This window comes from Esox lucius, chromosome 9, assembly GCF_011004845.1.
Source record: "Esox lucius isolate fEsoLuc1 chromosome 9, fEsoLuc1.pri, whole genome shotgun sequence".
NCBI lineage: Eukaryota > Metazoa > Chordata > Actinopteri > Esociformes > Esocidae > Esox > Esox lucius.
This window is the reverse complement of record NC_047577.1, coordinates 5,147,438-5,290,536: the sequence shown is the minus strand read 5'-3', so window position 1 is coordinate 5,290,536 and position 143,099 is coordinate 5,147,438. Positions and strand designations below refer to the sequence as shown.

At 40.3% G+C, this 143,099-nt stretch overlaps 10 protein-coding genes, 3 long non-coding RNA genes and 1 pseudogene across 22 annotated transcripts in view; 12 read left to right on the top strand and 2 right to left on the bottom strand.

Moving 5' to 3' along the window:
* The window catches only part of LOC105029350 (CMRF35-like molecule 8), a 3,758-nt gene extending 138 nt beyond the window's left edge, over window positions 1-3,620 (top strand). The window contains exons 1-6 of the mRNA XM_034294484.1: window positions 1-19; window positions 547-861; window positions 979-1,095; window positions 1,475-1,510; window positions 1,743-2,203; window positions 2,992-3,620. The exon at window positions 1-19 is cut by the window's left edge and continues 138 nt beyond it. Coding sequence (XP_034150375.1) covers window positions 1-19; window positions 547-861; window positions 979-1,095; window positions 1,475-1,510; window positions 1,743-2,203; window positions 2,992-3,030 — 987 coding nt within the window. The 3' untranslated portion in view covers window positions 3,031-3,620. The remainder of the gene's footprint in view (window positions 20-546; window positions 862-978; window positions 1,096-1,474; window positions 1,511-1,742; window positions 2,204-2,991) is intronic.
* A 16,072-nt stretch (window positions 3,621-19,692) lies between these two features.
* Window positions 19,693-22,019, bottom strand: LOC109616123. The gene is made up of 4 exons (XM_034294503.1): window positions 21,991-22,019; window positions 21,566-21,751; window positions 20,666-20,820; window positions 19,693-20,557 (listed from the first exon to the last, which is right to left on the bottom strand). Exons 1-4 carry the CDS (start codon window positions 22,010-22,012, stop codon window positions 20,084-20,086), a joined length of 837 nt encoding a protein of 278 aa, XP_034150394.1. The 5' UTR covers window positions 22,013-22,019; the 3' UTR covers window positions 19,693-20,083.
* A 5,506-nt stretch (window positions 22,020-27,525) lies between these two features.
* LOC105029369 (CMRF35-like molecule 1) lies at window positions 27,526-31,097 on the top strand. 2 transcript variants are annotated; one of them, XM_020049681.3, is made up of 5 exons: window positions 27,526-27,617; window positions 27,922-28,239; window positions 28,453-28,614; window positions 29,514-29,656; window positions 29,898-31,097. In XM_020049681.3, the coding sequence occupies exons 1-5, from the start codon at window positions 27,578-27,580 to the stop codon at window positions 30,372-30,374; spliced, it is 1,140 nt and encodes a 379-aa protein (XP_019905240.2). In that variant the 5' UTR covers window positions 27,526-27,577; the 3' UTR covers window positions 30,375-31,097. The 2 variants fall into 2 exon arrangements, with proteins under 2 accessions (XP_019905240.2, XP_019905241.2); XM_020049682.3 differs by lacking the exon at window positions 28,453-28,614.
* A 6,231-nt stretch (window positions 31,098-37,328) lies between these two features.
* On the top strand, window positions 37,329-41,246 carry LOC117594915 (extensin-like). The gene is made up of 3 exons (XM_034294463.1): window positions 37,329-37,371; window positions 40,503-40,955; window positions 41,002-41,246. The coding sequence occupies exons 1-3, from the start codon at window positions 37,329-37,331 to the stop codon at window positions 41,244-41,246; spliced, it is 741 nt and encodes a 246-aa protein (XP_034150354.1).
* A 1,667-nt stretch (window positions 41,247-42,913) lies between these two features.
* LOC106023897 (CMRF35-like molecule 1) lies at window positions 42,914-46,468 on the top strand. Of its 3 annotated transcripts, none has more exons than XM_029121890.2 (5): window positions 42,914-43,065; window positions 43,202-43,528; window positions 45,136-45,219; window positions 45,553-45,711; window positions 45,803-46,468. In XM_029121890.2, exons 1-5 carry the CDS (start codon window positions 43,008-43,010, stop codon window positions 46,300-46,302), a joined length of 1,128 nt encoding a protein of 375 aa, XP_028977723.2. In that variant the 5' UTR covers window positions 42,914-43,007; the 3' UTR covers window positions 46,303-46,468. The 3 variants fall into 3 exon arrangements, with proteins under 3 accessions (XP_028977723.2, XP_012987633.3, XP_028977722.2); XM_013132179.4 differs by having other exon boundaries at window positions 45,130-45,219; window positions 45,604-45,711; XM_029121889.2 differs by having other exon boundaries at window positions 45,130-45,219.
* Window positions 46,469-55,288: 8,820 nt separating this feature from the next.
* LOC105029370 (CMRF35-like molecule 8) lies at window positions 55,289-59,483 on the top strand. The gene is made up of 5 exons (XM_010902692.4): window positions 55,289-55,456; window positions 55,591-55,914; window positions 57,590-57,673; window positions 58,117-58,221; window positions 58,654-59,483. The coding sequence occupies exons 1-5, from the start codon at window positions 55,369-55,371 to the stop codon at window positions 59,001-59,003; spliced, it is 951 nt and encodes a 316-aa protein (XP_010900994.2). The 5' UTR covers window positions 55,289-55,368; the 3' UTR covers window positions 59,004-59,483.
* A 2,244-nt stretch (window positions 59,484-61,727) lies between these two features.
* LOC117594914 lies at window positions 61,728-67,097 on the top strand (annotated as a pseudogene).
* Window positions 67,098-67,772: 675 nt separating this feature from the next.
* LOC105029357 (CMRF35-like molecule 7) lies at window positions 67,773-78,951 on the top strand. Of its 3 annotated transcripts, none has more exons than XR_003782203.2 (5): window positions 67,773-68,843; window positions 69,927-70,244; window positions 72,514-72,549; window positions 77,484-77,635; window positions 78,614-78,951. XR_003782203.2 is itself a non-coding variant. In XM_020049923.2 (5 exons), exons 1-5 carry the CDS (start codon window positions 69,701-69,703, stop codon window positions 78,923-78,925), a joined length of 858 nt encoding a protein of 285 aa, XP_019905482.2. In that variant the 5' UTR covers window positions 69,390-69,700; the 3' UTR covers window positions 78,926-78,951. The 3 variants fall into 3 exon arrangements, 2 of the variants coding, with proteins under 2 accessions (XP_019905482.2, XP_019905481.2); XM_020049923.2 differs by lacking the exon at window positions 67,773-68,843 and adding an exon at window positions 69,390-69,740; XM_020049922.2 differs by lacking the exon at window positions 67,773-68,843 and adding an exon at window positions 69,390-69,740 and having other exon boundaries at window positions 77,484-77,707.
* Window positions 72,341-74,016, bottom strand: LOC109616156. The gene is made up of 3 exons (XR_002197239.3): window positions 73,525-74,016; window positions 73,058-73,201; window positions 72,341-72,890 (listed from the first exon to the last, which is right to left on the bottom strand). It is a non-coding gene; the product is annotated as an uncharacterized LOC109616156 (long non-coding RNA).
* A 3,073-nt stretch (window positions 78,952-82,024) lies between the features above and the next one.
* On the top strand, window positions 82,025-86,855 carry LOC105029354. 4 transcript variants are annotated; one of them, XR_004576125.1, is made up of 8 exons: window positions 82,025-82,636; window positions 82,765-83,091; window positions 83,947-84,027; window positions 84,213-84,272; window positions 84,831-84,878; window positions 85,099-85,158; window positions 85,478-85,579; window positions 85,780-86,855. It is a non-coding gene; the product is annotated as a CMRF35-like molecule 1 (long non-coding RNA). The 4 variants fall into 4 exon arrangements; XR_003782200.2 differs by having other exon boundaries at window positions 82,032-82,636; window positions 83,947-83,994; XR_004576126.1 differs by lacking the exons at window positions 84,831-84,878; window positions 85,099-85,158 and having other exon boundaries at window positions 82,028-82,636.
* Window positions 86,856-99,997: 13,142 nt separating this feature from the next.
* On the top strand, window positions 99,998-102,100 carry LOC117594867. Its single transcript, XR_004576127.1, has 3 exons — window positions 99,998-100,078; window positions 100,233-100,331; window positions 102,061-102,100. It is a non-coding gene; the product is annotated as an uncharacterized LOC117594867 (long non-coding RNA).
* A 624-nt stretch (window positions 102,101-102,724) lies between these two features.
* LOC117592746 (CMRF35-like molecule 5) lies at window positions 102,725-107,468 on the top strand. 2 transcript variants are annotated; one of them, XM_034294125.1, is made up of 7 exons: window positions 102,725-103,331; window positions 104,734-105,063; window positions 105,211-105,339; window positions 106,363-106,431; window positions 106,922-106,953; window positions 107,060-107,157; window positions 107,377-107,468. In XM_034294125.1, the coding sequence occupies exons 1-6, from the start codon at window positions 103,292-103,294 to the stop codon at window positions 107,150-107,152; spliced, it is 693 nt and encodes a 230-aa protein (XP_034150016.1). In that variant the 5' UTR covers window positions 102,725-103,291; the 3' UTR covers window positions 107,153-107,157; window positions 107,377-107,468. The 2 variants fall into 2 exon arrangements, with proteins under 2 accessions (XP_034150016.1, XP_028977697.1); XM_029121864.2 differs by having other exon boundaries at window positions 107,041-107,157.
* Window positions 107,469-110,661: 3,193 nt separating this feature from the next.
* On the top strand, window positions 110,662-116,672 carry LOC117594866. Its single transcript, XM_034294124.1, has 9 exons — window positions 110,662-110,760; window positions 111,101-111,132; window positions 111,239-111,311; window positions 112,524-112,686; window positions 113,027-113,350; window positions 114,828-114,911; window positions 115,101-115,166; window positions 115,240-115,344; window positions 115,423-116,672. The coding sequence occupies exons 4-9, from the start codon at window positions 112,569-112,571 to the stop codon at window positions 115,938-115,940; spliced, it is 1,215 nt and encodes a 404-aa protein (XP_034150015.1). The 5' UTR covers window positions 110,662-110,760; window positions 111,101-111,132; window positions 111,239-111,311; window positions 112,524-112,568; the 3' UTR covers window positions 115,941-116,672.
* Window positions 116,673-122,247: 5,575 nt separating this feature from the next.
* On the top strand, window positions 122,248-127,915 carry LOC117594913 (CMRF35-like molecule 3). Its single transcript, XM_034294462.1, has 3 exons — window positions 122,248-123,944; window positions 127,322-127,651; window positions 127,794-127,915. The coding sequence occupies exons 1-3, from the start codon at window positions 123,905-123,907 to the stop codon at window positions 127,913-127,915; spliced, it is 492 nt and encodes a 163-aa protein (XP_034150353.1). The 5' UTR covers window positions 122,248-123,904.
* The last annotated feature ends 15,184 nt before the right edge of the window (window positions 127,916-143,099 follow it).

The following is a 143,099-nucleotide window of genomic DNA, read 5'->3' as shown; positions in this document are numbered from 1 at the left end:
TCCTGCTGTCTCCTCTCAGGTGAGTCCGCTTGTCTTTACACTTTATTTTGTCTATTTTAGTTTTACATGTACCTAAAATGTTTTGGGCAGGGGTGTGGATTTATGTACATTAGACAACCTAATTAAAGGAAGCTGAGGAGCTATTATAGGAACAGAATAGAGAGTGTGAAAGTAGAGTAACTTTAGTTGTAGATAGAACTGCTGTTGTGGACCTGATCTAGCATATTCGTTATGAGGTAGAATAGAAATGTCAGGGTAACAGTAGAATATTCTATAGTGACAGTATCGTGACTGTGAATAACTGTTCAGAATGAAGGTCCTTAATGTTGTTTCCTGCTGTCTCCTCTCAGGTGAGTCTGTCTGTGTTTAGAAATTATTCTGTCTATATTATGTTTTCTATGTACATTTTTTAAATCCAAATAAAAATGATTGATGTGTTACTATCTGAATGGAAGTGAGTAGGGATCAAGTAAAATATGTAGGTTTATACGTTATCTCAGGGTAATGTATCTGTTGTGATTATACACTGTCTGTCTTGTTTCATAGTTCTGTCTGCTGTGGCTTCACCTCCCAGTCAGGTGGTTGTAGGAGGACACGTCACTTTCTCCTGTTCATTCTCATGGGCTTCAACCAACAACAAGTACTTCTGTAAGGAGACGTGTTCTGGTGAAGATATTCTGGTTGAAACTAAAGGGAGCAGGAATGTAAATCAAGGTAGATACAATATAACAGACTATGGAAGTGGAGACATCACTGTGACCATCAAGGACCTGAAGAAGTCAGACTCTGGGACATACTGGTGTGGAGTGGAGAGATCTATAAAGGACTCATACCAAGAGGTGCATCTGACAGTTACTGATGGTAAGTGGACACTTCATCATATTTAACTTCAACATTTCAAACAACTCTTCATGACTTGTTTTCAGGATGATAATATTGTGACAGTCTGTATGTCTCCCATACCTTCTATTCACACAGCTCCTCCCACTACTAAACCATCAACTGTCCCCCCAACATCCCATGTCTTCACAACCCTCCCAAACATCCCTGGAACCTCCCCAAACGGTTCCAAAATGTTTCTGACATCTGCAGCAGGTATTATATATCTCTCTTATTAGACCAAACTGATGCTGTGATATTAAATGCTTTTGATTCTGGAGAAAATCAATCATGTCAATTTGGACATTGGACAAATGTCACTACTCCTCTCTATTGCTGTCTCTCAATGTCTCTGTGTCAAGTACATTGACAAGGGTTTTATTGGCACAGCTTATTTTTATGCTTACATGGTCAAGGCAAGTTAAACAGTTAATACTTCTTGAACAGTTTACAGTAAACTCGTTTTTAATCGCTTGAATATTAAAATGATCAAGAATGTTCTAAAAACACAGAAACACAACCAGTACAGACTGTCTATACACACCTTGGCCAAGTTAAACTCTCCTTCTTTCTCTCTATCTTCTTCCCCCTCTAGATGTTCTTCCCTCAGACTCTCCTGGAGCAGGACAGAGTGAGTGTAAAACTTCATTGATTTCAGTGTAGGAAAAATGTATTCTGGGATATATTGTTATGGCCTCCATGATGTACAGTTATTTGTGAGAGCCACAGAGGTCAACAGGAAGTGATGCTTCTTCATGATGTTCTGTATTGATTAGCTGGTGACACAATGGTACATTATGTTACTATGGTTACTACTAGTGTCTTACTCATAGTTCCTTAATTAATCACACATTGTCTTGCAGACTCTACCAACAGACTGTCTACTGGTCTGATGGTGTGGACCAGTGTTGGTCTGGTAGTCATGGTGATTGGACTGGTCCTGCTCCTGTTCTACAAAAAGAGGAGAGACATCGAGACATCCCCACCACTAATCCACTCTAACACCAACACTGCCCCTAGTGGACAGGAGATGAAAAGCCTGAAACCAACACCAACTCCACAACCAGTTTACGATAACGTTAATACTGCCCATAATGGAGACAAGAGAAGAAGGACGAGACCAACTCCACCTCCATTAGCCTCCTCAAACATCAACACTCCCCCTAGTGGAGAGGAGAGAGGAAGGAGCAGACAAACCCCACCTCCACAACCAGTCTATAATAACATCAACACTCCCCCTAGTGGAGAGGAGAGAGGAAGGAGCAGACAAACCCCACCTCCACAACCAGTCTTTAATAACATCAACTCTGCCCCTAGTGGAGAGGTAAGATGTGTGTGTGTGTGTGTGTGTGTGTTTGTTCGCATGCATTTTAGTTTTTATATATTGAATTAGCGCTAGGAGTCCTCTTAAATATGGTATGTTACTTTTCACAATGCAAATTGTTATTAATAATAATTAATAACATTTTGACATCCACCATAATTTTATTTTTAGTACACAGAGAGTAAATACTTTTTGAAAACAGTTTGAAAACAGTCAGATTTCTAGAAATAGACCATTGAGCATTCCTTTCAGTGTGAAAAGTGCAATTCTGAAAACCATTTTGTTGATATCAGTTTCCATGGCCTAAATAACAGGACTGCCCAACTTTGTTCCAAGCCTGGGTCCTATCTAGGTTTCTTCCTAAATTTCGGCCTTCTTAGGGAGTTTTTCCTAGACACTGAAATTCAACACTACTGTTTTTTGCTCCTTGGGGATTAAGGCTGGGTGTTTCTGGAAAAGCACTTTGTGACAACTGCTTTTGTAAAAAGGGCTTTATAAATAAATTTGATTGATTGATTGTTCTTAGACATCTACTGTCCTGTGGGTTTTCTCTTCAAACCCATTCATGACTAACCCCTGTAAAGCTTTTCATCCAGCAAATTATTAGAATCAGTTGTGCTAAATAAGAGTTGGAGAGAAAACCTACAGGACAGTAGATCTCCAGGAACAGGTTTGGGAAGGCATGGGGCTCAAAACCAACCAGGGTAATGTAAATTCTGGAAATAAAACAGTTCTCTAAATTGTGAAAGTTGTCCAATCTCTCTTAAAACCATTGGTTCTCTGTGCAGGTTAACCAGTTGTATGAGAATACCAGAAAGCTGAAATAAAAGACACACGTAGTCTTGCCTCTAAAATCTACACTGTTGGTCCTGTCTTTACAACCTACATTGTTGGTCCTGCCTCTATAACCAACTCTGTGGGTCTTGCCTCTACAACCTACCCTGTCGGTCCTGCATCTACATCCTACCCTGTTGGTCCTGCCTCTACAACCAACTCCATTGGTCCTGCCTCTACAACCTACTCCATTGGTCCTGCCTCTACAACCTACCCTGTTGGTCCTGCCTCTACAACCTACCCTGTTGGTCTTGCCTCTACAACCTACCCTGTTGGTCTTGCCTCTACAACCTACCCTGTTGGTCCTGCCTCTACAACCTCTGAGTTGTAGAGGCAGTTGATCAGTTGTTCATTGTCTGAAAATGGATTATAGACAGACTGAATCTCAAATTGCACACTTTATGCTACGCACTACAAGTAGCCTATGTACTTAGCAGATAATGGTGAAGAACATACTGTTTAGTATATTGTATGCTGGTGTGCCGTATTGGGGCCGATTGGGACCTTCTACTTCTTAAAATTGTGTCTCAAAATTTGGTCATGCATTAACATCACGCCTGGTTTGAATATTTAGCTAGACACCATTTAGCATTGTGTTAAACTGAATAACATTTCTTATAAAGTTTACTTCCACCACATATATTATCTATTATGTGTATGGCTTTTGCCACTTGCCATTTTAACAGCTTAATAGCCAGTAATACTAGTATCTTACTACTTGGAATATTCATCAGAATTGAGCAATTGCTAATGAGAATGAAAACAAACTTTACACAGCCAAAGCTATTTTATTTAATGTTACAACAATGTTAGTTATTCTTTCATACGTGAATGACATTGATGCAATAACTATCAACTTTTTAGTCAAGTGAAAAGACAAGCAATTAATGGAAAACCCTCCTATTTTAGCTCTGATAATTTTTCTGTCATCAACTGCTGTTGTTTTCCTTGGCCAACCTAGTCATTACTGATTGGTAAAGACACCAGGGATTTATCTCTATTGACAGGACATTCCAAACTATCTGGGTAGGGCTGACATGCTATAGTTCTAATTGAGTTTCTATTTTCTGGATATTCCAAACTATCTGGCTAGGGCTGACATACTATAGTTCTAATTGAGTTTCTCTTTTCTTTTAGCATCAAAACTGCTAGCTTTTCCATAATGGACAGCTCACTGGCCTTCATGCTGGATAATGCCTACAGACACCAAACTCAAAAGATAGAACTGAATCTCCCGTTGGCCAAATTCCCCCAATACTTATGCCCACATAATGATGCCGGAGCTGTTATTCTTATTTTGTAACAAGTAAGTGTTGAAATCAGCTCTAAAACAGTGTTGTTGTATTTTCATACTTACCTGATGTGCATTCTAGAATTAATTTAACAGTGTTGCTGTATTTTCATATGTACCTGATGTGCATTCTAGAATGAATTTAACAGTGTTGCTGTATTTTCATACTTACCTGATGTGCATTCTACAATGAACAAAAACAGTGCTGTTGTATTTTCATACGTACCTGATGTGCATTCTAGAATGAACTAAAACAGTGTTGTTGTATTTTCATATATACCAGATGTGCGTTCTAGAATGAACTAAAACAGTGTTGTTGCATTTTCATACGTACCTGATGTGCATTCTAGAATGAACTAAAACAGTGTTGTTGCATTTTCATACGTACCTGATTTGATTTATTTAAACTATTTTAAAATGAAGGAGCTAAACATATTTGCATTGTATTCATGAGCTGTCAGGTTCCTCATGTACGAAGGTGATCATAAATTCACCAAACTACTCTACATGCAGACGATCACCTGGACCTTTGGATGAACCATTGGGAACATACAGATCATGATGCTCTAAAGATTGAATAAACCATATTTCTTCAGGGACCCTAAGATGGGGGGACTGCATGAAAATATGAAGCATTTTCCCAGTGGTTCATCCAAAGTGAATGAGAATCATTTCAAATTGAAGCTCACTAGCTACACTTCAATCCCATCATTTAGTTTTAGTGTATTTTAAAATTGCTGGAATACAAAACTGGAGATAAAAGGGAGGAGAAAAAGGCAAACAGGGAAAATAAATATCTGGATTTCACAGTAGACAAGGAGCGATAAAGAAACATAAGAGCATTCCAATATATGAACATGAATAGTTATATCTATAAAGATGCATCACACCTGCTATTAGTGAAGTGTTGATTTCAGTGATGATTTCAAATGTTGGAAAAATTGTAAAGAGCTTTGGAAATGTTCCAGAGAGTTGTGGGGGAGTTGAGGATACATGGGGTCTTGGTGTAAAAGTTGACAGTTTAGTAGTGGAAAGAGCTGTGTGTAAAAATAGGTTATGGGAAAATATAATACTGCCATCAATTTAACTTTTCTCATGAAGCATTTCCACAATTAAAATAGAGTTTATCTGGTTTGTGCTACAACAGGAACTGTAATTTGTGCTGTTCATCCTTCCCTCAATCATGACCAGTTTCCCTGCCGCTGAGAATCATCCCCATAACATGATGCTCCCACCACCATGCTTCACCATCGGGATGGTAATAGACAGCCAATGAGTGGAACTTTGTGTTCTGCAAATGTTTGGCATTCAGGCACTACTCTCAAAGTACTTCAGGCAGCATGCCATATATCTTTTACTGTTGTCATTCGCCTTTTACTCAGGAGTGGCTTTTGTCTAGCCACTCCTGCATGCAGGAGATAGAGCCTGATAGAATGCTGCATTCATCCTGGCAGGCTTTCCCATAAATGCTTACAATCCAGCTTTGTTGGAGTGGCCATAGGATTCTCGGTCACCTCACTGAACACGACCCAACTTGCCCAGTTATTTTATTTTAATTTTGGCTGGATGACCAGCTCTGCAGTCTTGATGGTTTTATTTCACATTGATGGAGGCCACTGTGCTCCTGGGAGCTTTCAATGATTTACCATTTTTGAGGGAGGTTGCCCACAGGGGATGCCACCGGGCCTGAACATACCTGCCTTCTGTCACCAGGCCCCTTTGGCCCTCGCTGTGTAGAATATTCCCATTTTATTTTTCAGTATTTTGGCAAACATTTCTAAAATTCTGTTTTTGCATTGTGGATATTAGGTATTTGTTAGGGACATTTCTGTAACCTGATAAAATATATTCTGAGTAAAGGACTGAGTCCCAATGTTTAAATGCATAGAGGAGTGTGGGAGAGGGGATCTGGGTTTTGTCTTAGGGGGCATTCTTGTTTGGCCACGAGTAGTTTTAGGGTTAATCATCTTCCCATCAGTAGGTTGCTCAGATGCTTTAATTCCCCCTTAAGGGTTAAGAAAGTTAACCACATGAGGGAAGACACCATGTCCCTTGTGTCAAGCCCAGGACATGTGACAGAACAAAGGGTGTGTTTGGTTGACATGGGACAGAGGGGCAGCATCTTACCACACCCCCTTTTTCCCTCCTTATATATTGATGCATTTCCTATACTGATTTAGAGATTATTCATTGTTACTTTGTAACCTGTGTATTCTCTCCTTGCAAGAATAAAACTGTTTATTGTGCATTTGAGTTTTCCTCTGTCTTACCTATCATTTTCATAAATAGATTGGACTTTAGAAATTGCCATCACAGTATTGTGCATAGATTGATGGCAAAAATATATTATTTTTTAGAAATTCTCGATCACTCCTGTAACAAAAGATAATGTGAAGGAGTCTTAATACATTTCAAAGGTTTTGTATTAAGAACATGGACATATTTTATAATGTCTATGTCAACTACAGTAGCAACAGGTGCACTTGACTAAACCAAAATAAACAGACCCTGTGTGGTTGCACCTCCTCTTTCCCTGCCTACCTTGACATGTGCTAACCATGTTTAACGAATCATACATGGATTCTTTACCTAACCCTTAAATTCCAGGGGGAGTGGTTTATCTTCCAGGGGGAGTGGTTTATCTTCCAGGGGGAGTGGTTTATCCTCAAAAGCTTGACATGTCACTGAGCTCTTTGCCTGACAACGTCTCACCACTCATGTTACTGGACGACTTCACCTACAGCTGTTCTTTGCCCAGTAAAATCTCCCATCTTCTAAATGTTTATTCCATTAGTCTTTTGTTTCAGCCTCTTCCAACATTTCTCTCCACCCTCCTCACATTCTCTGATGATGACCAGTTATGCTTCTAGGTGTTTCTTTCCAATGGGACATCTTTACTCAGTGCCAGAGAGTCCAGACTGAATCTCTCTCCTCTGCTTTCATCCTCCTAGAGCTATCCATTCCTTTCGACAAAGTGAACCATCAGAGCCTCATCTTCAAACTCTTAGGTCTGTTGTGTTTGCGGTTGGGAACGTATCATCTCTGCTGGCTGTCAGTATTGGTGTTCCCCAGGGCTTTGGTTCTGAGCCCTCTCTTCTCTCCATAAATAATTTCACTTGTCTTTGTCATATACTCTTGATCACTGTTATAATCACCATGTTGTTACCTTCCCAAAGTGCAAAGCAACATCCAGGCAAACATGTCACTCCTGCCAGTGTTGCATTACACTGGAAGCAGTACAGGAACTAGTCTAGTCTAATGCAGGAACTAATCCAGTGCAGGGTTAGGGTTATCTAATGTCTGGACTAATACCACCCCCTGCTGGTGGGGCTCCCTGATGTGACTTCACAAAATGCATCCTAGAAGATTGCAGTTTGCCTTGTTGTCCCAAACCAATACGCTTCTCCACAAACTCCACTGGCTTCTTTGATGCTTGCATCCACTATAAGAGCGTGGTGCTTGCTCAAGAAGGGGACCTGCCTCTCCTTACCTTCAGGCTAAAGGCCTACACCCCTACCTGACCTCTGGTCTTCGGGCTGTCTCACCCCTATGGGAGAGCAGGTCCCAATCAATCCACCTGAAGCCACACAGCTAGGAAACCGAGAGTCTCGAAAAAAAAAAACTCTTACGGCCATATGCCATGACTAAGTTATGTTTCTGGGAGTTTCATATATATGACCTCATCTTTGACTTTACTCTGTGATTCCTGTTCAGCAGCTTTGCATGTTGTGGAGTGAGCTGTTACTATTATGATGGGAGTTGTAGGAGGACTAGTTCAAATATAATGTTCACACCTTAGGGCAGAGACCAAAAAGAAGTACTTCTACAAATGGCGCCAAAAACTAATTGAATCTGATAACCGACAGAAATATACTGAGAAAGGAAGACACTGTATATTTTTCTTCAAAAATGTAGTCTTTGCTGATGATCAAGGACCTGAAGAAGTCAGACTCTGGGACATACTGGTGTGTAGTGAACAGATTTGACTCAGACACATTCCAGTAGGTGTATCTGAAAGTTATGGACAGTGAGTAAAAACTTTTTCACAGAGACAATTCAGGATGCTATGCTAATATAATTCCATGAGTAAAACAGTAGAATTATGGCAATTCACATACCTGATTTTCAACCACAGATTGTTCTACTATAAAACTGTCACTGCCAGAGATCATGTTTCTATGGCCCTCTCAACCCTCACAACCCCCTCTTCCCCATCCTCAAACCTCTGGTCTCTGTCAATTAGGGCTGAAGAGACACAGTGTCACTCTTCATCAACTTCAGTTATGATGGATCTTCTTCCTTTTACATGGCTAACATGCTGTAACATGAAATGGTAGTGAAGCTGCAGAACATCATTGGTATCTGATTTTCATCAGTGGTTTCAGTTAATACAACAGACTCTATTCTCTCTGTTCATCAGTGGTCTCTCTAAATACAATAGACTCTATTCTCTCTGTTCATCAGTGGTTTCTCTAAATACAACAGACTCTATTCTCTCTGTTCATCAGTGGTCTCTCTAAATACAACAGACTCTATTATCTCTGTTCATCAGTGGTCTCTCTAAATATAACAGACTCTATTCTCTCTGTTCATCAGTGGTCTCTCTAAATACAACAGACTCTATTCTCTCTGTTCATCAGTGGTCTCTCTAAATACAACAGACTCTATTCTCTCTGTTCATCAGTGGTCTCTCTCAATACAACACACGCTAGTCACTCTGTTCATCCCTCTATGTCAAACACTATCGTTGTTCTCCAGTGGTGGGCGGTCAGTGTGAACATGCAAATTTCAATGGTGACAAAAACACTTTACTACTTGGTAGCGACAGACAGTGTATGTTGCAGAAGGGGAAATGCCTTGGCCTTGGTGGTGTAGATGTACCTATCAGAGATCAACAGGAAGTGATGTAATTGTGGTTCTGTGGTGAGCAGCTGCTGCGCCACACTGAAGACCAAGCAATCGGTCGACCATGGCAAGTATCCATCACTGTGATATTTATAGTCTGAAAGGCACAGTGTTGCAAATTCACATTCATTTCTAGAAAACTGGACATTATGGGAAACTTCCTGAAAGGTTTTATCCCTCATGACACAGAGCTTTCCCTGTCTGTGTTCAGGTCTGATATTTTGGACCAATATTGGTCTGGTAGTCATGGTGACAGTGATGGGACTGGTCCTGGCTCTGATCCACAACCAGTCTACTCTAACATCAACACTGCCCCTAGTGGAGAGGAGAGAGGAAACAGGAGACCAACACCTCCACAGCTAGTCTACTGCAAAATCAACACTGCCCCTAGTGGAGAGGAGAAAGGAAATAGGACACCAACACCTCCACAACCAGTGAACTATAACATCAACACTGCCCCTAGTGGAGAGGACAGAGGTAACATGAGACCAACACCTACACAGCTAGCTTACTTTAATGCACAACATGCCCTCAGTGGAGAGGAGAGAGAGCGGTGAGTGTGTGTGTGTGTGTATTTGCTTTTGTCCACAACAACTTCTACAGGATAGTTGGTTGAGATGTGACAGGTTACCATCCTGGTCTGAGTGTGTGAGTGTATAGCACCCTCTAGTGGTTCTGTAATTTGTTAGCATTACTAACTGAATTTTAATCATTTTGTAGGCAGACATAAATATGACTGGCATCCCCAATTGAGACACTGTCCCAACAGTGAAGTCACTCAGTTGAAGTTCCCATTTGAAATATTTAGGGCAATTTGGTAGCACTCAAAATAATGTTTGAACATTCGTGTCTGCAGAAGTTGAGAAAGTTTTTTTCAAACAAAAATGCATTTAAATGTAGAAGCTGTCGCTAACATCTATATACTATATTCATGATCCAAAACTGGATAAAGAGATGTTCCAGACTTTTTCTAATAACCAAAGATAGACAGGTTATCTTTCTCTAAAATAATCAAATTTTCATTTTCTTAACTAAATCTGTAAAAAAGAGTTGATCACACATGCACACATGATGTCTGACGGTTTGGACCAGTGTTGGTCTGGTAGTCATGGTGACAGTGTTAGGACTGTCTCTGCTCCTGTTCTACAGACAGACAGGAATCAGGAAATCAACACATCCAGTCTCCTCCAAAACCAACACTGCCTCTTGTGGAGGTGAGACAAAATGGTGTGTGTGTGTGTTTGTGTGTGGCAACAATGTATATGTGAATGAGCCTTCATCGCCCTCTACTTGTGTTTCCCCTACAGGAAATGTCACATTTTCATTATCTTTCTTATTTGGTTTCCATCACTTTAAGACTGGTGATTGGACTTAACAGCTGTGTGTTCTGCTGTAACAAAGTGGGTTTCCGGGATTTTGGACAGCGGAGCAACACAGTATTCTTACCGTAGTTACATGGGTTATATGTCAGAATTACTTTTCTTTGTTTAAGAAGATTTCTATAATGTACTGTGTTAACTGTGAGGCAAACTGAATAAACACAATAAATGTTATTATTCATAACTATGTGGAATCCTGTGGAAGTCTTTTCTTGACCAGGTGGATGGACAGGGATGATCAGGTGGACAGGGATGAATAGGTGGACAGGGATGACCAGGTGGACAGGGATGACCAGGTGGACAGGGATGAATAGGTGGACAGGGATGACCAAGTGGACAGGGATGACTAGGTGGACAGGGATGACCAGGTGGACAGGGATGACCAGGTGGACAGGGATGACCAGGTGGACAGGGACGATCAGGTGGACAGGGACGATCAGGTGGACAGGGACGATCAGGTGGACAGGGATGACTAGGTGGACAGGGATGACCAGGTGGACAGGGACGATCAGGTGGACAGGGATGACTAGGTGGACAGGGATGACTAGGTGGACAGGGATGACCAGGTGGACAGGGATGACTAGGTGGACAGGGATGACTAGGTGGACAGGGATGACCAGGTGGACAGGGATGACTAGGTGGACAGGGATGACTAGGTGGACAGGGATGACCAGGTGGACAGGGATGACCAGGTGGACAGGGATGACCAGGTGGACAGGGATGACTAGGTGGACAGGGATGACCAGGTGGACAGGGATGACTAGGTGGACAGGGATGACCAGGTGGACAGGGATGACTAGGTGGACAGGGATGACCAGGTGGACAGGGATGACCAGGTGGACAGGGATGACTAGGTGGACAGGGATGACCAGGTGGACAGGGATGACTAGGTGGACAGGGATGACTAGGTGGACAGGGATGACCAGGTGGACAGGGATGACTAGGTGGACAGGGATGACTAGGTGGACAGGGATGACCAGGTGGACAGGGATGACCAGGTGGACAGGGATGACTAGGTGGACAGGGATGACCAGGTGGACAGGGACGACTAGGTGGACAGGGATGACTAGGTGGACAGGGATGACCAGGTGGACAGGGATGACCAGGTGGACAGGGATGACTAGGTGGACAGGGATGACTAGGTGGACAGGGATGACCAGGTGGACAGGGATGACTAGGTGGACAGGGATGACTAGGTGGACAGGGATGACCAGGTGGACAGGGATGACTAGGTGGACAGGGATGACCAGGTGGACAGGGATGACCAGGTGGACAGGGATGACCAGGTGGACAGGGATGACTAGGTGGACAGGGATGACCAGGTGGGGTGGCAGCCAGAATATTCAGTCAGCAACTCAATACGCAACCAGGAGGACTTTGGAAAGGGACAGCCATGGGTCACCTGGGCCTGGTAGTCCTGTGATGTGATCCAAGGACTCATGACCACCTAAGTTTAAACAGAACAGGACATAAGGAAAGTTACAGTAAGCATTCCTTGGATCCACAAAGGAGACCTAACCTACTCCCCCGACCCAATAATGTAGCAGTCTAAAACCTTGAGGCTGAGACCAGGTAGCTTAAACATCTAAAAGTCAACATCACCCCCTAGTGGACATGTCTGTCAATCAGTTATAATTCAACATCCTGTTAATAACATAATGGTCTACTGAAAACAACAGCTTATTTCGAGCCACCTGTTCTTTCTCATGTTGACCATTTGGTTATGAACTGTGTACTTAGAGAGTTGGAACATTTTCCTGTGTGCATAATGAATCAAAATCTGTTGGAAACTAATTAATATAATATGGATATTAATTGACCAGCTTAGTTGAAAATAGTTATAAAAACATTTATAGGAGTTTTGAGAAAATCTTTCAAATACATTCTAATGCCACAAGTTTGATTGTATATTGTGACTCTTTTGTAATGTTATATAGAAAGACTGAACTTTCTTTTTGTTGAATTTAGTTGTTCTCGTTGTAAAGTCAAAAACAGCTTTGTCAAAATTACATCACTTAAAGCAGCTCCGACCAGCAGACCATCATGTCATCTTTATACCAGCAGCTCTGACCATCAGACCATCATGTCATCATTATACCAGCAGCTCTGACCAGCAGACCATCATGTCCACTTTATACCAGCAGATCTGACCAGCAGATTATCATGTCATTTTTATACCAGCAGCTCTGACCATCAGATCATCATGTCCTCTATACACCAGCAGCTCTGACCATCAGACCATCATGTCATCATTATACCAGCAGCTCTAACCAGCAGACCATCATGTCCTCTTTATACCAGCAGCTCTGACCATCAGACCATCATGTCATCATTATACCAGCAGCTCTGACCAGCAGACCATCATGTCCTTTTTATACCAGCAGCTCTGACCAGCAGATTATCATGTCATTTTTATACCAGCAGCTCTGACCAACAGATCATCATGTCCTCTTTATACCAGCAGCTCCGACCATCAGACCATCATGTCATCATTATACAAGCAGCTCTGACCATCAGACCATCATGTCATCATTATACCAGCAGCTCTAACCAGCAGACCATCATGTCCTTTTTATACCAGCAGCTCTGACCAGCAGATTATCATGTCATTTTTATACCAGCAGCTCTGACCATCAGATCATCATGTCCTCTTTATACCAGCAGCTCCGACCATCAGACCATCATGTCATCATTATACAAGCAGCTCTGACCATCAGACCATCATGTCATCATTATACCAGCAGCTCTGACCAGCAGACCATCATGTCATCTTTATACCAGCAGCTCTGACCATCAGACCATCATGTCCACATTTCACCAGCAGCCTGTCTGTTCAATCTGATATACAATGTGAGAATACGATATTGGACCCAAGGGCGTAGGAATAGGGGGGATGGGGGGGTCATGACCCCCCAAATGTACAATACAAACCTACGCCGTTGATGGGACCCAATCATATCTAAATAACTTTTTTTACCAATTGATGTTCCAAATGAATTCTGGGCAAAAGTAATCATATCTGAGTTCTCTATGTCCTGGTCTAATGTAGTGATATCTGAATTCTCTATATGTCCTGGTTTAATGTAGTGATAACTGAGTTCTCATTATGTCCTGGTTTAAAGTAGTGATCACAGATCAGACATGTAGCTGAGCTCACTTGTGGTTTAGAACTGTGAACCAGTGTCACTGTGCAGCACATACAGTGTAGACCTGCAAACACTGAGAGTCAATTCAAGGAAATACCTTTGAAGGAAGCCCGTCCCTCTTTACAATAATACTGAAAGACAGAATGAGAGAAAGGGGAGGGTGGAGTTTCAACAACCAAGAAAAGGCATTTCAGAAATGCTGTCAAAAAAAGTTGTAAAGCTGTAATTGTTATAACAGCTGGTTTTTAACGTGTTTGAGATTACAAGTGACAGAATCTTGGCTGTATATAACTGTTGGTTAGAATGAAGGTTCTTTATGTTGTTTCCTGCTGTCTCCTCTCATGTAAGTATGCCTGTCTTTACACTTTATTTAGTTTATTTGAGTTTTTATGTGTACTTAAAATGTATTTGTCAGGGACGTTGATTTGTGCGAGGTTAATACAAAACGTTTTATGTACATTAACCAACTTAAAGGAAGCTTAGGTGGTACTATTATAATAGTATAGTGGTATAATAACTGGTGGTAATATAGTACTAGAAAAGTGGTATAATAACTGGGTGTAGTATCGTAACAGTATAGGGAGTGTGACAGTATAATAACTGGTGGTAGTATAGTGGTAGTATAGTGGCTGTGACAGTATAATAACTGGTGTTATTATAGTAATAGTATGGGGACTGTGACAGTATAATAACAGGCGGTAGTATAGTAATAATATAATGGCTGTGACTGGATAATAACTAGTGGTAGTATAGTAATAGTATAGTTGTATAAGAACATGTGGTAGAACAATGATAGTATAGTGGTATAATAAATAGTAAGAGTATAGTGGTATAATAACTAGCGTTAGTATAGTGATAGTATAGTGATAGTATAGTGGTATAATAAATAGTGATATTATAGTAATAGTATAGTGGTATAATAAATAGTAAGAGTATAGTGGTATAATAACTAGCGTTAATATAGTGATAGTATAGTGATAGTATAGTGGTATAATAAATAGTGATAGTATAGTAATAGTATAGTGGTATAATAAATAATTATAGTATTGTAATAATATAGTTGTATAATAACTAGTGGTGGTATAGTAATGGTATAGTAATAGTACAGTGGTAGTATAGTGGTATAATAAATAGTGATAGTATAGTGGTAAAATAAAGTATGGTTGTATAGTAATAGTATAGTGGTATAAGAACATGTGGTAGTATAGTAATAGTATAGTGGTATAATAACTATTGGTAGTATAATAATAGTATAGTGTAGTGGTATAATAAATAATGTTAGTATAGTAATATTATAGTGGTATAATAACTAGTGGTAGTATAGTGATAGTATAGTGGTATAATAACTAGCGGTAGTATAGTGATAGTATAGTGGTATAATAACTAGTGGTAGTATAGTAATAGTACAGTAATATCATAGGTCGTGTGAAAAGAGAGTAACTGGTGTAGAATGGAGATCCTCAATGTTGTCTACTGCTGTCTCTTCTCAGGTGAGTCTGTCTGTCTTTGTTTAGATATTATTTTGTTTATATGATTTGTTTGATTAACATTATATCAATTAAAATAAAAATAATGTATGTGTTGCTATTTTGAATGGATGTGAGCAGGAATAATGTAAAACATCGAATAATGTACATTATCTCAGGGTAATGTCTCTGTTGTGATTTTACACTCTTGTTTCCTAGTTCTGTCTGCTGTGGCTTCACCTTCCAGTCAGAGGGTGGTTGGAGGACATGTCACTTTCTCCTGTTTATTCATGTTGGCAGAGAACAACAACAAGTACTTCTGTAAGGAGACGTGTTCTGGTGAAGATATTCTGGTTGAAACTAAAGGGAACAGGAATGTAAATCAAGGTAGATACAGTATAGAAGACTATGGAAATGGACATGTCACTGTGACCATCAAGGACCTGAAGAAGTCAGACTCTGGGACATACTGGTGTGGAGTGGAGAGAGTTGGTGTGGACACATACCAAGATGTGCGTCTGACAGTTACTGAAGGTAAGTGAGTCACCTTTAACTTCATCATTTCAGAATACAGTGCTTGTAACAATTCTTCATGACTTGTATTCAGGTTGATAATATTGTGACAGTCTGTACGTCTCCCATACCTTCTATTCACACAGCTCCTCCCACTACTAAACCATCAACTGTCCCCCCAACATCCCGTGTCTTCACAACCCTCCCAAACATCCCTGGAACCTCCCCAAACGTTTCCAAAATGTTTCTGACATCTGCAGCAGGTATTATATATCTCTCTTATTACCAAACTGTTGCCGTGATATTACAGGCTTTTCATTCTAGAGGAAATCAATCATGTCAATTTGGACACATTTCACTACTTGTCTCTTTTTCTGTCTCTCAATGTCTCCGATTCAAGTACATTGACAAGGCTTTTATTGGCACATCATGCATATGCTTACATTGTCAAGGCAAGTGAAACAATCAATATATAATGAACAGTTCACCGTAATCTCATAAAATACAACAGTTTCATGCTAGAAAGATGCTTGAAAATTATCAAGAATGCGCTAAAACACAGAAACACAACCAGTACAGACTGTCTATACACACCTTGGCCAAGTTAAACTCTCCTTCTTTCTCTCTATCTTCTTCCCCCTCTAGATGTTCTTCTCTCAGACTCTCCTGGAGCAGGACAGAGTGAGTGTAAAATTCACTGATTTCAGTGTAGGGAAAATGTATTCTGGGATATATTGTTATGGCCTCCATGATATACAGTTATTTGTGAGAGCCACAGAGGTCAACAGGAAGTGATGCTTCTTCATGAGGTTCTGTATTGATTAGCTGGTGACACAATGGTACATTCTGTTACTATGGTTACTCTGACTTTCGTACTCATAGTTCCTTTATTAATCACACATTGTCTGCAGACTCTACCAACAGACTGTATACTGGTCTGATGGTGTGGACCAGTGTTGGTCTGGTAGTCATGGTGATAGGACTGGTCCTGCTCCTGTTCTACAAAAAGAGGAGAGACATCAAGACGTCACCACCACTAATCCACTCTAACACCAACACTGCCCCTAGTGGACAGGAGATGGAAAGCAGGAGACCAACACCACGTCCACAACCAGTTTACTTTAACGTTAACATTGCGCCTAGAGGAGACCAGAGAGGAAGGACAAGACCAACTCCACCACCATTAGCCTCCTCTAAACACAACACTACCCCTAGTGGAGAGGAGAGAAGAAGGAGGAGACCAACACCACCTCCACAACCAGTCTACAATAATATTACTACTGCCCCTAGTGGAAAGGAGAGATAGATGCATGTGAGCGCATTCAGGAGCCCAATTAGGACTATTCCTTGTAAGTACATTATGTTTCAGAGTGAAAATAGATTAACATAATAAAAATTGGCCAACCTTTTTAAAAATGTTTTGGACACCTTAGTTAAATACTTTAAAAGTTTGAAAAAGACACATTTCTAGGACTGGACCAGTGAGCAATAATTTCAGAATGAAAATAGCAAATCCTTTTCTATGTCCTTAAGGAAACCTGTGTCACAATGATTTCTTTTTTTTTTAAATGTGTCCAATCTTGTATTTAGACAATAATATGAATATTATTGTCTATATACATATTGCCTATACATATATATTGTCAATATTGTCTGTATTTAGCCAAAACATTTTTTTTCTTAATATGCAGTTTTGTAATAAATGAATATCTAATGTCTTTTGACAGGATTTATCAAAGGTTAATGTGCAGCAGTTCGTATGACTGCATCAGAAAACGTATAATGGCGGACAGAGGCTTCCTTCCTCAATGTTAACAGGCCTAAACCTTTGTTACAACAGACTATTCTCTCTGTTCATCAGTGGTCTCTCTAAATACAACAGACTCTATTCTCTCTGTTCATCAGTGGTCTCTCTAAATACAACAGACTCTATTCTCTCTGTTCATCAGTGGTCTCTCTAAATACAACAGACTCTATTCTCTATATTCATCAGTGGTCTCTCTAAATACAACAGACTCTATTCTCTCTGTTCATCAGTGGTCTCTCTAAATACAACAGACTCTATTCTCTATATTCATCAGTGGTCTCTCTAAATACAACAGACTCTATTCTCTCTGTTCATCAGTGGTCTCTCTAAATACAACAGACTCTATTCTCTCTGTTCATCAGTGGTCTCTCTAAATACAACAGACTCTATTCTCTACATTCATCAGTGGTCTCTCTAAATACAACAGACTCTATTCTCTCTGTTCATCAGTGGTCTCTCTAAATACAACAGACTGTATTCTCTCTGTTCATCAGTGGTCTCTCTCAATACAACACACGCTAGTCACTCTGTTCATCCCTCTATGTCAAACACCATCGTTGTTCTCCAGTGCTTGGCGGTCAGTGTGAACATACAGATTTCAATGGTGACAAAAACACTTTACTAGTTGGTAGCGACAGACAGTGTATGTTGCAGAAGGGGAAATGCCTTGGCCTTGGTGGTATAGATGTACCTATCAGAGATCAACAGGAAGTGATGTAATTGTGGTTCTGTGGTGAGCAGCTGCTGTGCCACACTGAAGACCAAGCAATCGGTCGACCATGGCAAGTATCCATCACTGTGATATTTATAGTCTGAAAGGCACAGTGTTGCAAATTCTAGAAAACTGGACATTTTGGGAAACTTCCTGAAAGGTTTTATCCCTCATGACACAGAGCTTTCCCTGTCTGTGTTCAGGTCTGATATTGTGGACTAATATTGGTCTGGTAGTCATGGTGACAGTGATGGGACTGGTCCTGGCTCTGATCCACAACCAGTCTACTCTAACATCAACACTGCCCCTAGTGGAGAGGAGAGAGGAAACAGGAGACCAACACCTCCACAGCTAGTCTACTGCAAAATCAACACTGCCCCTAGTGGAGAGGAGAAAGGAAATAGGACACCAACACCTCCACAACCAGTGAACTATAACATCAACACTGCCCCTAGTGGAGAGGACAGAGGTAACATGAAACCAACACTAGCTTACTTTAATGCACAACATGCCCTCAGTGGAGAGGTTAGAGAGCGGTGTGTGTGTGTGTGTGTGTGTGTGTGTGTGTGTGTGTGTATTTGCGTGTGTCCACAACAACTTTTACTGGATAGTTGGTTGAGATGTGACAGGTAACCACCTAGGTCTGAGTGTGTGAGTGTACAGCACCCTCTAGTGGTTCTGTAATTTGTTAGCATTACTAACTGAATTTTAATCATTTTGTAGGCAGAAATAATAATATTAATATGTACAGTCAAGGAGCTGTTGCCAACATGTTAGCACTAAAGCAGAAGGCACCGTCAGCTCTTATAAGTGGGGTTCACTACTTGATAGAAAACGGACACCCTCTGGTACAAGTAATATCATTATTTGAAATAAGTATTTCTTAAATATACATTAACCTCTTCAATTAAATTCACATGACCATCTATGTGTGATATAGAATGTTTGCATTCTAATTGAAAAGGATTTAATCATTTTAATTTTTTTCTAAATAAAAATGTTAACAAATAGCCAACGGACAGGACTGCCTTCTACTGTGCACCAATGACATGGAAGAGTCAACAACCCAGTCAGAGAAAACTATTCTATTCTTCCCACTACAACCTGAGAAAGCATTCAGTTTATTAGGCCACAGATTAAATAGGTTATTATCAACATCACATGGTGTTACACATTAACAGTAATGATTGCAGGTTTTAATTCTGCGATAATACAGTGTTTTTGTAAAGTATTCAGAACCCTTCCCTTTTTTTTACATTTTATGACATTAGAGCCTTTTTCTGAAATTGATTAATGTGATTTCCAAATCACTGTACACATAGTTTTCCAATAATGACCAAGTAAATACAACAAATACAGTGCTCGTGACAAGACCAGAAAGAGCACATTCAACCTAAGAATAAAATAAAATGTTCTAAATCTTTAGACGGAAAGAACATTTTCACTAAATATTCACAAAAAAAGTTCACTAAATATTCATACTGTGCTTTTTTTATCTACAAATGTTTGATGTCTGATATCTTAAATATCTTGGGATAAGTTTGCTATTTTTAACCTGGGGCCTATTTACAGATAATCTAGCAAAATCCTAGTTCATAGAGACATGTTTTTCATAAATGATTTCAGCTTATCTTCAAGGAAAACTAAGGACATTTATCAAAAAAGTAGATTTCAAATGACTCGTACTGCTCAGTACTTGTACCTTTCAATGATAATACAGTTGGTTCTAATATATTACTCTGATTAAAATGTTTTTCCAGTGTGATGGAAACCAAGTTGCATTTGCAGATGTATTTACATAGCAGTCAGAAGGTAGATTCTATAGTCCTACAACATTTTACGTTGCTGGACTGTGGAATAGATTGCCTCTTTCATAATGTCTTTGGAGATGTGAACGTCAGGGCTTCTCTTATGTTTTACATTGTCTTTGGGAAACTGGACAGTAGAGTAGACGGAAACATCCTGGGTTCCACCAGCTGTTGGAGGGATTGAGGAGACTCCAGAATCTTTAGGTATATCAATGTAGTTGAGACAATCTAGAAAATGAGTGGAACATCCCGGATGTTCGGGAAAGCTACCGTCACCAGGGTAGGTTGTAGATGGACGACCAGCAGGGTAGGTTGTAGAGGGACGACCAGCAGGGTAGGTTGTAGATGGACGACCAGCAGGGTAGGTTGTAGATGGACGACCATCAGGGTAGGTTGTAGTCGTGGTTTGTTTGTTGACTGTGGAATAGACTGGAGAGATGAACAAAGGGTTTGGGTCTGTCTGTATTTCTGCCTCATTGATCTCCCCGTAATCCTGCAATGACAGTCAGGTTTAGAAACACGTGCACATTTTACAAAAACCCTTGAAAAAACACAACAGATTAAAATATTCGAAGACAAAGTGTTTGCAAGAAAGACACACAGCCTCATCCATATTTGGGGGAGAATTCATGTGTTGTGTAGTTTGTGGTGGATTTGTTTGTCTCCTGACTCCTCTCTTTCTGTAGAACAGGAGCGGAACCAGTCCTACCACTGTCACCATGACTACCAGACCAACACTGGTCCACACCGTCAGACCTGAACACGGACAGAAAGAGAACAGGCAGGTAAACCGGTCACCTGGGTAGTAGATTGGTAGAAAGTTAATTGACAGAGTGCGTAGACTGATGAACCAGATAGCCAAGCGAGACAGAAAATTAACAAATGTGCTCTTAATGATGAGACCATAGGATGATGATCAGATTGACCATAGCAACAAAGGTCACAGTGTATCAACACTTACTAACTAACTAACTAACCATAGCAATGGAGGTCACGGTGTATCAATGCTAACTAACTAAATAACCATAGCAATGGAGGTCACGGTGTATCAACACTAACTAACTAAATAACCATAGCAATGGAGGTCACAGTGTATCAACACTAACTAACTAAATAACCATAGCAATGTAGGTCACGGTGTATCAACGCTAACTAACTAAATAACCATAGCAACGGAGGTCACGGTTTATCAACGCTAACTATCTAACTATCTAACCATAGCAACGGAGGTCACGATTTATCAGCGCTCTCTGCAGCTACTAACCACACAACCTCCAATGATGCTCCACTTCCTGTTGGCCTACATCATCAAGACCACGACAGAATCTGATACCAAAAACACTGACAGTTTTTACCACACAGAGCACTACTTTATCCACCACGGAAATGAGAAATGTTTTAAACAAACATTATCCTATAACAGTGAAAAAATGTACATAAGGTACAACTGCTAAAATACTCCATCACGTTACTAATGCTGAAGAAGTGATTTTCATCATACCTGGTGTTAATGAAGAGGGAGCACTGATGTCTTCAGATCTAATTAATTCAGTGGAGAATTTTGAAAATGCTGCTGAGAGTTTTGATATTGTTCTCGGGATGTTTGAAGATGTTGCTGAGATGTTTGGGAGGGTTCTGGTGACAATAGAACTGGAGTTGACAATTGAAGGTGTAGGAATGTGTGGTGCTGTGTGAGAATGAAGTAGGTGTCAACAAAAGTACTGTAACATTCATGTTTTCATATCATAGTAAATAAGTCAGTTGCAGTCTCCCCATAGATTTTACATAATGCTACATATAATAACATACAAATACAATAAAACTACTACATATAATAACATAAGAAATACAATAAATACTACTGCATATAATAACATAAAAATACAATAAATACGACATATCAATTTATATTAACAATAATCTTACCATCACCAACGTTCAGATGCATACTTAGGTATGTGTCCAAACCAACTCTCTCCACTCCACACCAGTATGTCCCAGAGTCTGACTTCTTCAGGTCCTTAATGGTCACAGTGATGTGTCCATTTCCATAGTCTTCTATACTGTATCTACCTTGAGTTTCATTCTTACTCCCATCAGTTTCAACCAGAATATCTTCACCAGAACACGTCTTTTTGCAGAAATACTTGTTGTTGGATGAAGCCCATTTGAATGAACAGTGGAATCTGACTTGCCCTCCTTCAAGCTTCTTAGTGGAATGTAATGCCACAGCAGACAGAGCTATGAAACAACAGAGACATTATCCTGAGACAATGTATACAACTAATAATAACAGAGATATTACCCCAAAATAATATATTAACATCACCACAACTTAGACTTTACCCTGATATATTGTAGAAATCTGCACATTTTACTTGACCCTGCTCTTGTCCATTCAAAACCCCAACATGCTTTAAGAAACAATTTAAGTTCAGTGCATTTTTACAATGTACATAAAAATAAAAACATATTTACTAAATAAGTTCATCTATATCTGAAAGACACAAATAGACATGAATAGACAGACAGACAGGAAGACAGAACTCACTATAGAGGAGACAACAGTAGACAACATGGAAGATCTTCATTCTGGACCAGTTACTATACCACTATACTGTTACTATACTACCACTTTTAGTATAGTATACTCTTACTATACTACCAACTTTAGTATAGTATAGAATTACTATAATATTACTATATTAACACTTTTAGAATCAGGTCCGATATATCTTGCCTGTCAAAAACTAAACTGTATTGACATTGTTTTTGAAATGTCTTTACTTCCTTTTTGAAGCTCCTCCCTCTCCTTTGTCTTTCTCTCTTTCTCTTTGTGTCACTCTGTCTCTCTCTCTCTCTCTCTCTCTGTGTCTCCCTTTCACACTCTGTCACTCACAATAACTGTGCGGAGGGTCTGAGTTAACCTACAAATCCTGATGATATTGTTGTGCTATCCTTACAGTCAGTGTGCTATTACTTAAACCTAATACTAAACCACCTGAATTTATTTCGACCCTGATGATCAAACATAATGCTTCTATTGCTATTAAAATATCCACTTTGTTTACATAAAACACTTTTAATATGTATCAATCAAATGTATTTTATAAAGCCCTTTTAATACCAGCAGTTTTCCAAAGCGCTTTTAAAGACACCCAGCCTGAAACCCCAAAACGCAAGCAACTACGGAGTTGATAGACAGTGGCTAGGAAAAACATGGTTGGGTCAAAATCTTAGGAAGAAATTTAGAGAGGAACCAGACTCCAAGGTGTGGCCTGTCCATTTCTGCTTTTGCTAGGTGAAGACTAAGTCTACAAGATTATTATAATTAACAAATGCATGGGGGCATTATCCAGAGTCTATAAACAGATTTCAAGTCATTTGCATGACCAGGTGGACAGGGACGATCAGGTGGGGTGGCAGCCAGAATATTCAGTCAGCAACTCAATACACAACCAGGACGACTTTGGAAAGGGACAGCCATGGGTCATCCGGGCCTGGTAGTCCTGTGATGTGATCCAAGGACTCATGACCCCCTAAGCTCAAACAGAACAGGACATAAGGAAAGTTACAGTGAGCATTCCTTGGATTCACAAAGGGGACCTAACCTACTCCCCCGACCCAATAATGTAGCGGTCTAAAACCTTGAGGCTGAGACCAGGTAGCTTAAACATCTAAAAGTCAACATCACCCCCTAGTGGACATGTCTGTCAATCAGTTATCATTCAACATCCTGTTAATTACATAATTGTCTACTGAAAACAACAACTGTAGTATCAGACAGCTTATTTCGAGCCACCTGTTCATTCTCATGTTGACCATTTGGTTATGAACTGTGTACTTAGAGAGTTGGAACATTGGCCTGTGTGCATTATGAATCAAATTCTGCGCAAACTCAGTTTGAAATTAATTAATATAATCTGGATATTAATTGACCAGCTTAGTTGAAAATAGTTATAAAAACATTTATAGGATATATTTTTAATGCGTACATAGTTAAGGCAAGTGAAATAATCAATATATAATGAACAGTTCACTGTATTCTCATAAAATACAACAGTTTCATGTTAGAAAGATGCTTGAAAATTATCAAGAATGCGCTAAAACACAGAAACACAACCAGTACAGACTGTCTATACACACCTTGGCCAAGTTAAACTCTCCTTCTTTCTCTCTATCTTCTTCCCCCTCTAGATGTTCTTCTCTGACTCTCCTGGAGCAGGACAGAGTGAATGTAAAATTCACTGATTTCAGTGTAGGGAAAATGTATTCTGGGATATATTGTTATGGCCTCCATGATATACAATTAGTTGTGAGAGCCACAGAGGTCAACACGAAGTGATGCTTCTTCATGAGGTTTTGTATTGATTAGCTGGTGACACAGTGGTAACAATTTGTTACTATGGTTACTCTGACTTTCGTACTCATAGTTCCTTTATTAATCACACATTGTCTGCAGACTCTACCAACAGACTGTCTACTGGTCTGATGGTGTGGACCAGTGTTGGTCTGGTAGTCATGGTGATAGGACTGGTCCTGCTCCTGTTCTACAAAAAGAGGAGAGACATCCGGACGTCACCACCACTAATCCACTCTAACACCAACACTGCCCCCAGTGGACAGGAGATGGAAAGCATGAGACCAACACCACCTCCACAACCAGTCTACAAAAACACCAACACTGCCCCTAGTGGAGAGAAGAGATAGATGCACATCCATGTTTGCTTTTGTTAATTTTTACATTTCCAGTTAGGACTATTCCTCCTATTCCTCCCTAATGAGCAATCATTTCAGATAGAAAATTGCAAATCCTTTTCCATGTCCTTAAGGAAACCTGTGTCACAATGAAAAAAAAGTAAAAAATTGTCCAATCTTGTATTTAGACAATAATATGAATATTATTGTCTATATACGTGCATATTGCCTATACATATATATTGTCAATATTGTCTGTATTTAGCACATTTTTTTATTTAATTTTTTCTAAATATGCAGTTTTGTAATATAAATGAATATCTAATGTCTTTTGACAGGTTTTATATAAGGTTAATGTGCAGCAGTTCGTATGACTGTATCAGAAAACGAATAATGGCGGACAGAGGCTTCCTTCCCCAATGTTACCAGGCCTAAACCTTTGTTTCCAAGGGCAGTGGTCTATCCTCAAGGGGGAGTGGTTTAACCACCAGGGGGAGTGGTTTAACCACTGGGGGAGTGCTTTAACCACCAGGGGGAGTGGTTTAACCACCAGAGGGAGTGCTTTAACCACCAGGGGGAGTGGTTTAACCTCTGCTAGGCAGTGATGTGTTTACTTTGGAATTACACTGTAATCTGACAGTGGAAGATGTGAGTGGCACAGATCTCAGACGGGTGGGTATTAATGCCCAAACCACAGGCAGTCACTGGACCAAAGACAATTCAAGAGTAAGGAAACAGAGGGAGGAAAGAGAGCGAGGAAAGTGGGGGAGGAAAGTAGGGGAGGGCACCAACCTGTCAACAGAATCTCTGACCTAAGTATGTTATTATTATTGATTCTAATTTCCATTGTTCTTTCTAAACACAACAGACTCTATTCTCTCTGTTCATCAGTGGTCTCTCTAAACACAACAGACTCTATTCTCTCTGTTCCTCAGTGGTCTCTCTAAATACAACAGACTCTATTCTCTCTGTTCATCAGTGGTCTCTCTAAACACAACAGACTCTATTCTCTCTGTTCCTCAGTGGTCTCTCTAAACACAACAGACTCTATTCTCTCTGTTCATCAGTGGTCTCTCTAAACACAACAGACTCTATTCTCTCTGTTCCTCAGTGGTCTCTCTAAATACAACAGACTCTATTCTCTCTGTTCCTCAGTGGTCTCTCTAAATACAACAGACTCTATTCAACAGGAAGTGATTTAATTGTGGTTCTATGGTGAGCAGCTGCTGTGCCACACTGAGGCCTACATTGCTATGGTTACTCTGATCACTCATAGTCAGTAAAACCTAGGATGGTTCCATCTGTTCTACAGCCCAGTTACCCGAAGCCACTGTAGAACATATGAGACAAACTGATGTGCAGATCTATAAAGACACTCCAGAATATCCCATCTATTCCACAGCCCAGCTACCTAAGATAACATAGAACTGTATAATCTATAAAAACGAGTCCCAAATGGCAGTTAGTTCAGTAAGTTAGTTCAGTTGGTTAATTCAGTTGGTTAATTCAGTGAGTTAGTTCAGTTGGTTCAGTTGTTTAGTTCAGCAAGTTAGTACAATAAGTTAGTTCATTAGGTTAGTTCACTTGGTAAGATCATAGTTCAGTTAGTTCAGTTGGTTAATTTAGTTGGTTGGTTCAGTAAGTACGTTCAGTTAGGTCAGTTAGTTAGTTAGTTCAGAAAGTAAGTTCAGTAAGTTAGTTCAGTTGATTAATTCATTTGGTTAGTTCAATTAGTTCAGTAAGTTAGTTCAGTTGGTTAGTTCATTTGGTTAGTTCAGTTGGTTAATTCAGTTAGGGAGATTGCAGTTGGAAATAAAAATAAATCCTATAAACCATGTCTGCAGAAGTTGAGTAGTTCCTCAATTGTTCTTCTTTTTGCAGACAAAAATGTATTGTAGAAGCTGCTGCTAACATGTAGATAATATATTCATGATCCAAAACAGATAAAACATGTCTTAGACTTATTCTATTATCAAAGATAAACATGCTATTTTTCTCTAAAGGAATCCAATCTTCACTCTAAATTTCTTAACTAAATCAGTAAAATAAGTAGCACAAACACACACACATGCACGCACGCATGAACACACACACACACACACACCCACAAACACAATCACTCATGTCCCAGAATGTATATATTTCATAAAACTAAGTATAATACAAATATAATAAGATTGAGTGATGCACACTTTAAGTATCATGTCAACATCTCTGTCATGTTTGCCTACTCAGCTAAAACACACATGGTAACTTTAGAACAGAGAAGTTGACTGTTTTCACACTTTGTCACCAACAGCTTGGTAAGTTCCTAATCTTTACACTACAGCAGTGCATCGTCTGAAAGACAAACCTAGCTGGGTTCCATTGCGGTCAAAATGTCACCCAGTAGATTGAACACGTTTTAGCATGCAGCACTTAGAAACCACACTCTCTGATGGAACTTAAACTGAAATGTTCCCGCCCTCACCACGAACAACACCGTAACTATGACCGAGACCAGAGACTCAGACAGAGGGAAACAGACCGATGGAGAGAGAGAAAGAGAGAGACAGGAAGAGAGGTTTCAGTGGAGGCAGGATCTTTAAAAAAGGAAGAATATTTCAGAAACATCCTGCTGGTGGAAGAACAACAATCTAGCAAGATGTGGTGGTAGTATAGTAATAGTATAGTGGTATAATTACTGATGGTAGTATAGTAATAGTATAGTAGTAGTATAGTGGTATAGTAAATGGTGGTAGTATAGTAATATTATAGTGGTATAATGACTACTAGTAGTATAGTAATAGTATAGTGGCATAATAGCTGGTGTAAAATGAATATCCTCCACGTTGTCTCCTGTTGTCTCCTGTCAGGTGAGATCTGTCTGTCTTTTTATTTCATTTCAAAATCATACTTTTAAGAAAATATGGATGAATCGAAAATGCTTAACTGACTGAGGGCTCTGTAAATTAAACTGTTTAGGGAAAGATTTCTGACCCTACTCGTAACCTGATACTAGTATTTTAAACCTACCTTTAGTCCTAACCTTTCTTTTATAGATATCCACAGTATAGACTTTATAGTTTTTGTTGCCTATAAAGTTTTTACTGTGAGTCAAATGTCGACTTCTTTAAAGTAAATCATCATATAACTGTAGTCCGTATTCTCCTTTGACAGGTCCGTGTCTTGTATCAGCTGTTACTAAGGTGACTGGAGTTGTAGGAGGTAAAGTTATAATCAAATGCTCCCTCACTGGGGCAGAGAACATCAAGTACTTCTGCAAAAGAACTTGTTATGTTAAAGATGTTCTCATTCAGACTAAGGACAGAGGAACCTATATAGATAAAGGACGATACAGTTTACATGACTTTAGAAATGGAGACTTCACTGTGACCATCAAGGACCTGAAGAAGTCAGACTCTGGGACATACTGGTGTGGAGCAGAAAGATATGGCCCAGACTCATACCAAGAGGTGAAACTCAGGGTGACAGACGGTAAGTAAACACTACCTACATTTGACATTTTACATACATATGTACATACTTACATACAAACATACATACATACATATTGCTTGTTAAAATGCATCCTGATTTATTTTTAGCAAGAGACAAATATAATGGTGACAATTTTGATGTTTGTCCTACTTTCTGCTACTACCATTCCTTAACCTACAATAATCCACCCAAAAATGAATGTCCACACAGCCTTCCCAAACTTCCCTACAACATATTCTAACTTCTCCACAACACTCCCAAACCACTCTGGAACTTCTTCAAATATATCCACATCACTCCCAAACCTCTCTGGAACATCTCCAAACCTCTCCTCAGCACCTGGTTACTCTATTGGTGTCTCTTCAACAGAAGGTATGAGAAGTTGATGTGCTTTCAAAGGTTGTAATGTTGTTGGTGGTGTAGATGTTAGTGTTTCAGATGCTGTAAAGGTCTTGGTGGTGTAGATGTTAATGTTTCAGATGCTGTAATGGTCTTGGTGGTGTAGATGTTAATGTTTCAGATGCTGTAATGGTCTTGGTGGTGTAGATGTTAATGTTTCAGAGGCCAACAGGAAGTGATTCATCAGTTCTGTGGTGACTGGCTGCTAACAGAATGTTTCTCCATTGATATGATAACTCTGATCACTGTTACTCACAGACTACATCTTAATTATCGGTCATGTAGTCAGATCTCTATTTTACCTGGTTGATTCTCTGAGTGAGAAAAAAAAAATCTATACATATAAACATATAAAAGTTGCATACAGTAGAATTAAAGCATTGCAAGCATAATTAACATTGTTTAGTAGTTACTTATTTAGAGCAGGTTTTGGGAGCTACAGTGCCAGCAGGAAGACAAACAATGTATGCAATTACAGACCATAGATTAGTCATAATTTTTTTTTTCTCAATGTGATTATATCCTTTAGTTTTATTATACATAGTCAGAATCTGAGCTGACTATTGCAACACTTCTTTGCCTTGGCAGGTTTGGGCTGTAGTCAAAGTCAAAGAAAGACTTCTTGGAGCTTAAGGAAATATTGATCATTAGTCCACTGGTCAATGTATGAATGAACAAAGCTACAATATCTGCATGGTCTCTACAAACCAGCTGACTGGAAAACTGTGGTCACTTTCCAGTAGTATAAGAAAACATAACCTGTAGAACACAGAGTTGCAAGCAGCGGGTAATACAAGGACCTTTTGTAAAGTATCTGACATTTAGTTGTTTTTATAAGGCAGATATCTCTCTCTCTCTCTCGCTGTGTTCAGGTCTGACGATGTGGACCAGTGTTGGTCTGGTAGTCATGATGATGGTGTTAGGGCTGTCTCTACTCCTGTTCCACAGAGAGAGAAGAATCAGAAAATCAACACATCCAGTCTCCTCCAACACCAACACTGCCCCTAGTGGAGAGGTGAGACAGAAGGGTATTTGTGTTTGTGTGTGGCAACAATGCATGTTTAAGTGAATTCGTCTTCAGCGCCCTCTACTGGAGATTCACAATAACCTGTTATAATTTCTAACCTGTCATCATGAGGAACATTCAACACGTGGTCATTGTGTATGTCGGTATTTATAATTGGTATGGGATAATGAAGGTTAGTGATAACTGGTACAGGATGATGTACAGTAGTTATAACTGTTTCTCAATACAGGCTGAATGTGTGTATGATGAGATCAGAGAGGCTGACAGACAGACCGTGGTCAGTTCATCAATCTACACCATTGTCAACTCAGATACAATCTACCCTGCTGTCCGCACCTCTGCAACATACCCTGCTAACAGCGCAACAGGTGATCAATGTGACCTCCATGCTAACGCTAGCTGCTCCAAAGACGACATAGACCCATGCTACTCTACTGTGGACTTCCTTAAAGATCACATAGACCCAATCTACTCCACTGCTGATCCCCCAGATGCTCTTATGTACTCCAGTTTGGATCTTCCAAAAGTTTCTAGAATCTCCTCAGTCTCTTCAACAGCCAGTAGAACCCAAGATGGTTCCATCTATTCTACAGCCCAGTTACCCAAAGACCCTGTAGAACATATGAGATGGCCTGATGTGCAGATCTATGAAGACACTCCAAAAGACGCTGTCTATTCTACCGCCCAGCTACCTGAGAAACCATAGAACTATAAGACCTGTACCAGGTTCTGCATGTGTCCCCAAGGGCTCCTGGTTCTCTATTGGCCCTTCTCTAAAGTATTGCACTATGAAGGGAAAAGGGCATCATGTGGGAATGGTGGGTCTCCAAAGAGACCAGGGATTGTGACCTGAGTGAGGTTTCACAGACAGGCCTGATAGGCAGAGTGCCTGCTTCCTCAGTCAGGCTCATGGGCGGGGGGAATGTGCTCTCCTCCCAGTGTGTGTGTGCTGGTGAATACTTCCTGGTTGAATGAGGTGTTTAATAAGAGACAGAATCACTTGGCAAGATGGGCGATCTACAATTTCTGTAGGGGGACTAGCCTGGGCACTGTAGATCTGACCTCAAGAGTAAACACATGCAGGAGAACACACACAAAAAAATGAAAGATTGTTTTGCCATCACAATCCCTACATCTCCTCAACATTCACAGAGAGCGAGAGAGACAGAGAGAGAGAGATGGAGAGAGAGAGCAAAAGAGAGAAAGAGAGAGATAGTAACACAGTAATAAATAGAGTGATGGGTAGAGAGAGGGAGGACAGAGGGGGGACAGAGGGAGGAGAGAGAAATAGACGTGTCAGACGAGGGAGGAGCTTCAATAAAGGAAGAAAGAGCATTTCAGAAACACCCTGCAGTCTAACAACTGGTGATCAATCAATCAGTCAATCAAATGGATTTATAAAGCCCTTTTTACATCAGCAGATGTCACATGGTTCTTTTACAGAGACACCCGGCCTTAAACCCCAAGGAGCAAACAACAGAAGTGTTGAATTTCAGTGGCTAGGAAAAACTCCCTAAGAATGTCAAAATTTAGGAAGAAACCTACAGAGGACCCGGGCTCAGAGGGGTGATCTGTCCTCTTCTGGCTGTGCCAGGTGAACATATTAAGATTACAATTATAATAATGAATAAATAGGTGTGGGCTGAGTCTAGAGTCTATTTAAAACTAGTCCAGGTCGGAAACATGACCTGAAGGACAAGGAAAGGGACAACACAGGGGAGGGGACGGTGTCAACACAGTGACAGCTGAAATCTGAGATCTGTGCCACTCACATCTTCCCCGATTACAGTATAATTCCAAAATATACAGATCACTGCCTTGCAGAGGTTAAAGCACTCTTCCTGGTGGTTAAACCACTCCCCCTTGAGGTTTAGGCCAGTTAACATTGGGGAAGGGAGCCACTGTCCGCCATTATTGGTTTTCTGATACAGTCATATGAACTGCTGCCCTTTAATCTTGTATAAATCATGTCAAAAGACATGATTTATTTAAATTACAAAAATGCATATTTAGAAAAAAATATATAAAACAAATTGGCTAAATACAGACAATATTTACAATATATATATATGTACAGAGAATATTTATATATAGATAACATATCTAAAAATCAATATGTATGACATGATACAGACAGTGATGTAGAAAGGAAAGAAGACAGACAGACAGAAGTCGTATTAGAAGCAACAGCAGGAACTTTTCATTCTGGACATTACTGGGTATTATGCTGCCACTGCCATCAGTGTTAATCTACTGTGGTTACAATACATTCACTGTTAATTTACTGGGGTTACAATACATTCACTGTTACTATTCTACCATTGTTATTTACTGGGGTTACAATACATTCACTGTTACTATTCTACCATTGTAATTTACTGTGGTTACAATACATTCACTGTTACTATTCTACCATTGTTATTTACTGGGGTTACAATACATTCACTGTTACTATTCTACCATTGTAATTTACTGTGGTTACAATACATTCACTGTTACTATTCTACCATTGTTATTTACTGGGGTTACAATATATTCACTGTTACTATTCTACCATTGTTATTTACTGGGGTTACAATACATTCACTGTTAATATTCAATCACTTTTAATCTACTGTGGTTACACTATTTTCACTGTTACTATTCTACCATTGTTATTTACTGGGGTTACAATACATTCATGGTTAACATTCTATCACTGTTAATCTACTGTGGTTGCAATACATTCACTGTTACTATTCTACCATTGTTATTTACTGGGGTTACAATACATTCACTGTTAATATTCTATCACTGTTAATCTACTGTGGTTACAATACATTCACTGTTACTATTCTACCATTGTTAATTTACAGGGGTTACAATACATTCACTGTTACTATTCTACCATGGTTAATTTACTGGGGTTACAATACATTCACTGATACTATTCTATCACTGTTAATTTACTGGGGTTACAATACATTCACTGATACTATTCTACCATTGTTATTTACTGGGGTTACAATACATTCACTGTTACTATTCTACCATTGTTATTTACTGTGGTTACAATACATTCACTGATACTATTCTACCATTGTAATTTACTGTGGTTACAGTACATTCACTGTTACTATTCTACCATTGTTATTTACTGTGGTTACAATACATTCACTGTTACTATTCTACCATTGTTATTTACTGGGGTTACAATACATTCACTGTTACTATTCTACCATTGTTATTTACGGTGGTTACAATACATTCACTGTTACTACACTGTCAACCTTAATTCTACTACTATTTTTATTATCTCTGTTACACAAACCACTATAATGTCTTCATATTTTCCACCTGAATTATCAGCTAAATTGCTACTCTGAATCCTTTTTAAGTTGAAAATGTAGGATGTTCCTGAATGTCCTTTATTCCTTTATCAAAGCTCCTCGCTCCTCTGACACTCCTTTGTTTCCAGTTTGTTTTATCTTACTGGTGTTGTTTTTCATTGTGTTTTATCTTACTGGTGTTGTTTTTCATTGTGTTTTATTTTACTGGTGTTGGTTTCCAGTGTGTTTTATTTTACTGGTGTTGGTTTCCAGTGTGATTTATTTTACTGGTGTTGGTGAAAGATCAAAGGTGGATCAAGTCAAAATGTTCTTCATCTATTTCTCTTCTTACAGTACCTCTCTCCGCCTTTCTCTCTTTTTCTTTTATTAGATCAATCACTTTGATCTCTCTCTCTTCTGTCTCTTCCTCTGAAGCCTGTCTGCATCAACCAATGTTCTATAGTCTAGAACCGGTTACTAACACCAACGGATGTTCTACACACTGTACAACCAGTTACAAACCTCAATAGATTTTTTTATAAAGTCTAGGACCAGTTACTGACATCAACTAATGTTCTATAGTCTAGAACCGGTTACTAACATCATCTGATGTTCTATATAGTCTAGAACCAGCTACTAACATCATCTGATTTTCTACAGAGATGCAATTACATTCAGTTGCATCATTTAAGATTAGAGGGTATTAAGCAGCTGAAAACTTGAACCAAAGGTTTGACCCCATTTCCTCTGAAACGCACAGGATGGTTTATGCTTTCAACCTCTGACCCAAAACCACGCGCCCACAAGAACACATGTAAAAGAGAGCACTCACAGATGCTTCCGCACCCAAGTACAAACCCACATGAGTGAAGATACATGAGTGTACATACATTCAGTAAAGCATACTCTCTCTCTCTCTGCCTCACTCTCTCTCTCTCTGCCTCTATTGTTCACTCTCTCCATGCCTCTGATATTTTGTTCTTTCAACTCAAACGGCCATCATCCAACAAGAGGGACCAAGGAATTTTTAGGATTCACCTGCCAATTTTAAACACCTGTAAATTATTCGATCAGACAATCTACATATTCTACACACTTTTAAGTATATGATTATATCAGAACACTTACTTATTCTACACACATTTTAGAATATGATTACAGTAAATCAGAACAACTACTTATTCTACACACTTCTAAGCATATGATTATAAGAAAACACCATTTGCAATTCTACACATCAGTAAATAATTACACACCAAACTATTCCCACTAGTGTAAATATGTAGATTAATACTAATTAAACTCTATTGGCATGATGTGCCAGCTAAAATTAACATGTTACCATTAGTTCAGAGAAGCTGTCAATTTCCACACCATTGTCACAACAGCCATCTGTGTTTCACTCAAAGAATTAAGACCACTAGAAAACACACACACAAAAACACACACACACACACACACACGAGACATACATATATAGAAAGAGAGATAGAGGTCAAAGTGAACAGTTTCATTAAAGCATTCTGCAGTCAAGACGACCCGCTGTCAAACGTCTGTTGATTGCTGAAGATACATGTGACCGCAGAATAATTTTGGCCCAGAATGAAGGTACTCCACATTGTCTCCTTCTACCTACTCTTAGGTGAATACTGTCTGTCAAGATGTATTTATACACTTTTAGTTATATGATAATAATAATAATAATATAGGAATAATATGCAGGAGCTGCACCTGATTCATGGAAATACATTTACCAAAGTTCAGGCAAACAATATTACATACATTTACCAAAGTTAAGATTTCATGGGTGAGTAAAACTTCCTTAAAATCTTGTCCAAAACTGGTACAATAGTTTGGAAATAGGCCTATAGTTATTCAGGTTGGTATGATTCTCCTCCCTTTAATCGAGGCAAAACATATGCTGATTTACAAACCCTAGGAATTACATTTCACTCAAGGGTGAAATATAGTTGTTGTTTCTTTACTCCAAGTACCTCTGCGGCAGAAAAAGGGGCAAAAGTAAAACAGTTTTAATTTTTTACCACTTAAGTAACAAATACATGGTTATCAAATTTGGATTCTGTCTTAAAAAAGAAACAGAGCTGGCAGGGGTTGGAGACGGGCGGCGGCGGCCATCCCTCGGGGGGCTTGTGCAGTGGTGGCAAACACTGGGTAGCAGGAGAAGCTGGCGACTGCGGCCACTGGGCAGCAGGGGGTGCTGGCTGCGGTTCCCGGGCAGTAGGGGGCGCAGCCAGCACCCCCTGCTGCCCAATGTTAACCTCTAATCCAATGTTTCTTATCTAGCTTCCAAGGAGCGGGAGACACATCTTTCTACTCTGCCCAGCACTTCTCACCTGAGCATGTATATTTGTGACTAATAAATTAATGTGTGTGTTAATGTGTGTGAATGCTGGGTTCTTGTGTGTTTGTATAAATGTGTGTGTGGGTTTTTTAATGAGTGTGACTCCTGTGTTAATGTGTGTGCGGGGGTTAATGTGTGTATGTGCTAGTTAGTGTTTATGACTAGTTTAACTGTGTTCCCCAGATGTATTGGTATCTATGGGGGCTAGTCTGGTGTTGGTGTGTGTTAGTGTGTGTGTGTTAGTGTGTGTGACTCCTGTATTACTGTGTTCTCCAGATATACTGGTGTGTATAGGGGCTGGTCTGGTGGTGGTGTGTGTATATGTGTGTGTGTGTTAATGTATGTGTTTTAGTGTGTGTGTGTGTGTGTGACTCCTGTATTACTGTGTTCTCCAGATGTATTGGTTTCTATGGGGGCTGGTCTGGTGGTGGTGTGTGTTAATGTGTGTGTGTTAGTGTGTGTGACTCCTGTATTACTGTGTTCTCCAGATGTACTGGTTTCTATGGGGGCTGGTCTGGTGGTGGTTTGTCTGTTGGTTCTCCTTCTCCTCATATTCCTCAGACAAAGGAACAGATCAAAGACACATACAGGTTAGATACACACACACACACACAAGCATGTATACACACATCTGTTTGTTTGTATCCCTGTGAGGAAAAGAGAAATTATTCCCTATTCACCCATTTCCTTAAAACTAACCTTTACCTAACCCACAAGGTGCGTGCACACTGTCCGCTGGCTAGAGCTACAAAGAGGCCGTCTCTCATTTCCATTTCCAACGAGAGCCAGCGAATCACGGCGACAGTGGGCGGAGCTACTCTCTGAGACAAAATCTCCCAGCAACAGTTGAGATGGGTTCAACTTTATGCTAATTTCCAGCTAGCGGGCAGTGACGGAGTTTGGCGACTACCAATGGCAGGGCAGATGTTCTCTTACCCTTCTCTTACTTACCTGCTAGCTAGAAACTCACAAGCTAGCTAAAATAAATTGACGAGATAGAAATGTATAATCGCAGTGTCTGGTTTCTCCATTATTTATGCTTCTCTGGCTTCATGCAGAGATATCATTTGAAAAATACATGCATGGAGGTTTTCAGAGATTGTTAGGATCACGGGTGAGTGACACATGCATAGTTTAAAACAAAGTACATTTCTATTTGAACATTGACAAATCATTGACTTGGCATCGTCGTAATTCATTTTTAGTAGTGGAGTCATCCAAATACTAAATAGTTATTACTATTGGCAGAGACAGGTCCCCTATACTGGTTGACTGGTTGTCCCTAGCATGGTTTAGGAAGATGAGCCCTGCCCGAGCAGGCAGTGTGAACCCTAGTTTCGGTTTAGCAACTGCTCGCAAGAGAGTGAGTTAAGCAAGCGGACTATGTGCACGTAATGTTACTCTTTACCTAACCTTTACCCGTAACCCTTAACCTTACATTACCTCAACCCTTGCTCTTAACCTAACCTTTACTCTTATCCTAGCGCTTTACCTAATCTTATCCTAACCCATAACCTAACCTTAACTCAACCCGAGAGGTGTCTGGAGGCAATATCGATGAATACACAGAGTCAGTGACTGGTTTTATTAGCAAATGTATCAATGACGTTGTAACACGTGCAACTACAAAATAATTTCCTAATCAAAAACCGTGGGTCAACAGTGGTATTCATGGCATGCTTAAGGCACGGACTGCAGCATTCAACACCGGCAGCAAGGAAAATTATAAAAAATCCCGGGAAGGCAATAAAAACAACAAACAGCAAAGTAGAATCTCTCTACCAGGGCTCCAATACCAGGAAGATGTGGAGTGGTCTGAGAACCATCACTGACTATAAAGGCTATGCAGGTAGTGTGGGGGAAGTGCCAGCTTCTCTCCCAGAGGAACTGAACTTTTTCTACACTCACTTTGAGATCATCATCCCTGGCATGGACACTCAAATGGACCAGGGTAGACGTCTGTAAAGGCCTAAAAAGGATTAACCCCCGCATGGCTCCTGGTCTAGACAACATCTCAGACCGTGTTCTACAAGGTCTGTGCTGACCAACTGGCTGATGTATTTACTGATATTTTCAACCTATCGCTACGTCAGTCAGTGGTCCCCACCTGCTTCAAAAAGTCCATAATTGTTCCTGTGCCAAAAAAGCAAAAAATCCTCTGCATGAATGACTACCGCCCTGTAGCACTCACACCAATCATCATGAAGTGCTTTGAGCGGCTAGTTAAAATTCACATCACAGACTCCATGCCTGTAACACTTGACCCGCTACAGTTTGCCTACAGACAAAACACATCCACAGAGGACGCCATCGCTCTGACCCTCCACTCTGCACTCACTCATCTGGACAAAAGGAACACATATGAGAATGCTTATCATTGACGACAGCTCAGCCTTAAACACCATTGTGCCCCACAAGCTGGTGGTTAAGCTCAGGGATCTGGGTCTCGACCCAGGGCAACACCACCTCCTCCTCACAGACTCTCAGTACCGGCTCCCCCCAGGGCTGTGTGTTGAGCCCGCTCCTGTACTCTCTCTTCACCCACCACTGCCTGGCAACCCACTTTAACACTGACCACTGACCACAGCAACCAATGAGTGTCAAGATGACATCTACTTCAACACTGATTCTTCTACAGAGGGTCTGGACAGTGTCTCCAATATGATACCTTCCCCAGAGATCCATCCTGTGTCCAGTATGCTGGTCACTCCTTCAGTAAAGACTCTGATGTCTTTAACCAACCAGAGAGTGTTACATACTTTACTGTTAGAGGACAACATTCCAACCGTGAGACAGTGACTTACTCCACCGTTAAACCAAAAACCTCTTGGTGACATCTAGTATTGGTTTGTGTTTGTGTCTGTATGTGTGGACTTGTTTTACTGACACAGTGAGGACTAAATCTCCAGTAAAAAATGAAATGTTGACTGTGTAGGGATATCCCTGCTACTAACCTTAGGGGTTAGGTTTAGGTTGAAACTTTCAATCAGGGTTCTAGGTTATGTTTAGGTAAACATTTTATGTTATTGGGGTTAGGTTAATGTTGGGTTTAGGGTTAGGTTAAGGTTAGATTTAGGGTTAGGTTAAGGTTAGTTTTAGGTTAAGGTAGGGATTAGGATATGTGGAGTAATTCTGGACTGTGAGTGTTTCCCCTGTTTCTTTTGTGCTTCTGTTTCCTTTTTTTGACATAATCGTTTATTGTACAATCAAAATGAACAAAATGTTAGCTTTTAAATGTTGTCATTAAACACAGAACCATAACAGAAAGGGACAAAAAATACAGTATGTTTAATTTATATTTTTCACAAAATTGAGATGAAACAAAAACAAAAGTAAATTTCATGCTTTTTGTTGGGTGCACAAATCAGTTCATACCATTGGACCTTTACATCACCCACACTAGTAGCCATTTAAACCCGTAGTGGAGCCTGAGGTTTAGACGGCTTGTATTTAATATGACATGTCTTTGTCGTAATTCAATGTATTCAAGAAACGATCAACCTGTGACTGTCTTTCAATAAACTTTACCAGGTATCTTCACAAGTGCTGGTACAGTTGTTCAAACCAGTAGAGTGTGTGTGTTTGTGTGTGTGTGTGTGTGTGTGATGTTCTCTAAAACGCACACACAGACATGCACAAACACACAGCAAAGAATACACAAGGAAGTGTCCAGGCACCGAGAGAGCCACTTGATAGACAAACATCTTAAACGTAGACATGGTTGTGGTTAGGTTTAGGGTTAGGGTTAGGTTTAGGGTTAGGGAGGATGACTGACAGTGTGTGTCTTGGTGACTGGAAGTGACTGATAGACTGTAGAGAGGAAAACCACAGAAGTATAATGATGATGGGGAAGAGTCGCCACGAGACTGAGAACATAAGAAGAAAACTCCCATCTGTCATTCATATCCTTCTATGTGGTGAGTAATATTACAATTTAAAGGATAGATTTAGGTTGTTTTCGTATATAGTTTCCATGTTTACAGTTTATGCTGTGTTCTAGTTAGTTGAAAACCCTATCAAAGCTCACATTCAGATGTTGATTGGACATTTGTTCCCAGTTTTTGTGTTATATACATCAGCAAGTAGTCATAGTGACAACTAAATTGGTACAGTGTGGAACCTGGGTTCATTTCTAAATGGGTCAAGTACATGTAAATCCTTGGTAGTTCCTTGGTAGTCCATGTTGGTAATAGTAAATGCTTGGTAGTTGTAGTCCATGTTGGTTATAGTAAATGCTTGGTTGTTGTAGTCCATGTTGGTTATGGTAAATGCTTAATAATGCATTCTTGCATTCTGTTTTTATTATCATTTTACGCGGCGTCCCAACTCTTTTGGAAACCGGGTTGTAGAAAATAATTCAGATAGAAGAAAGAGATGGAGGTCCACTTGTGTGTGTGTGAGGGCACACATCCTACATACGTAGGTGTGTGTGTGTGTGTGTGGTTTTGGTTTAAATGCTGAAAGCTGTAAACACCCTGTGTGTTTCAGAGGAAATGGTGTTAAAGTTTGTCCTTTAGAACTTAAAGCTGAAAGACGTAACCTTCTAAACAGGAATTATTTCCAAATAATGTTCCTGAAAATCTGGTCTGTCGCTAGGTGTGACTTCAGTTCACTCTTTTATTCAGCTCATCTAACTAAAATTCTTCATCGATCAGGTGAGTTGACATACGATTATTTTAATGATATAATAAAATTAAATAAACAAAATATATCTAATTTAGCACACATAGGAAACATGAGAATAGCCAGCTATTACTTTAAACTTTCCTTGGTAATTTTTCCCGATTACAGTACTACTAGTTGGCCTAGTAAAAAAGCAAACAGCATGTACAGACGGCAGCTCGCCTCTTGGCTTTATCCACAGAAAGTTAGCTAGTGAACCAAATTGGTCAATTGTTTTTGCCGGGTAATTGGTTATAGCCAATTACTAACAACATAATGAGGTTATTCTAGACATGTATGTATGTGATAATGAATGATAATGATGGGTGTATGTTGACGGTATGTATTTTATGTATGTGATAATGAATGATAATGATGGGTGTATGTTGACGGTATGTACTTTATGTATGTGATAATGAATGATAATGAATGAGTGGTGTACGTTGACTGTTTGTACTGTAAGTGTGTGCACATGTTACATGTTACATGTTGTGTTCCCCAGGGCCAGACAACAAACAAGATGCATCAACCCAAGACTCCACCTTCCAAACCCTCAACCCGGCCCCTGAAGACTCCACCTACCAAACCATGAACCCGGCCCCTGAAGACTCCACCTGCCAAACCATGAACCCGGCCCCTGAAGACTCCACCTACCAAACCCTCAACCCGGCCCCTGAAGACTCCACCTACCAAACCATCAACCCGGCCCCTCAAGACTCCACCTACCAAACCATCAACCCGGCCCCTGAAGACTCCACCTACCAAACCATCAGTCCGGCCCCTCAAGATTCCACATACCAAACCATCAACCGGCCCCTCATGACTCCACCTACCAAACCATCAACCCGGCCCCTCAAGACTCCACCTACCAAACCATCAACCCGGCCCCTGAAGACTCCACCTACCAAACCATCAGCCCGGCCCCTCAAGATTCCAACTACCAAACCATCAACAGGCCCCTCAAGACTCCACCTACCAAACCATCAACCCGGCCCCTGAAGACTCCACCTACCAAACCATCAACCGGCCCCTGAAGACTCCACCTACCAAAATCAACCCAGCCCCTCAAGACTCCACCTACCAAACCATCAACCCGGCCCCTGAAGACTCCACCTACCAAACCATCAACCCGGCCCCTCAAGACTCCACCTACCAAACCATCAACCGGCCCCTCAAGACTCCACCTACCAAACCATCAACCCGCCCCCTGAAGACTCCACCTACCAAACCATCAACCGGCCCCTGAAGACTCCACCTACCAAACCATCAACCCGGCCCCTCAAGACTCCACCTACCAAACCATCAACCGGCCCCTCAAGACTCCACCTACCAAACCATCAACCCGCCCCCTGAAGACTCCACCTACCAAACCATCAACCGGCCCCTGAAGACTCCACCTACCAAACTGTCAACATTGCAGCATGTCACCACTTAAACAAGAAAAGGAACCAGGCAAGCCTAGTTCTGCCGGCCCGCAATTTGAAGGGATGAATGTTGTATCCCTGGCTGGATTCAACAGGTATAATAGTGTTGCTATGCTACATTCAACGTGTTTAATTAGAATGAGATTACTTTAAATAGCCAGCTAATAATTTAACAGTAATGAAAACAACAACCCCAAACACTCCATGGCTGGTTCCATTAAGCAATGTGAACTATGAGAGGAGTTTTGGGAAATATACAATCCTTTTTGCCCAGTACAAACTATGTAGGTTTGAGTGAATGAGTCTTCATCGCCCTCTACTGGAGTTTCAACGTAACCTGTTATCATTACAAACCTGTCATCAAGAGGAACTTTTAACACGTGGTTATTGTGTATATCTGCTCCAACTGCTCATGTCTTCTCAGATGTTTGTTTGTACTCATTTTTGACCATGATGTTAATCATTTCCAAATATCGCTGTGCACATGTCTATTGATGCCCAAACAAATGAGCTCTTAATAGTTGAATGACATTTTTAGTCCCAGAACAAAATCCACTCCGAAGGGACAAGTTGGGGAAAATGTTTATTTAGCTTATGCTGCACCCAAGTAGAATAAACTACCAGAAGATCTTAGACGTGCCCCAAACGTATACATTTTTAATGTTTTCCTGTGCCTATGACTGAGCACTTAACCGCACTGTTTAGCCTATCAGCATGTTTTTATCCCGTTTTTACTCAGTTTCTATGTTATTATTACGTTTTATGATTATGATGTTGTTTTGATGTTTTCATTTGAGTATTTGTTTTCATGGTATTGTATTTTCATATTTTATATTTTTCTTTGCAAATCACATTGAATTGCTTCGATTAATGAATTGTGCTATATTAATAAACGTGCTTACTTTTCTTGCTTTATTTAAAAACCATACATATTTATTCCCTAAGATAATTTATTTTTGATTCCGTCTCTCACAGAAGTTAGGCCTGTAGGCTCTCACAACACTGGCATGCAGCCATAGATGTCCAACCAGCCAGGTCCCCCATTCATTTCAGTTCAGTAATAGCATAGCATTAAAACACAGTGAATGATTAACACACACTGCAAATTGTCCAATAACAAAAACATATTTTGGTTTTCACTTACAAAAAAAAACACATCCAGCTGAATATGACCCATTAGTTGTGTCGTAATGTGGTCGCAGATCCAACGTGGCGTGACAGCGACCATAGCAGGCTAATCAGTACTAACAGGTAATCACAAATACAAATACTTGTTCTCCCCACTGTGGGTCGATAGATAGATCAATAGGTCAATAGATAGAGGGAGATGAAGGGGGGAAATTCAGAGATTCAGAGAATAATCAAAATGCAAAGTGAAAAAGTGGGAGGAAGTTAGAGAGAGACAGTGAAGTCTGGTTTTTGTAGTCAAGCTGCTTAAAGAGGACCAACAAGAGTGAAAACAAGGAAGCTGAACATTCACACAGGAAAAGAGAGGTACAGGACATCACTGTAATTGGTGAGATTAAGACAGAGATTACGTGTCGGAATAGAAAATAGTAGAAAAGAGACCTAGCGAGTAAAAGATGGAGGTTAAGATCAAGCTGGAGAAAGTTTGCATCGCTATGGTTACCATTCTGCTAGGTGAGTTCACCAGTCAGAGTTTTATTGTATTTGTGAAATAACATGTCTGTATAACAGCACATGAAGGCGATGTGTTGGGGTGACAGGTTGATGTTGTAATATGAACTGGACTCTTTCTCATGTCTTCATGTGACAGCTCCTTGTAAATCTGAGTTGGACTCTCAGGCAGTGATTGGAGTTGTGGGAGGACGAGTCATAATCAAATGTTCATACACATTAGCAGAGACCAGCATCAAGTATTTCTGCAAGGGGATCTGCTTAACTGAATCAGGTATTCTCATTCAGACTCAGGACAGCGAGAACTGTACCGAGAAAGGACGATACAGTATATTTGACTTTAGAAATGGAGTCTTCGCTGTGACCATCAAGGACCTGAAGAAGTCAGACTCTGGGACATACTGGTGCAGAGTGGATAGAATATTCGAATACACGTTCCAGCAAGTGAAACTCAGCATCATGGACGGTGGGTTTTGTGTTAACCTATTTAAAGATGTATGCAGAGATATACTAGATTTCAATTCTCCTCAGGTGCACATTTTGAATAATAGTGATATATTTTGTTGCAGTGTTTTAAAAAAAATTTGAATGTACTTTGCTTTCCTTGAAGTAACATTTAGTGTTGGTCTTTCGTAAGGTGCACATTCCTTGGTGTAAACATTGCCATATTTGGCTATGAATCACACATCTTCCTCTTCAGCTCTTACAAACACACAAACACAAACCACTTCCTTATAAATTCCCCTTTTCTGAACCCACTCAGTAGCTGTTGCTAAGAGATCATTATAGTTTCCAATTTGTGCTACTAATTTCAAATAGGCCAAGAAAAAAAATGCAGAAAAGAAACAGATGTCTAGAGAACGCAAATGCAATTGAAAATCACTTGAGTGAACACTTTCTCTGGATTGCAAATCAATTAAAAATGTATGAACTTTGTGACGTAAGTTTGTGTATGTCATTTTACAGCAGATTGTTGGACAAGCTGTTGAGAGATCTGCAACATTTTCAAAATGGAAAGAGATAAAATTGCGGTCGTCTTAAAACACGGCAAGCTTATTGCTCCATCCTGATAACATGGGGTGTCTCCATCTTTTTACTGTCTCTGGTGCAGTCACTGATTACACATTATTTTGAGTCCCCATTCCCATTAGATGTTGTATAGATAGTAACACTATAAACAAACTTTCAAAAAAGCTTTAAACAAACTATCGGCTGATGAACAACAGCTTGCTAAGGTTAAGGTTAGAGTTAGGTTTAGAATAAGGTTCAGGGTAAGGGTTAAGGTTAGAGTTAGGTTTAGAATAAGGTTTAGGGTAAGGGTTAAGGTTAGAGTTAGGTTTAGAATAAGGTTTAGGGTAAGGGTTAAGTTAGAGTTAGGTTTAGAATAAGGTTTAGGGTAAGGGTTAAGGTTAGAGTTAGGTTTAGAATAAGGTTTAGGGTAAGGGTTAAGGTTAGAGTTAGGTTTAGAATAAGGTTTAGGGTAAGGGTTAAGTTAGAGTTAGGTTTAGAATAAGGTTTAGGGTAAGGGTTAAGGTTAGAGTTAGGTTTAGAATAAGGTTTAGGGTAAGGGTTAAGGTTAGAGTTAGGTTTAGAATAAGGTTTAGGGTAAGGGTTAAGGTTAGGTATAGAATAAAGGTTTATGGTTAGTATATAGATGAGGGTTAGATTCACTAGATTAGTTAAAATGTTACAGAAAGTCAGTAGACAATCGGCAGAGCATTTACAGGCACACATTGTGGACTCTCAATATAGTGTTACCCAGTCTTTAAAGTTCCTCTTTCAGCTCCACCCACTCCACCTGATATCAGCAGTACACATCTCCATCCCCCCGATACACTGCACTGGAAAACGGTAACCGTAACAACAAGTAGTCAAACCAGTAGTTCTTATTCCTGTTTCTAGTCGGATGAGTGGAGAAGCATTTTGTTCACATCACAAATCAACTCTTTAGAAACTATTTCATTTGTGGAATCAGTTGTGTAGTGCGTTGCCAAACACCCACAGGATGGGAGTATCTCAGTTTCACATCTCTATCCTGGTGCTCTTTAACAACTGGCCTGTTTTCAGGGACAGACTGGAAGGCACTAACCAGAGCCACCCCACCAGAATCAATGACAACCAATTCACCAGAATCAATGAAAACCAATTCACCAAATGGTAAGAGTTCCTGTCCAATAAAGTGCCCAGGCTTACAGGTTCCTGTTTGCATGGGGCATGTTTTGGCAAAACTTGTTATTCACTGTCAAATCTTAAAACACTAGGCATTACCTCCATTGCTTGTGGTAAATGGGAAAGAAGCATTAATAAACAGCACAGCTGACCAGTAACAAACATTGAGCGGTTCCACATGCTCCAGGGGTCATCATGGTGTGTAAGTCTGGTATTTGTAATTCTAGGTGCTCCAGTGGTTATAATGGTGTGTGTGAGTCTGGTATTAGTAGTTCTTGGTACTCCAGTGGCCATCATGGTGTGTGAGTCTGGTATTTGTAGTTCTAGGTACTCCAGTGTTCTTCATGGTGTGTGTGACTCTGGTATTTGTAGTTCTAGGTACTCCAGTGGTCATTATGGTCTGTGTGAGTCTGGGTGTGTTGGTGTTGGGACTCATTGTGTTACTGATCTATAAATGGAGGAGAGAAAGGAAATCATCAAGTAAGCATTTAATCCACTTCTCCCAATTCAAGGAATACATTTTTTTTTTGTGAGAACAGTCTTACATTTTCACACATTTTGTGTTTCACAGGACTGGTCACCAATTTAGACACAGGAAACCATCACCTCATCAACCTAGACATCACATTAGCAGCCCGATACTCCACCTACCAAGACCTCAACACAGGAACTCAAGACTCCACCTTCCAAACTCTAAACACAGGAACTCAAGACTCCACATACCAAACTCTAAACACGGCACCTCAAGACTCCACCTTCCAAACTCTAAACACAGGAACTCAAGACTCCACATACCAAAATCTAAACACGGCACCTCAAGACTCCACCTTCCAAACTCTAAACACAGGATCTCAAGACTCCACATACCAAACTCTAAACACGGCACCTCTAGACTCCACCTTCCAAACTCTAAACACAGGAACTCAAGACTCCACATACCAAACTCTAAACATGGCACCTCAATACTCCAATCACCAAGACCTCGACACAGGAACTCAAGATTCCACCTACCAAACCCTCAACACGACACCTCAAAATGCCATCTACCACACCATCAACACAACACCTTAAGACTCCAAAACTCCACCTACATCAAACCATCAAAATGCCAACCCAAGACTCCTAATGTAAACCCTCAACTTAACACAACAGACAAAACTGAGATGAAACTAGAGGAAGATCCCTATTTGGTTTTGTGTACAATGTCATCAAAAGATGAAAAATGTAATTCATATTTCTATATATATATGTGATATATTGGTCATTGAAAGGTGGTTTTAGGTCAAACAGATTACATTTCCAAATAAAATGCTCTCAACTGTCTGTGTCGTGAGATTTCATCTATCACTTTATGTGTAACCAGTCTATAGAAAACTGTTTTGTGTAGCCAGTCTGATGAGAAAAATCCTGTGTATCCAGTATAAGGAAAACGGTCTATAGTGCAGTAACTTCATTGACAGATGGTGCTGTTTGTGTGGTGAGAGTGGAGTGATGTGATTGGGAGAGGGAAAGGGGTGAGAGTGGGGGAAATGGAGGGGGAGAGAGTGAAGGAGATGGCGGGGGACAAAGTGGGGGTGATGGAAGGGGAGAATAAGAAAGAAAGATGTTAAAGAAACTAGTGAAATGCACAGGAGACAGAGGGAAGGGACGCAGAGATGAAAGACAATGAAATCAAACTGATAAGAAAACAATCATCTCTGTGTGATGCAGTGACTTCAGTGACAGGGGGCGCTGTTTGTGTGGTGATCTGATTGGGAGAGAGGCAATACATTGGGAGTCGGAGATGGAAGGAATGAGAGGCAGAGATGGAGGGAATGAGAGGCAGAGATGGAGGGAATGAGAGGCAGAGATGGAGGAGGGAATGAGAGGCAGAGATGGAGGAGGAAATGAGAGGCAGAGATGGAGGAGGGAATGAGAGGCAGAGATGGAGGAGGGAATGAGAGGCAGAGATGGAGGAGGGAATGAAAGGCAGAGCTGGAGGAGGGAATCAGATGGAGGAGGGAATGAGAGGCAGAGATGGAGGAGGGAATGAAAGGCAGAGATGGAGGAGGGAATCAGAGGCAGAGATGGAGGAGGGAATGAGAGGCAGAGATGGAGGGAATGAGAGGCAGAGATGGAGGGAATGAGAGGCAGAGATGGAGGAGGGAATGAGAGGCAGAGATGGAGGGAATGAGAGGCAGAGATGGAGGGGGGAATGAGAGGCAGAGATGGAGGGAATGAGAGGCAGAGATGGAGGAGGGAATGAGAGGCAGAGATGGAGGGAATGAGAGGCAGAGATGGAGGAGGGAATGAGAGGCAGAGATGGAGGGGGGGTGTGATGAATGTACTAGTAGGAAGAATGGAAAAACAAGGATATTAAATAGTACAACCCTGTTAACTAAAATGTGGGACTCTACGAACAAATTTTATAAAAATAGAATGCAATGATGGGGTAGAAAGAGAGGCATGCTTTATAAAAATGCTAAAGGAGGAAGTACAGGGAGAAAAGAAAACATTTACAACAGATAAATAATAATAATAAAACACTTCAATACTAACTGGTGAAGGAAGAAAGAGAAATACACAAAGCAATTAAGTGTCGAAGTAGAAAAAGGAAAGACAAAAAGAGAAGGAGCATTAGAAAGAGACTAAAGACCAACATGGATCATTTCTTCATCACTATGGTTACTATCCTACTAAGTGAGTTAAAGTGTTTAGTATTCATTATAGAACTTGACTAACTGTACATGAATATGTTGTTTTGGGGAGATCGATTTATGTTTTAATATGAACTGGACTCATGTTTTCACATGACAGCTCTGTGTCAGGAATTCTCATTCAGACTTCTGACAGTAACAAGTATGTTGAGAAAGGTAGATACAGTACAGAAGACAATGGAAAAAGAGACTTCAATGTGACCATCAAGGACCTGAAGAAGTCAGACTCTGGGCCATACTGGTGTGGAGTGGAGAGAGCTGCAATAGATCCATACAAACAGGCGAATCTCAGCGTTGTGGAAGGTACATGTTTCTGTTGTTGTGTTTACAGTATCATGCAGATTAACTCAGGTTCACTATTTAATAAGAATGCCTTAGTATGAAAATATTTGACTGATAGCTGATATTCATAACAGAATCGGTTGATAACGACATGTTTCTTCTGTTTCTATGTGATGCCTTCAGCTTTGTCAGGGTCCCAACAAATGAGCGAAATTAGCCAATACTGATGCAGTGCTACCGTTTTGTTGCTCTTATATTAAATATCTATTATCTTTAGTAGAACTGCATTAGTAATGGTATTAGTAGATATTGTCAGAGTATCTGATTTGCCACTACTTCCAGCCACTCCCTCCTTTACTTCCAGCCACTCCCTCCATTTGTTATGCCCACTCCCTCATTTACTTACAACCACTCCCTCCTTTACTTACAGCCCTCCCTCCTTTACTTACAACCACTCCCTCCTTTATTTACAACCACTCCCTCCTTTACTTCCAGCCACTCCCTCCTTTACTTACAGCCTGTCAAAAATGACAGGTAACCAAGGTTGATGGCAGAAAACGACCAAATATCTATTTTGTACGCGTTATTGTAGCTAGGTAAATGTACTAATTGAGCTACATGAAGTTCGCCAGCTAGTTGATTAGTGCTGTGCTGGACCGGCTATAGATCACTCATTTTTAGACCGGCTATAGATCACTCATCTGGCATCAGTAGAGATTAAATAATCTAAGAGATTGACGACCGATATTAGGAGAGTTATCAGAGGGTCTGTCCAAATGCTTTAATATTAAAACATTCTGTCACGCTGTAATGATGTTCTACATGTTTCACTGTCATGGTAATTCAGCCTACATGACTTGGTGCACCTTGTCTCACCAGGATGTTCAGTTGTGTACAATTTTAGAATTCAGGAGCTTTACAAAAATGTTTCACCCTCACTTAAAAAAACCAAAGTTCAAATTTTACTAACTTAAATGTCAAAGTTGCTTGGCTAGTTTTAATATCATTTTTAACATTATCTTTGCAATAGTGTTTTCCTTTTGTGTACATTTGCTAGGTGAACTCTGAAAGACACTAAGGGACGTTTTTACAACACCTTAAATAATTCAAAAATGCTTGTTTGATATTACAAAATAATTTGTCATTATAATAAACCAGCTGAAAACTATTTGAGTTGTCACAGTATGTAATGCACTGGCATGTGTTAAGGTAGGTATTAGGTTACAAATAGCAGAAAGGAATTAAATGAAGCTGAGGACGTGGGGTGTCTATTTCTGAAATCAGACATTCTGATGTTGTCATGGTGCGGTGAGCAGCAGCGCCACCGTGCCATATTTCCACAAGTTCCCATATTCTCACGAACACATCCCGGACTGTCACATGTTTCCCATCTTCCACACCAGGTCCCAATCTAGCTCGTTTGTATGTGTATATATGTTTCCCCTCTGCTCCCCACATTGTGGATCATTGTTGCTGTTGCTGTCATTGTTGCTGTGTGTGCGCATTTAATCGGTGAGTGTTATTGAATGTACTGTTTGAATGTTAATTGTTAAGATGCATGTTGCGCACTTTTATTTCATTCAGTCATTAGTATTGTTTTTCCGTTCGTGTTTGGTTTGTTTGTTGTTTTAATAAATCCCACGAACGAGAGCACTGCCTGCGCCTGGTTCCTTCCAACACTACACCTTGACAAGTTGTTACAGATGTACTTATGCTTTTATTCAGTTGTACATTTTCTCCTTCCACATCTTTCATTCCTCAAAACATTGATTGATTGGCTGGTTTCTACATTGAGCTGTTTCTTTTTTGCACTTCTTGACCTTATATTGACCTCAGCACATACCAGTCTACTGCAGACTGTGGCAACACACAAACACAGAGACCATATAAAGCTTAATTCATCAAAGAAAATAGTTTTTAGCTGTTTGATAGAATTAAGTGATGTTCTAGTACCACATTAGCAATTTGGCATGATCACTCAAGGATAAGGTTTTGGAGTAATGGTTGTTGGAAATGAGGCCTGTGTAGATTTAACCAATAAGACTTAAATAGTAATGTTTTACATCATTAATGTCCCGACTATACTTTGATCAGTTGAATACCACGTTGGTGAATAAAAGTAAAAGTGTCCTTTCAAAACAGCAACATTTGTAAATTATTTCTAACTTTTGGCCCTCAGTGTAACAATTTTTGTCCTGATAGATTTCAGATCAATTCCATGGCTAAAATAAAGGTTTCCATAAAATGTATTTCAAATTGACATTTTGAAATCCATAAAATGTATTTCAAAATGTATTTCAAATATTTGTTTTATAGATGCCACGCAAACCTGGATTTATGTGTTTTGTGTGTGTCTTTGAATGTGGAGCCTGTCCTTGTGTGTGTGTTCAAGTGGCTCTATAGTTAGAGTGGAATTTGTAATTAAGTTCTGTTTGATTCCCAATTGAGCCAAACGTTGTTGTGACCTAGGGCAAGGCACTCCCCCCTAATTTATTCCAGGAAAATGTACCTGAATTTATTGTAAGTTGCTCTGGATATGCGTGTGCTAAAATACTAAAATGTATACTTGTACATATTTTTTATATTCATGCATTTGATTTGTGTGTAAACACATTGTTGTTTTTATTTACAATCTTCAAAGTGGAGTAAAACGAAAATGGATATTGATTCCTTTATTAGAAATGTGTTAATTAGCAATAAAAATTATTTGACATAACTACTCAATGGTGTGATTGTTATTAATGTACAGAAGTAACGTCTCTAATTTACTACCTACATTACCTAGCTCGGGCTAGTTTTAATTTTAATTTTATTTTTAACAACCTTTCAAATACTAATTTCCATTTTCAATATGTAGCTTAGAAAAATTAAGCTTTTCACTATACAAAGTGTTTGTGAGTGTGGCATTCATCTATCTTTCATTACACTGATGCTGAGAATGCTTTGTTGTAATAATCTAAGCTATTCTGCAAACAAGTCAATTGACAATGTGTGTCATTAGGGTTTCAACAGTATGCCAAAATCCTATTATGTTTGTTCCAGTTCACTATTATTCTTCTGGCAAAAAACAGTCCTTTATGCAAATTCCTGTGAGTTAAAATGGCGTAAAGGTACCCAAATTAATATAGTAAAGCATCAAGAAACACATCTTCCGGTGCTGTGGACGTGCCAATCAGCCTCATGGTGGCACAAGCCTGTGAAGTTGGACTTATTGAAAGGTCACCACACCCATCCCTTGTGACCTGGTCTTGGAAATCAGTCCATAGGTGTATCTCCTCACTATGAAAATTTTTGCAGCTGAGACCCAAAAATCGCCATCATGGATTTTCAGCCATCTTAGTTATTTAGAAAAGCACTTAAAACACTACTCATATGGCAGCAAATAACCAATCTCGATGTAGTTTGACATTTGGTATCTATGTATGGAGATCTTCAAGGGTTGTATAAACCAGACCAGTATGTAAAAAAACTACATGGGGTCACTATTGGACAGGAAAATACATCCAACATTGGGTAAACGTTTGTACACCTGGGCAGTTTGTTTTTTCCCTGCATACCATATTGCATAATTGTCATGCCAACTAAATCCTGAAACCCACTAAATGCTGCTTGCAGCTTAAATTGAAGTTGCAAATGTAAAGACAGTTCAAAGTTTCCTTTTGTCATTACTTGGTCCCTTTAATCGCTGCTTGCAGCTATATTTCTAGTTTTTTAGCATGACTGTATCACTGTTTGTCTAAGAAACCATCAAGTGAGTATTTCACATGTATGACAGATCAATCTGAACCCTAATCCCTAATCCTGCACATAATGCCTAACTCTACTTTTAACCCAAAGTCATTTTCCACAGTCTTTCTCAATACAATCATGGAATATTGTGTAGTACTTCTATAAAACAAATACACACAAACACACTTTTACAGTTTGGTTGTTTTTCAGGGCCAGTCATCAATCCAGATACATGAACTCATGACTCCCTGAAACCATCAGAATTGAAAATTAGTTACCCAAGACTCCACCTACCAAACCCTCACCATGTCAACCCAAGACTACACCTACCAAACCCTCACCATGTCAACCCAAGACTACACCTACCAAACCCTCACCATGTCAACCCAAGACTACACCTACCAAACCCTCACCATGTCAACCCAAGACTACACCTACCAAACCCTCACCATGTCAACCCAAGACTACACCTACCAAACCCTCACCATGTCAACCCAAGACTACACCTACCAAACCCTCACCACAGCAACACCTATAAAACACACCCACAACCAAACTACCAAAAGTGTTATATATGTTATTTCTGAATTGAAGACAGCAGCACCTGCTCAGAAATCCTCTCCTCATTCTTCCTGTCGGTCGTTCTTTGGATTTTGTTCCATGTTCCATTGTTCTGTTTTTGTGGTTTTATATTTTGTTCTAATGTTCTGTTACTGTATGTTTAGTTATGTCATTCAAGTCCTGAGATCTCCATGTGTCGGTGTCCTGCCTGCACCTCATTAAACAAATAACAACAAACTGATGTTTTCAACATTGCTGACTTTAGGTAGGTGCTATTAGAGTCTTTAATGGGAAATCATATTTTATATTATTTAATGGGTACTATAACATTTGCTGATGTCATCCAAAACATTACAACAGACGAAAGAAAAGGTAACTCGATAGACAAGAGGGATGTGAAAATATACCCTCCCTAAAATATATTCCCCTTGTCAATGTGCCCACGCCTCAATCACGGAGCCAATATAATCATGTCAGAGGAAACACGTATTTTGGTAGCCTATGGGGCTTTCGGCCGGATTTCACTAGTGGGACATTTTGGGTCCTAGATTCATTTCTGTAACAGATACAACCTATTATGATGTATCCTTTTAATAGCAACCCCTCTGGCTACAATAAAAACACATAAAAACAGACTTCTGGGTCACTATTTATAAAACTCATCTGTTTGACATGCAAAAAAAATTTTTGCGGAAAACATTTCTGCCATTCAGCATCAAGATTTTTTTTTGAAAGCATTATGAGATTTTGTGTCAATGGTATTTCCTCATACGTTCATGCCTTTACTATCAAATTACACTGTAATTGGGTTGAAAATAATGAAATAATTATATAATAGAAGGTAAAAAATATAGGCACCCCCAAAAAATTTGGTTCTTCTACCTAGAAATAAAACATTATGAAATAAATAACATTGAATGTAAAATCCCATGTAATAGGTGTAATGACTCAAAACGGCCAGCAGATGGCAGCACTAGATCGCTAGTTACGTTTGGACTTATATATTTTATAAACTCAGAAAAATTACCAACTTCTTCCCAAAAACTCAAGAACATCCCCATACTATTTTGACTAAATATTAATTTTTATATCTTATATATAATACAAACGATGTATTATGGTTCAAAACATCATATATAGTGATGTACACGCTTGTAATATTTATACTGATGTACAAATGAGCCTTTCTAAGATGAATAGGCAATGTCGTTGCCTGGTGAAAAGTTCTCATAGCAACCCAAACTATACAACTATACAACCCATATTATACACGGACAACCCCAATTATACACGGAACTCTTCAGGAAAGTGGCTACAAATAATATACCATTGGAATCGGACGATTATGGAGAATCTATTTTTCGAAATATTTATGCAAATTAGCACTGTCCGCGGGATCGCGGACGTCGACCATTAAACATCCAACATTTATTTCTGACCAGCAGATGTCCCTAATGTACACTGTATGTATAAGCTTTGAGTTATTTTATGTATTTTGACAATCACCTCAAAGGCATCAGGAAGCTTCATTTGCCATATTACACTTTGTTAGTAACCAAACATTATCGATTCAACAGGGAACCTCTTACCCAATCCTGTATGGTTTAATAAGTCAGGGAAACTCTAATATAAACCTGAAAGTCTCTTCATTGATTCACTTTGGAAGAGGATGAGATACTTATTCCAGCATGTGACGTTTATGCCATTAAAATCTATTGAATGACTTGAGAAAGTACACGTTGTGTGTGTGTGTGTACATGTACTGTGTGTCCAGCTGACCCTCCTGGGTGAAATCATGGTGACAGTGTCCCCCAGTTCCGCTGGTTGGGTCTTTACACTCTTTCTGCTGCTGGTTGTCAAGCTGGTCGTCAAGCACAAGAACACCTTCAGTTTGGACCACGACATCAGAGGCCTGGTCAAAGACATTGGAATCACCCCAACGTAGATCCGGACTGAATAGACAGGCCTGGTCAAAAACATTGGAATCACCCCAACGTAGATCCGGACTGAATAGACAGTCCTGGTCAAAAACATTGGAATCACCCCAACGTAGATCCAGACTGAATAGACAGGCCTGGTCAAAGACATTGGAATCACCCCAACGTAGATCCGGACTGAATAGACAGGCCTGGTCAAAAACATTGGAATCGCCCCAACGTAGATCCGGACTGAATAGACAGTCCTGGTCAAAAACATTGGAATCACCCCAACGTAAATCCAGACTGAATAGACAGGCCTGGTCAAAGACATTGGAATCACCCCAACGTAGATCCGGACTACATAGACAGTGCCCTAACGCTGCTCTAATGGAATTTGTCCAAAATTGTATATCACTATAGTTGAAATATGCATCATTTAAACAGACAGGCAGGTTTACGAGTAACCCTATAATCTGCTGATACCAGTCAATAATGACGCTAAACACCAGATCTCCCTCTCCTACATTCCTTTTCTTATCTAAACATGGGGACTCAGTACCTTTAACTAGTAACTCATTCATACATGTATAGGAGCAAGTATACATCAGTTCAATAATTTCCATAACAGGAGGAAGAGAGGGAATGAGAAAACGTGTTGTAGAGGGGTCGAGAGATGACGGAAAAGAGAGGGAAAGGTGGAAGAAAGGAGTGAGAGCAGGAGAGAAAGGTGGATGGATGGAGGCAAGGAGTGAGGGGAGAGAGAGGGTGAGTTAAACATTTGGGAACTCACAGAGTGAGAGAGCGACAAGGAAGCACCCATTATGACAGACATGCTCAAGAAGTGGTGAAAAATAGGAAGTGGAAAATGTAGCCGGAGAAACAACAAGAACACAACACTCACTGGTTAAAGAGAAAAGAAGCAGAGAAAGAGTGTAACAGAGGGAGATTAAATGACAGAAGACATTTGGGGAAAGTGTGAGTTGGGGATGAAGAGAAGCATGGAGAAAGTCTTCTTCAGTATGGTTGCCATTCTGTTGGGTGAGTTAACTAGTGAATGTGTTCTGTATTCATGATAACACATGTATTTCTGTAATATTACATACACTTCTGTTGAGGTGAAAGGTTGATGTTTTAATATTAACTGGACTCTTTCTCATGTGTTCATGTGACAGCTCTGTGTCCAGCTGGGTCAGAGGTTCTGACAGTGACTGGAGTTGTAGGAGGACGGGTGGTAATTAAATGTAAACACACATTTGCATCGAACAATGACAAGTATTTCTGTAAGGACTCCTGCACTGGTTCAGATATTCTCATACAGACTACAGACAATAAAAACTATACTGAGAAGGGAAGATACAGCATATTTGACTTTAAAAGTGGAGACGTCACTGTGACCATCAAGGACCTGAAGAGGCCAGATTCTGGGACATACTGGTGTGGAGTGATGAGAGTTGTTCTGGACTCATACCAAGAGGTGTATCTGAAGGTTGAGAAAGGTACGTGTTTCAAAAATTCCCATTTTGTTTCTCTTCTGTTTTAGAGCTCTATTCTCTTTGCAAGCACAGTATTAATTATAAAACTAGCATATTTAGTAACAATCCTTTTCTTGTACTTGAATTAATTATATTATTATTGATCTTTTTTGGGAGCGGTATTAGAATAATGCTGAACAGTAACAATGTCCACATTATTCTGGGTAAAGGGGGAACTTAGCCACATTTCTCTGTCACATGGAGGATATTACCCACACATTCATGCACATTATCATTTCCTCTTCAGATGTCAGTAAACACATCACTTCCTGTCCTTCTGTTACTACACACTCGGGGTGCGTTGTATCAACATACATAGAAGTGTTAGGGGAGGAGGTGAGGGAGTAATCAAAAAACAGATAAAAAACCTCCTTGCTGGGGAGGAGGTGGAATGGGCACGGCTCGCCTCCCTGACCATCACTTCCTGGCTGTGTTTCTCCCTCTTTGGCTACTGTATTCCTGTGGCTCAGCAGCAGTGAGGGCAGCATGGTTTGTGGTTGCTGTCTTTGCTTTTGCTTTCTCCTCTCCAGCCTCCTCAGCTTCTCCCACGGCATTTTCTTCAGCTGTGGCTTCTTTTCTAGCTCCTCCCTTGAGCAGCTCCTTGGGAGCCCATAAATACCTCCCCTGACGAGGTCCTGATTGGGAGGCAGCTGTGCAGGGGCGGAGCCTTCTGGCTGCCTCCCGGAAGGTTCTAGAACAATTTGGGGGTGTTGGCGTGAGCCACATGCAGCAGACGGGGACACTGCACAGTTGGAGATAGCACAGAAAGAAGACACACGATTTCCCTATAGATACACATGGGGAGGAGTGGCATAGCAAGACCACACCCCCCAGTAGGGTACCAACCACGGATACATCATTCCCTCCCATGTAATCAGACCAACTTTCTTGGGCGATCCTAAACAAACTACAGACACTTTTGGTTGTTTCATTACCTTTTTCAAAAACAGCCCTGAGATGTTAACTTGATTATCACAAAATAAATTATTTGCATGATATTTAATCTGTAAAGTATACAAGCAGTTAAAATGAGCCTGTTTACCACTGACCTTTTACCTCTGGTCAGCAGACATTTTCACTAGCAATAAAATGCCCTAACTTATGAAAGCAAAAATGTTTTGGGCAATAGGTTACAGACAGTTTTAGGAGTCATACATGTATACATTGTTAGCAATTGAAGTACTTCTGGAGTTAGCTTGCATTATCTGATTTAACTAGCATTAGCTGATGTTAGCAAGCATTAGCTGACATTAACTTGCGTTAAGTGGATTTAACTAGTGTTTTTCTGGCATTAGCTACCGTTAGCTCCCGTCTAGGTTCAACATTACATTATTTTGCTAGTTACACACAATTTACTGTTGAACCTACAGTAGTGTGTCATCATCACACATTCTCCATCGCTGAAATGTATAGCTTAAATCCACTTTCAATTAGCTCATCTTTGGGGAGTTGATTAAACAAATGTAGTGGTGTTTTCTTCTACTTTTCTCTATTGTTCAAATCTGTCAAACAACCATTTGGTTATTTTGCAGCATGTCTCTTCAGCTAACATTTCAAATACAGAATAAGTTAGTCTTTCTGTCTCTACTGTCTCTGGTACAGTCTTACATAACAGGAAATATTGTGTTTGACCCTTTAGCTCCTTCCACTCCACCTGACATCACCAGGACGAGTCTCCGCCCCCCTGTTACGGTCAGCACGACAACGGTAACCATGACAACAGGTAACCTCTAATCCAACGTTTCTTATCCAGCTTCCAAAGAGTGAGCGATACGTCTTTGTATTCTGCCCAGCTCTTCTCACCTGAGCATGTATAATCTGTGTGACAAAAAAAAAAAACACATGTGTGTCAATGTGTGTGTACTGAGTTGATGTGTTTGCCTATAAATGTGTGTGTGTTTTAACTCCTGCGTTTATGTCTTTGTCTGTGTGTGGGGGGTCAATGTGGGTTACCGTGTTCTCCAGATGTATTGGTGTGTATAGGGGCTGGTCTGGTGGTGGTGTGTGTTAATGTGTGTGTGTGTGTGTGTTAGTGTGTGTGACTCCTGTATTACTGTGTTCTCCAGATGTATTGGTTTCTATGGGGGCTGTTCTGGTGGTGTGTGTTAATGTGTGTGTGTTAGTGTGTGTTAATGTGTGTGACTCCTGTATTACTGTGTTCTCCAGATGTATTGGTTTCTATGGGGGCTGGTCTGGTGGTGGTGGTTTGTCTGTTGGTTCTCCTTCTCCTCATATTCCTCAGACAAAGGAACAGATCAAAGACACATACAGGTTAGATACTCACACACACACACACACACACACACACACACACACACAAGCATGTATATATGAAGACAAGAGAAATGATTGCTTATTTGCCATTTCTCTAAATCTAACCTTAACCTAACCTTTTCTCTTAACCCAAACTTAATGCAACCCTTAATCTTAACCTAACCATTACTCTTATTCTAGTGCTTTACCTAATCTTATCCTAACTCTTAGCCAAACCTTAACCTCAACCTCCTAATATAAGGCCCAAACCTAACCTAAGCCTAACAATAACTCTATTTCTTGAGTAATTCTAAAACAAACCCCAAATCTAGAACATAAACATCCTTTTCCCTGTTTTGAACCCATTAATCAGGTTTTAATTTATTTGCTGGAACATGTATTGTTAGACCCGGATCACACACATATCACTGTCGTCTTTAATTCCCACAGCATCTGACCAAAACAAAAGGATATCTTCCAACCCCATCTACTCCACCTCAACCAATCAGCACTCAGATGCACATGACATCAACTCTAACCATGCCACCGCAAAGAATCAGTGTCAAGATGACATCTACTCCAACATTGATTCTTCTACAGAGGCTCCGGACAGTGTGAGCTACGCTACCGTTAACTTCCCCAGAGATCCATCCTGTCTCCAATATGACAGTGTCTCCATCAGCAAAGACTCTGATGTCCGTAACCAACCAGACAGTGTTACATACTCCTCTGTTAGAAGACAACATTCCAACCATGAGATGGTGACTTACTCTGCCATAAAACTAAAAAGCTCACAATGAAATTCTCAAATTGTTTAGGTTTGTGTCTGTATGGGTGAGCCTGTGTTACCGACCTTATGAGGACTAAAGTTCTCCAGACGTAAAAACATGATTTATTGACCATTGAACTTGATTTTCCAATTAGGGTTAGGCATTAGGGCTAGGTACAGTTTAAGACTTTTTTTTTAATCAAGGTTAGGTCTGTTTCTCTGTGGGAGAGACTATCAATATCAACGTCTTACTGAGGACTATTCAGTACATGCTGTCTGTTTCTCTGTGTGAGAGACTATAAATATTAACATCTTACTGAGGACTATTTAGTACATGCTGTCTGTTTCTCTGTGTAAGAGACTATCAATATCAACATCTTACTGAGGACTATTTAGTACATGCTGTCTGTTTCTCTATGGGAGAGACAATCAATGTATAACTTGTTGTAATCCTGTGTATTCAAGTAATGATCAACCTGTGACGGCCTTTTAATAAACCTTACCAACCATCTTTACATGTACTGGTAGTTGTTCAAACTAACAGTGTGTGTGTGTGTGTGTGTGTGTGTGTGTGTGGTGTTATCTAAAACACACACACACACACACACAAACAAACACAACAAAAAACCTACAAGGAAGTGTCCAAACACAAAGACAGAAAGAAATAGAAAAAAGGAGACACTTGATAGAGGAGAAACATGTACCAGACCTCTTAAACGTTTAGGGAGACTGATTAATCTGCTCAACAGTATGGAGTCTGCTTTGTCGTATTTTTCGTTTCATAATGCGCCAAATGTTTTCAGTGGATGACAGGCCACCCAGGAGGCCCTGAATCATCACGCCCACACAGGAGGACGTGGCATCTATGATTCCCAAAAGATATTTCACATTGTGATTACTCTGACTACAGGAAATGTTTTCCACTTCACCACAGTCCACCTTAAATGAGCTTGGTCCAAGAGAAGGCGACGGCATTTCTGGATCTTGTTTATATATGATTTCGTCTGGGGAGATAACATAAAATGAAATATAGTTTTTCCTCAACCGTGACTTTATTGAGAATGTAATGTAAAAAATATCCAATACATACAATAATCTACTGAATTATCTTGGGACATGCACACATTAATACAATCTGAGTTTACAATCATCTGACTAATATAATAACCAATATATGAAATACAAATGTGTGTACTGTATTTACTAATTGTGTTATTACATTCTTTACAGCACAACATATTTCCAGCTTAGTCGCACTCAATGCAAATTACAAAGCGACACATTTCGGTACTGCAACAATGTGGTCAAAACCAAAGATGCTTATGCTAGCTAGAACTTCAAACTATATTAGCATTTTCCCTAACACAAATATTAAGTAATTTGTAAAATGTTATGAATTCACAAAATGGTTACTAATAATATAAAACCGTTTTTCTAAGTTTCAACAACTTTGCAATAGTTTTCTTGTATATGGAACAGAACATTCCTCTGCGTAGTGTTTCCTCAAGGCTGACTTTATCGAGAATGAGGAAAACCACAAGAGCTCCCCCAACACAGACTTGTAGACAAAAGTAATCTAGTTTGCTAAGACAGTGCAAGTAGATTAACGATCTAACAGAAATTATTTTCAGAAAACCACAGTAAAAGTTAACTTTTTCTTAATCTTCATGTAGTGATTTCAGTAACAGAATGGAGTCTGTTTTGAATGCTGCCTGAGGGTCCAATGACCATGGCCATCTGTTATTGGTTTTTGACCTTGTCACTTGCATACAGAGAATTCTCCGGATTCTTGGAATCTTTTAATTATATTATGTACCGTAGATTGTGAGATCCTAAAATATTATGTGGAGAAACTTAAATTGTTGCACTACTGACCCGTGCAGTCTTTCTTCTTTTAAGAGGGTGGTGAACCCTGCTTGAATTATTTGCCCACCATTCTGTTTTAATGTACATTTCACGCAGTGTCCCAAATATTTTGGAAACCGGGTTGTACATCATTTCAACAAACAGATGTTGTGATGTTGAATTAAAGCGGAAAAGGTGGATTTGTAGTACAGACATTGAGTTGTACACTGAGCGTGGTGTTTATACCAACTGAACACATCCCATCATGCTGAACATGAACCAGGATATGATCAAACAACCAATAATGTATCCGTCTTAGTTAATATAATGATGATGTTTCAAATGTTGGTTCCACGCCTGAGGCATCTTGTTGTCATTTTGTAAGTGTGGTTTTGGTTTAGATGCCGAAACCACCCTGTGTGTTTCAGAGGAAATGATATAACACCTTGAAAACGTATTCTGTCTGTCACGGCAGTTTCACAACGAGCAAGGTCCTCCGGTTCACAGCGCACCAGGCCCCTTACCGCATTTTCCCAGTTGCCACAATTGTTGTCTCCTGTTTATTGAGTGTACCTGTTATGTTTGATTTCCTACACTATTTTAGGTACACCTCTGTCACGGATTCATTGTTGAGTATTGTTTCGGTCAGAACCCAGGTCACTCTCTGTCATAAATTGATTAGATCCGTTACGTTGTATTATTCCAAGGAGTGTTTTGTGTTTCGCTGCAGTGTTTGTTCATTATAACCTTTTCTGTGCGCACTTGCATCCGGAGCCTGCAGCGTTATTCGTTACACTGTTACAGTCAGTGTCATTTTACATGTACAGTAATGGTCCTATAAACACGTTTCCCTTCAGGATCAATGTGCAGAAACATTGGAGCACACAGCTACCATGACTCTGATGCAGGCTTGGCGCCAGGGGAGGGAAGAGACTATCAATATCAACATCCCACTGAGGACTATTCAGTACATGCTGTCTGTTTCTCTGTGTGAGAGACTATAAACATCTTACTGAGGACTATTCAGTACATGCTGTCTGTTTCTCTGTGTGTTTCTGTTGTAGCTGGAGTCTGTGTGACATCAGAGGTAATAACAAGAAGAGGTCAAGAAGGAGGATCAACTAGTATTGAGTGTCCTTATGACCAGGGATGGGAGACATATACAAAGTACTTCTATAAGGGGATCTGGGCACACAGAGTTCCTGTCATCCAAAGTAATCAGCCATCTAATGGTAGATACTCACTGTATGACGACAGAGAGAGAAGAGTCTTCACTGTAATCATCAGTACAGTATCAAACTACAGGACACTGATACATACTGGTGTTTTATATACGGGTGGTATTTTGATCCCCACACTGAAGTAATGTTCACTGTGGACAAAGGTTGGTTTGGATTAATGTCTGGAACGTGTATCTTTCTGTAATACATTATTACATTTTGAGCATTTGACCTGCTAATGAAATAATTTGTAAATATTATCCCAGCAAAATGATATACTCTCTCTTAGTTTTTCTCCCCTTTTTTCTGTCTTTCTATCCTATCTCAGCTCCTCCTCTCTCAGCTCTTTCTCATCCTCCTCCGCCTCTTCCTCCTCCTCTCTCAGCTCCTCCTCCTCCTCCTAAATCTTTCTCCTTCACCTCCAGACCTCTCTTCTCTGTGACACATCCATCAACAATCATCACCATGGTAACTGGTTCTGACTCCACTACAGGTATACTACAATAGCATTAGGATGTCAAAGGTCACATCTCTATGTACTTCCACCTACAACCTACATTTCTCTCAGTGGCCCTCATTTATGAAACCTGCCCAGAAACAATCTCAGATTCAAGCCTGGGAACAGATGTACGATCATATCCAAGATGTACAATAATCTCCAAGTGTGATTCATGAAAAACAAAATAGCGTAGATGTCATTGCAGATTTAAAAAATCTGATAAGACCGAGAACGCGAGAACACGCTGCACCTGTCCTTATTAGCCTATGATTTGACAAACCCATCATTTTTCTGGGTGTGGCAATAATCAACCTACTGGATAACCTAGCTTATCAATATGCCAGCCAAGCAATTATAATATCTTAGCGTGAAATCGCCAAGTATGTCGATACTATAGACTTGAGTGACTCAAGAAAAGCAAGGCAAACCATTTGACTAGCACACTACATACACAAAGGCATTTCAAACATTAAAAACACAGGAACAACAGAAATTTGAGAAAAAAATACAGAATAAAGTTAATGGAATCAATTCTACATTAATAAAGTAGTGGTACATTAATAAATATGTTTCTATGTTTGTTTGTCCTATTTTCCTTGTCTTGTTTTTTATTTTATTTACCCCATATTATTATAATTGTGGTTGTTACTGGCTGATTGATGTTTTGTGTGATAATGATGGTTTTATTGTGAATCAAGCATTATCTTATTACTTGAAGTTGGGTTACACGGTCTCCGACCAGACGTGAGACTAAGATAATATTCATGAATACCAGCTCTGTCGGTGAAATTACCACACAGACATTTTAAGTTCAAATTTGATTGTACGCCTGTGTTTTGGGATGAGGGCCACACTCTATCTCAGTGGCTCATGCCTTTCTTCACCCCTTTATTCTCATCATCACATCTCATCTGTCTTTCATTTCCTGTCTCTCTTTGACTTTCTTCTCAGTGTCCTGGTCTGTCTTTGTCATTATTCTGATCTTGTCCATGTCCTATTTCTCTCTGTTTCTGTCTTCATGTATTCAGTTCACTCTCCCCATCTCTCTGTCTTATTTCCTGTCTCTTTATAACCTCTTTCTCACATCCTTAACTATTTCTGACCCCTCACACAACGCTGAAACCACTTCCTCTGAAACACATGAGGTGGTAACTTCTTCAAGCCTCTGTACAAAACCACCCACACACACACTCACACACATGCACACACAAAATAACAGTTTACTTGCACACTCTCACACATATCAGCTCACCAAAACATGTTCGGGAGCACACAAGAACACACACACTTCCTGTCCCTCTCTGATAGATTGTTGCTTTAACTTACCAGCAGGGCTCACCAATGCAACTGTAGGAGTAACAGCAGCACCTTGACCCACAGACACTATAGACTTGAGTGACTCAAGAAGAGCAAGGCAAACCATTTGAAGAGGTATTCTGTGTTACAAAGGTAACACAGAATAATCTCAGCGCGGCACCTTGTGACACGTATTTAACTACAAGTACCAAGCACCACACTAGAGCGTGGACTACAACTACAGAGGAATCAAACCCTGATAAACTACACCACCTTCTGGTGGAAACAGGACTTGTCATATTTCAGCTGCAGGAGGTGAAGGACATTAACTGTTTTAAAACACATTGACTTTGCCTGATACTTTACAGGTGAACTAATCTGATGGTTCCTATTGACTCCTCACCACCAACAACTCCTCTGTATTTTCTGCTCTCTTCAGTACCTACCACTCCTTTTTCTGTCTCCCTAAAGCACTGGTTATCAAACTGTTTTGGCCCCTGGCCCTATTAATATTATTTTTTATGGTGTTGGTCTGGTTTGTATAAGTGATTAGGTGTATTCTGGTGTTTGTCTGGTTCTCATTGATGATCTGGTGTATGGTAGTGTTGGTCTGGTTCTTATAGGTAATCTGGTGTATTCTGGTGTTGGTCTGGTTCTTATAGGTAATATGGTGTATTCTGGTGTTGGTCTGGTTCTTATAGGTAATCTGGTGTATTCTGGTGTTGGTCTGGTTCTTATAGGTAATCTGGTGTATTCTGGTGTTGGTCTGGTTCTTATAGGTAATCTGGTGTATTCAAGTGTTGGTCTGGTTTTTATAGGTAATCTGGTGTATTCTGGTGTTGGTCTGGTTTTTATAGGTAATCTGGTGTATTCTGGTGTTGGTCTGGTTCTTATAGGTAATCTGGTGTATTCTGGTGTTGGTCTGGTTCTTATAGGTAATCTGGTGTATTCTGGTGTTGGTCTGGTTCTTATAGGTAATCTGGTGTATTCTGGTGTTGGTCTGTTTCTTATAGGTAATCTGGTGTATTCTGGTGTTGGTCTGGTTCTGGTTCTGCTTCTTCTGGGTCTGCTGCTCCTCATACTCTTCAGAAAGAGAAGAGACAGAGAGAAGAGAACCAAAGGTACAGTGTCATCACACAATCAACACATGAAACAGTGCATTCATTATTTAATAAAAAACGGAACATAATTAAATCAATTAAGTTTTTTTTCTTCACTTCAGCTACCAAACACCCTGCCAGATCATTGGTTCCCAGCTCTTCAACAACCAACCAGGACCCAGACACAGTCACCGTCACCAACCCCACAGAAACCAATCAGAACCCAGATACAGCTCTTATCATCAACAGCATCTATGCCACAGCAACCAGTCAGTATCCAGATAACATTGACTCCAAAGTAGTTGTTTCTTCCACAGAGGCTCCAGACAGTTTGAGCTACGCTACTGCTAACATCCCCAGAGATCCATCCTGTCTCCAAAATGATACGGTTAACATCCCCAGAGATCCATCCTGTCTCCAATATGATACGGTTAACATCCCCAGAGATCCATCCTGTCTCCAATATGATACGGTTAACATCCCCAGAGATCCATCCTGTCTCCAATATGATACGGTTAACATCCCCAGAGATCCATCCTGTCTCCAATATGATACGGTTAACATCCCCAGAGATCCATCCTGTCTCCAATATGATACTGTTAACATCCCCAGAGATCCATCCTGTGTCCAATATGATACTGTTAACTTCCCCAGAGATCCATCCTGTGTCGAATATGATACTGTCAACATCCCCAGAGATCCATCCTGTGTCCAATATGATACTGTTTACATCCCCAGAGATCCATCCTGTCTCCAATGTGATGCTGTTAATGACTCAGATGTCCTTCACCAACCAAACAGTGTTACATACTCCTCTGTTAGAGGACAACATTCCAACCATGAGATGGTGACTTACTCTGCCATAAAACCAAAAAGCTCAGGTTGACATCCACTACTAGTGTGTGTGTGTGTGTGTTTCAGGTGAAAGTAATTGCATGCTTTACCACAAAGAGTAGTTTGATTGTTTAACTGTAATGTTAAGTGTTTTCAGGCGTTGTTCTAGTTTTTGGTGTGTTTCCTTTTGAGGCCACCGCCCACAGGAAATGATGCAGTCTTGGGGAGTCAAATAAATAACCTAACATTTCTATCATGGTTGTTACAGCAAGTTGGGCTTTTGCAAGCACAGATGCTTGGGCTTGGCAGCTTGTGAGAAGTAAAATGTGATTGGATCATAGTTAGACTGTATAAAATAAGGGACATTAAGACTGACAGGCATGGCAAATCATGATAACCTGTGACATTCAAATGGACAGTAGGTCGGACAATCAAAAACAAGACCAAATGAAAATACAGGACAAAACATGATTTTGCTGCTGTTTGCTGCTGTGGTTGTCTAGGCTGCTTTCCTCCTGGTGTCTCTGGGCTGAATATGATTTCACCTGGGTCTTAGGAGAGAGAGACTAGAGCAGAAAGGGGGGGGGGGGTGAGTGGAAGAGCAGAGGGAGATGGTGGACTGACAGATCACCAGACAGAGGTCCACGATAGTCATTCTGAAGAAGGGTGGACAGAGAAGAAAAAGAGGAAGCTGAAATGTCATCCGGAAAGATAAGAAAAACAAAAATATTGACTGATGACAAAAGATAGATCTGGTGGTGGAGGAAGAAAGAGAGCAAGAGAGAGGTTAGGTGTACATATGTAGAAGAGGGAGAGAGACAAAGAAGGAGTTGGAGTGGAGAGAGTTTTCATCGCCATGGTTACCATTCTGTTAGGTGAGTTCACCAGTCAGTGTTTTTATTCTTCGTGAAGTAACATATAACATAATGGCACATGAAAGTGATGTTTTGGGGTGAAAGGTTGATGTTTTAATATTAAATGGGCTCTTTCTCATGTGTTCATGTGACAGCTCTGTGTCCAGCTGGGTCAGAGGTTCTGACAGTGACTGGAGTTGTAGGAGGACGGGTGGTAATTAAATGTAAACACACATTTGCATCGATCAATGACAAGTATTTCTGCAAGGACTCCTGCACTGGTTCAGATATTCTCATACAAACTACAGACAATTAAAAAACTATACTGAGAAAGGAAGATACACTATATTGGACTTTAGAAATTGACTCTTTACCGTGACCATCAAGGACCTGAAGAGGTCAGACTCTGGGACATACTGGTGTGGAGTGGACAGAGTTGGCGTGGACACATACCAAGAGGTGTATCTGAGGGTTTAGGAAGGTTTTCATATTGCTGTGTTTACAGGGGAATAACTTGTTCAAAAAATTGTTTATTTTACAAATAACAATTAAGTAATTTAGTAAACAGTCATTTACTGTGAATGAAAACATAACATTTGTGTCCTTTGTCCTCTCTACTGTGTCATTAGCATCTTCAGTAATACAATATCTGTAATGACAGTAGCATACAATATTTCATTACTATTCGGCATTTATATTACAGTGCAATGTTTGGGTTTGTTAATATTAACAATCACACATTGCTACATGTGAAAGCGACAGAATGTTGCAAAATTAATCTGTGTCTAAATGTTGTGATTAAACACCCCAATTTCTATTTGCATTTTTACATTGCTTCCTGTTCTCAGAATGTTTACATCATAGATAATAGAACAGTAGATGGGCTGATGTCACAGAGCCTCTTTAAATCAGAATGGAGCAATTTGACAGCCATCTCACCTGTTCTAAACAATACTACAATACAAACACATGGTAGAAGTTGCATTTCAGATCTTATAACAGTTACATTTCCTTAATAATAAATAAATAGCCACTATCATGCACAGCATAATACATAAAATGACTATACTTTTTCAAAATATTAACAAACAAATTCATTTGAAATAGTTTACAATAATTTATTAATTTAACAGTACAAAATGGCTATCGTCACATACAGCACCCTGGAAGCCCCGCCCACCAGGGTCATGAATCACCAATTGACACAATATAACCTACATGTACTACGCAGGTCCATTTAAAACAAAGATGTCTCCTTAGATGAAATGAGCCAGGTCCATTTAAAACAAAGATGCCTACTTAGATGAAATGAACCGGGTCCATTTAAAACAAAGATGCCTCCTTAGATGAAATGAACCAGGTCCATTTAAAACAAAGATGACAATTTTCACACACGGTCACCCAAAGGTAGTTGGAACACTGACATTCTCCTCCACAGTTAGTCCTTCATAGGCCTCTGTCAAATGTAGTGTACTGTCTACAGGTTAGGGTGTCACATTAGGGTGAGATTTGCGCCTCTCACTTGTGGTTCACACCTCTGAACTCTAGCTGGTTTCAACCGGTCGAATTGCAGCCAACATGCAACTTTTGGTACAAAGGTTATTTCAGAGAAAGGACCCAGGACATTGTGTACATCTGAAATGGTGTGACTACTTCTACTCTATACAAAGGTCATAGTATTTCATTTTCTTAATCTATTGTAATTCAGTATATATTACTGTTGTACTGTGACAGTATAATAACTGGTGGTAGTATAGTAATAGTATAGTGACCATGACAGTATAATAACTAGTGGTAGTATAGTAATAGTATAGTGACTGTTACTGTATAATAACTGATGGTAGTATAGTAATAGTATCGTGACTGTTACCGTATAATAACTGGTGGTAGTATAGTAATAGTATAGTGACTGTTACAGTATAATAACTGGTGGTTAATCTCCATGTTGTTACAAATCACTTTCTTCTGTTCATTCTCATGGGCTTCGTCCAACAACATGTGCTTCTGCAAGGAGATGTGTTCAGGTGAAGATATTCTGGTTGAAACTAAAGGGGGCAAGAATGTAAGTCAAGGTAGATACAGTATAGAAGACTATGGAAATGGACATGTCACTGTGACCATCAAGGACCTGAAGAAGTCAGACTCTAGGACATACTGGTGTTTTTTTGTGCGTGAGTTCAGTACTCACTCAGAGTTCCAGCATTTAAACAGTCACCTTGCCAGGTAAGGAACACTACATATATTGCATTGCAAGCTTCTCTCGTTAACTCAAATTCAAAGAGCTGCAAAAGCTGGTTGATGTGTAAATGTAGCTAGCTAGCAAACATCAGCTAACCGCTAGCAAATGTCAGCTAACCGCTAGCTAACAAAGCATGACCTGTAATTCAGTGCAGTGAAAATGAAAATAAACTATATAAAAACATAGCGGCGCCCACAACGGGTAACGTAACTTATAAAAAGTTTTTACAATGGATTTGATTGGTTTTTAGCTCTTCCAGGAAATGTTAAGATGCTCTATAGTAGTTGCTAATATCATTCGTTTTTGTGTATTAGTGTCTGCTGTCTGTTTGTACGTAAGTAACACTTCTTGTCCCGATATGAATGCTTGCTACCTGGTTAATATCATAGTGTGGTCTTGAAACAATTACAATCAGGAAATAAAGTTATAAACACTGTTTGAGCTAAATGTGAGTAAATAACAGCGCGGTCTGACCAGCCATTGTTACGTTACATGTAGCTAGGCATGCTAATGGTGCGTTCTAAACAAGACGTTCTAATCACACCAGTGTGATGTAACGCTTCAGGGACCACTCTAGCCTGATCACACCAGTGTGATCTTATGCGTCAAAGGGTTAAGGCCCACCCAGTTCACCATCCCCCCACACAATTACAGAGACAGACGGAGGGGGAGAGAAAAAGAGCAGAAAGGGAGGAAGGAGCTTCAGTTTTGAAGAATTTCAGAAACGCTGTCAAGTTGTGATGGTTTAGTGGGTGACAGTGACTATTATAATAACTGGTGATAGTATAGTAATAGTATAGTAGTAGTAGAGGTAGTGGGACAGTAGAGTAACTGTTGTAGAATGAATATCCTCCATTTTGTTTCCTGCTGTCTCCTCTCAGGTGAGTCTGTCTGTCTCTCTGATTTCAGAGCCAGAAAGTTTTAAATGTCTGGTTTTTCTGTGTTTGTATAAAAATCCACTGAACCTTAAAATAATTGATCTGTTTTGAATGGATTGGGGTGAAAATGTTCAGGGTTATACAGCAGGTCAGTGTATCTCTGTGTTGTGACTCTGTCTTGTTTTACAGGTCTGTGTGTTGAGGCTTCACCTTTCATTAGGGAGGAGGTAGAAGGAGGATTTGTCACTTTCCCCTGTTCATTCTCATGGGCTTCGTCCAACAACAAGTACTTCTGCAATGAGACGTGTTCTGCTGAAAATATTCTGGTTGAAACTAAAGGGAACAGGAATGTAACTGAAGGTAGATACAGTATACATGATTTTGGAGACGGAGTATTTTTCGTGACCATCAAGGACCTGAAGAAGTCAGACTCTGGGACATACTGGTGTGGAGTGGAAAGTGTTGGGGCGGACACATACCAAGAGCTATATCTGACTGTTACTGATTGTAAGTTCACTGTGTATATAAATTGGTGTGTAGCAGAGGCGTTGCTAGGATCAAAATACATTCAGGGCTTAGCACCCACCCCCTCCAGACGGAAAGAAAATATTTTTTTTTTATGTACTTGACATTGTCGATGTACACGCTAGTGGCCTACACGTCTACATTGTCATAATGCATGATCAGAATTAAGGATGAGCAGATCAGGGGCTATTTTTATTATTGGTCCATTTGAGATCAGGGGCTATTTTTATTATTATTATTGGTCCATTTGAGATCAGGGGCTATTTTTATTATTATTACTGGTCCATTTGAGATCAGGGGCTATTTTTATTATTATTATTGGTCCATTTGAGATATGGGGCTATTTTTATTATTGGTCCATTTGAGATCCAGGGCTATTCATAAAAGACCCGGGGCTATAGCCTCGGACTCTCAGGCCTTACGACGCCACTGGTGTGTTGTATTACTGAATACTAATATAAATTGGTATGTTCAATAATATTACGGATGGTAAGTTTGCTGTTAATATACACTCAACTAAAGGATTATTAGGAACACTTGTTCAATTTCTCATTAATGCAATTATCTAGTCAACCAATCACATGGCAGTTGCTTCAAAGCATTTAGGGGTGTGGTCCTGGTCAAGACAGTTTCCTGAATTCCAAACTGAAATGGGAAAGAAAGGTGATTTAAGCAATTTTGAGCGTGGCATGGTTGTTGGTGCCAGACGGGCCGGTCTGAGTATTTCACAATCTGCTCAGTTACTGGGATTTTCACGCTCAACTATTTCTAGGGTTTACAAAGAATGGTGTGAAAAGGGAAAAACATCCAGTATGCGGCAGTCCTGTGGGCGAAAATGCCTTGTTGATGCTAGAGGTCAGAGGAGAATGGGCCGACTGATTCAAGCTGATAGAAGAGCAACTTTGACTGAAATAACCACTCGTTACAACCGAGGTATGCAGCAAAGCATTTGTGAAGCCACAACACGTACAACCTTGAGGCGGATGGGCTACAACAGCAGAAAAATAGGAAAAAGAGGCTACAATTTGCACGAGCTCACCAAAATTGGACAGTTGAAGACTGGAAGAATGTTGCCTGGTCTGATGAGTCTCGATTTCCGTTGAGACATTCAGATGGTAGAGTCAGAATTGAAGGCATGAAGGCTTGATGTCCTCTAATGGCACCTGTGCTCACAGCCCAGCATGATTGGCATTGATCATAATTGGCAAAAACACCAGGTTCAGAACAGGTTCACACGGAGTACATTTGACAAAACGTGAAATAGTCTGGAGACGCCGTGGTGACGTTACGCTGCCTGCATCCAGCATGACCGCTGTGGTGGTGGGTCAGTGATGGTCTGGGGAGGCACATCCTTAGAGGGCCACACAGACCACCATGTGCTAGCCAATGGTACCCTGACTGCTGTTAGGTACCAGGATGAAATCCTCAGACCCATCGTCAGGACTTACGCTGGTGCAGTGGGTCCTGGGTTCCTCCTGGCTTCAGGACAACGCCTGGCCTCACGTGGCCAGAGTGTGTAGGCAGTTCCAGGATGACAAAGGCATTGATGCCATTGACTGGCCCTCACGTTCCCCAGACCTGAATCCAATTTAGAACTTCTGGGACATTATGTATCCGTGTCCCTGATGTTACCAAGTAGCCCCACAGACTGTCCAGGAGCTCACTGATGCCCTGATCCAGGTCTGGGAGGAGAGCCCACAGGACACCATCCGCTGTCTCATCAGGAGCATGCCCAGATGCTGTCAGGAGTGCATACAGGCACGTGGGGGCCATACACATTATTGAGTCACATTACGAGGTGCCTTGATGAACTTCACGAAAGTTGGAACAGCCTGTGATTTAAACTGTTTACTTACTGAGTTTGAATCTAGCCCTAAATCGGTTTGTGATTTTGGTTTCCATTGACCATTGTTACATCATTTTGTTGTCAACAAATAACACAGAATACAGTAAAGATTCAGATTTTTATATATTTCCCTTAATTTTTTTGAGAAGTGTACATAAATATTCAGCTTCTCTGGGGACAGATTAATCAACTTTACTGTTTTCAATGTTGACCCCCCACATAAACATTTCTCCTCTATTAATAATTAATATTCTCTCTGTCTCCATGCTCCTTCTTTGGTCATTCTATTTCCATTGTTCCTTCTCTTAGTCTTCCTCTCTTTCTATATTTTACACACACAAACACATGGATAAGTATTCTTTCTTTAACAGTCAGTATATTAATCTTGTCTTTTTTTTTCCCTAGATGTTTTTGTTGGGACCACTGATGCTCCCAAAACAGGTAGGTTTCCTCTCTTGGGCAGTCCAGTGTTCATGGTGTGTTTCAGTCTGGGATTTGTAGTTCTAGGTACTCCAGTGGTCATCATGGTCTGTGTGAGTCTGGCTGTGTTGGTGTCAGGTCTCATCCTGTTACTGGTCAATAAATGGAGGAGAGACAGGAAATCATCAAGTGAGTAACCCTCTCATGTATTTATGTACACAATACAAATTTACTTTTTAAACGTTGTACCAGTCACAATTTGGTAAAGCAGGATGACAGGCGCTGAGTTAATAGACAACGATGGGCTCCATGATAGGGCAGGTGAAAAACCAACAAGACGTCAGGAAAACAAGGCAGGCAGGCTGGAACACATACGGAACACATAATTGATCGGGGGCTTATCACAAAATTTGAGATTTGCTTTTTATTACATTTTATAAAGGTCCAGATTCTTTGGTATATAAAACAATACTGTTTGATGAAGTTATGGGAAAGACATGCAGCTTTAAAAGTTGATAATCTGCTGTACCTGAAAGCTTTGAAAGATGCAGACGATCCAGAGAGCTGGTCTTTGTTTACGCCCATTCAGCGTAGTTCACACCCTCTATAGGCCTTAACCCCACCCAGCTTTTGAAGTATTCAAATGGGTACACTGACCTTGTGCTAAACTGGTCTGTAATAAACAGTGCGGATAGTTTGAGTGCAGGTGGACAGCCACTGATCCATTACAGAGTTACAGATTAGGCATAACCACACACACCTGGATGAATGACCAGTCAATCGGGTAGTTTATCAAACTAAGTGACGTTCTCAGTTTTGTGAAGACTATGCAAACAATAGCTAAGCATAATCACAAGCTAGATATCAGGAAATGTTAGCTATAGCTAAGTTAATGTTGTTACCTAGCGTTAACAACGTCAGTAGCTATAGCTAGATAACTTGCAATACAAAATACTTTTTGAAAATCTGTAGCTAGTCAGCAAACGTTACACTTACCCGTATACATGTAGGAAAGTGTCGCGGCAGGCTGAAAACATTATTTGTCCTCTGTTGTTTGCGTTTAGTCTGTTGTTCTTGTTTACAATACGTCTTTTCGCGACCGTTCAAGGGGTTCAGTACTCCTAGAATGTATGCATCTTTCATTGTCGTTAACATAACTGCAATGGTTGTCCTTTTCTTGTAAATGTAATCCGCGGACAGTTGTTTTAAGGGGAGCTATAGCGTTTTCTTTCTACTGGCACTGCTATGAAATGCCAACATTTTGCCTGAACGTTTTGAACAGTATCAAAGTCTGGGCTTTCCTCATGTCGTCCGATTCATCTTCTGAGTCATGGCATCATTGTACTCCAGAAAGTAGGATCACACAACTTCAGATTTGTTGACACCACCAGCAAAATTCCAGGCAGCGATGTGAATCACAGCTGTCAGTAATCAGCATGTCCAGCCCCTTAATTATTTTTTCTTCTTAAAATCGTCTCTCCTGAAAAGCGACATTCTCCCCGTTCAGGAATTATGTCACATGGCACGAAGAGGCTAACAAGTTCAAAAGGAAAACGTAATCGGTCTTGAGTCTTTTATTTTTACATGCGTATGGGATTATCGATATACGGCCACCTATGACCGCACTCCAGAGTAATCAATCTAGGTACGACAGGCGCCTTTGTAGCTTCTTCACTGGCCACGCCCCCTACTCAAACTACTCGCACATTGAACACAGAACCGATGCTAGTTTTCTCTGGTCAAGCTAAGATATCTTCAACAGATGAACAGAGGAACCTATGGTCTGTTAATTACTCCTTTACCTAGGTCATAGCATACTAAATGAAACCACCATAGAAATGAATATAAACTCATAACTGCCAATGTAATATAAAACGATAACATCAAAACATCATATACTGCTTCTCAATATCAAATTTCTATCACACAAGACACAGGTGAAAACAATAATGTCAGAAGGTTAAGCAACATTCAAGAACAAAGGAGAAAAATGCGGGACAAACACCAGGGACACCCAGCTTGAAACCGGGACAATACTGGGCAAACCGGGAAATCGGGACATCTGGTCACCCTAGTCCAAAATTAAACAACATTACCATACTTACGACAAGTGTTAGAAGACTAACCCATAGCAACATGAAACACCATCCCCTATTGTGTGTTTTTCCCCTAAACTTAATCCCAAAGCATGAAATTGCACTTTTAACTAGTGGAGACCTGACAAACAACCTCAGGTCCCCCCATGTGTGTACAGTATAGAAGTGGATCAAACACACTGTTGTTTATAATCTGTTAATTGGTTCCACAGGGCCAGTCACCAATCCACTCTCATCTACCCAAGACTCCACCTACTAAACCCTCAACACAATACCTCAGGACTCCACCTACCAAACCCTCAACACAACACCTCAAGACTCCACCTACCAAACCCTCAACACAACACCTCAAGACTCCACCTTAAAAGAGCAACACAAGACTCCATCTACAAACCCTCAACAGGAAACCCTCAACAGGAAACCCCCAACACAACACCCTAAGACTCCAGCTCATTCACAACACATACAATTAGGAGGGGAGAAAAATGAAAGAAAACCATGTATAATGCTGTGCTCAATGAACATGCCCTTCAAATACCAGACTCACACACCATGATGACCACTGGAGTACCTAGAACTACAAATACCAGACTCAACCACCATGATGACCACTGCAGTTCCTGGTACCACAAATACCAGACTCACACAGTCCATGATGACCACTGGAGTACCTTGAACTACAAATACCAGACTCACACACCATGATGACCACTGGAGTACCTAGAACTACAAATACCAGACTCAACCACCATGATGACCACTGCAGTTCCTGGTACCACAAATACCAGACTCACACAGTCCATGATGACCACTGGAGTACCTTGAACTACAAATACCTGACAGACACCATGATGACCACTGGAGTACCTAGAAATACAAATATCAGACTTACACAGACCATGATGACCACTGGAGTACCTGGAACTACAAATACCAGACTTACACAGACCATGATGACCACTGGACCATGTTGATATTAAATTGTTGTTGATAGGAGGAAGGCACATTCTGAATTTTCCCAGTCTCCTCCCGTTTTAACCAGGTACTCCGGAGGTCCTGGTCCACACCTCCGGAGTACCTGGTTTGCGGGGCCCGTTGCTGTCCCTGTCCTTGTCCATCTGGTCATACTTCAGACCTAGTCTAAATTTAAATAGACTCTGGATTTAGCCCACATGCATTTATTAATTATTCCAATTGGATTCTTAATATCTCACCAGGAACAGCCAGAAGAGGACTGGTCACCCCTCTGAGCCTGGGTCCTCTCTAGGTTTCTTCCTAAAATTCGGCCTTCTTAGGGAGTTTTTCCTAGCCGCTGAAATTCAACACTGCTGTTGTTGGCTCCTTGGGGTTTAAGGCCGGGTGTTTCTGTAAAAGCGCTTTGTGACAACTGCTATTGTAAAAAGGGCTTTATAAATACATTTGATTGATTGATAATCACTGGAGCACCTAGAACGGAGCACCTGGAAATACAAATGCCAGACTCACACACACCACCATAACCACTAGAGTACGTGGAACTTCAAATTGCAGACTCACACTGAGATTACCACCAGAGTATCTAACACAAATAACAGACACATCCTCTATGGTCTATTTTTCTATGCCTACATTAACCAAAAAGCTGTTGGTTGGAGCAGTGAGCTGGAGGGCAGTTAATGATGTCATTTATTCTACCAGCCTCCCAAATGAAAAATGTGATTGAACGAATCAGTCAGTTATTTGTTATTTGTTATATGTCCTTCTGCCTGTATGTCCTTCTACCTGTATGTCCTTCTACCTGTATGTCCTTCTACCTGTTGGTCCTTCTTCCTGTATGTCCTTCTACCTGTTAGTCCTTCTACCTGTATATCCTTCTACCTGTTGGTCCTTCTACCTGTATATCCTTCTACCTGTTGGTCCTTCTACCTGTATATCTTTCTACCTGTTGGTCCTTCTACCTGTATGTCCTTCTACCTGTCGGTCCTTCTACCTGTTGGTCCTTCTACCTGTAAGTCTTTCTGCCTGTTGATCCTTCTACCTGTAAGTCTTTCTGCCTGTTGGTCATTTTACCTGTTGGTCCTTCTGCCTGTTGGTCCTTCTGCCTGTTGGTCCTTCTGCCTGTTGATCCTTCTGCCTGTTGGTCCTTCTGCCTGTCTGTCTGTCGGTTTCTCTCCATGTCTGTTTGTAGCCAGATCCATTTACAGTTCTGAAATTGTAATGTTTTTATACATTTTTACATTACATAGCCCTTCCGGTGCTATAAAATAACCAGTTGTAAAACAATGTTTTCATATTCCACACAAAATACAGTGTATGTATATATATATACAGTATCTCACAAAAGGGAGTACACCCCTCAAATTCTTGCAAATATTTGATTAGATTACATCCCCCGGATCAGCGAGGGATCAGTTGTGCAAACACTCGCGGATGTGGAAAATCGCGGATCAGTGACACACGATAATATTGTAAATATATTGTAAATAATGTAAATAAAATATAAAATATAGAAGATACAAAACACTAATAAATACATTGGATGGCAGAAATTAGCGCGTTTTTAGTATTTTGGACGGATTCTTGAGTTTGCGAATGTGGAACCGCGGATAGCTGGGGGAATACTGTCCAAATTGGGCCCATTTAACAATTTTCCCAAATATTTGCAAGAATGTGAGGGGTGTACTCAATTTGTGAGATACATATATATATATATATATATATATATATATATATATATATATATATATATATATATATATATATATATATATTTCTATATATAGTAAGCAAACAGTATATTTGTAGTAGAATTCTAAAACAATTCTAAAAGTATAATTTCACTAGAATTCTTAAACTCTAATAAACTCTCTGTGTGTTCAGGTCTAATGGTGTGGACCAGTGTTAGTCTGGTAGTCATGGTGACGGTAATGGGACTGGTCCTGGCTCTGTTGTGTATAAAGAGGAGAGGATGCAGGAGATCAACATCTCCACAGCTGGTCTACAAAAACACCAACACTGCCCCTAGTGGAGAGGTGAGAGAAAGCAAGAGACCAACACCATCTTCAACAGCCTACTCAACCATCAACCCTGTCCCTACTGAAGAAGTGTGTAAAATATGAATGCCTGTGTGTGTGTTTTAGATTTTCTATACTTATGGGGACCAAATCACCCCACGAATATAGTATAACCAGAAAAAATTGGACTCATGGGGACCTTTTTCCGGTCCTCATGAGGCAAAAGTCAATATCCGGCTCAGGGTTTCGGTTGATTTTAGTTAATTTTAAAGTTAGAATTGTGGTTTCTTTAAGGTCCAGGTGTTGTTGGTTAAGTTTAGGGTTAAGGTTAGGCATTACATCTAGGTAAGGTTTAGGCATAAATGTTACTTCATTATGGTTAAAGTTAGGGTTAGGGTTAAATTAGCGTTAGGTTAGGGTTAGGTTTAGGGTTAAGATTAGGGCAAGGGAGTATGCAATTTGTATTTTCTGGATCCCATGAGGATAGCCATACAAATGTGTTTGTGTGTGTGTGGGTGCGTTTGCTTGTGTGTGTGTGTGTTTGTCTGTGCATGAGTTTACGCTTAACAGATTTAGGACAAGAAGTCCTCATAAAGGAAGTAAGAACATAGAATTAGGGGGACTTTATCCCGTCCCACAAAGAAAAATGTAAATATATACATATATTCAGATCACTTTTTGCAACTAAAACATTTTGTTTGGAATAATGATTTGAACTCAGATGGGATGATGGGATGTCTGTGTGACAGGCAACATAAACATCTGATAGTCAACACCACCCTCTGGTGGACATGTCAATGAATCAGTTTCAATTCAACGTCCTCTTTGAAAACACATACATTTACACGTACCCATGCAAGGTTCACCTTTTATGTGTCTTGTCAAACAACAACCTAGAATCTAGGTTCTGCCTGCATTATTTACACTGGCAAACTAAAGTAAATGTAATTAGCATTTTTGTTGGACCTAATTTCTAATCATTGGTTCTCTCTGTAGGTTGACAGGTTGTATGCGAATACCAGAACGCCAAAGAAAGAGAGATACACAGTCCCTAGGAACTCACCTAACGCCTCAACCACCTACCCTGCTGACCACGCCTCTAAATCCTACCCTGCTGACCACGCCTCTACAATATACCCTGCTGACCACACCTCTACAATCTACCCTCCTGGCCACACCTCTTCAACACGCCTTCCTGGCCACACCTCTACAACCTACCCTGCTGGTCAAGTCACAAGTAGCTCACACTTTGAAATCTATGTCAATGTCACAGATTTGAATGTACTTTGTGATTCTTGTGTAATGTAAAAAGTGTATTATTTTAATATTGGTTTTATTTTCAAATTTGATTAAGCTTGTTATTAGTGTAACTAGTGTTTGCGTTGAAAATAAAACACTCTATAAAGAGTTTTTTTGTCTGTTTTTCTTGGGACATTCACTAACTGTGATATTGTAACGGCCCCTTCCTGAAGGGACCATTCCACTTCATGTTTTTCTGTGTGTCCTGTCTTGTCCTTGTATGGTCTTTCCTTTTCTTGTTTCAGTTGATCGGTATATTCATTTCACCTGTGTTTTAGCCCCCACCTGTTTCTGTTCTCCTCGTTTATCAGTGTATTTTGTTCAGCCCTTTTCTCCCTATCATTGTTGGTCATTGTGCGTGTATGCCCGTCATGTTTTGTGTGCGCCTGTGCGCCATTAAACTCTGGACTATTTTGAAGTGCTCGGCACTCTATTTTGGTTTTGCTTTAGTTTTGTTTAAATAAAACAGGGGAAACCCTTAAACTTCTGCGCCTGCCTCCATCTCCAACTCAACAAATGTGACAGATATCATGTTGTACGACTGAATGCTTGACCTGTTTCCTATAAAACCGAAGCACTTATAAACTAAAAACACCTCAGTAATTGGAAGGAATGGTATGCAATTCCTCCATATAGAATCTTTATAGACTCTTGAGATCCCTTGGTCTCATAGATTGCCCTCTTCAGTTCCTACCACAGAACGGGATCCAATTCCAGAGACTGATGGTTTGTTGTTTAAACTTACCTCATCTGACTGACATCTTCCAACAGGTGGGACCAATGGAATTGTAGAAGTAACAACACCATCACCCACATGTCTATTTAACACACCTTCAAATGTATATTTATATCACAACAACTGCCAATGGTACACAACTATGAATGTATGTTTATTTATATTACATTCATACCTGCCTATTCTACCTAGGTGTACAATGAAGACGTGTCCTGTTTCACACTACTGAAAACAAGTGGATCAACAAAAAAGGGCCGTCTTCAGCTAAGAAAAACATCATATCTTTAGATCATAAGATTTTTCACACTCTGTAACCACAGCTGAGTTTCACCCAAAGTCAGTTAAAGGCCCTTCATCCCACACCACCCACAATGCATGCAAAGAGATAGATGTATAGATGGAGGTGACAACGTGAACAGCGTTAGTATAGGACGACAGTGTTTCAGAAGCGTCCTGCTGTCAAAAATCAATCGATGGCTCTGTAGGACTCAGAGGAACTCTGGTGGGGCATTATGAAGAATAACCAAGTGTTCTTCTGGTGTCTTCTCTCAGGTCAGTACCTGTATGTCCTTCTACCTGTTGGTCCTTCTACCTGTTGGTCCTTCTACCTGTTGGTCCTTCTACCTGCTGGTCCTTCTACCTGCATGTCCTTCTACCTGTTGGTCCTTCTACCTGTTGGTCCTTCTACCTGTTGGTCCTTCTACCTGTATGTCCTTCTCCCTGTTGGTCCTTCCACCTGTTGGTCCTTCTGCCTGTATGTCCTTCTACCTGTTGGTCCTTCTACCTGTTGATCCCTCTGCCTGTTGGTCAAACTGGTGCCCTAGACGAGATCTAAATGTCACCCCCCCCCACACACACCCCAAGGAAAAATGACAGCTTCAAGGAAAATAACACGTTTTAATTTTACTTATATAAACACAATTAATACAATTGTGATAGCATTTAACTAGCCAGTTCACCACTGCAATTTTCTCAGCAACATTCTAAATCCTTTTTTACTCCAATTGATCTGAACTTTAGGTTTCTACTTCCACCCCTTTGCCCACTGCCTGAGAACATGCTATGTATGTGCTGCTGCTCTATGTAGTCCTAGCTTAGCTAACTTAATATGCTAGATTTAAAATAGCTAAAACCAGAGACCGACAGATGCTTTAAAAAAATTCGAGAAAAAAATTATACCACTATACTTGTCTCCTTTCTTTTTCATTTATCCTCTTTTTTTCTATACTGTGCCCCAGAGGTGCCACAGCCAGTAGTAACATTAGCTAGCATGCTAGACTTATACATTGACAATCAGACAATCAACTCAGCTGTATTTCTGATATAGTTCTTGGAATATTTTCACTAACTCAAAAAATATCTAGCCTTGTTATAAGCACTCACATTGAGTGAAAAACACCTTAATGTCTGCCTTATGTCTGCCTAATGTCTGCCCAATTTCTGCCTAATGTCTGCCTAATGTCTACCTAATGTCTACCTAATGTTTACCTAATGTCTGCCTTCTGTCTCTTTGCTTGTTTAATATCTTGATGCTTAGAAAACATGGCTTCCTGCTAGCTGGCTACCTCGCCACATTCAATGTAATTAGCTGGCATAAGAAGTGTCACTATCGCCTGTAATATTGAGGTAAAAAGACCATGCAAGTTTTGTAAAAGCTAGCAAACCTAGAGCAGTGCCTCCGTTTGAGACTGAGGACCTAAAATATATAATTATATAAAATTGTAATATAATAACATAACAGTAGTAATAATCATAATAATAAGTGATAATAAGCAGCCCACCTTGCTGCTGGTAATGACAGCATGTAATGACCTGTTGCTATTTTGACATTTCTGCTTGTTATTGAAAATGAACTATGGTATGGTAGCCTGGTAGCTACCTAGCAAGCTATCCATTTGAGTGGAATACATGTTTCCATCGTCTGTCTGTCAGTCAGTCCAGAAGCAAACAGTCAATGCTCTTATCCAGAGCAGCTACTGTACATTGGCGATTGCAAAATGTGAAGTGAAAAGGTTGGGGAGTGTAAGGGAGAGGCAGTGAAGTCTGGTATTTGTAGTCAAGCTACTAAATAAAGAGAGACGAGTGAAAACAAGGAGGTACAAGACATCACTGTAACTAGTGAGATTAAGACAGATTAAGTGTCAGATTAGAAAATAGTAGAAAGAGACCTAGAGAGTAATAGATGGAGAAAGTTTGAGAAAGTTTGCATCACTATGGTTACTATTCAGCTAGGTGAGTTCACCAGTCAGAGTTTTTTTTTGTATTTGTGAAATAACATGTCTGTATAACAGCACATGAAGGCGATGTGTTGGGGTGACAGGTTGACGTTGTAATATGAACTGGACTCTTTCTCCTGTCTTCACGTGACAGCTCCGTGTAAATCTGAGTTGGACTCTCAGGCAGCTAGTGACTGGAGTTGTGGGAGGACGAGTCCTAATCAAATGGTTAGACACTTTAGCAGAGGCCAGCATCAAGTATTTCTGCAAGGGGATCTGCTTAACTGAATCAGGTATTCTCATTCAGACTCAGGACAGTGAGAACTCTACCGAGAAAGGACGATACAGTATCTTTGACTTTAGAAATGGAGTCTTCACTGTGAGCATGATGTACCCTGCAGTCCCAGAGACATTGTGAAGGTTTGGCCACGGAGGTTTCGGTTCAACGGATTGTTCTCACACCACACAGAGAGGGGGGAGACAGAGAGGCAAGGAGATTCCCATCATCAACCTCATAAATGAGGAAGTACAGGAGAAAAAGAAGAAATAAGCACTGGATAAAGATGAAGAAAACAATAACGCATTTATGCTAACTAGTCCGGAAAAGAAAGAGAGCGATAAGCAGAGGAGAAAAGAGAAAGACAGGAGCTACGTGTCCAAGGAGACAAAGAAGGAGAGACATTGGGATTGTGCGAGAAAAGGAGGTTCGAAACCGAACGAAGACCAACATGGATCGTTTCTTCATCACTATGGTTACTATTCTATTTGGTGAGAGAACTTTTTTAATATTCATGATAGAACTTGACTATATATCTGTACATGAATATGATGTGTTGGGGAGATATATGGATGTTTTAAATATTAACTGGACTCTCTCTCATGTTTTCATGTGACAGCTCTGTGTCCAGCTGGGTCAGAGGTTCTGACAGTGACTGGAGTTGTAGGAGGACGGGTGGTGATAAAATGTTCCTTCAACTCATTAGACAACCACATCAAGTATTTCTGCAAGAGCCCCTGCTTAACTGAATCAGATGTTATCATTAAGACAAAGGTCAGCAACAACTATATTGCAAAAGGAAGATACAGTATAACAGACCATGGAAATGGATACTTCACTGTGACCATCAAGGACCTGAAGAAGTCAGACTCTGGGACATACTGGTGTGTAGTGGAGAGAGTTGGAGTTGACTCATACCAAATGGTGAATCTCAGCGTTGTGGAAGGTATGTGTTTCTGCTGTTCTGTTTGTAGTATCGTTTAATTTAACATAATTTTACTATTTTGTAGGAATGCCTTGTATAAAAATTCTTGGCTGATATTGAGAGCTGATATGCATAACACAATTGGTTGATAATGACACATTGCCTCCATATAAAGAGGAAGAATGTTGCTAAATTTGTCTGTGTCAGCATGCCAGCTCTTACAGAACACTTCTCTACCTGGACTTCTATAACTGCACACCAACAGTTGCCTATTAGCCTGCCATTCGCTCTTTTACTAACAGCCACTCCCACCTTTACTTACAGCCACTCCCACCTTTACTTACAGACACTCCCTCCTATATTTTCAGCCAGTCTCTTCATTCCATAGAGCCACTCTGTCATTTTCTTCTGTTTTTTGATTGGTAATTATGGGGGTTTTGTCCTCAGCCATATCTTAAGTGTCAGATATACATAACTATTACAAATGAAAATGCTAAAGTTATAATGTCCAGAGCAGGGGTTCTCAACTACGGACAGACGAGTCCATATTTAGGGGGCTGAAATGAAATCCAACAGAACTTCAGGTTCCGATGCCTGTAGTGGAGAACCACTGGTCTAGAGACAAAATACACATCATTTGACTCACACATTGCAGATGTAAAATGTAAATATAACAATCCAAAATGTCACTACACATTAATTCGTCTACATCATTTACCCATTGTGTTGTATTGTATCTTGGGATCAGCAGCATTTATTCAATAAAGTCTCAGTCTCTCTGAATACACGTCTCTCCTCTGACATGATCAGACAACACTGGGGAAGGGGATGTGGGGGTCAAACTGTCTCTGATGACCATGTTGTTTCCCCTCACAGCTCCGCCCACTACCTCTGATGTCATCACTGCAACGGCACCAATGACAGGTAACCAGTGTTCTCATTCCTGTTCCAAAGACGGTGAGAAGAAATATTTTTTTTCTCAGACACTTTACATGTCAGCTTATATTTCCACTGTTGACCCAGGATTGAAAGGATGTGTATCTGCTTTAACAGTCTGTAGACGATAGATGATGTGTGTGAGTCTGGTACTCTCAGTTTCAAATCTCTGTCCTGATGTTCTTCAACAACTGCCCCGCTTTCAGAAACAGCATGGGAGGCACGAACAACAGCAACTCCACCCGAAGCAGTCAATTCACCAAATAGTAAGAGTTGCTGTGCTAAAATGTACCCAGGCTAACTGTTTTTTTAGCATGGTGTTTTCTGGCAGATTTTTGGCTATTCAGGTTGTTCACTGTCAAACTTTAAAAACCATAGGCTTTAAGGCATTACCTCAATTGCTTGTGATAAAAAGGAAAGACGTGTTAACAAACATAGTTTATGCTGTGAGTCTAGTATTTCTATTCTACCACATAGATAATAAAACAAGGCCATATTTAGGGGGCTGGAATGAAATCCAACAGAACTTCAGGTTCCGATGCCTGTAGTGGAGAACCACTGGTCTAGAGACAAAATACACATCATTTGACTCACACATTGCAGATGTAAAATGTAAATATAACAATCCAAAATGTCACTACACATTCATTCGCCTACATCATTTACCCATTGTGTTGTATTGTATCTTGGGATCAGCAGCATTTATTCAATAAAGTCTCAGTCTCTCTGAATACACGTCTCTCCTCTGACATGATCAGACAACACTGGGGAAGGGGATGTGGGGGTCAAACTGTCTCTGATGACCATGTTGTTTCCCCTCACAGCTCCGCCCACTACCTCTGATGTCATCACTGCAACGGCACCAATGACAGGTAACCAGTGTTCTCATTCCTGTTCCAAAGACAGTGAGAAGAAATATATTTTTTTTCTCAGACACTTTACACGTCAGCTTCTATTTCCACTGTTGACCCAGGATTGAAAGGATGTGTATCTGCTTTAACAGTCTGTAGATGATAGATGGTGTGTGTGAGTCTGGTACTCTCAGTTTCAAATCTCTGTCCTGATGTTCTTGAACAACTGCCCCGCTTTCAGAAACAGTATGGGAGGCACGAACAACAGCAACTCCACCCGAAGCAGTCAATTCACAAAATAGTAAGAGTTGCTGTGCTAAAATGTACCCAGGCTAACTGTTTATTTTTTTACTGTAAATTTTTTTAGCATGGTGTTTTATGGCAGATTTTTGGCGTATTCAGGTTGTTCACTGTCAAACTTGAAAAACCATAGGCTTTAAGGCATTATCTCAATTGCTTGTGATAAAAAGGAAAGACGTCTTATCAAACATAGCTCATGCTGTGAGTCTAGTATTTGTAGTTCTAGGTACTCCAGTGGTCATCATGGTGTGTGAGTCTGGTATTTGTACTTCTAACTACTCCAGTGGCCATTATGTTGTGTGTGGATCTGGAATTTGTAGTTCCAGGTACTCCAGTGGTCATCATGGTTTGTGTTGGTCTGGCTGTTTTGGTGCTGGGACTGTTACTGATCTGTAAATGGAGGAGAGTCAGGAAAGCATCAAGTTAGTACTCCTTCCATATGATATATCAATCCAAATCTAACCCTAATCCCTAACCCTACTATTTACCCAAAGACACTTGCCACAATCGTACTGATCATTATATAATGTTCTTGTGTAAACCTTCTATAAAACAAATGTACACACACACACACACACACACACACACATACACACACTTTAACAGTTTGGTTGTGTTTCAGGGCCATTAGTCAAACCAGACACATCAACTCAAGACTCCAGAACCAACCAAAGCTTCACATTAGTATCCCGAGACTCCACCTACCAAACCCTCACCAAGGGAACCCAAGACTCCACCTACCAAACCCTCACCAAGGGAACCCAAGACTCCACCTACCAAACCCTCACCAAGGAAACCCAAGACTCCACCTACCAAACCCTCTCCACGTCAACCCAAGACTCCACCTATCAAACCCTCACCAAAGAAAACCCAAGACTCCTCCTACCAAACCCTGACCATGTCAACCCAAGACTCCACCTACCTAACCATCACCAAGGGAACCCAAGACTCCACCTACCTAACCATCACCAAGGGAACCCAAGACTCCACCTACCAAACCATCACCAAGGCAACCCAAGACTCCTCCTACCAAACCCTGACCATGTCAACCCAAGACTCCACCTACCAAACCCTCACCAAGGAAACCCAAGACTCCGCCTACTAAACCCTCTCCACATAAATCCAAGATTCCACCTACCAAACCCTTACCACAGCCACACTTATAAAACACACCCACAACCAAACTGAGAATGTTCCAGCATCAAACTCACACGTAGGCGATTATAGTTCTAAAAAAGTGTTATAACTAAAAAGTGTTATATAGTTCTAAAAAAGTTTTATAACTAAAAAAATGTATGGTTAAAAGCAGAATTTAAATATAGTGATTTGGTTGTTATCAAATGTAAAGAATATTTAAAAGCAATATTATTTTTGTCTTGGTTAATATTTTGATCGATTGGTCTGGTGTGGCACAGATTGTCCAGTAGGGGCAGCAGAGAGTGCAGCTTCGTTCATTTCATTTCTGAATTGAAGAGAGCAGCACCTGCTCAGAAATCCTCTCCTCGCGCTTGTTGTCGGTCGTTCTTTGGATCTTGTTCCATGTTCCATAGTTCTGTTTTTATGGTTTTTAATTTTGTTTTAATGTTCTGTTGCTGTATGTTTAGTTATGTCATTAGAGTCCTGAGATCTCCATGTGTCTGTGTCCTGCTTTCAGTGTGTGTTTATGCAATGCTACTTGAAAGTATGTGAACCCTACTGGGAGGGTCTTTGTTTTTGTATAACATGTGAAAATAAACTCATTAAATCTTTATCTAACCACAATTTGCAACAAAGACATTCCATACAACGGACACACACATAAAAAAAATACATATATTTGTATTGTTTATTTAACAAATGTGGTTTATCTTAACAAAAGCTCTGATTTCATCTGTGCAATGTAGGCTTCCAAAATTCTCTGTAACAAGGTCTTTTAAACGTCAGCCTCAACCTCATTTAACAAATAACAACAAACTGACATGTTCAACATTGATGACTTCAGAATCAGGTGGCGTTGGGACTTGAATGGTAACAGGTAGAGGCATGAGATCTAATATATATCTTTCATCATTTAATGCGTACTCTTGCTGTTGTCAAAAGGTTCTTTGAAAAACCAAGGAAGATGTGAAAAGTAAACCCCTCCTACAACGTGCTCCCACTGACCAATGAACCAGGAAAATCTTGTCGAACATGAATATAATAATGAATAATTCAACATTTATTTGTGACCAGCAGATGTCACTATTGCACACTGTGTTTATACGCTTTTCGATTGATCATCAATTTTTTTGACACAAACCTCAAAGGTTCCGATGCCCATCAGTAGCCTTTTCTAGCCTTACAAAGCCTCAACGCTCTTTCTCATGAGGTCTTTTGATATTTATTTTGACCGGGCCATGTTCCACTTCAGTGGGTAGCTGCTTTGAGGGGCGAACAAACTGTATTGTTTTAAATGTTGTTTTCATTGTTTTCATCTCTAACCCTGAAAGTCACTTCATTGATTAAAAAGCATTCCAGTTACTAAGGACGGGGTCATTCTCCGAGAGGTTCACATATTGCTTCTAGAACGTGCCGTTTATGCCAGTACAATGTTTTGAATTACATGAAAAAGCACACATTTGTGAGTCACACTTCGCTTATCAATTGTTATGATGTACATGAAGATCTGGTTGTATTTCAGGGGGCCATGCGTCTTCTTAGATGGCCTAAGAGTGTTGCCCAGTAACATAGGTAGCTAGATTTCACATTATAATAATTCCATTTAGTTTCTGTCTCCACAGACATTAAGCAGATCCCCTTGCAGAAATACTTGATGTTGGTCTCTGCCAATGATTATGAACATTTGATTATGTCTCATCCTCCCACAACTCCAATCATCTCCTGAGAGTCCACACACAGACAGAGACACACACACGCACACACACAGAATTGTTGGACTGTTAACAGAATCTGACTCAGGACAGCACAAACTGTACAGAGAAAGGACGATACACTATATTTGACTTTAGAAATGGAGTCTTACTGTGAGCATGATGTACCCTGCAGTCCCGGAGGCATCGTGAGGGTTTGGCCAAGGAGGTTTCGGTCTGAGTTCAACGGATTGTTCCCAAACCACACAGATGGGGGAGACAGAGTTCCACTGGTTGGGTCTTCACACTCTCTCTGCTGCTGGTTGTCAAGCTGGTCATCAGGCACAAGAACACCTTCAGTTTTGACCACGACATCAGAGGCCTGGTCAAAAACATCGGAATCACCGCAACATATATCCGGACTGAATAGACAGGCCTGGTCAAAAACATTGGAATCCCCCCAATGTAGATCCAGACTACATGGACACTGTTTGTGTGGTGAAATGATGAACATGTACCAGAACCCATCATGCTGAATGAGAGAAAGCACTGGAGAGAAAGCACTGGAGAGGGGTCAAGAGATGACAGAAAGGAGCGGGGACAAGGAAGAAAGGAGAGGGAGAGCAGGAGAGAAAGGTGGATGGATGGAGGCAAGGAGTGAGGAGGGACGGAGTGAGGAGGCAAGGAGTGAACAAGAGGGTGAGAGGATGTTAAAGATAAGGGAGATCACAGAGAGAGAGAGAGAGAGAGAGAGAGAGAGAGAGAGGATGTTAAAGATAAGGGAGATCACAGAGAGAGAGACAAGGAAGCACCCATTATAACAGACATGATCAAGAAGTGGTGAGAAATAGGAAGTGGAAAATGTAGCCGGAGAAACAACAAGAACACAACACTCACTGGTTAAAGAGAAAAGAAGCAGAGAAAGAGTGTAACAGAGGGAGATTAAATGACAGAAGACATTTGGGGAAAGTGTGAGTTGGGGATGAAGAGAAGCATGGAGAAAGTCTTCTTCTGTATGGTTGCCATTCTGTTGGGTGAGTTAACTAGTGAATGTGTTCTGTATTCATGATAACACATGTATTTCTGTAATATTACATACACTTCTGTTGAGGTGAAAGGTTGATGTTTTAATATTAACTGGACTCTTTCTCATGTGTTCATGTGACAGCTCTGTGTCCAGTTGGGTCAGAGGATCTGACAGTGACTGGAGTTGTAGGAGGACAGGTGGCGATTAAATGTAAACACACATTTGCATCAAACAATGACACGTATTTCTGCAAGGACCCCTGCACTAGTTCAGATATTCTCATACAGACTACAAACAATAAAAACTATGCTGAGAAAGGAAGATACAGCATATTTGACTTTAAAAGTGGAGACGTCATTGTGACCATCAAGGACCTGAACAAGTCAGACTCTGGGACATACTGGTGTGGAGTGATTAGAGTTGTTCTGGACTCATACCAAGAGGTGTTTCTGAAGGTTGAGAAAGGTACGTGTTTCAAAAATTACCATTTTGTTTCTCTTCTGTTTTAGAGCTCTATTCTCTTTGCAAGCACATTATTAATTATAAAACTAGCATATTTTGTAACAATCCTTTTCTTGTACTTGAATTAATGATATTATTATTGATCTTTTTTGGGAGCGGTATTAGAATAATGCTGAACAGTAACAATGTCCACATTATTCTGGGTAAAGGGGGAACTTAGCCACATTTCTCTGTCACATGGAGGATATTACACACACGTTCATGTACATTATCATTTCCTCTTCAGATGTCAGTAAACACATCACTTTCTGTCCTTCTGTTACTACACACTCGGGGAGCGTTGTATCAACATAAATAGAAGTGGTAGGGGAGGAGGTGGAATGGGCACGGCTCGCCTCCCTGACCATCTCCTCCTGGCTGTGTTTCTCCCTCTTTGGCTCCTGTTTTACTGTGGCTCAGCAGCATGAGGGCAGCATGGTTTGGGGTTGCTGTCTTTGCTGTTGCTTTCTCCTCTCCAGGCCCCTCAGCTTCTCCCATGGCATCTTTTTCAGCTTTGGCTTCTTTTCAAGCTCCTCCCCTGAGCAGCTCCTTGGGAGCTCTTAAATACCTCCACTGAGGTTTGTGATTGAACGTTTAAAGGAGTAAGGACAGAGACAAAATCCTCTTGCACAATTTAATAGTTAATTTGCAAATAGAGAGACGCGTCAGATGCTTACAAACATAATCATCAGAGGAGTCTGAAACTTAATACATGAACAGTCATCAGTACTTATAGTGGAAAAAGGGGTGTGGTAAGATGCTTCAAACAAAGGGACAGGCTGTCCTCCCCCACCTGGGTAACCTTCTCAACTCCTGAGGAGTCACAATGTCTGGACAAACAGCAGATAGACACTAAAGGGTTATACAGATTAACTGATTTACGAGTAACCCTCTAATCCGCTGGTGCCGGTCAAGGATGCCCCCTAGGCAAATACCAGATCCCTCTCTACCACATTCCTTTTCTCATCCAAACATGGGGACTCAGTCCTTTAACTAGTAACCCATTTATACATGTATAGGACCAAGTATACATCAGTTCAACAATTTCCACAACAGGATTGGGAGGCAGCTGTGCAGGGGCGGAGCCTTCTGGCTGCCTCCCGGGAAGGTTCTGGAACAATTTGGGGGTGTTGGCGTGAGCCACATGCAGCAGACGGGGACACTGTACAGTTGGAGATAGCACAAAAAGAAGACACACAACTTCCCCATAGATACACATTGGGAGGAGTGGCTTAACGAGACCACGCCCCCCAGTAGGGTACCAACCACGGGTACATCATTCCCTCCCATGTAATCAGACCAACTTTCTTGAGTGATCCTAAACAAACTACAGACACTTTTCATACATTTTTCAAACAGCCCTCAGATGTTGTTAACTTGATTGTCACAAAATAAATTATTTGCCTGAGACTGAATCTGTAAAGTATACAAGCAGTTAAATTGAGACTATTTAACACTGACCTTTTTCCTCTAGTCAGCAGACATTTTCACTAGCAATAAAGTCAAAAATGCCCCTTATGAAAGCAAAACCTTTTGGGCAATAGGTTACGGACAGTTTTAGGAGTCATACAATACTATTTAGTCATACATGCATACATTGTTAGCAATTGAAGTACTTCTGGAGTTAGCTTGCATTATCTGATTTAACTAGCATTAGCATATGTTAGCAAGAATTAGCAGACATTAACATGCGTTAAGTGAATTTAACTAGTGTTTTTCTGGTATAAGCTACCGTTAGCTCCCGTCTAGGTTCAACATTACATTATTTTGCTAGTTACACACAATTTACTGTTGAACCTACAGTGGTGTGTCATCATCACACATTCCACTTTCAATTAGCTCATCTTTGGAGAGTTGATTAAATACATTTACTGGTGTTTTCTTCTACCTTTCTCTATTGTTCAAATCTGTCAAAGAACCACTTGTGGTTATTTTGCAACATCGCTTCAGCTGACATTATAAATACAGTATGAGTTAATATTTCTGTCTCTACTGTCTCTGGTACAGTCTTACGTAACAGGAAATACTGTATTTGACCCTTTAGCTCCTTCCATTCCACCTGACATCACCAGGACGAGTCTCCGCCCCCCTGTTACAGTCAGCACGACAATGGTAACCATGACAACAGGTAACCTCTAATCCAGTGTTTTTTATCCTGCTTCCAAGGAGCGGGAAATACATCTTTTCTACTCTGCCCAGCACATGTATGTGTGTGACTAATAACTGAATGTGTGTTAATGTGCGTGTGAGTACTGGGTTGGTGTGTTTGTATTTACACTTGTGCTCATTAGTTTACACACCCTGGCAGAAATTGTGCAATTTTGGCATTGATTTTGAGCATATGACTGATCATGCAAAAAAACTGTCTTTTATTTAAGGATGGTGATCATGTGAAGCCATTTATTAACACATTGATGTTTGGTTCCTTTTTAAATCATAATGGTAACATAAATCACAATTTCATCTATCTAGAACAACTACACTGTTCTAAATTAGTTGAAAACTCTATTTAAGCTCAAGTTCAGATGTTGATTGGACATTTCAGGTTGCTGTTCAACAGCAAGTTGTGACAGACACCTTAGTTGGAACAGTGTGGAACCTGGGTTCCAGGATTCATTTCTTAATGGGTCAAGTACATGTAAATCCTTGTTAGTTGTAGTCCATGTGGGTTATGGTAAATGCTTGGTAGTTGTAGTCCATGTTGGTTATGGTAAATGCTTGGTAGTTGTAATCCATGTTGGCGATGGTAAATCCTTGGTAGTTGTAGTCCATGTTGGTTATGGTAAATCCTTGGTATTTGTAGTCCATGTTGGTCATGGTAAATGCTTGTTATTTGTAGTCCATGTTGGTCATGGTAAATGCTTGGAAGTGGTGGTCCAATTTGCTCATAAGGAATCCTGTGTATCTCAGTTTGTACAACATGGTGCTTGCAATGCCAGAGTAGTGGATTGGAGTTTAAAATACAAAACAATGCAGTGATGGAAATGTCTTAATGTATTTTCTAGTTTGGTAGTCTCTCAATATTGGTCTCAATATTGATTATGATCTGAAACCCTTTCTCTGGTTTGTGTATTCATTTTTAACATGGTTTAACATGCCACTGTCGCCTTTCGTGTATTCCTGTATGTATATATCTATTCTTTATTTTGTTTCCATATCCAATTTTGACACACTACTCCTTTATTGTCCAATTAGATAATCTCTCTGATTGACATATTACAAGCACCTGTGTGTGTCCCACAATCCCCTATAAAAGCATGTGATTTGCTCTGTTTTTCATTGTTCCCTGATGAAGACAGCGTGTCTGTTGAAACGTTGGTCTTATTAAAAATTGTTATATGCATTTGAGTTTAGAGTGTGCAGCTTTTTCATCCATTTTCTTTCCATTTCGTACCCTTTAGCCGGCACCTCGTCAACTAAGGTGTGCTTTCTTCTACCTTTATCCTAGTTTGGTAGTCTGTCATACCTTTATCCTAGTTTGGTAGTCTGTCATACCTTTATCCTAGTTTGGTAGTCTGTCATACCTTTATCCTAGTTTGGTAGTCTGTCATACCTTTATCCTAGTTTGGTAGTCTGTCATACCTTTATCCTAGTTTGGTAGTCTGTCATACCTTTATCAGCCACAGGAGTCAATGGGTGAACATTTTGAAATTGGTCATATTTTCTTCAGCGCAGTGTCAATGAAATCCAACCTGACCCTTGATCAAAGTACAACCTTGTTTCCAAAAACAGAATGCAGGATGTGCAAATCATTTAAGAGGGTGGTGAACCCTGCTTATATTTTTGGCCCATCATTGCATTCTGATTTTATGTACATTTCACGCAGTGTCCGAACTATTTTGGAAACCGGGTGGTACATCATTTCAACAAACTAATGTTATGATGTTGAATTAAAGTGGAATGGGTGGATTTGTAGTACAGACATTGAGTTGTACACTGAGCGTGGTGTTAATACCAACTGAACACATCCCATCATGCTGAACATGAACCAGGATATGATCAAACGACCAATAATGTATCTGTCTTAGTTAATATAAAGATTATGTTTCAAATGTTGGTTCCATGCCTGAGGCAGCTTGTTGTCATTTTGTAACTCTGGTTTGGTTTAGATGCCGAAACCACCCTGTGTGTTTGAGAGGAAGTGGTATTACACCTTGAGAACTTATTCTGTCACATTCAGTGTCATTTTACATGTACAGTAATGGTCCTATAAACATGTTTCCCTTCAGGATCAATGTGCAGAAACATTGGAGCACAAAGCTACTCCAGTGGTCACCATGGTGTGTGGTCTGGTATTTGTAGTTCTAGGTTCTCCATTAGTCATCATGGTATGTGTGAGTCTGGTATTTGTAGTTCTAGGTTCTCCAGTGGACATCATGGTGTGTGAGTCTGGTATTTGTATTTCTAGGTACTCCAGTGGTCATCATGGTGTGTGAGTCTGGTATTTGTATTTCTAGGTACTCCAGTGGTCATCATAGTCTGTGTGGGTCTGGCTGTCTTGGTGTTGGGACTCATCCTGTTGCTGTTCTACAAATGGAGGACATACAGGAAACCCAGTGAGTAACCCTCTTATGTGTTTACAGAGTTGACAGTTTTCAAGGTGGACTGGAATCCAGTTGAAAATCTGTGGTCTGAATTGAAGAGGACAGTCCACAAGCAGAAACCTGAGACTATCAAGGATCTCAAAATGTGCTTCATGGAACAGGGGTCCAAGACCCTCTTAAAATGAGGTCCAACCATGTCAGACTTGAGTGCAATTGCGTTTAAGTGCCTGGCAGTTTAAGATAAAGGTCATGATTAAGGGTGTCAATAGATCTCAAACCCTGAGCAGAGGCAGAGGCATTCATTTATATAATATCACCATAGTCCATGAAGGATTATGTATGAAGGGTTTATGTTGACTGTGTAGAAAATTCATTTATTGTCATTCTTACTTATTCATTATTTTATAGAAGGGTTTTGTATTCTGTATGTTTGATCAGTTACACATATGCTGAAAAGCTAGTCTCTCTCTGTCTCTGTCATTTATAAGGCCAGTGTCTTGTGTTCAGGGGCAGTGATGAATGGAATGTCGGCTGAGCAGGGCCTTGGCTCCTTTTAGCAGTAAGAGAAACAGGCCTCTGCCTGTAACCATAAAACCACCATAAGAAACTGTTCTCTAGGAGGAAGCTCTTGAACAGCAGGGTTTATTATTAGTTACATCCCACAGGTGAACAAAGCTCTATTCCTTATTGGGAGGAGAATATTTAACTAAAGTCCCCATATAGTAAATGTCCAGATTGATACATCTCAGTCTTTGACCGGGTTGTCTGGGCAACCGACATTCTATGATTTTCTGTGTCTCCTGGAGCTATTTGAGTAACCTAGCAATTTTAGACTACCTCATAGTGGCTACTATTGCTTGTTCCTTGTATGTACATTCTACAAATGCTAAATCCATCATCTGTACTGTTGGAAGAGAATATAAGCTTGAAACTTGAAAGGCCTATTGAGAAAAATCTGTCATGACGTTACTCTGCTGGTCTCTGTACTTGTACTCTTTGTCATGCGGGTTGTTCCCGCGGCGCCACGTAATTAAACTTGAAATACTGTTATACGAACGACTGAGAAATTCTTATTTGAATAAATTGCGAACAATGTCCATCTTCCACTACTGTATGTACTGTATGTATGTGATAATGTATGATAATGAATGAATGGGTGTATGTTGACTGTTTGTACTGTATGTATGTGATAATGTATGATAATGAATGAATGGGTGTATGTTGACTATTTGTACTGTATGTATGTGATAATGTATGTTAATGAATGAATGGGTGTATGTTGACTGTTTGTACTGTATGTATGTGATAATGTATGATAATGAATGAATGGGTGTATGTTGACTGTTTGTACTGTATGTGCACTCACAGTAAATATGTTGTGTTCCCCAGGGCCAGTCATTAAACCAGATGCATCAACCCAAGACCCCACCTACCAAAACCTCAACCTGGCCCCTCAAGACTCCACCTACCAAACCCTCAACCCAGCCCCTCAAGACTCCACCTACCAAACCCTCAACCCGGCCCCTCAAGACTCCACCTACCAAATCCTCAACACAACACCTCAAGACTTATTCACCACACACGCATAGTAGGAATACGACATAATTAAAAAGACTAATCACAACACACATACTCTTAAAGGGACTTTCAGTGTTTTAGAAATGTTTTTGTCATCGGTAGATGTTTTTTTTTCATCGATTTTTTCATTTTTTTCATTCGATTGCGGCGACTGCTTTACGCTGGCGGCTAGCCGCCGATGAGTGGGCGGGGTCTGTGATCTGCTGTATCTGCTTGTGTTGCCATTTCCTTCCAGCAGGGGTGCTATTGTACACCTTTTGTTCTTGTATTTAATTTATTTTAATATTGTTAAATCGTAGTGTACAGAAATGTGGTCAACATTGGTAGTTTATAAAAATAAGTGACATTGATTTTTGCACTATTGCTTGTGTAAAGGACCTTTGTGTAGATATGTACAGTAAACACATAGAAACAGCCGTCTCTCGCCATTGCGTAACATAATTTTTTCCCCAAACTAATGGCCATTTTCCACTGCATGGTACCCGCTCAACTACTCGCCTATAGCCTCAACTTTAATGCTTCATAATGCTTTACTGTGTTTAAACACTGCTGTGTCCGTAGATGGCGCTGTAGCGAATGTGAATTGCACGTAAGGCAAGTCAATCGTTTTTGTGTAGTGGGCTGCCGGTGGGCCACTGGCGTGTTGCTTGCTGGCAAGGTTCTAGTAACCCAGATCTGGGGTACTTCACCTTCAAGAGCTTTTAACAAACATTTGGTGCATGAGACCAACTTCAAGTGTTGGTTTTGGAACATGATCAAATCCATACTGCATGTCAGGGCTGTTGACTACATGGATTAATTCAACATAGAAAGAAACGCACTAATAAGACGTGTGTTCTAACTAGTTACCCGAATGTGTGTTTCTCCTGAAGCTGAAACATAAAAACTGTGAAACAGAGTTTGCTGACAGTTTTCACAGTCAGTCACTCACAGACAGCTTTAGTTTCCTGTCGGCCCATATGAAATTAATTTGCTGTGTAGGACAAAGTTTCATTCACACACTTAAGACAAAGTCACCAAATGGGCCCTGTTGTAGAGTGTTGTTGTTGAGTTCCCTTTGTGTCTATATTAGTGCACTAGGTAGCGAATAGGGTGTCATTGGGGACTGCTAGCTGAGTCTAAAGGACAGTTTAGGTCTAAAGTCAGTTTGCACCTTTTTCACACCTTGGAGCATAACCTATAGAGCTGCACACACTGAGGTCACTTCTTCACACAAATAAACAGGATTAGTGTGGTTGCCTGAGGGGGGGGGGGTATTTTTGGAAAGCCCCAAAAACTATTAAGGGTAGATTTGTTTTTCTAGCGGAAATTCGTTTTTGTGTAGAGGATACTTTTTGTTGCCCTAAATAGTAGACTTGGTACAAAATGTGCTGTAGTTTGTAAATGGATTTCTAACTCTCACCCATCATCAGAGATGAAAATTCAACAAGTAACACCGCCATCTTGGTAGGTAATTAATAACTTGTGATTTGACCGGTCAGTTTTCACCTTCTGGAAAACGTGGACTTGTTTTTGTTGTAATCACGCTCATTTGTATTGGTTATACTGTTATGCATATCTATCTATGCTCCGCCCCCTCTTAAAGTCAGCAGAAAAATGGTAGTCATGACAACAACTGATTGTGGTTCCTGGTCCGAGGCTGGGGCTGAATCTCAAATCGCATACTTGCATACTATATAGTATGCCAGGTTAGTATGCAAGAAGATTTGTATGTCTCAAACCATAGTTTGCTATAAACAGTATGCCCCAAGTTCCCAAATGGTCTTGTATTTCTGGTGCATGCTTTTTGGGGTAATATAGACCACAGCACCTTGCGCAGTAATAGAGGAGGGATCTCCACGATTCTCTGTCTTTCCATTTGACGAAAAAGTCAGTTGTCGTCACCTATTTTGATAGTTATTGCACCAATGTCATTCACGTATCCGTTAGACTGGCAACACGCCATCCAGAGTAGGCTCTCACCTCCACGCCTGTCACGGTACGGTGAGGTTCGGCGCCACCATGCCATGCATCCCCTGTTCCAGTCACTCACAATCACATTGTCTCATGTCACACGTTTTCAATCACTCACACCAGGTCCCAATCATCTCATTAGTATCTGTTTAAATGTTTCCCCTCTGCTCCCCACGTTTGTGGATCATGGTTGTTTTGACGTCATTCGTACGTCCCACATGTAACCAGTGAGTGCCTCTGTTTTTGCTGTTTAATGTCAGCCCTTTCCTTTCTTCGGCTTTGTACTCAGCTTTTTGTTTTTCATTAAAAGACCACATCACCTGCATTCTGCCTGCGCCTGGTTCCTCTCGTCTGCCTCCTGTTACGATGCCCATTTGTGGGGGAAAACAGGAAATGCCATTGTCGCAGGATAAACCTGGGCATTTTGGGTAACACTGAAGGGTAATGGGTCACCCTGCTCAGGGAGTATTGCAAGAATGAAGGGAATTTAGCAGATGTATGCGCAAGGGATATGGAGCAGGTATAGACAGCAAAGCAGCTGCGTATGATCTGACAGTAGGGATCAGACCAAGGGTTGTATGGAGAACGATTCCAACACAGACGTTTAATTACCCATATGATGCTTTCACATTGTTACAAAAGAGGAAGGAATGATGTGAAGTTAATGTCGTGGACAGCGTAGATCTGTATATTAAATGCAAGTTCTGCCCTTTTGTACACAGATGGATCACAAATGGATCACAGATGGATCACAGATGGATCACAGATGGATCACAGGATCCACACACAATATCCTACAGTAGTACAGTACATTCAAATCAACGCACCATGATGCTGTACAGGTCATGTTTTAAATATCCTAGAGTGGAGAAATACTGCACTCATGTTCGGGTATTTAAGTCTAGCTATCTTCTACATTATTGTCTTGTTTGACCTGGAGGTGCCGATGTTGTTTGGGAAAATTATTTCATGCCAGATCATTGGTTCATTGCGCCCATTGTGTTCAAACCAGACCACTGGAATATACAGTGTTTAAAGAGATGGGCACCTGGATGCTACATGCTAAGTTTTGTTGGGATCAGACCAACGGTTCCAGAGGGGTTTGCATTGGCGGAGTCTTGAGGTCAGGTGTTCTGGGTTTGGTAGGTGGAGTCTTGGTGTTGTGTTGAGGGTTTGGTAGGTGGAGTCTTGGTGTTGTGTTGAGGGTTTGGTAGGTGGAGTCTTGGTGTTGTGTTGAGGGTTTGGTAGGTGGAGTCTTGGTGTTGTGTTGAGGGTTTGGTAGGTGGAGTCTTGATGTGTTGTGTTGAGGGTTTGGTAGGTGGAGTCTTGAGGTGTTGTGTTGAGGGTTTGGTAGGTGGAGTCTTGAGGTGCTGCGTTGAGTGTTTGGTAGGTGGACTCTAAAATTGTTGTGTCTGGATTGCTGACTGGTCCTGTGGAACAGAATATCTTTGCAGTTTGTGTCTATACTTGATTTTCTATTGTTGAAGTGAAAACACTTTAGGATTGGGGTTGGTTTTCTGGTTAGTGGTTTGGCAATACCATTAAACATTTGATCCTCACAAAGATTATATAAGTGTGTGTGTTTATTTCTCTGACTGTGTCTCTTTATTTCTATCTAATGTACATATATAGTTATGAAGAATTCTTACTTAAATCAGGATCTGCGTTCTGATTGGTTTCTGTGGAGTAGGTGGGGTTGGTGACGGTGACTGTGTCTGGGTCCTGGTTGGTTGTTGAAGAGCTGGGAACCAATGATCTGGCAGGGTGTTTGGTAGCTGAAGTGAAGAAAAAAAACATTGTGTTAATTTGATTTGAATATATTCCGTTTTTTATTCAATAATGAATGCACTGTTTCATGTGTTGATTGTGTGATGACACTGTACCTGTGGTTCTCTTCTCTCTGTCTCTTCTCTTTCTGAAGTGTATGAGGAGCAGCAGACCCAGAAGAAGCAGAACCAGAACCAGACCAACACCAGAATACACCAGATTACCTATAAGAAACAGACCAACACCAGAATACACCAGATTACCTAAAAGAACCAGACCAACACAATACAACAAAATAGGGCCAGGGGCCAAAACAGTTTGATAACCAGTGCTTTAGGGAGACAGAAAAAGGAGTGGTAGGTACTGAAGAGAGCAGAAAATACAGAGGAATTGTTGGTGGTGAGGAGTCAATAGGAACCATCAGATTAGTAAACCTGTAAAGTATCAGGCAGTCAATGTGTTTTAAAACAGTTCATTAATGTCCTTCACCTCCAGCAGCTGAAATATGACAAGACCTGTTTCCACCAGAAGGTGGTGTAGTTTATCAGAGTTTGATTCCTCTGTAGTTGTAGTCCACGCTCCAGTGAGGTGCTTGGTACTTGTAGTTCAATACATGTCACAAGGTGCCACACCGAGATTATTCTGTGTTACCTTGGTTTCCAGACGTGTCTGTGGGTCGAGGTGCTGCTGTTACTCCCATAATTCCATTGGTGCGCCCTCCTGGTAAGTTAAAGCAACAATTTATCAGAGAGGGACAGGAAGTGTGTGTTATTGTGTGTGGTGTGTGAGTCTGGTATTTGTATGTGAGTCTGGTATTTGTATTTCTAGGTACCTCAGTGGTCATCATGGTGTGTGAGTCTGGTATTTGTATTTCTAGGTACTCTGGTGGTTATCATTATCTGTGGGAGTCTGCCTTTGTTGGTGCTGGGACTCCTCCTGTTGCTTATCTAGAAATCAAGGAGAGACAGGAAATCCAGTGAGTAACCCTCTCATGTATTCACACAGAGTTGACAGTTTTTTATGTGAACTGTAACCCACTTGAAAACCTGTGGTCTGAATTATCCACTCCAGTGGGGGCATCACAAAGTATTGATGGTTGAGGAGCCAATAATATCAACTTAAATGTTATGTTTTTGAGTATTTATTTTTGTTTTTTAATGAATGATAATGTATGAAGGGTGTATGTGGAGTGTTTGTACTGTATGCATGTGATAATGAATGATAATGTATGAAGGGTGTATGTGGAATGTTTGTCCTGTATATATATATATATATATATATATATATATATTTTTTTTTTTTTTTTTCGTGATTGAGAACAACTTCACATGTTGGCTTTTGAACCTCGTCAAATCCATAATGCATGCCAGTGATATCAACATAGAAACAAACAAAACATGACTTTTTGTATGACTCATTACCCGAATGTGTTTCGCCTCAGCTAAAACATAAAAACTGTGAAACAGTTTGTTGACAGTTTTCACAGTCAGTCACACACAGACAGCTTTAGTTTCCTGAAGGCCCATATGAAATACATTTTCTGTGTAGGACAAAGTTCCATTCACACACTTAAGAACAAAGTCACCTACTGTATGGTCCTTGTTGTAGAGTAGTGTTGTTGAGTTCCCTTTGTTCCCATTATAGTGCACTAGGTAGAGAATATGGTGTCATTGGGGACACGCTCACTACTAGTTAAGTCTGAAGTATAGTTTAGGCCTAAAGTCTCACACCTTGGAGCATAACCTGTAGAGCTGCACATGCTGAGGTCACTTCCTAACACAAATCAACAGGATGAGTGTGGTTGCATAGGGGAGGATTTGAAAAATGGTAGTCATGACAACAACTGATTGTTGTTCCTGGTCCGAGGCAGGGGCTGAATCTCAAATCGCATACTTGCATACAATATAGTATGCCAGATTAGTATGCGAGAAGATTAGTATGTCTCAAACCATGGTACGCTATAAATAGTATGCCCAAAGTTCCCAGATGGTCTTGCATTTCTGGTGCATGCCTTTTGGGGTAATATAGACCACAACCCCTTACACAGCAAAAGAGGGGATTCCACGATTCTCTGTCTTTCCACTTGACGAAAAAGTCAGCACTCGTCACCTATTTTGATAGTTATTGCATCAATGTCATTCACGTAACGTCTCCGTTAGACTGCTAACACGTCACCCAGAGTAGGCTCTCATCTCCACGCCCAGTTGAGGAGGAAAACAGGAAATGCCATTGTCGCTTAGAAGGGATAAACCTGGGCATTTTGGGTAACACTGAAGGGTAATGGGTCACCCTGCTCAGGGTGTATTGAAAGAATGAAGGGAATATAGCAGGTGTATGAACAAGGGATATGGAGCAGGTATAGACAGCAAAGCAGCTGCGTAGGATCTGACAGATGTAGGGATCAGACCAAGGGTTGTATGGAGTATTTCTGTCCTACTCACATCTTCCTGTTCCAGTGAAGGACACAATATAATTAACTGTGTCAGAAATACAAATCCCAAAACATAAATGCCTTCCTTTCTACACTCAGATGTTACTGTGTTCACTGAACCTCCCAAAATCACTGTCATTACAAACTACGGACCGAAGTACAGATTAATGTTTTATTTGACCAATTTCTAAATATGATTGTGTGTTTAATAACAGTATAGCAGCACCCTAAAAGAAAAATGCATGGATATTAAATCACATATTTGGACCTTCAGCATGCGATGGGACGGTTTGCAGCCGAGTGTGAAGCGGTGGGGATGAAAATCAGTACCTCCAAATCCGAGGCCATGGTCCTCAGTCGGAAAAGGGTGGCTTGCCCACTTCAGGTTGGTGGAGAGTGCCTGCCTCAAGTGGAGGAGTTTAAGTATCTAGGGGTCTTGTTCACGAGTGAGGGAAGGATGGAACGGGAGATTGACAGACGGATCGGTGCAGCTTCTGCAGTAATGCAGTTGATGTATCGGTCTGTCGTGGTGAAGAAAGAGCTGAGCCGTAAGGCGAAGCTCTCGATTTACCGGTCAATCTACGTTCCTACTCTCACCTATGGTCATGAGCTTTGGGTCATGACCGAAAGGACAAGATCCCGGATACAGGTGGCCGAAATGAGCTTTCTCCGCAGGGTGGCCGGGCGATCCCTTAGAGATAGGGTGAGAAGCTCGGTCACCCGGGAGGAGCTCAGAGTAGAGCCGCTGCTCTCCCGGCTCTATGTCTCCCGGCTGGACTGGGAACGCCTCGGTGTCCCCCCGGAAAAGCTGGAGGAAGTGTCTGGGGAGAGGGAAGTCTGGGCATCCCTGCTTAGACTGCTGCCCCCGCGACCCGGCCCCGGATAAGCGGAAGAAGATGGTATGGTATGGTATATTTGTTTTTAATATTCCCAATTTTCCTTGAAGAGAAAATTTAATTCCTTGATATTCTAACTATATGAAAACTATTTAATTCGCTAGGGTAGAAAAACAATGTAGAAACATTGGAAAAGTGAAAAACAAATGTTTTTGATAAATAGAGGACAGACAAATATTATTGTGTTATTCACCAAACAAAGGAGGTCAAGGGTCAGAAGTCAGCAGGAGTCAAATTGGTCTTGAGTTTTAAGTATGAACACACACACGTACAAACACTCACACGGACACAAACAAACATGCACCCACTAACAACCACACTCCAACACAATGTGAAACCACTGACAGTTACACCGAGTTGAGTAACAGGTACAGACCAGACTACAAACCAGACAAATAGAGAATGAAACTGGCTAGAGGACTTAACATCTACCAGACCTCCAAAACATCTAACGGACCTCGTAAACGTAGACAGAGTTGTGTTTAGGTGGGCTGATTGTCAGGGAGGGAGTGTGTGTTGGTGAATGGAAGAGACTGATAGAAGACTGTAGAGAGAACGACCACAGAAGTGTGTTGATGAAAGGCGAGTCGCCACAAGTCCGAGAACATAATGAGGAAACACATATCTGTCATCCATTTCCTTCTATGTGGTGAGTGATACTTGAATTTAGTGGATATATTTTGGTTGTTTTCCAACATACTTTCCATGTGTACAGTCTATACATTGTTGTAGTTAGATGAAAAGTCTATCAAAGCTCAAATACAGACGTTGGTTGGACATTTGTGCCCAGTTGGTATGTTATATACTTCAGTAAATAGTCACAGTGACACTTTAGTTGGCACAGTGTGAAACCAGGGTTTCACTAACCAATTAAAACAAGAAATAGAAATCTGTTTCAAAATGAACATCCTTCCTTGTCCTGTGTTCCCTATAGTGTCACGATCAAACACAATCTAAATGCAAACCAGCACAGTGATGGAAACATTGTAGTTTTTTTTAGTATGGTAATTCGTCATACTTTTATCACCCAATGGGGTCAGTGGGGAACATTTAAAAATTAGTAATATTTTCTTTAGGACCGGTTTCAGTGAAATCAAACCTGACATTTGAACAAAGTAGAACATCTGTCTGTCTGGTGTCCGTTCGTGATGGTCCAGGTCTGGGAAAGTGCTTTCTTAATTGACAGTCAAACAGTCATATTCAGTAAGTAGTAGCCACAGACGCTAAGCTGCTACTGTTATGGACACTATTTACTCTACTAACCTTCTGTATTCTGCCCTGATCACATACGAGCGTTTCATGTTTTCATAATGTATTGAGTAGTGTAGCAGGCCCAGGCTGACTGAGTAAGGACCGAACATATTTCAGGCTCCTTCAGTGAGAAACAATATGAGACAGACCATTTGGGTGAGAGGGGAGGTTTGTTCTGAAACAAATATGTATTATTGTATTAGAAGGCATAATTGAACCAAAACACAAGCGTACACACACTCACACACACACTTACACACACTTACACACACACACACACACACACACACACACACACACACACACACACACACACACACACACACACACACACACAGGTAAGTATGAACTTGCTGTGGCGGTCAGTAACACTACACAAGGTAGCCAGAAGGCCCAGGGCCCCAAGAAAGTTCAAAGTGAATATAATATAATATAATAATACATTGTTTGTCTTAAGATGTCATTGTGTTGCTCAAAATGATTAAATTATGAGGGTGAATGCTGGGACCACACTGTGTATTTCAGAGAAAATTGCATCCTTGAGAACTACATGGGTCACATTCAGTGTCATTTTACATGTAATGGTCCAATAAACATGTTTCACTTAAAGCTCAGTGCAGAAACATTGGAGCACACTGCTACCAAGACTCTGTGAGAGAGAGAAAACTATAATTACATCTTAATAAGATCTCTCCAGTAGATGTTAACCTGTTTCTCTGTGTGAGAGACTATCAATATCAACATCTTACTGAGGACTATTCAGTACATGCTGTCTGTTTCTCTGTGTGTTTCTGTTGTAGCTGGAGTCTGTGTGACATCAGAGGTAATAAAAAGAAGAGTTCAAGAAGGAGGATCAACTAGTATTGAGTGTCCTTATGACCAGGGATATGAGACATATCCAAAGTACTTCTTTAAGGGGATCTGGGCACACAAAGTTCCTGTCATCCAAAGTAATCAGCCGTCATCATGGACTTCTAATGGTAGATACTCTCTGTATGACGACAGAGAGAGAAGAGTCTTCAATGTGATCATCAGTAACCTGACACTACAGGACACTGATACATACTGGTGTTTCATAGACGGGTGGGGTTTTCATCCCCTAACTGAAGTAAAGATCACTGTGGACAGAGGTTGGTTTGGATTAATGTCTGGAACATGTATCTTTCTGTAATACATTATTACATTTTATCTGCTAATGAAATAATTTTTACATTTTATAATTTTTATGTGCTCTTGGTTTTTCTCCCCTTTTTATCTGCCATTCTCTCTTTTCTCAGCTCCTCCTCCTTCTCTCTCAGCTCCTCCTCCTACTCCTAAATCTTTCTCCTTCACCTCCAGACCTCTCCCCTCTGTGACACATCCATCAGCAATCATCACCATGGTAACTGGTTCTGACCCCACTACAGGTATACTACAATAGCATTAGGATGTCAAAGGTCACATCTCTATGTACTTCCACCTACAACCTACATTTCTCTCAGTGGCCCTCATTTATGAAACCTTATGACAAATCCGTAATTTATGCGGGTGTGGCAATAATCAACCTGCTGAATAACCTAGCTAACCAAGATGCCAGCCAACCAATTATAATATCTTAGCGTGAAATCACCAAGTATGTTGATACTATAGTCTTGAGTGACTTAAGAAAAGCAAGGCAAAGCAGAGTTCATTTGACTAGCACATTACATACACAAAGGCATTTCAAACATTACAAATGCAGAAACAACAGAAATTTGAGAAAAAATACAGAATAAAGTTAAAGGAATAAATCCTACATTCATAAACTAGTGAAACATTATTAAACATGTTTCTACGTTTGTCCTATATTCCTTGTCTTTTTTTTATTTACCCAGTATTAATATAATTGTGGTTGTTATTGGCTGAGTTGGCTTATATGGTACCCGACCTGCCGTGAGTTTGATCGCGCCAAAGTTAATATTGATGAATACCAGCTTTGTCTGCGAAATTATCCCACAAACAGTTCAAATTTGATCTTAAATTTGACCCCTGTTTTTTGGGATGAGGGCCACACTTTATCTCAGTGGCTCATAACTGTCTTTACCCCTTTATTCTAATCATCACATCTCATCTGTCTTTCATTTCCTGTCTCTCTCTGCCTTTCTTCTCAGTGTCCTGGTCTGTCTGTCATTATTCTTTTCTTGTCCATGTCTTATTTCTCTCTGTTTCTGTCTTATTTCTACTTTCTTTATAAACTCTTTCTCACATCCTTAACTCTATCTCTGCCCCCCATACAACGCTGAAACCACTTCCTCTGAAACACATAAGGTGGTAACTTCTTCAAGCCTTTGTCCAAAACCACACACACTAACACACACATCAGCTCACCAGCTCACCAAAACATGTTCGGGAGCACACAATAACACACACTTCCTGTCCCTCTCTGATAAATTGTTGCTTTAACTTACCAGGAGGGCGCACCAATGGAATTATGGGAGTAAGAGCAGCACCTCGACCCACAGACACGTCTGGAAACCAAGGTAATAATCTCAGGGTGGCACCTTGTGACACATATTGAACTACAAGTACCACGCACCACACTGAAGCATGGACTACAACTACAGAGGAATCAAACCCTGATAAACTACACCACCTTCTGGTGGAAACAGGACTTGTCATATTTCAGCTGCTGGAGGTGAAGGACATTAATGACCTGATTTAAAACACATTGACTGATACTTTACAGGTTTACTAATCTGATGGTTCCTATTGACTCCTCACCACCAAAAATTCCTCTATTTTCTGCTCTCTTCAGTACTTATCACTCCTTTTTCTGTCTCCCTAAAGCACTGGTTATCAAACTGTTTTGGCCCCTGGCCCTATTTTGTTGTATTGTGTTGGTCTGGTTCTTTTAGGTAATCTGGTATATTCTGGTGTTGGTCTGGTTTTTATAAGTAATCTGGTGTATTCTGCTGTTGGTCTGGTTCTGGTTCTGCTTCTTCTGGGTCTGCTGCTCCTCATACTCTTCAGAAAGAGAAGAGACAGAGAGAAGAGAACCACAGGTACAGTGTCATCGCACAATCAACACATGAAACAGTGCATTCATTATTTAAAAAAAACCTGAACATTAAAATCAAATAACACTTCAGCTACCAAACACCCTGCCAGATCATTGGTACCCAGCTCTTCAACAACCAACCAGGACCCAGACACAGTCACTGTCACCAACCCCACAGAAACCAATCAGAACCCAGATTCTGATTTAAGTAAGTATTCTTCAAAGCTATATATGTCCAATAGATAGAAATAAAGAGACACAGTCAGAGAAACAAACACACACACTTATATAATCTTTGTGAGGATCAAGTGTTGAGTGGTATTGCCAAACCACAAACCAGAAAACCAACCCCAACCCAAGTGTTTTCACTTCAACAATAGAGAATCAATTAAAGACACATAAACTGCAAAGATATTCTGTTCCACAGGACCAGTCACCAATCCAGACACAACAATTTTAGAGTCCACCTACCAAACACACAACACAACACCTCAAGACTCCCCCAATGCAAACCCCTCTGGAACCATTGGTCTGATCCCAACCTGTAGCATCCCAGACAACATGGGCACCTCCAGGTCAAACAAGACAACAATGTAGAAGATGGCTAGACTTAAATACCCAAACATGAGTGCAGTATTTCTCCACTCTAGGATAGTGGGTTGATTTGAATGTTCTGTACTACTGTAGGATATTTAAAACATGGCCTTTACAGCATCATGGTGGGTCGATTTGAATGTATTTACACAGATGGTGTCTTAACATTGTTGTGATCCTGTTGACTGAGTTTTTGTAGGATCCAGATATCTATGTATTTCACAGGTGTTTACATGTTAAACCCCATTCACATGAACTAGCTAGAAAACAAGAAAACAAACCCCAACAGGTCGTAGAGCAGGGTTTAGCAGACTCACACTGCAAGGTGCAAAACGTAACAATTAACCCTGACAGTAGCAAAACAGAACGTAACAATAAACCCTGACAGTAGCAAAACAGAATTTAACAATAAACCCTGACAGTATCAACCAGAATCTAACAAAAAACTCTGACAGTGGCAAAACAGAACGTAACAATAAACCTTGACAGAAGAACGTAACACTATAATCTGATGGTAGCAAATCAGAAAGTAACAATAAACCCTGACAGTAGCAAAAAAGAACGTAACAATAAACCCTGGCACTAGCAACCAGAACATAACAATAAACCCCGACAGTAGCAAAACAGAAAGTAACAATAAACCCTGACAGTAGCAAAACAGAACGTAACAATAAACCTTGACAGAAGAACGTAACAATATACTCTGATGGTAGCAAATCAGAAAGTAACAATAAACCCTGACAGTAGCAAAAAAGAACGTAACAATAAACCCTGACAGTAGCAACCAGAACGTAACAATAAACCCTGACAGTAGCAAATCAGAAAGTAACAATAAACCCTGACAGTAGCAACCAGAACGTAACAATAAACCCTGGCACTAGCAACCAGAACGTAACAATAAACCCCGACAGTAGCAAAACAGAACAGTGCAAACAAACATTAACCCACAACCCCAACCTGTCCAACTGACATGCATATACCTACACTAATTACCCAAACTCAAAACAGGCGCGCCTGGTGATTGCTAATGGGGGAAGGGGCGGTGGCTTCAGAAAGCCGGTGACACTGACCGCAGGAGCCCAGGTGCACCAGCAGGGGGAGCCCCAGGAGAGGGAGTCGTGACAGCTGCTGGTCGTACGTGTGTACCATAGACTGTAAAAAAAAATGGACGACGCCCTTTCGCTCTTTCCCATTGGTGAAAACTGAAGCCGCCAGTGTCCCGATATGGCGCTGACATCTTGGACTTGTGTCTGCGCAGATAGCGATCTTGGGACCAGTTCTGTGCAGTAGTTATGAATGCGCATACCGTAATCAATTGCAAGTCCAAGTACAGTACAACCTTTGCTTGTTAAACCTAGACGATATGTTATAGCCTAACTTACATCATGTTTAACCTTAATTTAGAATAGGTATAATACAAAAATAATTGGTAACTTCTAGCTAACGATCACCTGCTAGCTATTAACATGGCTATTAACGAGGCTTGTTGTCTTTTAGCTAACGTTAGCTAGCCCATTACATTTATTTACTAATTAAATAGCTTATAAATGTAACTTACCGAAAAAAATTCAAAGATCGATTGGAAATGCCAGATCGGTTAGCACAATGTACTGCAGAACAACCCATTATGTCCATGTGAAATTATATCAATTATAGAAATTTAGAGATTAAATGTAAAGTTCCAATCTCCGCAGTCCTCCGAAGATCGCGAAAAAAGCCTGATGGCGCTTCAGTGGCTCCTCGGCTCAGATAGCTGTCAATCACAGCTGTGAATCACGACGTCACACCACCGTTTTTAGAGCATTAAATAACTAACTAAAAACCAACTTATTTTAAAAACAAACTCTTGAATTTACATTAGCGTGATACAAACTACAGTAAATGACAGAAACCAGCTTTGGAAAAAATATATTTGAAGGGTAATTTAATTGTTTAGTTGGTCTCGCGTCCCATTGAATAACATGGGGAGGGCGGGGTTTATGACCTATACTGGGACCACTCACCAGGGGGCGATCGAGACGTTTTGGCTTCACTTTTCAGGGCTTGTGCGGCACGCTTGGTGTGTACTAACATTTAATGCAATATCTGTCCAATACTGTATAATAATAAACGCCTTGCATTTAACAAATCTATTGCAGGATGTATCAATGTTACCAATTTACATAGCAGGCCATAAATGAACCTGACCTTTAACCCTGAGTTAGGGTTGTTGCTAACCCATTGATATCATAAATCGTTTCCCAATAATAATCTATTATGAAGAAAAAACTGTAGCCATGTAACAGTATATTTCCACCAAATAAGAATACAAGACAGAAATCATCCTGTGACAACGTTTCCCACTGACAGCAATGTATTGAAGGAAAGAGATCTTTTCTACAGCCCACCCTCTTGGACTCTGCATAAGCAGGACAGAGTGCTGGTTAGTTCTATATCCAACAATAATAATATGTGACAGCTACAAACGGTTTGGTAGTTTTTTCCCAGGGGGCAATGGTTTTAGAGTGATAAGGGCTGATGACAAAGGTAAACCTGAACATCTCTCCCAGACAGACAGGAAGTGGCCTAACACTTGAGGTTTTCTGGTGAGCTGTTGCTTGCACCATGACCCAGTGACCCTCTGATCACCATCTTACTGCCAGACAGGCAAAGATAAATGTTGGACTAGGTGTCTTGGAAAGTTACGAATGCGTAATGATTTTCTGTGTGCTAGAGTCTCGAGAGGAAAGATGGTGGGCCAAGAGTGGAGGAGGGTAAAATTGAAATGAATTATACCACTGTAATGAGCTTCGAGACTCATAGTGGACAGACATTTCCTGCAGGTACACACCAATCAGATGGCAGCGAGGGAAAGTTTTGGCCATGAAATGAGGAGGGAATGTGAGAGGAGATTTTGTTTTTATTCTGCTTGAGGGAGCTGCGATCACACTGCTCATCACCTAATGATCTTTATTAATTATTTAAGGATGACCTAGTCATTCATTTAACTGAACAACTTTAGGTTTCTGTGAATAAAGTTACACAGGCCCGTCTTGCTTGTGTAATACTGGGTATGTGTGTGTACGGGTAAGAATGTAAACCAAGGTAACACAGAATAATCTCAGGGTGGCACCTTGTGACACGTATTGAACTACAAGTACCAAGCACCACACTGGAGCGTGGACTACAACTACAGAGGAATCAAACCCTGATAAACTACATATTTCAGCTGCTGGAGGTGAATGACATTAATGACCTGATTTAAAACACACTGACTGATACTTTACAGGTGTACTAATCTGATGGTTCCTATTGACTCCTCACAACCAACAATTCCTCTATTTTCTGCTCTCTTCAGTACCTAACTCTCCTTTTTCTGTCTCCCTAAAGCACTGGTTATCAAACTCTTTTGGCCCCTGGCCCTATTTTGTTGTTTTTTATGGTGTTGGTCTGGTTCTTTTAGGTAATCTGGTGTATTCTGGTGTTGGTCTGGTTCTTATAAGTAATCTGGTGTATTCTGGTGTTGGTCTGGTTCTGGTTCTTCTTCTTCTGGGTCTGCTGCTCCTCATACTCATCAGAAAGAGAAGAGACAGAGAGAAGAGAACCACAGGTACAGTGTCATCACACAATCAACACATGAAACAGTGCATTCATTATTTAATAAAAAACGGAACATTAAAATCAAATAACACTTCAGCTACCAAACACCCTGCCAGATCATTGGTTCCCAGCTCTTCAACAACCAACCAGGACCCAGACACAGTCACCATCACCAACCACACAGATAAGGTGACATAGATGTGAATTTTCCAAATCCTCATTGACAGCTCTCAGATAACCAACCAGGAACTTTTTCTGTTGATGGCGTATAATCAACTCATAAAGTGGATGGAATGAGGATCAGTTTGGGGGGTGTGTGGTCACAGTTCAAACAGTAACAGTGGGAGGACTGTCCCTGCGCCTCTACTAGAGACCAACACCCCCTACGCCCAGTATATTACCACTTTATTTGTGTCTGTTTCTGTTCATCTTTGTATATCTTTGTCTGTCAATTTGTTTATATATTTGTGGTTAGACAGGGCTCAACTGTGGAAGATCTCAGTTTGACTAGCTGTGGGAATAAATTGGATGGTATCTCTTTTTTAAGGGTTGAATCTTGGCCCACATTGAACAAAGTAGAATGTAAAAAGGAGAGTCAGGGTAAAAAATTTATAAATAAATAAATTTTAACATCCAACCAGTCACCAAATATTTGCTTGATTGAATCCCTGAGTAGACAATATGTAAAATATTCCTCCCTGAGCAAGGCAGTTAACCTTGAAAGCTCTCAGGTCAACGCTAACGATAAGAACGTGTTCATAGTCTTACTTACCAGGTAAACTAATGATACTAAAAAAGTCCTCGCACAACAAACAAAATCTTCGTAAATCGTCTATATTCTAATGCCACACTATATCAATAGTTTACGAGTAAAATAAGCATTCACACTATAAAGTCAATTTCTACAGCCTGTTTATTCAAGCATATTAGCCTGTTTATTCTAGCATGTTCTTACTCAACAAAGTATTTAAACTCTCTGATAAATGAAGAAAAGTCATAAGATATATACAACATTTACAAATACAACAATTATGCTATTATGATATACAACACTTTACTAATGTGTGTGTTATTATGATATACAACAGTTTACTAATGTGTGTGTTATTATGCTATTATGATATACAACACTTTACTAATGTGTGTGTTATTATAATATACAACACTTTACTGATGTGTGTGTTATTATGATATACAACACTTTACTAATGTGTGTGTTATTATGATATACAACACTTTACTAATGTGTTATTAAGCTAGCAATGATTCCAATAGGTTACATTCTGTTATGAAGCACCCGTCCGTTATGCAATAGTTTAACTGGGGGCCGTGCTTGGCCTCTATCATTAAAAGACTTTGACTTTGTATTTGATATTGTGTGTTTCTATGCTGTTATCACAGTCAGACATCAGCTGGAAGGTTCATCTACAGAAGGATCGGCTTCGCATGTGTATAAACCGCTTCATAAGTTCTGTCCTTGGGAGGGGGAATATTGCATCCCGGCCCGGCATCCCCACGCTACGCCAGCGGGGAGAGAGGATGTGGAGACATAGAGCGACAGAGAGTAAGAGGAAGCTCAACAGTTTAAAACCGACTGTTTTGAGGAAGAGAGAGAGACAGATGCAGAGGAGGAGACAGACAGAGGAGGAGACAGACAGAGAGGGAGGTTTAGTGTCAGAATAGTAAAAGAGAGGGAGGAAGAGGGAGAGAGACGAAGATTAAAGTTGGGGTTAAGGGCAACATGGATCATTTCTTCATTACTATGGTTACCATTCTGTTAGGTGAGTTAAAGTGTTTAGTGTTCATGATAGAACGTGACTAACTGTACATGAATATGTTGTTTTGGGGAGACAGGTTGACGTTTTAATATGTACTGGACTCTTTCTCATGTCTTCATGTGACAGCTCTGTGTCCAGCTGGGTCAGAGCTTCTGACAGTGACTGGAGTTGTAGGAGGACGGGTGGTGATTAAATGTTCCTTCAACTCATTAGACAACCACATCAAGTATTTCTGCAAGCGCCCCTGCTTAACTGAATCAGATGTTATCATTAAGACAAGGGTCAGAAAGAATTATTTTGAAGGAAGATACAGTATAAATGACTTTGGAAATGGATACTTCAATGTGACCATCAAGGACCTGGAGAGGTCAGACTATGGGACATACTGGTGTGGAGTGGAAAGAGATGGAGTAGACTCATACCAAAAGGTGTATCTCAGCGTTGAGGAAGGTATGTGTTCATGTGGTTGTTTTAACAGAGAATAGTACATTCATAAGTTAGATTTTACAAATAACGGTTAGCATGTAACTTCATAAGTGATTTGTTTTTTGTCAATTTCTCTTATCTTCTGTAATACAATTATTTAAGTAGTACTATTATAAGGATTTACTGTACTATTTAGTATTGGCATCGCAGTATTATAGTACAATTTCATATTACTTTTAATATTTACAAAGTGTACATTCTGTGTCAAGGGGCAGATTGTTGCCTAAATCCTCTCTGTCACAATATAGTTATTTTCAGGTCTTACTACATACCTCACTTCCTGTTATTTACTCTTTACTCTATCATTTCCTTCTGAGTGTCCCTGTTCTGACATTACAGACATCACATTAAAGAGTGTGGAGAAAGGTGACACCTCACTAAGAACCACTCCCTCATTTATTCTGATGAAGACGGAGCCACTCTGTCCCAGAATCACTTAGAGAGGTCGGCCAATGAGGTTTCAGTCGGAATGTTCTGAGGGAACCACATTCTTCTGCATAGTTCCTGCTAAGCGATAATTCACATTTCTGCATGACGCAATTTAATTCAGATAGTTAAAAGAAATGCTAAACTTACTATTTCTAGTTTGGTAACACTTTTTATTTTGAGAGTCCCAAAAGTGTGCATGTAGATGTTCTACAGATTGTCTACTGACTATAATATTTTAACTATCTACTAACCCTAACATTTATTTTATCCCTAACCTTAACCCTTACCCTAAACTTTATTCTAAACCTAACTCTAACCTTAACCCTTACCCTAAACCTTATTCTAAACCTAACTCTAACCTTGACCCTAAACCTTATTCTAAACCTAACTCTAACCTTAACCCTAAACCTTATTCTAAACCTAACTCTAACCTTAAACCTTACCCTAAACCTTATTCTAAACCTAACTCTAACCTTAACCCTTACCCTAAACCTTATTCTAAACCTAACTCTAACCTTAACCCTTACCCTAAACCTTATTCTAAACCTAACTCTAACCTTAACCCTTACCCTAAACCTTATTCTAAACCTAACCTTAACCTGAGCAAGCAGTTGTTTATTAATCTATAGTTTATTTATAGTTTGTTGAGTGTTTGTTGAATGTTTGTTGATAGTGTGGCTATCAATAAACTACAAAAGGAAATTGGGAGTCTCAAAATAAAGTGTAACTGAATGTTTGCATGTAATCTTATTAACAAAGTGGTATAGACATTATTCTGAAGGCTATTCAATGTAAATCGAGTAAAATCTTCAAGAGTCTGTCTTTCATTTCAGAATTTTACAAAGCTAATGAATGCACATATTTGATCTTTAGCTACAGGTAATTTATTAAGGAATTGTCAGAGGTTTTACAGTAAAAGGTGTTAACATCCTGGCCAGTCCAAAACATGACAAAACATTTCACTCCGTCACGATCAAGTAGGATATCTCACAGTCTCTACTGTCTCTTTTAGCTCCAACCACTCCACCTGACATCACCAGGACCAGTATCCGCCCCCCTGTTACAGTCAGCAGGACAACTGATGTCATATCAACAGGTGAACTGTTAACCAGTGTTTTTTACTCCTGGTCCTTGCCATGGAGAGGGAGATGTGTGTTTGCACTGACCCATGACATCATCAACAGTTCCATTAGAGTTCAGGGTTGTTGGGCCGGAGTTAAAACATGAATATGAGTCTCTCTCTGTTCCACATCTCTGTCCTGTCCCTCCCATCTCTGTCCGTCAGAGGTGGGAAAAGCAACACTAACGACACCAACCGTGACTAAAGGAAGAACAACTGATTCAAACATTGGTAAGGATTCTGTGTGGTTCTACGTGAATGTGTGTGTTTATGTGTGTGACTCCTGTGTTACTGTGTTCTCCAGATGTACTGGTTTCTATGGGGGCTGGTCTGGTGGTCGTGGTTTGTCTGTTGGTTCTCCTTCTCCTCATATTCCTCAGACAAAGGAACAGATCAAAGACACATACAGGTTAGATACACACACACACACACACACACACAACACACACACACACACACACATCAATGTCTTCTTTCCCATTCACAGGATCCTGCCCTTCCAAAAGGAAAACTTCCAATCCCATCTACTCCACCTCAGCCAATCAGCACTCTGATACACATGACATCAACTCTAACCATGCCACAGCAACCAATCAGTGTCAAGATGACATCTACTGCAACGTTGATTCTTCTACAGAGGCTCTGGACAGTGTGAGCTACGCTACCGTGAACTTCCCCAGAGATCCATCCTGTCTCCAATATGATACTGTTAACTTCCCCAGAGATCCATCCTGTGTCCAATATGATACTGTTAACTTCCCCAGAGATCCATCCTGTGTCCAATATGATACTGTTAACTTCCCCAGAGATCCATCCTGTCTCCAATATGATACTGTTAACTTCCCCAGAGATCCATCCTGTCTCCAATATGACAGTGTCTCCTTCAGCAAAGACTCTGATGTCAGTAACCAACCAGACAGTGTTACATACTCCACTTTTAAAAGACAACACTCCAACCATGAGATGGTGACTTACTCTGCCATAAAACCCAAATGCTCACAATGACATCCACTACTAGTGTGTGTGTGTGGGTGTGTGTGGGTTTGTGTGTGTGGGTATGTGTGTGGGTGTGTGTGTGTGGGTGTGCTTCTATGTTTCTGTCAAAGTTAAGTTGAATGAAAGGTCATTAGATTGGTTGATTGGAGGGTCATGTGATTTTTAGACATTCTGTTTCAACCCTCTTTTATTCTGTGTCTGAGGCTGCTGACCACAGGAAGCGATGCAGTCTGGAGGCTTAGGGGTTTCTTGTTGCAGTTGATTTGCATGTTTGCTGAGAGCACATTAATTGGTTGGAACACAGAAAGATGGAGGATGCAGGCTGCCTTCTGGACTGCAATTATTTCCTGTTTCCTTTTTTGCTGGTTTACATGTGTTTATTGTGGTGCAATGGACAATGAAAGCTTTCAGAAACCTTTGAGGCTTGCTTTGAAAAGCATTTTATCACTCAAAGCTATTAAACTCAATACACAGTAGTGACATATGCTGGTCAGAAATATATATTGTATGTTTAATGTTTATGTAGAGGTCTTTTCCCATAACATTATAAGACTTTGTGGCGTTAAATGTGCCATTGAAAAAGGGAATTAGAATCCGGGCTTGTGTGTGTGTTTATATCCTTTGGAAAACTGAGAGAAATGGAAGAACATGCCTTAGTTGATAAACATTATAGAAATAATGTGGCTTGTGTCTTGGTCATTGCTTTACATTGGCTGCTATATTACATGATATTGTTAACTTCCCCAGAAACCCAAAGCAGACCGGAAACAAGATAGGAAATGGAAAAAAGTAAAATGATGCTGTTGAACTACAGACACAAAGGTAACATGCTGCGTTCATAACTTTGGACCTCGTCTCAGCACACACTAGTAGATGTTCAACCCCATTGGGAAACTTGTGGGTGAGTTAGCTTGGCTAGTATTGAATGTGCAATATCTGTGTTAGTCCAACATCTAATGAAGCAGTGACTGTGGCTTTAAAAAAAAAAATAATGTGTACATGTTCAAACTAACTGTGGGTATTTGTGAGAATTCAACAACAAAGTGCCAAAGTCTTATGCAAAGTGCACCCACACACCCAAACATGAAGTCACTAAAAACCACATTCCTTCAAATTGGGGAACCTCACACAGCAACAACAGGTTGATTAAGAGGAAAAGAGACCTATGAACCTGGCAGTATTAGAGAGGGAGAGAGATGAAGACAGCGAGAGAGATAGAGAGGTTTAAGGTTGTTATTGCCTAATTTCAATAAACCGAAGTTATGACTTGGATTCATGTGGAAAAGGTGTTGGATTTCTAATATAGACGTTGAGTTTACGTCCATGACTGCTGTGTACGTTGTAAACTGAGCATGGTGTTTATACTAACTGAACACATCCCATCATGCTGAACATGTACCAGGAAATGATAATCTGACCAGTACTGTATCTGTCTTAATTAATATAATGGTGATGATGCAAATGTTGGTTGTGTGTCTCAGGCAGCAGTCATTTTGCTTGTGTGGTATTGATTTAGAGGCTGAAAGCTGTAACCACACTGTGTGTTTCAGGGAAAATTGCGTTAACCTTGTACATTGAAATGTATCTGTCACAGTCAGTGTAATTTTAGATGTAATGGTCCTATAAACATGTTACACTTGAAGCTCAATGTGCAGAAACATTGGAGCACACAGCTACCATGACTCTCATGTGAGAGAGACAACCAGTCATTACATCTAAGATCTCTCCAGTACATGCTGTCTGTTTCTCTGTGTGAGAGACTATCAACATGTTACTGAGGACTATTCAGTACATGCTGTCTGTTTCTGTGTGAGAGACTATCAACATCTTACTGAGGACTATTCAGTACATGCTGTCTGTTTCTCTGTGTGAGAGACTATCAATATCAACATCTTTCTGAGGACTATTCAATACATGCTGTCTGTTTCTCTGTGTGTTTCTGTTGTAGCTGCAGTCTGTGTGACATCAGAGGTAATAACAAGAAGAGGTCAAGAAGGAGGAACAACTAGTATTGAGTGTCCTTATGACCAGGGATGGGAGACATATCCAAAGTCCTTCTATATGGGGATCTGGGCACACAAAGTTCCTGTCATCCAAAGTAATCAGCCGTCACCAAGGACTTCTAATGGTAGATACTCTCTGTATGACGACAGAGAGAGAAGAGTCATCACTGTGATCATCAGTAACCTGACACTACAGGACACTGATACATACTGGTGTTTTATATACGGGTGGTATTTTGATCCCCACACTGAAGTAATGTTCACTGAGGTTGGTTTAGATGAATGTATGGAACATGTATCTTTCTGTAATACATTATTACATTTAATACATTTTATTGATGTGTCCTCTCTCTTGACTTTTCTCCCCTCTTTATCATTCTTTCTGTCCTCTCAGCTCCTCATCTCCTTCACCCCCAGAACTGTCCTTTCCGAGACACATCCATCAACAATCATCACCATGGTAACAATCATACTCCACCACAGGTATATTAGAATAGCATTAGGATGTTAAAGGTCACATCCACCTACAACCTACATTTCTCTCAGTGGCCCTCATTTATGAAACCTTCCCAGAAACAATCTCAGATTCAAGCCTGGGAACAGATGTACAATCCTCTCTTTGAAATGAGCGCAAATGTAATCACAGATTGATAAATCCGATAAAGCCGAGGACACGAGAATGCCCTGCACCTCTCCTTATTTACATATAATATGACACACCTGAAATGTATGCGGTTGTGGCAATCATTAAGCTATAAATAGACATCAATCAGCATAAATTATAGTCTAAAACCACTAATTTACCATTCGTCATTCTCTATGAAACAATCACAGCGGACATGGAACACTTTCAAGTCTCAGCCCAGAGCAGAGGTCCTTTAGAAGAGCAAGCGCTGCCATTATTAGGGTAACTGCTTGACCCAGAACCACTGGTTTATTTATCCTCCCATTAGTCAGTTTAATAATAAACATTACAGCCACCAAAATTATAACCACCATTTATGATCTCCAAGTATATCGATACTACAGGCCAGAGTGACTTAGGAAAAGCAAGGTTAAGCAAGTTTATTTGTCTAGCGCATTACATGTACAAAGGCATTTCAAACCTTACAAACGCATGAACAACAGAAATAAAATTCCTTTCCAAAAGTGAAAGGAATAAATCCTACATTAATAAGGCAGTGATATATTATTAAACATGTTGGTTTGTTTGTATGTGTTATATTCCTAATGTAACGGGGACGCTCGCCATGTTCTAAGTCTGTACTGGAGAAAACTGATGCACGCTTGTTTTTGCGCTTGTGCACTTTGTTTTGCGTGCCATTTAACTGTTTTCAATACAAAGAAACGTTCATCACCTCCCTGCATATGACTCACTTGTTTCAACACACTCCACTACACCTGCAACGTGAAACCTAGTCATTTTATTTTATTATACCTATTATTATTATTATAATTATTATAATTGTGGTTGTTGTTACTGAGGCTGTTATGATTGTTGTTTTTCATGATGATGATGGTCTTATTGCGATTCAAGCATTTTCTTATTTTCTGACGTTAGCTGACATTGTTACACGCTCCCTGACCTGACATTGTTACACGGTCCCTGACCTGACATTGTTACACGGTCCCTGACCTGACATTGTTACACGCTCCCTGACCTGACATTGTTACACGCTCCCTGACCTGACATTGTTACACGGCCCCTGACCTGACATTGTTACACGGCCCCTGACCTGACATTGTTACACGCTCCCTGACCTGACATTGTTACACGCTCCCTGACCTGACATTGTTACACGGTCCCTGACCTGACATTGTTACACAGTCCCTGACATGAGTTGCATCGTGATGAAACAAAAATGATAATATTGATAATTACCAGCTCTGTCGGTCAAATGATCGTACAGTTATTTTCAGATAATAATTGATCATACTTTTTACAGATGACGGCCACTGTCTTTATCTCTCAAGACTTTCTCATAACTGTCTTTACCCCTTTATTCTCATCATCACAACTCATCTGTCTTTCATTTCCAGCCTCTCTCTGCCTTTCTTCTCAGTGTCCTGATCTGTCTTTGTCATTATTCTCTTCTTGTCCATGTCCTATTTCTCTGTTTCTGTCTTCATGTATTCAGTTCACTCTCCCCATCTCTCTGTCTTCTTTCCCTGTCTCTTTGTAACCTCTTTCTCACATCCTTAACTCTATTTCTGCCCCCCACACAAAGTTAATACCACTTCCTCTGAAACAGGTGTTAACTTCTTTATTCCTCTGACCAAAACCCAACACATTCACAAATGTACGGACATCAGCTCACCAAAATATTCTAGAGTGCACAATAACACACACACACACACTTCCTGTCCCTCTCTGATAGGTTGTTGTTTTAACTCACCAGCAGGGGGAACCAATGGAACTGTGTGAGTAACAGCAGGGCCTCGACCCACAGACACGCCTGGAACCCAAGGTAATGCAGAATAATCTCAGTGCGACACCTGGTGACACGTATTGAACTACAAGTACCAACCACTCTGGAGCATGGACTACAACTACCGAGGAATCAAACCCTGATAAACTACATCACCTTCTGGTGGAAACAGGACATCTCTAGGCGGTGAAGGACATTAAAGAACTGTTAAAGGTCATTATGTGTTGATGGGAATGTGTAAATACCTCAAGGACAAAGTACATATAACATCCTCTAAAACAATCAGGATGGTTACTGCATTCAGCCTCTGACCCAAAACCACACACCCCCACATACACCAGTATGAAGATGAGTGTGGTGGTCATTATGGTGTGTTTGAGTCTGGTATTTGTATTTCTAGGTACTCCAGTGGTCATCATGGTGTGTGAGTCTGGTATTTGTATTTCTAGGTACTCCAGTGGTCACCATGGTGTGTGAGTCTGGTATTTGTATTTCTAGGTACTCTGGTGGTTATCATTATCTGTGGGAGTCTGCCTGTGTTGGTGCTGGGACTCCTCCTGTTGCTTATCTAGAAATATAGAAGAGACAGGAAATCCAGTGAGTAACCCTCTCATGTATTCACACAGAGTTGACAGTTTGTTATGTAAACTGTAACCCACTTGAAAACCTGTGGTCTGAATTATCCACTCCAGTGGGGGCATCACAAAGTATTGATGGTTGAGGAGCCAATACTATCAACTTAAATGTTGTGTTTTTGAGTATTTATTTTGTTGAAAATAAATGATAATGTATGAAAGTTGTTGACTGTATGTATGGTATGTATGTGATAATGAATGATAATGTATGAAGGGTGTATGTGGAGTGTTTGTTTCTGTATGTATGTGATAATGAATGATAATGTATGAAGGGTGTATGTGGAGTGTTTGTACTGTATGCATGTGATAATGAATGATAATGTATGAAGGGTGTATGTGGAGTGTTTGTACTGTATGCATGTGATAATGAATGATAATGTATGAAGGGTGTATGTGGAGTGTTTGTTTCTGTATGTATGTGATAATGAATGATAATGTATGAAGGGTGTATGTGGAGTGTTTGTACTGTATGCATGTGATAATGAATGATAATGTATGAAGAGTGTATGTGGAGTGTTTGTACTGTATGCATGTGATAATGAATGATAATGTATGAAGGGTGTATGTGGAGTGTTTGTTTCTGTATGTATGTGATAATGAATGATAATGTATGAAGGGTGTATGTGGAATGTTTGTCCTGTATATATGTGCATATATATATATATATATATATATATATATATATCTTTTTACCATGTTGTGTTCCCTAGGCCCAGACACATCAACCAAAGACTCCACCTACCAAACCCTCAACAAGGCCCCTCAAGACTCCACCTACCAAACCCTCAACAAGGCCCCTCAAGACTCCACTTAAAAGACATATAGTAGGAGTAAGACATAATGGAAAAGACTTATCACAACACACGTACAACTTTAAACGGACATTCAGTGTTTCAGAATCATTTCAGTCATCAATAGAATTTTTTTTTTTTTTTTCATCCAATTGAAACAATACGCTTAACAATCGTTTTGTGATTGAGACCAACTTCACATGTTGGCTTTTGAACCTCGTCCAATCCATAATGCATGCCAGTGATATCAACATAGAAACAAACATACAAAAAGTAATGTTCTAACTCATTACCCGAATGTGTTTCTCTTCAGCTAAAACTGTGAAACAGTTTGTTGACAGTTTTCACAGTCAGTCACTCACAGACAGCTTTAGTTTCCTGAAGGCCCATATGAAATACATTTTCTGTGTAGGACAAAGTTCCATTCACACACTTAAGAACAAAGTTACCTACTGTATGGTCCCTGTTGTAGAGTAGTGTTGTTGAGTTCCCGTTGTTCCCATATTAGTGCACTAGGTAGAGAATATGGTGTCATTGGGGACTATATCACTACTAGTTAAGTCTGAAGTATAGTTTAGGCCTAAAGTCTCACACCTTGGAGCATAACCTGTAGAGCTGCACATGCTGAGGTCACTTCCTAACACAAATCAACAGGATGAGTGTGGTTGCATAGGGGAGGATTTGAAAAATGGTAGTCATGACAACAACTGATTGTTGTTCCTGGTCCGAGGCAGGGGCTGAATCTCAAATCGCATACTTGCATACAATATAGTATGCCAGATTTGTATGCGAGAAGATTAGTATGTCTCAAACCATGGTACGCTATAAATAGTATGCCCAAAGTTCCCAGATGGTCTTGCATTTCTGGTGCATGCCTTTTGGGGTAATATAGACCACAACCCCTTGCACAGCAAAAGAGGGGATTCTACGATTCTCTGTCTTTCCACTTGACAAAAAAGTCAGCACTCGTCACCTATTTTGATAGTTATTGCACCAATGTCATTCACGTAACGTATCCGTTAGACTGCTAACATGTCACCCAGAGTAGGCTCTCATCTCCACGCCCAGTTGAGGAGGAAAACAGGAAATGCCATTGTCGCAGGATAAACCTGGGCATTTTGGGTAACACTGAAGGGTAATGGGTCACCCTGCTCAGGGTGTATTGAAAGAATGAAGGGAATATAGCAGGTGTATGAACATGGGATATGGAGCAGGTATGGACAGCAAAGCAGCTGCGTATGATCTGATAGATGTAGGGATCAGACCAAGGGTTGTATGGAGTATTTCTGTCCTACTCACATCTTCCTGTTCCAGTGAAGGACACAATATAATTAACTGTGTCAGAAATACAAATCCCAAAACATAAATGCCTTCCTTTCTACACTCAGATGTTACTGTGTTCACTGAACCTCCCAAAATCACTGTCATTACAAACTACGGAGCGAAGTACAGATGAATGTTTTATTTGACCAACTTCTAAATATGATTGTGTGTTTAATAACAGTATAGCAGCACCCTAAAAGAAAAATGCATGGATATTAAATTACATAATTGTTTTTAATATTCCCAGTTATCATAGAAAACGTAATTCCTTGATATTCTAACTATATGAAAACTATTTAATTCGCTAGGGTAGAAAAACAATGTAGAAACATTGGAAAAGTGAACAACAATGTCGTTTTTGATAAATAAGCGACAGAAATATTATTCCGTTATTCACCAAACAAAGGAGGTCAAGGGTCAGAATTCAGTAGGAGTCACATTGGTCTTGAGTTTTACTTATGAACACACACACACACACACAAACATGCACACACTGAAAACCACACTCCAACACAATGTGAAACCACTGACAGTGACACAGAGTTGAGTAACAGGAACAGACCAGACTACAAACCAGACAAATAGAGAATGAAACTGGCTAGAGGACTTAACATCTACCAGACCTCCAAAACATCTAACGGACCTCGTAAACGTAGACAGAGTTGTGTTTAGGGGGCCTGATTGACAGGGAGGGAGTGTGTGTTGGTGACTGAAAGAGACTGACAGACTGTAGAGAGAAGGACCCCAGAAGTGTGTTGATGAAAGGCGAGTCGCCGCAAGTCCGAGAACATAATGAGGAAACTCATATCTGTCATCCATTTCCTTCTATGTGGTGAGTGATACATAATTTCGTGGATATATTTAGGTTGTTTTCCAACATACTTTCCATGTGTACAGTCTATACATTGTTGTAGTTAGATGAAAAGTCTATCAAAGCTCAAATACAGACGTTGGTTGGACATTTGTGCCCAGTTGGTATGTTTTATACTTCAGTAAATAGTCACAGTGACACTTTAGTTGGCACAGTGTGAAACCAGGGTTTCACTACCCAATTAAAACAAGAAATAGAAATCTGTTTCAAAATGAACATCCTTCCTTGTCCTGTGTTCCCTATAGTGTCACGATCAAACACAATCTAAATGCAAACCAGCACAGTGATGGAAATATCGTAGTTTTGTTTTTGTTTGGTATTTCGTCATACTTTTATCACCCAATGGGGTCAGTGTGGGAAAAACATTTAAAAATTGGTATTATTTTCTTTAGGACCGGTTTCAGTGAACTCAAACCTGACATTTGAACAAAGTAGAACAGAACTCAGATAAGAGTGGAGAGAGATGGAGGCCCACTGGTGTGTGTATGCATGTGTGTGTGTGTGTGTGTGTGTGTGTGTGTGTGTGTGTGTGTGTGTGTTAGGTCTTACTGAACAAATGGGGACCAAATGTCCCAATGAGGATAGTGAAACCAGAAACAAAATTGACCTCATTGGGACCTTTTGCCGGTCCCCGTGAGGCAAAAGTCAATTTCCGGCTCAGGGTTTAGGTTTAGGGTCAAACTTACAATTGATTTTATAGTTAGAATTGGGGTTTCTTTAATGTCCAGGCGTTGTTGGTTACGTTTAGGGTTAAGGTTAGGCATTACATCTAGGTAAAGTTTAGGCATAAATGTTACTTTATTGAGGTTAAGGTAAGGGTTAGGTTTAGGGTTAGATTAGGGTTAGGTTAAGGTTAAGGTAAGGGTTAGGGTAAGGGTTAGGGTTAGGTTTAGGGTTAAGTTTAGGGCAAGGGAGCATGCAATTTCTATTTTCTGGTCCCCATGAGTGTAGCTGTACAAACTTGTGTGTGTGTGTTTTGCAGTTTCTTTACAGGGGTGGTTTTACAGATTTGGGGGCCCTTGGCAGAGACTGGTTGAGGCCCCAACATCATCTATTTTTGACCTCATTGGCCCTCATTTATCATTATTGCGTAGAAACGGGCGTATATGTTGGCGTAAGATTTTGCTTACACTCCTCTCATCGCCTGATTTATGATACTGTGCGTACCTTTAAAATCCAGGTGTACGCAATACCTGCCCTTGATAAATGCCGCGGATGAAAACGATCGTCATTAGAATAACACGCCCCTATATATTCAAGTCTCCGCTTCCCCCACGCCCTCATTTTACGCCATGGACACACGGAAGACGGCAAAAAAGAGAAACTTCTCTGACGTGGAGATTGAGACGATCACCAGGGAGGTAGAAAGAAATAAAATAGTTTCTTTTGGCTGTTTAAAAAGCAGAATAAAAGTTGATGATGTCGTTATTATTATTATTTCTATTATTATTATTTAAAAGAAGAAGAATGTAATTTTTATTATTTTGTCAGTCTGAATTATATTTTGGTCATTAAAAGCCTTACTGAACCCAGTCTTTGCGCAACTGCCGGGCCTAACCCTGAAACGTCATGTAAAGCGCACAGGCTCGCATCTGAAGGAATACATATAAATCAAATGCTTTGGTAAAGTCACACAAATAAAACCTTGAAGTCCATGTTGCACAAAAATAAACACTGAAGTTTGTAATTATGTTGTTGTTTTTCTTACAGTGGGTCATAAAATATCATATCTTTTAGTTTGTCAGTTCGTTAGGATATTTTTTTCCATGCATTTCCGCACTAACTCAAAACGTGCATACACCACCTCCTGAGCTGGCGTAGGATTTGAGAGTGCCGTACGCCAACGTCCATATTGATAAATCTCAAAGTCACCGTGGTTTTGGGTGTACGCCAGGTGTACGCTGGAAATTTGGTGTACGCACTTTTGATAAATGAGGGCCACTGTCCTTATCAGAACCACACTGGGAACATTTTGAACACACCTTTCTGTGTTCTATTCCATTTCAAATTCAGTAGGTGCTTTATTGGCATGAATGGATGGTGGCCACTGTTGCCAAAGCGAACAAAGTATTGTTGAATGGAACTGCCACTGCCAAAGACATTTGCACTGCTGCCCCTTTCAGTAGAGTAAACAATTAGTTTAAAAATAATTATCTGAAGGGTACAGACTGCCTTCTAAACTATGACTACAGTAAAGCACAAAGCATTTAGCCGTTTTGTTCAAGCGGACTGTTTCTTGATCAAATGCAATCATCTACCTCCCTTCTTCTCTTTGTCCTGCACCTTTCCTGCTCCGTCAGCTGGGAGGGCCACATACTGTATACCTGGAACAGACATGATATTCTGTGTCACTACACTGTCAGAGGTTTGTTGGGGAGCCAAGATGTCAACATCAGTAGCACGGTCGCTGTCACCATCATTATCAACATTAGCGTCATTATAATCAACACGCGTGATGTTAGAAGAACGACATGATAACATTGAATCAGTGTCTTCTTAACGTCTGTCTGGTGTCCGTTCGTGATGGTCCAGGTCTGGGAAAGTGCTTTCTTAATTGACAGTCAAACAGTCATATTCAGTAAGTAGTAGCCACAGACGCTAAGCTGCTACTGTTATGGACACTATTTACTCTACTAACCTTCTGTATTCTGCCCTGATCACATACGAGCGTTTCATGTTTTCATAATGTATTGAGTAGTGTAGCAGGCCCAGGCTGACTGAGTAAGGACCGAACATCTTTCAGGCTCCTTCAGTGAAAAACAATATGAGACAGACCATTTGGGTAAGAGGGGAGGTTTGTTCTGAAATAAATATGTATTAATGTATTAGAAAGCATTAGATAATTAAATCATTTTGAACAACAACATCACATCTTAAGACGAACATTATTATTATTATTTTTCTTTCAATTTTATTTCACTTAGAATTTTCTTGGGGCCCTGGGCCTTCTGGCTACCTTGTGTGTGTGTGTGTGTGTACGTGTGTGAGTGTGAGTGTGTCTGTGTAAGTTTGTGTGTGATTGTGTGCGCTTGTGTTTTGGTTTAGAGGGTGAATGCTGTGACCACCCACAGAAAATGGCGTCTTTGAGAACTTCATCGGTCACATTCAGTGTCATTTTACATGTAATGGTCCAATAAACATGTTTCACTTAAATCTCAGTGCAGAAACATTGGAGCACACAGCCAACATGACTCTGTGAGAGAGAAATCTATAATAACTAAATGAGATCTCTGCAGTAGATGTTGTCTGTTTCTCTGTGTGAGAGACTATCAATATCAACATCTTACTGAGGACTATTCAGTACATGCTGTCTGTTTCTCTGTGTGTTTCTGTTGTAGCTGGAGTCTGTGTGACATCAGAAGTAATAACAAGAAGAGGTCAAGAAGGAGGATCAACTAGTATTGAGTGTCCTTATGACCAGGGATGGGAGACATATACAAAGTACTTCTATAAGGGGATCTGGGCACACAGAGTTCCTGTCATCCAAAGTAATCAGCCGTCATCATGGACTTCTAATGGTAGATACTCTCTGTATGACGACAGAGAGAGAAGAGTCTTCACTGTGATCATCAGTAACCTGACACTACAGGACACTGATACATACTGGTGTTTGATAGGCGGGTGGGGTTTTGATCCCAATACTGAAGTAAAGATCACTGTGGACAGAGGTTGGTTTGGATTAATGTCTGGAACATGTATCTTTCTGTAATACATTATTACATTTTATCTGCTAATGAAATAATTTTTACGTTATCATTATGTGCTCTTGGTTTTTCTCCCCTTTTTATCTGCCATTCTCTCTTCTCTCAGCTCCTTCTCCTCCTCCTCTCCCAGCTCCTCCTCTTACTCCTAAATCTTTCTCCTTCACCTCCAGACCTCTCCACTCTGTGACACATCCATCAACAATCATCACCATGGTAACTGGTTCATGAATCACACTTGGAGATTGATGTACATCTTGGATATGATCGTACATCTGTTCCCAGGCTTGAATCTGAGATTGTTTCTGGGCAGGTTTCATAAATGAGGGCCACTGAGAGAAATGTAGGTTGTAGGTGGAAGTACATAGAGATTTGACCTTTAACATCCTAATGCTATTGTAGTATACCTGTAGTGGAGTCAGAACCAGTTACCATGGTGATGATTGTTGATGGATGTGTCACAGAGTGGAGAGGTCTGGAGGTGAAGGAGAAAGATTACATGTCAACTTATGTTTCCACTGTTGACCCAGGATTGAAAGGATGTGTATCTGCTTTAACAGTCTGTAGAAGATAGATGGTGTTTGTGAGTCTGGTACTCTCAGTTTCAAATCTCTGTCCTGATGTTCTTGAACAACTTCTCTGCTTTCAGAAACAGAATGGGAGGCACGAACAACAGCAACTCCACCAGAAGAAATCAATTCACTAAATAGTAAGAATTGCTGTGCTAAAATGTACCCAGGCTAACTGTTTTTTTAGCAGGGTGTTTTATGGCAGATTTTTGACTATTCAGGTTGTTCGCTGTCAAACTTTAAAAACCATAGGCTTTAAGGCATTACCTCAATTGCTTGTGATAAAAAGGAAAGACGTGTTAACAAACAGAGCTTATGCTGTGAGTCTAGTATTTGTAGTTCTAGGTACTCCAGTGGTCATCATGGTGTGTGAGTCTGGTATTTGTACTTCTAACTACTCCAGTGGCCATTATGTTGTGTGTGGATCTGGAATGTGTAGTTCCAGGTACTCCAGTGGTCATCATGGTTTGTGTCGGTCTGGCTGTTTTGGTGCTGGGACTGTTACTGATCTGTAAATGGAGGAGAGTCAGGAAAGCATCAAGTTAGTACTCCTTCTATATGATATATCATTCCAAATCTAACCCTAATCCCTAATCCTACTATTTACCCAAAGACACTTGCCACAATCGTACTGATCATTATATAATGTTCTTGTGTAAACCTTCTATAAAACAAATGTACACACACACACACACTCACACACTTTAACAGTTTGGTTGTGTTTCAGGGCCAGTAGTCAAACCAGACACATCAACTCAAGACTCCAGAACCAAGCAGAGCTTCACATTAGTATCCCAAGACTCCACCTACCTAACCATCACCAAGGGAACCCAAGACTCCACCTACCAAACCATCACCAAGGCAACCCAAGACTCCACCTACCAAACCCTCACCAAGGAAACCCAAGACTCCGCCTACTAAACCCTCTCCACATCAATCCAAGACTCCACCTACCAAACCCTTACCACAGCCACACCTATAAAACACATCCACAACCAAACTGAGAATGTTCCAGCATCAAACTCACACGTAGGCGATTATAGTTCTAAAAAAGTGTTATAACTAAAAAGTGTTATATAGTTCTAAAAAAGTTTTATAACTAAAAAAATGTATGGTTAAAAGTGGAATTTAAATATAGTGATTTGGTTGTTATTAAATGTAAAGAATATTTAAAAGCAATATTATTTTTGTCTTGGTTAATATTTTGATCGATTTGTCTGGTGTGGCACAGATTGTCCAGTAGGGGCAGCAGAGAGTGCAGCTTCGTTCATTTCATTTCTGAATTGAAGACAGCAGCACCTGCTCAGAAATCCTCTCCTCATGCTTCTTGTCGGTCGTTCTTTGGATCTTGTTCCATGTTACATAGTTCGGATTTTATTGTTTTTATTTTGTTTTAATGTTCTGTTACTGTATGTTTAGTTATGTCATTAAAGTCCTGAGATCTCCATGCGTCTGTGTCCTGCTTTCAGTGTGTGTTTATGTAATGCTACTTGATAAGACACATTGCCTCCATATAAAGAGGAAGAATGTTGCTAAATGTGTCAGCATGACAGCTCTTACACTTCTCTTCCTGGACTTCTATAACTGCACACCAACAGTTGCCTGTCAGTCTGCCATTCGCTCATTTACTAACAGCCACTCCCTCCTTTACTTACAGTCAGTCCGTCCTTTACTTACAGTCAGTCCCTCCTTTAATTACAGTCAGTCCCTCCTTTAAATACAGCCACTCCCTCCTTTAAATACAGCCACTCCCTCGTTAACTTTTAGCCACTCCCACCAATACTTACAGCCACTCCCTTTACTTATGGTCACTCCCCCTTAACTCCCCACTTTTTTATAAGACAGGGACCCTATAACCCAAACCAGTATGGTTTTATATGACTGGAACCTCTTACCCAATCCTGTATGGTTTTATAAGACAGGAAAACTCTAAAATAAACCTGAAATTCTCTTCATTGATTCACTTTGGAAGAAGTCATTATGCTAGAGGATGAGATACTTCTTCTAGCATGTGCCGTTTATGCCATTAAAATCTGTTGAATGACTTGAGAAAGTACACGTTGTGTGCGTGTGTGTGTGTACATGTACTGTGTGTCCAGCTGACCCTTCTGGGTGAAATCATGGTGACAGTGTCCCCCAGTTCCACTGGTTGGGTCTTCACACTCTTTCTGCTGCTGGTTGTCAAGCTGATCATCAAGCACAAGAACACCATCCGTTTTGACCACGACATCAGAGGCCTGGTCAAAGACATTGGAATCACCCCAACGTGGATCCGGACTGAATAGATAGGCCTGGTCAAAAACATCGGAATCACCCCAACGTAGATCCGGACTGAATAGACAGGCCTGGTCAAAAACATCGGAATTACCCCAACGTAGATCCGGACTGAATAGACAGGCCTGGTCAAAAACATCGGAATTACCCCAACGTAGATCCGGACTGAATAGACAGGCCTGGTCAAAAACATCGTAATTACCCCAACGTAGATCCGGACTGAATAGACCGGCCTGGTCAAAAACATTGGAATCACCCCAACGTAAATCCGGGCTGAATAGACAGGCATGGTCAAAGACATTGGAATCACCCCAACGTAGATCCGGACTGAATAGACAGGCCTAGTCAAAAACATCGGAATTACCCCAACGTAGATCCGGACTGCATAGACAGTGCTTTAACGCTTCTCTAATGGAATTTGTCCACAATTTTATATCACTATAGTTGAAATATGCATTATTTAAATTACAGTAAAACAAAGATAAACCAAATTAAGGAAAATTCTTGAAATCTGTAGTGTTGTATTATGATATTATTATACTCAAAAAAATATTTTGTCTTAAATGCAGCAACTTCCATGATAGAGGACACTGTTTGTGTGGTGAAATGATGAACATGTACCAGAACCCATCATGCTGAATGAGAGAAACCACTGGAGAGAAAGCACTGGAGAGGGGTCAAGAGATGACAGAAAGGAGAAGGGACAAGGAAGAAAGGAGAGGGAGAGCAGGAGAGAAAGGTGGATGGATGGAGGCAAGGAGTGAGGAGGGACGGAGTGAGGAGGCAAGGAGTGAACAAGAGGGTGAGAGGAAGTTAAAGATAGTGGAGATCACAGAGAGAGAGAGAGAGGACGTTGTAGATAAGGGAGATCACAGAGAGGGAGGATGTTATAGATAAGGGAGATCACAGAGAGGGAGGATGTTATAGATAAGGGAGATCACAGAGAGGGAGGATGTTATAGATAAGGGAGATCACAGAGAGAGAGTGGATGTTATAAATAAGGGAGATCACAGAGAGAGAGGATGTTATAGATAAGGGAGATCACAGAGTGAGAGAGAGAGAATGAGGGAATTACCCATTATAACAGACATGCTCAGGAATAACAGACAGTGGTGAGAAATAGGAAGTGGAAAATTTGACCGGAGAAACAACAAGAACACAACACTCACTAGTTGAAGAGAAAAGAAGCAGAGAAAGAGTGTAACAGAGGGAGATTAAATGGGGAAAGTGAGAGTTTAGGATGAAGAGAGCTATGGAGAAAGTCTTCTTCAGTATGGTTGCCATTCTGTTGGGTGAGTTAACTAGTGAATATGTTATGTATTCATGATAACACGTGTATTTCTGTAATATTACATACACTTCTGTTGAGGTGAAAGGTTGATGTTTACACATGAACTGGACTCTCTTTATGTTTTCATGTGACAGCTCTGTGTCCAGTTGGGTCAGAGGATCTGACAGTGACTGGAATTGTAGGAGGACAGGTGGTAATTAAATGTAAACACACATTTGCATCGATCAATGACAAGTATTTCTGCAAGGACTCCTGCACTGGTTCAGATATTCTCATACAGAATACAGACAATAAAAAACTATACTGAGAAGGGAAGATACAGCATATTTGACTTTAAACGTGGAGACGTCACTGTGACCATCAAGGACCTGAAGAGGTCAGACACCGGGACATGTGTGGAGTGATGAGAGTTGTTCTGGACTCATACCAAGAGGTGTATCTGAGGGTTGAGGAAGGTACGTGCTTCATCCGTTGTGTTTTCAGAGAAATTTAATTTCACTAGTTTGTATATTTTCTGTATTAGAGGTCTATTATCTGAAGTAAATTAATGGTAGGAATTGTATATTTTGTAACAACTTTCGAGTATTTGCATTTGGAATATGATTGACTTTCTTTGATATTACAATAATACTGAAGAGTATTAATGTGCATAATAGTCTGTGTATAAAGGGGCAAAATGTTACCAAATGTCTTTGTCAAAATGTGGGTATGCACATCATGCACATTATCATTCCCTCTTCAGATGTCAGTAAACACATCACTTCCTGTCCTTCTGTTACTACACACTCGGGGAGCGTTGTATCAACATACATAGAAGTGGTAGGGGAGGAGGTGAGGGAGTAATCAAAAAACAGAAAAAAAACCTCCTTGCTGGGGAGGAGGTGGAATGGAAATGGCCTGACCTTCTCCTCCTGGCTGTGTTTCTCCCTCTTTGGCTCCTGTTTTCCTGTGGCTCAGCAGTATGAGGGCAGCATGGTTTGGGGTTGCTGTCTTTGCTGTAGCTTTCTCCTCTCCAGGCCCCTCAACTTCTCCCATTGCATCTTCTTCAGCTGTGGCATCTTTTCTAGCTCCTCCCCTGAGCAGCTCCTTGGGAGCTCTTAAATACCTCCCCTGAGGTCTGTGATTGCAATTTCATCGATCAGAACTTTTAAAGGAGTAAGGACAGAGAGAAAATCCTCTTGCACAATTTAATAGTTTATTCGCAAATAGAGAGACACGTCAGATGCTTACAAACATAATCATCCGAGGAGTCTCTAACTTAATACATGAACAGTCATCAGTACTTATAGTGGAAAAAGGGGTGTGGTAAGATGCTTCAAACAAAGGGACAGGCTGTCCTCCCCCACCTGGGTAACCTTCTCAACTCCTGAGGAGTCATATGTCTGGACAAACAGCAGATAGACACTAAAGGGTTATACAGATCTACTGATTTACGAGTAACCCTCTAATCCGCTGGTGCCGGTCAAGGATGCCCCCTAGACAAATACCAGATCCCCTGACGAGGTCCTGATTGGGAGGCAGCTGTGCAGGGGCGGAGCCTTCTGGCTGCCTCCCGGAAGGTTCTGGAACAATATGGGGGTGTTGGCGTGAGCCACATGCAGCAGACGGGGACACTGTACAGTTGGAGATAGCACAAAAAGAAAACACACAACTTCCCTGTAGATACACATGGGGAGGAGTGGCTTAACAAGACCACGCCCCCCAGTAGGGTACCAACCACGGGTACATCATTCCCACCCATGTAATCAGACCAACTTTCTTGGGTGATCCTAAACAAACTACAGACACTTTTAATACATTTTTCAAACAGCCCTCAGATGTTGATTGCTTTACTTAATCTGTAAAGTATACAAGCAGTTAAATTGAGGCTGTTTAACACTGACCTTTTTCCTGCAGTCAGCAGACATTTTCACTAGCAATAAAGTCAAAAATGCCCCTTATGAATGCTAAAACCTTTTGGGCAATAGGTTACGGACAGTTCTAGGAGTCATAAAATTCTAATCAGTCATACATGCATACATTGTTAGCAATTGAATTATTTTTGGAGTTAGCTTGCATTAGATGATTTTAACTAGCATTAGCAGATGTTAGCAAGAATTAGCAGACATTAACTTGCGTTAAGTGGATTTAACTAGTGTTTTTCTGGCATTAGCTACCGTTAGCTGCCGTTAAGGTTCAACATTACATTATTTTGCTAGTTACACACAATTTACTGTCGAACCTACAGTAGTGTGTGTCATCATCACACATTCTCCATCGATGAAATGTATAGCTTAAATCCACTTTCAATGAGCTCATCTTTGGGGAGTTGATTAAATACATTTACTGGTGTTTTCTTCTACCTTTCTCTATTGTTCAAATATGTCAAACAACCACTTGTGGTTATTTTGCAACATGGCTATTCAGCTGACATTAAAAAATACTGTATGAGTTAGTCTTTCTGTCTCTACTGTCTCTGGTACAGTCTTACGTAACAGGAAATACTGTGTTTGACCCTTTAGCTCCTTCCACTCCACCTGACATCACCAGGACAAGTCTCCGCCCCCCTGTCACAGTCAGCACGACAATGGTAACCATGACAACAGGTAACCTCTAATCCAGTGTTTTTTATCCTGCTTCCAAGGAGCGGGAAATACATCTTTCTACTATGCCCAGCACATGTATGTGTGTGACTAATAACTGAATGTGTGTTAATGTGCGTGTGAGTTCTGGGTTGGTGTGTTTGTATATACACTTGTGCTCATAAGTTTGCATACCCTGGCAGAAATTGTGCAATTTTGGCATTGATTTTGAGCATATGACTGATCATGCAAAAAAACTGTCTTTTATTTAAGGATGGTGATCATATGAAGCCATTTATTATCACATTGATGTTTGGTTCCTTTTTAAATCATAATGGTTACAGAAATCACAATTTCATCTATCTAGAACAACTACACTGTTCTAGATAGTTGAAAACTCTATTTAAGCTCAAGTTCAGATGTTGATTGGACATTCCAGGTTGCTGTTATATTCATCAGCAAGTAGTGACAGACACCTTAGTTGGAACAGTGGGGAACCTGGGTTCCGGGATTCATTTCTTAATGGGTCAAGTACATGTAAATCCTTGTTAGTTGTAGTCTGTATAGGTAACGGTAAATGCTTGGTAGTTGTAGTCCATGTTGTTTATGGACAATGCTTGGTAGTTGTAAACCATGTTGTTTATGGTAAATACTTGGTAGTTGTAGTCCAAGTTGGTTATGGTAAATGCTTGGTAGTTGTAGTCCATGTTGGTCATGGTAAATGCTTGGTAGTTGTAGTCCATGTTGGTCATGGTAAATGCTTGGAAGTGGTGGTCCAATTTGCTCATAAGGAATCCTGTGTATCTCAGCTTGTACAACATGGTGCTTGCAATGCCAGAGTAGTGGATTGGAGTTTAAAATACAAAACAATGCATTGATGGAAATGTCTTAATGTATTTTCTACTTTGGTAGTCTCTCAATATTGGTCTCAATATTGATTATGATCTGAAACCATTTCTCTGATTTGTGTATTCATTTTTAACATGGTTTACTCTTGGTTATTGATAAAACGTAGTTCCACTGTGGCCTTTGGTGTATTCCTGTTTGTATATATCTATTCTTTATTTTGTTTCCCTATCCAATTTTGACACACTACTCCTTTATTGTCCAATTAGATAATCTCTCTGATTGACATATTACAAGCATCTGTGTGTGTCCCACAAATACCCTATAAAGCATGTGATTTGCAGTGTTCTTCATTGTTCCCTGATGAAGACAGCGTGTCTGTCGAAACGTTGGTCTTATTACTATGTTTTATATTCATTTGAGTTTAGAGTGTGCAGCTTTTTCATCCATTTTCTTTCCACTTCGTACCCTTTAGCCAGCACCTCGTCAACTAAGGTGTGCTTTCTTCTACCTTTATCCTAGTTTGGTAGTCTGTCATACCTTTATCCTAGTTTGGTAGTCTGTCATACCTTTATCCTAGTTTGGTAGTCTGTCATACCTTTATCCTAGTTTGGTAGTCTGTCATACCTTTATCCTAGTTTGGTAGTCTGTCATACCTTTATCCTAGTTTGGTAGTCTGTCATACCTTTATCAGCCACAGGAGTCAATGGGTGAACTTTTTGAAATTAATCACATTTTCTTCAGCGCAGTGTCAATGAAATCCAACCTGACCTTTGATCAAAGTACAACCTTGTTTCCAAAAACAGAATGCAGGATGTGCAAATCATTTAACAGGGTGGGGAACCCTGCTTTTATTTTTGGCCCATCATTGCATTCTGATTTTATGTACATTTCACGCAGTGTCCAAACTATTTTGGAAACCGTGTGGTACATAATTTCAACAAACTGATGTTATGGTGTTGAATTAAAGTGGAATGGATGGATTTGTAGTACAGACATTGAGTTGTACACTGAGCGTGGTGTTAATAACAACTGAACACTTCCCATCATGCTGAACATGTACCAGGATATGATCAACCGACCAGTACTGTATCTGTCTTAGTTAATATAATGATGATGTTTCAAATGTTGGTTCCATGCCTGAGGCGGCTTGTTGTCATTTTGTAACTCTGGTTTGGTTTAGATGTCGAAACCACCCTGTGTGTTTCAGAGGAAGTGGTATTACACCTTGAGAACTTATTCTGTCACATTCAGTGTAATTTTACATTTGTACAGTAATGGTCCTATAAACATGTTTCCCTTCAGGCTCAATGTGCAGAAACATTAGAGCACACAGCTACTCCAGTGGTCACCATGGTGTGTGGTCTGGTATTTGTAGTTCTAGGTTCTCCAGTAGTCATCATGGTATGTGTGAGTCTGGTATTTGTAGTTCTAGGTTCTCCAGTGGACATCCTGGTGTGTGAGTCTGGTATTTGTATTTCTAGGTACTCCAGTGGTCATCATGGTGTGTGTGAGTCTGGTGTTTGTAGTTCTAGGTACTCCAGTGGTCATCATGGTGTGTGAGTCTGGTATTTGTATTTCTAGGTACTCCAGTGGTCATCATAATCTGTGTGGGTCTGGCTGTCTTGGTGTTGGGACTCATCCTGTTTCTGTTCTACAAATGGAGGACATACAGGAAACCCAGTGAGTAACCCTCTTATGTGTTTACACTGAGTTGACAGTTTTCAAGGTGGACTGGAATCCAGTTGAAAACCTGTGGTCTGAATTAAAGAGGACAGTCCACAAGCACAAACCTGAGACTATCAAGGATCTCAAAATGTGCTTCATGGAACAGGGGTCCAAGACCCTCTTAAAATGAGGTCCAACCATGTCAGACTTGAGTGCAATGGCGTTTAAGTGCCTGACAGAGCAGAACTTAAGATAAATGTCATGATTAAGGGTGTCAATAGATCTCAAACCCTGAGCAGAGGCAGAGGCATTCATATATATAATATCACCATAGTCCATGAAGGATTATGTATGAAGGGTGTATGTATGACTGTGTAGAAAATTCATTTATTGTCATTCTTACTTATTCATTATTTTATAGAAGGGTTTTGTATTCTGTATGTTTGATCAGTTACACATATGCTGAAAAGCTAGTCTCTCTCTGTCTCTGTCATTTATAAGGCCAGTGTCTTGTGTTCAGGGGCAGTGATGAATGGAATGTCGGCTGAGCAGGGCCTTGGCTCCTTTTAGCAGTAAGAGAAACAGGCCTCTGCTTGTAACCACAAAACCACCATAAGAAACTGTTCTCTGAGGAAGCTCTTGAACAGCAGGGGGTTATTATTACTTACATCCTACAGGTGAACAGAGCTCTATTCCTTATTGGGAGGAGCATAGTTAACTAAAGTCCCCATATAGTAAATGTCCAGATTGATACATTTCAGTCTTTGACCGGGTTGTCTGGGCAACCGACATTCTATGATTTTCTGTGTCTCCTGGAGCTATTTGAGTAACCTAGCAATTTTAGACTACCTCATAGTGGCTACTATTCCTTGTATGTACATTCTGCAAATGCTAATTCCGTCATCTGTACTGTTGGAAGAGAATATAAGCTTGAAACTTGAAAGGCCTATTCAGAACAATCTGTCATGACGTTACTCTGCTGGTCTCTGTACTTGTACTCTTTGTCATGCGGGTTGTTCCCGCGGCGCCACGTAATTAAACTTATAATCAACTGTCATACAAACAACTGAGAAGTTCTTATTTTAATAAATTGCGAACAATTTCCATCTTCCACAACTGTATGTACTGTATGTATGTGATAATGTATGGAAATGAATGAAGAGTGTATGTTGACTGTATGCACTGTATGTATGTGATAATGTATGATAATGAATGAAGAGTGTATGTTGACTGTATGCACTGTTTGTATGTGATAATGTATGATAATGAATGAATTGGTGTATCTTGAATGTTTGTACTGTATATATGTGATAATGTATGATAATGAATGAAGGGTGTATGTTAACTGTTTGTACTGTATGTATGTGATAATGAAAAATAATGAAAGAAAGGTGCATGTTGACTGTTTGTACTGTATATATGTGATAATGTATGTTCATGAATGAATGGGTGTATGTTGACTGTTTGTACTGTATGTATGTGATAATGTATGATAATGAATGAATGGGTTTATGTTGACTATTTGTACTGTATGTATGTGATAATGTATGTTAATGAATGGATGGGTGTATGTTGACTGTTTGTACTGTATGTATGTGATAATGTATGATAATGAATGAATGGGTGTATGTTGACTATTTGTACTGTATGTATGTGATAATGTATGTTAATGAATGAATGGGTGTATGTTGACTATTTGTACTGTATGTATGTGATAATGTATGTTAATGAATGAATGGGTGTATGTTGACTGTTTGTAGTGTATGTATGTGATAATGTATGATAATGAATGAATGGGTGTATGTTGACTATTTGTACTGTATGTGCACTCACAGTAAATATGTTGTGTTCCCCAGGGCCAGTCATTAAACCAGATGCATCAACCCAAGACTCCACCTACCAAAACCTCAACCCGGCCCCTCAAGACTCCACCTACCAAACCCTCAACCCGGCCCCTCAAGACTCCACCTACCAAACCCTCAACCCGGCCCCTCAAGACTCCACCTACCAAATCCTCAACACAACACCTCAAGACTCCACCTACCAAACCCTCAACACAACACCTCAAGACTTATTCACCACACACGTATAGTAGGATTAGACATAATTAAAAAGACTAATCACAACACACGTAGTCTTAAAGGGACTTTCAGTGTTTTAGAAAAAAATGTGTCATCGGTAGATGTTTTTTTTTCATCCAATTGAAACAATACGCTTAAAACCTCTTGAGAGTAAATGAAGAAATCGAGATGTCCTCAAAGACTGCCATTGCCCATTATAACTGCACTGTATGTGCACATATGTTGTCAGGACATGCACAGTGGTTGGTATTCTGTATAAAAATACACCTGGGCGATTGTGAGGAATTTATCAGAATGTAGATTGGAAGAAATAAGGTTTTCAGGCACAAGCTAGAACACACAACAGCAAAACAACTTTTTTACGTTTTCTATTCTTTCATGGACAGGCTAAAACAAAAAATATTGATATTCTCAGCTATACACACATTCTATGGTTACCCAAATATGACAACATTATCAGAAGAAATTGGGGATTGATAGACATATGTCTGGGCAGCTATATTAAAAAGTGATGTCAAGAGCCGTTTCCAAGTGTCCCTTTACTTCAGATCTGTAAATTACATCATTCCACAGTTTGATGTACATCTGTAATGTTTTTAATGCTATTTGTTTAGTATAGAAAAAGATTTCTACAATAAAACCACAAACATTCTGATCCCATTGACTTTCCATGGGACCTTCGACCTACTGCGCATAAAGAGGCCCTCCCCCGCCTGGGAAATCTGCCTACCACTGAAGGGACAATCTAATTGGCTAATAGACTTGTAAATTCAACCCAAAGCTATGCTAACTGAGCATTAGCTTCAACGCCAACGGAACGCTTGACGAAAAACATCCATCGCGTAAATACGCAGACTCTCCGGACAATCAATATGTTTTATCAGTCAAACGTGATCAGATAACATTGCCAATAGGCTGGTTAAGGTTCTAAGAACCTACCAATTCATTTGGTACCCTTACTGGAAGCTTTATCTCAAGCACAGACCAAACCAGAGCTTACCTTGTATGAGTGTCTGGCTTCATTGTGAATTAAACGTTAGACTCGAAGAGGAGAGATCAGCAACTACCGTAGCATACATGAAAGGGGGAACCGTTCTAACCCAGTGAGCAATCGATTGCGGCGACTGCTTTACGCTGGCGGCTAGCCGCCGATGAGTGGGCGGGGTCTGTGATCTGCTGTATCTGCTTGTGTTGCCATTTCCTTCCAGCAGGGGTGCTATTGTACACCTTTTGTTCTTGTATTTAATTTATTTTAATATTGTTAAATCGTAGTGTACAGCAATGTGGTCAACATTGGTAGTTTATAAAAATAATTGACATTGACTTTTGCTCTATTGCTTGTGTAAAGGACCTTTGTGTAGATATGTAGAGTAAACACATAGAAACAGCCGTCTCTCGCCATTGCGTAACATAATTTTTTCCCAAACTAATGGCCATTTTCCACTGCATGGTACCGGCTCAACTACTCGCCTATAGCCTCAACTTTAATGCTTCATAGGGGACAGTTCTTTACTGTGTTTAAACACCGCCGTGTCTGTAGATGGTGCTGCAGCGAATGTGAATTGCACGTAAGGCAAGTCAATCGTTTTTGTGTAGTGGGCTGCCGGTGGGCCACTGGCGTGTTGCTTGCTGGGAAGGTTCTAGTAACCCAGATCTGGGGTACTTTACCTTAAAGAGGTTTTAACAAACATTTGGTGCATGAGACCAACTTCAAGTGTTGGCCTTTGAACCTGATCAAATCCATACTGCATGTCAGGGCTGTTAACTAAATGGATTAATTCAACATAGAAACGCACTAATAAGATGTGTGTTCTAACTAGTTACCCAAATGTGTGTTTCTCCTGAAGCTGAAATATAAAAACTGTGAAACAGAGTTTGCTGACAGTTTTCACAGTCAGTCACTCACAGACAGCTTTAGTTTCCTGAAGGCCCATATGAAATTAATTTGCTATGTAGGACAAAGTTCCATTCACACAAAGTCACCTATGGGCCCTGTTGTAGAGTGGTGTTGTTGAGTTCCCTTTGTGTCTATATTAGTGCACTAGGTAGCGAATAGGGTGTCATTGGGGACTGCTAGCTGAGCCTAAAGGACAGTTTAGGTCTAAAGTCAGTTTGAGCCAATCTCACACTTTAGAGTATAAACTGTATAGCTGCACAGTTGGAAACCCCCCCATAACTATTGAGGGTAGATTTGTTTTTCTAGCAGAAATTCCTTTTTGTGTAGAGGATACTTTTTGTTGCCCTAAATAGTAGACTTGGTACAAAATGTGCTGTAGTTTGTAAGTGGATTTCTAACTCTCACCCATCATCAGCGATGAAAATTCCCACGGTAAAAGGTTCTGAAAGTGGAATAAACAGTTTGCCTATCATTTAATTACATTTTTTTGTAAACCTGCCCCCATTGATCTTACCAAACTTTCCTGTCAATATAAGGCCTGTAAATACTGGAGAAACAAGTATCACCGCCATCTTGGTAGGTAATTAGTGTCTTGTGAGTTGACCAGATAGCTTTCGCCTTTTGGAAAACGTGGACTTGTTTTTGTTGTAATCACGCTTATTAGAATACAGAGAAGGTGGGGTTGCTGTTTCTCAGTAAATGTGAGTGTACAGAGAAATGAGCAGGCAGATGGAAAAGCAAAAGAAGCACTGAGGAAAAATGGAATAGATTGAGGTCATGGCTAAGTAGAAATAAAACCATTGATTAGGAAAAAGAGCCTGGATATTATAGCAAAGGAGGTGAGAAGAGAGTAGTAAGGGGAGACTTTACTACGGTATCAGGAAGAATCTAACTCAAGGAGGGAGTCACAGATGTTCTGGGAACAGGAGAGAGGACGTGATACCGGGGAGACTGAGATATGGACATACTGGGTTGAATTCATCATGTCAGTGGCCTGTGTGATGCATGTTTGGTAGAGGAGACAGTGGGGGTGTGGTACTGTGAGTTGTATGATGTTCACAGGGAAAGATGGTTGGAAGGAGTAAGGAGAGTGGGACAGAGATGGGGGTTAGGTGGGGTATAGGGGGGGGGGAGATGGAAGAGGTGTGGTGGCTAGGGAACCTACTCATTTTTGTAAGGAGACTGGTTTGACCGAAAAAATATAAGTGTAGGTTACCATGGCTGACCCCACTCCTGAAGAGTAGGTGGCGATATATGCAACTGACAGTTAGTTGCGATCCTCCAAGGAGCCTGAAGAAGAAGAAGCAGCAGCAGCAGCAGCAGCAGCAGCAGCAGAAGAAGAATGAGAAGAATGAGAAGAAGAAGAAGAGGGAAACAAACCTGCAACCATCATACACTACAACAAATGAAGAAGGCAAATGGGACATCTTAAATTAAAAACACTTGTTATGCTGAAGAGTTGCTGTATTGTTGGTTGTCCCTCATGCCATCTGGTGGTGGTGTGTGTTAATGTGTGTGTTAATGTGTGTGTTAGTGTGTTTGACTCCTGTATTACTGTGTAGAAAGCACTTCTGCACTGACAGAAGCGCTTTCTATTTCTGTTCTACTCACATCTTCCTGTTCCAGTGAAGGACACAATATAATTAACTGTGTCAGAAATACAAATCCCAAAACAAAATGCCTTCCTTTCTACACTCAGATGTTACTGTGTTCACTGAACCTCCCAAATTCACTGTCATTACAAACTACGGAGTGAAGTACAGATGAATGTTTTATTTGACCAACTTCTAAATATGATTGTGTGTTTAATAACAGTATAGCAGCACCCTAAAAGAAAAATGCATGGATATTAAATCACATAATTGTTTTTAATATTCCCAATTTTCCTTGAAGTGAAAATGTAATTCCTTGATATTCTAACTATATGAAAACTATTCAATTCGCTCGGGTAGAAAAACTATGTAGAAACATTGGAAAAGTGAACATGTCGTTTTTGATAAATAGGGGACAGACAAATATTATTCTGTTATTCACCAAACAAAGGAGGTCAAGGGTCAGAAGTCAGCAGGAGTCAAATTGGTCTTGAGTTTTATGTATGAACACACACACACACACACAGACACGGACAAACACTCACACGGACACAAACAAACACACACTCAACCACACAACACAACACAATGTGAAACCACTGACAGTGACACCGAGTTGAGCAACAGGAACAGACC

What these genes read in the sequence shown, in the direction of transcription:
- LOC117594913 (XM_034294462.1), top strand. Translation starts at nt 123,905, where the DNA reads ATGAGGAAACTCATATCTGTCATCCATTTCCTTCTATGTG. An exon ending in CATCCATTTCCTTCTATGTG is followed by an intron (nt 123,945 to 127,321) that starts GTGAGTGATACA and finishes TTTCTGTTGTAG; the next exon opens with CTGGAGTCTGTGTGACATCA. An exon ending in AAAGATCACTGTGGACAGAG is followed by an intron (nt 127,652 to 127,793) that starts GTTGGTTTGGAT and finishes CTCTTCTCTCAG; the next exon opens with CTCCTTCTCCTCCTCCTCTC.
- LOC105029369 (XM_020049681.3), top strand. Translation starts at nt 27,578, where the DNA reads ATGAATATCCTCCACGTTGTCTCCTGTTGTCTCCTGTCAG. An exon ending in GAAACTCAGGGTGACAGACG is followed by an intron (nt 28,240 to 28,452) that starts GTAAGTAAACAC and finishes ATGTCCACACAG; the next exon opens with CCTTCCCAAACTTCCCTACA. An exon ending in ACACTGCCCCTAGTGGAGAG is followed by an intron (nt 29,657 to 29,897) that starts GTGAGACAGAAG and finishes TTCTCAATACAG; the next exon opens with GCTGAATGTGTGTATGATGA.
- LOC105029370 (XM_010902692.4), top strand. Translation starts at nt 55,369, where the DNA reads ATGACAGAAGACATTTGGGGAAAGTGTGAGTTGGGGATGAAGAGAAGC. An exon ending in AACGGTAACCATGACAACAG is followed by an intron (nt 57,674 to 58,116) that starts GTAACCTCTAAT and finishes TGTGTTCTCCAG; the next exon opens with ATGTATTGGTTTCTATGGGG. An exon ending in CAGATCAAAGACACATACAG is followed by an intron (nt 58,222 to 58,653) that starts GTTAGATACTCA and finishes TAATTCCCACAG; the next exon opens with CATCTGACCAAAACAAAAGG.
- LOC117594866 (XM_034294124.1), top strand. Translation starts at nt 112,569, where the DNA reads ATGTGTATAAACCGCTTCATAAGTTCTGTCCTTGGGAGGGGGAATATT. An exon ending in GTATCTCAGCGTTGAGGAAG is followed by an intron (nt 113,351 to 114,827) that starts GTATGTGTTCAT and finishes TGTCTCTTTTAG; the next exon opens with CTCCAACCACTCCACCTGAC. An exon ending in AACTGATGTCATATCAACAG is followed by an intron (nt 114,912 to 115,100) that starts GTGAACTGTTAA and finishes TCTGTCCGTCAG; the next exon opens with AGGTGGGAAAAGCAACACTA.
- LOC105029357 (XM_020049922.2), top strand. Translation starts at nt 69,701, where the DNA reads ATGAATATCCTCCATTTTGTTTCCTGCTGTCTCCTCTCAG. An exon ending in ATATCTGACTGTTACTGATT is followed by an intron (nt 70,245 to 72,513) that starts GTAAGTTCACTG and finishes TTTTTTCCCTAG; the next exon opens with ATGTTTTTGTTGGGACCACT. An exon ending in ACCCTGTCCCTACTGAAGAA is followed by an intron (nt 77,708 to 78,613) that starts GTGTGTAAAATA and finishes TTCTCTCTGTAG; the next exon opens with GTTGACAGGTTGTATGCGAA.
- LOC117594915 (XM_034294463.1), top strand. Translation starts at nt 37,329, where the DNA reads ATGGCTCCTGGTCTAGACAACATCTCAGACCGTGTTCTACAAG. An exon ending in CTCAGACCGTGTTCTACAAG is followed by an intron (nt 37,372 to 40,502) that starts GTCTGTGCTGAC and finishes TGTGTTCCCCAG; the next exon opens with GGCCAGACAACAAACAAGAT. An exon ending in AACTACCAAACCATCAACAG is followed by an intron (nt 40,956 to 41,001) that starts GCCCCTCAAGAC and finishes CGGCCCCTGAAG; the next exon opens with ACTCCACCTACCAAACCATC.
- LOC109616123 (XM_034294503.1), bottom strand. Translation starts at nt 22,012, where the DNA reads ATGCATCTGAACGTTGGTGATG. An exon ending in TCCCTCTTCATTAACACCAG is followed by an intron (nt 20,821 to 21,565) that starts GTATGATGAAAA and finishes GTCCGTGTTCAG; the next exon opens with GTCTGACGGTGTGGACCAGT. An exon ending in CCCCAAATATGGATGAGGCT is followed by an intron (nt 20,558 to 20,665) that starts GTGTGTCTTTCT and finishes CTGTCATTGCAG; the next exon opens with GATTACGGGGAGATCAATGA.
- LOC106023897 (XM_029121889.2), top strand. Translation starts at nt 43,008, where the DNA reads ATGGAGGTTAAGATCAAGCTGGAGAAAGTTTGCATCGCTATGGTTACC. An exon ending in GAAAACCAATTCACCAAATG is followed by an intron (nt 45,220 to 45,552) that starts GTAAGAGTTCCT and finishes TGGTATTTGTAG; the next exon opens with TTCTAGGTACTCCAGTGTTC. An exon ending in GAGAGAAAGGAAATCATCAA is followed by an intron (nt 45,712 to 45,802) that starts GTAAGCATTTAA and finishes TGTGTTTCACAG; the next exon opens with GACTGGTCACCAATTTAGAC.
- LOC117592746 (XM_029121864.2), top strand. Translation starts at nt 103,292, where the DNA reads ATGAGGAAACACATATCTGTCATCCATTTCCTTCTATGTG. An exon ending in TGGTTCTGACCCCACTACAG is followed by an intron (nt 105,340 to 106,362) that starts GTATACTACAAT and finishes TTAACTTACCAG; the next exon opens with GAGGGCGCACCAATGGAATT. An exon ending in AGACACGTCTGGAAACCAAG is followed by an intron (nt 106,432 to 106,921) that starts GTAATAATCTCA and finishes CATACTCTTCAG; the next exon opens with AAAGAGAAGAGACAGAGAGA.